The sequence below is a fragment of the Tinamus guttatus genome, unplaced genomic scaffold (genome assembly GCF_059628265.1).
Source record: "Tinamus guttatus ecotype Peru unplaced genomic scaffold, ASM5962826v1 Tinamus_guttatus_pri_ptg000749l, whole genome shotgun sequence".
NCBI classification, from domain to species: Eukaryota; Metazoa; Chordata; class Aves; order Tinamiformes; family Tinamidae; genus Tinamus; species Tinamus guttatus.
In genome coordinates, this window is record NW_028289283.1 from 1,217,513 (window position 1) to 1,361,691 (window position 144,179).

At 38.6% G+C, this 144,179-nt stretch overlaps 1 protein-coding gene across 1 annotated transcript; it reads left to right on the plus strand.

Annotated features, from left to right (window-relative positions):
* Positions 1 to 22,662: 22,662 nt before the first annotated feature.
* ATXN10 (ataxin 10) lies at positions 22,663 to 116,522 on the plus strand. Its single transcript, XM_088537367.1, has 11 exons — positions 22,663 to 22,784; positions 26,574 to 26,765; positions 29,258 to 29,340; positions 46,956 to 47,052; positions 48,047 to 48,211; positions 60,526 to 60,606; positions 66,482 to 66,647; positions 70,146 to 70,254; positions 72,961 to 73,130; positions 100,384 to 100,447; positions 116,245 to 116,522. The coding sequence occupies exons 1-11, from the start codon at positions 22,663 to 22,665 to the stop codon at positions 116,430 to 116,432; spliced, it is 1,437 nt and encodes a 478-aa protein (XP_088393493.1). The 3' UTR covers positions 116,433 to 116,522.
* Positions 116,523 to 144,179: the final 27,657 nt, after the last annotated feature.

Below are 144,179 nucleotides of genomic sequence, written 5' to 3' on the forward strand. Positions count from 1 at the left end.
TTTTCATTCATCCAGAAGGAGTTCTGTTCAGTTATGCTGTGACTGCCTCCCAGTATAAACCAAGAAGTAAGCCTGAAAAACAAGGAAAAAGAAGTGGTTCTTCACCCAATGGGTATTTAAGGTGTGGGCTTCCTTGCTAAAGGGTGTTGCAAATACTAAAAGCTCATAAGACTGCACAAGTTGCCAGAAAGATTCCTGGAAGAAGAAATGATTGTGGAGGAATATCGTTTGCTTAAAACTTCCTTGCACCTTGGGAACTGAGTGAGAACCAGAGGACTGGAGAGTGTCCTTGGGAAGAATTGCTATGCAACTGCCTCAAGTATTCGATAGTGACGATGCCAGAGATGGGATAATGGAGCTAAGTAGACTTCTGATCTAACATGCTATGGCAGCTCTTGGATTGCTCACTTTTGGTTTTGATTTCCCTTTGGTTTCCTCCTCCCCTCCTTAACCCCTAGCCCCAAATGATAGTTATTGTGCTAAACAGGGCCTTCGGGGTGAAAAATCTTTTCATGATCAGTATAAAAGATCTGACAAGTCATCAGCTGGATTTCCTTGGGCACTTTTGTTATATACATTTATTAGGCTGATAAATATTTTATAAAGGCTTTGTGTGGCTCTGATAGGCACTGATTAAGCAATGTTGCATGTTTTGTGCCCCTTATAATGGAAAGGTAGAGTAAGATACACTCAGGCAACAACCTTCTTTATTATTTTTCTTTTATATATATATATATATATTTCCTTCTATATTGTTGAGTATCTATAAAATTTCTGCTGCTGTCCTGCTGCCTGTACTTAAAGGAAGGCTCTAGATACCTTAGTGAAAATTCAAAACCTGAAAGAGTTCTTTGGGGAGATGTGGTCGTGGTACCTCAAGGACAAGGCAACTTCTTTCAAATATTCCAGCTCCTTGCCCAGCCTATTGGTCTTGCACTGCTACGGCCTCCCCTCTGCAAGATGGAAAGGGATCCTTGATGAGAAATGTCGCCTGCCATGCAGTGAACTCCCTAGTTTGTAAAGCCTGGGTAAAAATTTTAAAGTTTGGCCCCATCCTTTTAGAGCGCATATTTTCTGCAGAAAATTCAGAGGTCAGTTAAACCACATCCTAAAGTTACCTGAAAGTACTTTGGTTTTGTTTAGCAGAGTTATGTTTTTAAGTATGGAGAACCCTGCACAGATCAAAACCACCGTGTGTTACTAAAAAATAAATATATGGTAATTGATAGTGAAAGGCAGACTCCCAGCTCCTCTTTTATGCTTTAGAAGAAGGGCTGGCAGTGCAGCCTACCATTATGTTTACTCAACACTTCCTGTTATGTGATACTGTTTTCAGCACTGTGATTTTGCCCAAAGTAGTGTTTGGCCAGAGATTTTCTATGCCTCAGGTCAGTTTTGTTTCCTAGCCAAAAACAGGTCTGATTTTTTTTATGAATAAAACTGTAGCAAACCAGAGTGCCTGCAGTCTTGAGCTACTGGGTACCAGAAGAGGGGGTGCATGTGGAAGTAAAAATGAAAAATGGCAGAGCACAAGACACACTGCCTGCTCCTGATGGAGAGTCTAAATTTGCAAGTTTCTGATATTAAAGTAAGCATGGATATCTTTTTTGCTGGCGTGCTTTCTGTCTGTTGAACGCAACTCCATGCTTCTGAGGAAGGATGACCTCAGCAAGGCAACTTTTCCCATTTCCAGGAAAATCTACACAAACACAAGAATTTAATGAACTTGTGAAAAATCAGCAGCTTGCAAGTCCTCAGTCAGAAGTGCTATGTTAAGCTTTAGCACTTTGGCACTATGTTTTAATGAGGCAGGACTTGGGTGCACATGCACACTAGATCAAAATGCTGAGCTGACCTTCTCAATTCCTGACCAGGATCACATGGGATTTACAAACTAGGCATCCCTGCAGCCTATCAGTTCCTTAGAAAACCCAATTTGCTAGGCTTGCCAGTGTGCACGGGCACTAGACTAATCTTTAATTATATGACTCCTTTAGGATAGATCTTCTTAGGATAGATCTATTTAATGAAGAATATTGTTGGAAGTGTGACTTCTGTTTCAGACACTGTGCCAGGCAAATGGCATCTATTGCACTGTTTACAGGACTGCAGGAAAAGAGAAGCTTACAGCTAAGGCAGAGCAGAAAGCAGCTACTCTGCAGAAATGTGATCTTATTCCTGCCTCTGCTGCAGCATTTCCACACAACTTATCTTGCCTCTCTTTCAAGGTATGCTTGCCAGCACCAAGATTTTGGAAATACCTTAAGTCAGTACCAGTCAATTATGTCACCAAAATAGCCCCACTTGCTCCCAGCCTGCAGATGTGTATGCTCATGTGAAAGGAGGATCTGGATGGGGAGTTGGGAAAGGTCCCTTGCTCAGCGCTACTGAACAAGGTGCGTGCTTGAGGTAGACATTACGCTGCTCAGGTTTATACCAGTCTGAGGTATTCAAAACTTTCAGTGTAATTATATTCTATAAGACAGACAAAAACTAAACTAAGAATGAGCTACCAGCCTCTAAAGGAGAGCTGACAGTAATGGTTAACAGTAGCTTTAAACAAAAAAAGTGGTAGGAGAAGAAGAAAAAAAGAATCTTACAGTGGAATATGGATTTGAAAAAAAAAAAAAAAGCCTGAAGCCAATGGCGTTAAAATACTGGTGAAGCCAAGACTTTCTTTTTCAAGAAAGAACAGTCGTTTACATAATATTTACCAAAGCCAAGGCAGTTCTCAGCCCCAAGGTTGTCAGGTAACTGTAGTGTGGCAGATGGGCAGTCCTGCTGCAAGAGCCTTCTTTCAGCTGTGGTACTTAAGAAGACCGAAGGTACACTGTCAAGCTGCAGTAGGACAACGCTGCAACAGTAAAACTGCGGTTGCTCACTCTAGCCTGAATGATGATATTTTGTGATGGGAATGATGCATTCGGAGCAGATCTGGAAGCCACCAGCCTTGTGGTGACTTTAATTATTCAGTTATAGCTGTGTAACCAGATCAAAGTGGTACTTTATACTCAAATTTTTGTCTCTTTGAAAGGTTTTCTACTTGGAGACTTTTTTTTTCTCCCCTTTGATAAGGTTCAGCATGCTGATTTGCATGGATTAGATATGTTTCAGCAATATCATGAAGTACTTTAGCAAGGCAAGTCCAGATGACTTTCTTGGTGTCTGAAGGCTTAAAATAAAATGTTTTCTTTACCATGTACACTATATCGATGTTAAAAAGATGCCAAAAATGTGATTTTAATAACATAATATACGGCCTCTTTAGTGACAGATGTGTATGAAACCAGGGTGGTGTGTAAGGCTGCGTGTAAGGAGGTGCACACAAAAAAGGCATTTGCAATGCACAGAAGTAAGTTTGATCTGGTTCAGGGAAAAATGAGCACCATCCATCGGGACTTTATCCATTAGTAATTAGCCTATCTACCCACACATCTCCCTTGCAGGATGCATTACTGTGCTCATTTGCAGCTTGAGGTTTACATTTGTGAAACGGAGCTGTGCAGTGTGGGCAGAAAATGGCCAAATGCTCAAAGGAATTGGCACAAAAATGGCGAGATCTATAATCTGGAACTGAGTCCTGGGAGAGAGGGATGATGCTGCGGTCCTGTTGAGTTTGATGTATATGCTGGAGTGTGTTTATTCATATATTTATGCAACACTTTGTCTTTACAGAATCCCAGGGCATACAGATGAAAGGCAGAAAAAAGTGCTCAACTACTGAGCCCAATCCACTGTAAAGACAGTGTTTGGGTAATTAGGGCAGTTGACTCTTACTCAGCCAAGACAGGTAATGGAAACCAGGTGAACCAGGCTGCTATTTCTGCTCACGTTTTCCATATTGCAAACCCTTTTCTTTTCACCTTTCCTGCTCCCTCTTCGGGCAACCCGGACTAAGGAGCCAGAGCACTTCTGCCTTGTGTGCTCTGTACATTCTTGTATCTGTCTCTGGCTTCTCCGCTGGCTTCCCTCTGCTGAGTTGCTTCTTGCACAAAGCAGGGCTTGGGTGCATCAACCCAGCTCTTAGCTGGGGGCAAGAGGTAGGCTCAACCACAGCTGAGAACCTCAGAAGCTTTTCTTGCAAGCAAACAAGAAAAGCATAGCCAGAACTAGAGGTTTAAAGTGACCGAGATTGGAAAGTATCCAAGAGCTGAAGTAATTCAATGAACAAAGCTTCAGTTTCCCCTCTGAGCGTTTAACCCACAGGCCAAGAGATCTAGCAGACAAGAGGACTGCAAAATCCGAGATGCAGACAGATTGAGAGACACATTAAAAAAAAAAAAACACACAGAAAAGAGTTACCTGTGGATATAAGGACTATGATACGAACATACTTTTTTGCTTGCAGCAAAGGTAAGGAGGTCAGGGCAACCCCTGAATCATCGATATGGTATATCACCATAGACTGATCATGACTATACACAGAGTAGTATGTATGCAATATGTATTGAATTCGGAAGCAAACTATTTCTCTATTGCTGTGGTGTCTTCTGGATACATGGAGGGAATGCTTTAGGTGCCATATTTGACACTGCGTTATAAAGGTGCATATCTTCCATAGGTCCCGCATTGCCACCTGCCAGCTCTGGGCAACTATCTTGGATGGTCTAAGTCCTCTACAATAGCACTGGACATCTGTGTTCAAACATCTGAATCGATCTCTTGGGGAGCTCTGCTGGAACGCATGTTCAGAGGATTGCAGTTAAGCAATAGACAGCTTTGACCATTTGGAAGCTCAACATGCTGTAGAAGGAAGAAAAAAAAATACAATAGATTATATAGGGATTGCTAAAATGCTATCAGCTGTGCACAGGAGCCTGGAGTTTTGCTACAGCTAGTAGGAAAGGGAGTAAAATGCCCTCTTTGTTAGTTGGGAGAGACCCAATTTGTAAAGTTCAGCTGTGTATTCAGACCAAAGTCCGGGTTCACTCTGATCAAAGCAGTGAGTTTAGCCTGCTGGAGAGACAAAAACAAGATCCAGCTCAGACTGGTAGGGAGAAAGTGAAATTTTCAGTCACTGGCTTCATGTTTCTCGGAGCACGGAACCTGGATATAGCTGCCTGGGAGTGCATCTATTCCCAAAGAACCTGCACTAGGGAACACTGAGGCTGCTTTAATGTAGGTAAGATGCTTGCAGGATGCTAGATTGCAGTGTGCTGGAGGAACATCAGGAGAGATTGGAGAACAGAAGGAGGGAGAGAATAATGCAGAATTACATTTTTAATGGTATTATCATGTTTTTTTCTGCTTTGGATTTCTGATAGATAAACTGTTTTATATACTTGGCAATACTTGTACTTGGCAACCAGTCCTTGTCCAGACAGTGGTGAAATTTGCTGCCAGTTGTAACTGATGTGCTGCTGACAGAGGTTTAAGGAGTTTGTGCGTAATGGGCGCTGCAGCTGCGAAAGGTTGATCTAATGACTGTATTCGATTAGAAGTGGTAGAACCATACTAAAGGCAGCATTTATGATGATGTAAAAGAAGCATCCACATTGCTTAGGGTTACTTAAGAACAATCTTTACTGAATCACTCATCAGGTCAGCAACATGAACTTGGAATTTAACAACACGAACCCCTCCTGCTCACCTCTGTTATCTGTCTCTATGATGCAATTGTTTTATTGCAAAAATGAAAATATTCAAATTGCTCCTGACAGCAACAGCTATGTGAAGAAACAGAAACACTGACAGAACAGAATTGCTCAGCAGCAGATGCGAGTTTTGTCCTTACAGCTGCAGAAGATACGAAGAGATAAGACTGCCACGTTCCCAATGAGGACAACATTGCTGATTTATTTCATAATTTCACTTGCCCCTCCCTGACAGATGGCTGCTTATTTTGATCCCTGGATAAGAAGCTCTGCACAAAAACATAGCTGCATTGAATGCTCCAGGGGTCAAGTGGCTTGAGCATGGGAAAATATTTGTGAATGAGGCCCAAAAAAGCTCCTGAAAAAGCTGATTTCTGGTGTGAAGATTAGTCTTCGTTTAGAGACTGGGAATTTATTGCTGCCCAAACCAGCATTATCAGCTTTCTGTCAGCAGCAATCATTGGGATTTCCTTTCCCAATCAACGCGAGCTGTGACCTCACCGTTGTGGAGGTGAAACCCTGACAGGGATTAAAGGCTAATAGAGAGAAATGAGGTAGTGGGGCCAAACAAAGGTGAGATTGTTGTGAGGCCGAGCATTACGGCTGAAACACGAACCGCCGAACCAAAGGAAGGACAGCAGAGTGTTTCTAAGGGGAGACCCAGCAGCACTGGGTCTCCCGGCCCTTCTGTAGAAAAGTCAGGCTGCCCGCCATCCTTGCCATCTGAGATTTTTGAAGCAGGCTCAGCCAAGCTTTGCGGTTTGTCAAGTGTTTAATTGCCGTTGTGCAGGGCCGCGGCCTGAAAGACCCTGGAAACCCATTTAACGGCCAGGCCTATCATTACGCACACAAAATTGCTTCTGTGCGCTGTATAGCATCAAGTAGGCTGAAAGGGAGATGACGAGGCCGGGGGGCAAAGTTTGGAACGTGAAAAGTGATGAAAGGCAAATACACGCTTGATATTCATCAAAGCAATTTAATCCACGGTTGAGTGGTAAAAAGAGGTAGAAAGCATTTTATACTGTTGAGCTGCGAGTTATTAATTTTTTTTCACTCATCCCTCTTTATGAAGCCAATAAGTAGAGCTATTTATTCTGCTGGGATTCTCTCCTCTTAAAGGTCATTCTTGGCCACTGCAATGTCTTTTCATCTAAAAACTCACCACAGACTTGAAACAAGTCCCACTGGAAGTAATATGCATCATTCCACAATCTTCAGCGGTCCTTGGATCAAGCCTCTCTGTGGTCCACAGCATACCCTTGTTTTTTACATCAGCGGTAGGTTTATGCTCTAATCCAGATGTTTTGGACAGTAATGGCATCCAGGTTGTGTTCTGGATGCATTTTGGGTGTCCTCATCACATCAGGACAGGGTCAGGTCTCATCCTGCTGTGTGCAGGGCCCTTGTTAAGGGGAACTTGGTAATCCGCCTTGCAACTGGAGCATGGAAATTATCTAGGGACATGAAGGCACTCAGCACTGCACTGCATCAACATCCTGAGGTTGCAGGCGTGTGCAAGCTTGCAAATGGAGGTTCAAACCTGGTTGCAAACCAGGTTCAACTCTAATGCACACTGATAGGGCTGAAGCTGACCTGAAGGGACCAAATGTGCCTGTATACGACATCTATTTATGTCACATTCAAAACTGGCTCAGTGATTTCATGTAAATCTTAAGCAGAAAGATCACTTTTTTCTTCTTGTTTCTAAAAGTATGTATGTTAATGTCTTTAAGCAGCTGCCAGATATGACTCAGAATAAAATGTCCCCTGTATAATGTGTTTTAGGGCTTTCAATGAAGAATCAACATATTTAAAACCTCAAAAGTGCTTTATTCTTTAGATTTTTAGAGAGATTAATGTCAGCCACAAGTACAAGATGATTAACTCCTTCTCTAGTAAAGAAATAATCAACCCAACCAATCTGGTTGATCCCCAGCTTCCAAAAGGTGGAGCTGCAGGAACAGCCTTCAGTTGCTTCTGAAAAGTTTTTTTCAGCCTGCTGTGAAGTCATTTGCAGATAGTCCCCAGCTCACAGGGAAGCATTCGGATGCAAGGCTTATAACTGCAAGAGGCAGCAGAGGGGAGCCACACACATATATCTGTGTTTTCGATCTAATGATAAAAGCAGGCAGCAGCTTTTGGCATATGGGCAGTTTGGAAACATTGGCCTAGGAGACTTAAGTAAATTGAAAAATCTTAGAAATATTAGGATTTAGCAGCATTATGACTTGAGCTCTCTTTTTAATGCTATCACACTAAGAAATATGAAGTCTACTGCTTTATATTTCTTGAAAATATGAAAATTTATTTAAAATTTCCTTGAAAAGGAAGGCAGGAGGCAGGCTTTAGATCTATTAGAAATGATTTCTGGATGGAGAGAGGTACGTGTGTCACCTGAACAGAAGGAGAAATGTAGGTAGGCACAATGTAATCACCTTATGTGGAATCGGGCCAGGAAACAAAGTTAGGGGTAATGTCTCTAATGTCATGGGTTTGTTTGGCAAATTATTCACCATAAATAATTTATTAATTCATAACACCACTTTTATTTTGACATACAATCTGCAAGCAAACTTAGATATTTCTTTTCCTTTTTTTCTTTCTTCTGTAGTGATGAAACACTGGAGCCATTTCAATTCCTACATGGTTTGCAAAGTGCTTGTTTCACTTGATGCCATTTCTGCTTCATGAATGGCTGTCTGGATATTAAGCTGTAAGGTAAAACTAGAAAGATCTTGAGATTTCTGCCTATTTAAATGTCAAATTTGAACCTTTCACAAACAGGGGCAGATGATTTTGCAAACCTTTGCAATAATGACAAAATCAATAACAATCGTGTCACTTGTTAATGTGGCTTTATCAGGAAGGAAACCTGAAGGTTTCCCACTGGCTCTGGCATAAAGTGCACATATATCTCTGAAATTAAAGTGAATGCTGGTACCCTACTTCCAATACAGTCCTGCAAAAATCTTATTCTAAAGAATTAAAATACATTGATTTGAGACCTCTCACCGACTGGACTTGAATATGTTCTGATTTGTATTATAAAAAGCATGCCACTTAGGTAAAATAGCTGTGCTTTCCATAATTTAGCTTATTAAGAGCAGAATTGGGCACAATCCTGTTACAATTATCAGAGCTTTCTTCTTCCCTCCCTGACATCTTTTTCTCTTTTTACTTATATATGCTAATTTGGAGTGATCTGGAACTATTTTTTCTCACTATATATATATTAAAGGCAGACTCTGTGTTTACACTGGCTCTGGGCCTGATACGGCATTTGCAAGAGGAACCACAAGCATGTGTACTCCAGCTAAGCTGAACGAGAAGAATGTGTGCTATGACCAGAAACTACCTTTTATGCCCTCCCAACCATTTCCAAACCGATCAAGTGTGGAGGAAAGTGCATGTTAATCTTCTGCTTTCTGACTGGTAGCCATGACTTCCTCTCTTGCATCTCACCACCCTTTTAAAATGCACATGTTGAAACCACGCAAGCTTCGTGGGGAGAAATGTGCAAGTGGTCACAAACGACCATGTGGAACTTCTTCTTTCTTCCAATAATTTATCAGGCAACAGAGCTAAGTCTTCATGGAGGAGACGATAATGCGTCCCGAGCACGGGTGGTAATTGGGAATGTTCCCATCTAGAGCGAGGAGTAAAGAGGCTATTCAAGGAAAGAGGCTGGGGAGGGTTTCTAACTCCATGTCCCAGCTTTCTCTCTGGCATGTGTCCGGGCTGGCTCTGCTCCTAGCCTAGACCAGCAGGATTTCACACTCGTGTTGCAGTCAATGTCGATGTGTTGTGTAGTTGGATTAGTCAACAAAGGCATGTCGTGTAGTTGGATTAGTCTGAAATGGTGGGATATGGAGGTTTGGTTTGGGAAGCAATGAATTACAGCCCCTTTGACTTCATGGTCATCAGTTCAAGTTTGATCTGAGCTGGCAAGAGACAGTCCTGAGTGAGACTTTCCTCTTCTTCATCCCTTCATCTTTTAGTATCAGTCAGCTGTTCCCCCATGGCTTGCATGCCTGAGATGCACCAGTCCTGTGCCAAGAGAGCAGATGCTTATGTTTCAAAATACACCCTCATTGGCTCTACCTTTGCCAATGATCATTTGAGGAAGTGCTAAATCCGAAAGGTGACTGAGAGCCAAACCTGTTACTGTCCTTGTTGCTACAATGCCAGAAAGGACTTTGTAGCTCTAGATTCAAACAGTGATAATCAAACCAGTTGGATGCTGTAATTTCTACTTAGATCGTGCAATCAAGGACAGCGCAGGAAGCATTCAGTAATCTCTGTTTCTATCCAAATGCAGGAAGGCTTGTAATGATGTTTTCCTTCCTTCTTCATGTAAAAACATTCATGAATGTTAAAACTTCAAAAGCTGGACAATTCCAGAGAATTCTCTAGCTGTCGGGGGAAAAGAAAAAAGTTATTGTTTCTGGCAAATATATGAAAAATGTTTCTATTTCATCCAAATTCAAAGTCTTGAGAGGATGAAGTCACCCAAAACTTCAGAAAATGTTGATCAGCTCTGAGGCAGACTTGTAAGCTGTCTTAAAGTGGACATATTCTACTGGCTTTTTCTTTTTTCAGATGAACAAATAAAACCTCTCTCCTTGCACGTGTAATGCTAGTGAGAGTCAACTGAGAAAGATGGTCACCCTTTAAGTGAATTATTAAGAATGTGGAGGTAGACATTCAGAGAAACAGCAGTTAATGTTTCCCTGCTACATGCGTCAGCTGATCACACATCCTCCTTCTGTTTAATCATTAAATCAGTCAATCTTTTCTTCTCTGTGTCATGCGAGTTTGATGTATTTTGTTGTGTAAGGATCTGAGATTCCCTTCCCCCTGAGAGAAAGTGCTGGGATTAACAAGGATTTTTTTATAAATTAAAGAAAGAAAAAGAGAATAGCTTTTGTTGTCATACCAACAGGTAGACTTCTCTTCTTTTGGAAATTTTCCCCTTTAACTTGTGTTCAAAAAAAAAAAACATCTCTCTATGCATCTTGCTATAAAATCCTCTTAGCAAGACTCTTTAATGCAATAGAGAGGTAGAATGGTGCTTTTAGCAGAAATTATGGGATGGAGGGTCTGTAGAAGATGACGTACAACTTTAAAAGCAAGGTATTTTTGAGAAGCTCGATTTGAGACAGGAAGTCAGAAGTTGTTGTCAGCTCAGCTCTTTGTTTGCCAGTGGTCAATAAGTGATGAGAAGAGATTATGCAGTGAGCAAATAATATTGAGCAATGAGCTTTGAAACTCTTCTGAAGCTTTAAGCTTGTGTTTCTTTTAATTCTTCTGCATCAGTATGAATAAATCTTCTTAATTAAAAAAAGAAAATCAACATCTGGAACAAGCTCTGTTTTGTCATGTAAACCACTAGTACTCTTGCAGTTTCTGGCAGTAGCAGAGTGCTGTGGGCAAGCGGGGGCCATGGCTAGTGCCTTTGGGGGCAGCTGTGCTCCTGAGCATCCCTTGTGCAATCCTGAGTCCAGCAATTCAGTCTCCTGGAGCTGCTTCCATTGATCCAGGCTGGGTCTGCCCCATCCTGCTCCTAACACACTCAGTGCCTCAGAAATACCTGTCTTGGGAGTGACAGGGGCATTGAGCTAAAACATCCAGTGGACACGTCACACTGACCCCTTGGATTGGCTCCTTTGGCAGCCCAGAGACTGCTAGGTCTGAAAAAGCAGAGCAATGGTGGGAACCGTCAGGAATGTCCCTTTGGAGAGCCGTTGCCTTCAACATTGCGTTGCAGGCCTAATTTTTGACCAGCTTGACTCTGAACTGGATTGTTGGCAGTCGCTGATGGTATGAGAAAGGGGTCAAGCAATCTCACGACAGACTGTTTAAGTACAAGGCTCATTGGCAAGCTCTTCATTTCTGTCACACACCAAAGGCTGGATGGCTCAAAAGGGTCTGCCAGGCTAAAAAGGGCTGAAATATGGCAGTAAAAATACTCGTGTATCTGAGCAGAGTTATATTTTGTTTGTAAAGGAAAATACCAGAAAGAAGACTGGAGAATTGATCCTTTAAAATAAAGAATGGAGTTTCTTAGGAAGGCTATGCATGGCATTTCAGGATGTACCAGTATGCGAGTAAAAGAAGTACAGCTCATTTAAGACTCGCTTAAGAACTTTGTTAAACAGCAGCTGGGCAGCTGAGTTAAATAGCAGCAGTGAACACAGCAGCTGAGTTTGCCCCGGTGTCTACATCTCAGATACCATTAGTGAGATGGGAGGTAGAGGAAGAAAAGACAAAAATGGCCCACTCAGGACAAAACAAGCCATTATTTCTTCCTTTACAAACAAGTGGAGGGGGAAGAGGAAAAGTGCTCTCATGAGAAGTTGTATGGACTTCCTTAAGAGAGTGTGCTTTAGATTCAGAAAAGACTAAATTCTCTGAGATGTTGGCGTTACTTAGGTAACAATGCAGCTTTTTCAATAGGAGAGCAAATAGATGTATAAGCCCAAAGTAAAACATTAATGTTCATCAGTATTTTTGAGATGAGTTGGAGCAACTTAGATATTGTAGTCCCTCTTTATTTAATATTTCAAGTGGTCTTTCATTTAAAAGCAAACACTTACTATGCCTTCTTTTGGACAATTATGCTCCCTTTTTTATACAGCTCTCTGAGGAGAGACTGGTTATTGATACCATCAAAGAGAACAAATACACAAATTTAATGGTGTCAAACAGAACAGAGGGACCTCAATGCACCGAGAAGCTTAAATGAAGGCATTACTTTAAGACTGTGAATCATCCCAGTGCTGCTCAGTTCCCTGCAGATATGCACTGGCTTCAGAACTGTGCTGAATGAAGGCTTAGCTGGTCAATCTGCAATATAACGATTTTTGATAACAGTATTTTTCACCTTTGTATAACAAAAAAAATGAAAAAAAAAACGGATATGGATAGCTTGAGGTTAAATGTAACTTTTTCCAAACAATTCTTATGTTCTTATCCATCCACTTTTCTCCTTTTTAATAAAATTAATTGCATACAGGAAACCTGCTCCTGGCATATGATGAATATCTACTAAAATAAGTTGAACACTCAATTTAGAATGTCTCTTACAGGATTGTGACTTGGCCTTGAGGAATCCTGGACCTCTACTTGCTAATGGTTGCCAATAAACATGTGTGATTCTTTCTTCCTAAGATCCAACTGTTGTTCATGCAGCTACTTCTACTTCTATCAGTATTCTAGCGATGTATCCAAATCTCACCTATGGTTTAGTGGTTCTACTCTGCTGTGATAGTACAAATAGACTTATTTGTACTGTCTTAGACACTATAAGATGGGTGCTTAACTCATTTAAATTTAGGACAAACAATAGGAGATTATTTCACAGAATGAAAAAAATATACTGTGTGCCTGACATTACGAAGTGAAATTAGATGTCAGACTATGATCTGTGGTTTAAAAAACAAACAAGAAAATAGAACAAACAAAAAACCCCACAAAAAACGTTGTAATTACTCTCATTAATTCTCATATCAGAGAAACAAAATTCTTCTCCAATATATGAAGTTAAAATCTGTGGTAACCTACCCAATGCTGGATTTTTTTCCAGGTCACAATGGATACGAAGTATTACACAAATAAGTTCTTAAGAATTTAAGTAGTGCTTCTCCCCCCACTTCTTTTTTGAACTTCATATTTGCTCTGTATTACCCATATTCCTTCTGTCCTGAGACATCAGTGACACCGAGTTTGTAAGCAGCTTCTTTAGCATGTCTGAAGGAGAACCCACCTGGTTTTTGGAAGGCTATTAATGGTTTCATAAAACACCTTATCTTGCCTTGTAAAACCTTAATTCTTTGTAGATCATGACAACTACAGCAAAGCCTCTGTTCCAGACAGAGAAGACGGACTGTGGAAACACCACGTCGGACCTCTCTCTCTTGGGATAATGCACCAATGGTGCAGTGAAGCAATATGAAGGTACACCTAAGAGATCGGGGAGAGCTCAGTGGGTCTCTGGGGAATTGCAAGCATGATGATGGTGCCATACCACGCTGCTGCTGACAGTTCCCTGAACAGATTCTTTCCATGGGTAATTAGCCTTCACGAAGCATGAATGGACTAGTTTTCTATCAGGAGACTGAATTTTAGCTGACAAATTAGACAGATTCCCTGAGGCCAGAGTTATGCAGCTTTGCCAGTCTCACTAAAAATGTGATTTATAATAGATTCCTAGTTACAGGCACTCCTTTCTTCAGGAATGAGGGTGCACGCCATACTCGGGCCCTGGCTAATGCGAGTCTTACAAACCTTTGTCTTTTGTTAAGAAAAAAATAACCCTTCTACCTGCTTTTGATTTTTCAAGTGACTCCTCCTTTGCCCAATTGAGCATGGCAGCGCTGAAAAACTACAGCCTGTGCTCAGAAGTCATGCACGTGCAGGTGTAAATAGCATTTTAAGGGTAGGCATATACTAGTTTGGTAAGTTATACTAGGGGCAGATGGATGGAGTTTCTAGCTGGAAAAACAACTCACAGAAATCTCTGGGGAGATGTATCCCTAGATTTTAATAATCTTGGCATGAAGCCAGCATGACTGAGCAGAGAATGTACCTTGTGGAGCGGGGGCCTCTTGTGCAATATTGTCTTAATCATACAACAAATACCTCACCTTCGTCTTGATGCTGCAGGAAACTTTTGTGTTCTCCTGCCATGAGTGTGAGTCGTTGAGATGCCTGTTATTTCTGAGCACACCCTTGGGAGCTGGTGAACCCCCCTGTGTCTCTTCACAAAGTCTAGCAGACTCCACTGCTGTCTTCTGTCCTGCTTCCCTTCTCCTCCTGCCACCAAACAGAACCACATAAGCAGAGAGGCAAACAAGAAGTTTTTCCAAAACCCAGTGTGTAATTGCAGAGTCCCAAGGGACAAAAAAAAAAAAAAAAAAAAAAAAAAAAAAAAGTTCACAGATAAACAGGAGATGGTAGAGCAGGTGGTTTGGTTAATATAATCCCAGACCCAATTCCTGCTGAGGCTTCACCTCCAACTTCCTGTTATGTTTTCCCCTTATTTGTCTCCCCAGTGGAACTGATATGAAGCGTGTATCAACACTTGCTACTCCGCTCAGAAAGCAGGCTTGCCTTTCCTTCATAGTATCTTAAATGTCTGTGCTTGCACAGTATAAATAATTAATATTTACTTTAATTATAAATTCATATTACTTAAATGCAGGTAGTGTTACTGAGATATCAAGCACACTTATGAATACGCACACACAGAGGATAGTAAATTAAGTGGGAAGAGGCTAATAGAAGTTATGTGCTCTAGGTCTAGATACAGTGGACTAATCTTCTTTGTACAGGTTTGGGGCTTTGGGAGGACACTGGATAGCTGAATAGATGGACAATATCTTCCTCCAAAACTTTCTTTTATCTCCATGTGAGCTGGTAAATTTATATTTCCAAAACACTATTATTCCCATTCATTAAAAAGTGTTTTGTTTGTTTATTAAGAAAATCAAAATCTTATTATGTAAATAAAAATGAAGACTTCTGTAGAGACCAAATCTTATTATCAGCACATGAAGAAGGAAACTGTTCAATTTAATTTATACTTGTCATTGTTTAATAATGAGGCTATCTTAAAAAAAATTAATATCATTTGATGTTAGTCTGCTGACATGATACTATTGAAAAAAGAGTTATATAAAACATGAATGGATCAAAGCCTCCTTTCAGATGAATTTATTGGAAAGTCTTTATATACTAGTTTAAAAGAAAAAATTTTCCTTTTATTTTTTCCAATCCATGGGGATGACAGATTTCTCTGTGCAGGTTTTGAAATTAAAAGGCAATAAAATCTTCTAAAATTCAAAAATATCTTCCAAAGATGTTGTTTTAATCGCAATACTTGTTCCCTTTTATTAGGTTGTATATTTTTCAAAGAAAAAAAGTTATAAGCGAACTGTCTGAGGTTTTCAGCAAGATCTTCACATATCTCAGTTTTATATCAAAATTATTTTTCATTTATTTTCACCACCCTTTTTTGTAAGTGTTAGACTGCTCTTATAAAAACGAAAGTTGACAAAGACTTAAAGAAAGGTTCTGGAGAACCGGCATTTGAACTTATTTATTTCCTAGTTCTGTAAATGTCAATCATTCTAATAGCTTTTCTTGGAAATATTTTAGCTAAAGAGTGAGAGAAAGAACGTGTGTCAACTTCTGAATTACTAACAGAATCTTCTCAAATATTATTGCTTAAGGTAACATAAGATTGCCTTTCATAAATGCTTCCAATCCAAAACTTCAAGGTGTGTTTTGTAACAACCTTGATAGCAATGCCTGATCTGCTGTCCTTGTCTTATAAAGCTTATCCATCGACATGGTAGTGTACTTATGCAAAGCCTTTTGTAAAGTCTTGTGTTTGTGTGATTTAGCTTAATACTAATTTTGTTTCTCTGTAGAATAAATGAAAAGTTGTAAATTTAATCATCTCCTGCAGGCTTTTTTATTTTTTTTTTTCATTTATAATGAAGATTAACTGATTCACTCAGGAAGTTATTCTATATTTCATACAAAAAAATTGCAATAGTTAATAGTTTCCTCAATTAACAAATAGATTGAACATCCACGGTGAATGCATACAAACTGTGTATCATCACTCAAGTAGGGCTGGAGAGAAGACTTTAAATCCAGTTCTGTGGAGCATTATTTTACACCCACTAGATGTCAGTCTGTAGTTAGACCTTGAGAGGTTTGATCCCAGTTTCGGAGCAAAAAGCATGGTCAGGATCACAGCTGTAATTTTTCACATTCAGCCACTAGCAGTAACCCAAACTACGAGATGTTCTGAGTCACTACGTTTTTACTTTTTTTTTTTTTTTCTTGTACTTTGCTCTTTTAGCCCCTACTTTTTTCCCCCTCCAGCAAATTTCTCAGCATTGACACTGTCCTCCAACCCTGATAAATGGGAGCAATGCCAGGTAAGGCAGGATTCCCTGTGGGCATTTCCCTATGCTCATCCATTCAGAAAGGGCCAGAGTTGACACACAAGCTCAGGAGGACTTGTAGGTTCTTTGAAAATATTTAAAGTACTTGGCTTTAAATAACTGTTGCTGCTTTTGAAACAAAGAAAAAGGCAAGATCTTCATGTCAGGTGCCAGATCCAAAAGCATTTATATAGGGACACCTATATTATATGGCATGGTTTTCAAATCTAGCACTCTTGGGAGCTTTTCACATGTGTCCCTAACAACAAGAAAAATCTTCAAACACTTCCCTCACCCTAACCGACACTGTGTATTTAGAAAGGTTGCAAGCGGAATGTAATAATTGCATACTCTCACCTCACAGTATTTCTCGGAATACTCCTTTCCTATAAATCCTTAAGCAATAATGCTCCTAAGTCCCTTCAGGGATCAAGTTACTGTGCAACACAACCCATTTCTGCATAGGCCTTTCTGTAAGCTGACCGTCACCATCCCCAAACTCATCTTTTTTTCTCATGACCACGTTCAAAGGCAACCCCTCCTATGCAGAGAGCTGTCCTACCTTCCTTCCCTGCTTTGTGAATTGCCTGGAATACTGAATGTTTAAGGCTTACTTTTATGCAATTTTGCATTATCTCAGTGTTGGACTGAATAAGAAAAAAAAAGTTAAATAGTGTCTGACAGGGAGCAAAGTGGGCTGTGTCTTACCTTTTCCTTTATGCATTCTTCTATTTTGGCCAACACTCACCTTGTCACTCATCTCATTTCAAGCTTATCATAGCTCTCACAAAAATGAAAATATCACTCCCCATGTTCAAATTTGAGTCCTAACTGATTTAGTGTGTAATCACTCCCATGCTACAGTTTTAGACTTCATCCATGAAAGCACTGCTCCTGCCATGCAGAGGTTAACATGGTTTTTGCTACTATGGATTTTGAAATTGCTCCCAAGCAGGATGGTCGTTAAATCTCAACTACCTGTTCAAATTCTGTATTAGGAAGATTCCCTGTGAGATGCAATTTCTGAGCAGAAGGAAGCCTCACCCTGGTTTCAGCTCCATTTGTACCCTGGCAGTGTAGGAAATTGCTTCTTGTGACAATTAAAACGAATGAACTGGAGGGAAGAGAGAGGGAATGTCACTGTTGGCAGGGGTGGGAGCCAGGAAAAAAGCAGCACGAAAGGAGGCAGAGGAACTTGTCAGACCTCCGAAGCTCAGCCCTAGCATTCAAGTTCAAGCAGCCCAAGAGATATTTTCAGCTTGAGTGCGGGAGAGGCAGCGGCTGTGAAATGTGAGGAATGTAACCTGCTGGGAAGGTGTGTGGGCAGAGCGGTGCAAAGCGGATTAGGGTCGGAAGGCGGAAAGGGAGCAGGTGGTAAAATAGTACTAGCTTTTCCTCTGTCCTCAGAGGTAGCTGTCACAAAGGGCAAGGGTAATCACAACCAGAGGGGGTAAAAAATGACTCTTCTGGTGGTGTTTCCTGTTTGATAGGCCTCACTGTGCAAAATAAGAGTAATGGAGGACAAACCTTAGAGGTAATGTGTTAGATTTGGATGTCCTCTCGTTCCTAGGGTTGATATCTACTCTGCTGATGTGCAACACGACGCCTGCATCCCTTTTACACAGAAAAGTTATAAGACTATTTGGGTATACATAGCCTCCTTTCACTCACAATCAACCTTTTAAAATTTAGATGCATTTCTTTCCACATCAGAGCAAAATTTTTTATTCTGCATATTATGAGTGGATACATGAATGAGGTCAAATTTTCCAGGTAGTTAAAGAACTAATTTTCATTAATAGATATCCTAAGCAGCATTTCTCTGATCAGGCAATACAGGAAGCAATTATATTCATCCATATGCTTTTAAAGGTGCCCGACACAATGAGGATAATGCTGATCTGGATGAATGCATTCTATACAGATGTTGCTCAAAAACCTTTATGAAGGATTAAAAAAAAAAAAACAGTTACAAAAGTCCTCATTCACTCTGGAAATAGCAGCATATCTAGCAAATGAGGCAAGAACATCTGCAGTGAATCTGAACCTGATAAATGTAACAGCAGACAAGTTCATCCATACTCACTTTTTGGAAGATACCACTTATTTCCATGAAAAAATGAAAAATAGCAAGTGCTTTGCAAAACTTTTCCAGGATTTTGCCTAATTTTTTCCAGGCAGAAAAACTTCTTTCCTGTGAAGAATTAAATTTATTTCTCCCATTACTTACTAAAAGAGTAGCAAATGCATCTCAACACCCAATGGAATGGCTTTTCATGGCCCTCATACACACATGCAAGATCTCTGAAGCCAAACAACCTCTTGAGTTGTTGGCTTCGGAGTGCAGTTGGATTTAAGACAGACTACAGTATCCTTTTCATAGGGTTTCTGAATACACAAATAGCTATAAAAGCTGCTTGTGTTCCACCTGTGGTTGCTCTCTTCTCAGATGTGTTCTTAGTCATGTTAGTACAGGTGTTTGGGACTGCTAACCCAGTTACTGTGATCTGCGCTGCTGGAGTGGGAAAACTGAAGACCTGCATGAGCGTCCTCCCTCACTCTGTGGGTCCACAGTGGAACTGACTACTCAGCAACAAAGCCTAATCAAGAGCATTTTCCCAAGTGCATCAATCATTGCACTGGATCCTATTAAATACTAGACTGAAAATAAAAGCTTTGGGCTACAGCTTCAAAGCTTTGTGGCCCAAGTCATACTTAATCTAATACAGGCCCAAAATAAGAGACAGAAAACTAATATTTATGCCGGATATACAACATGCTGTGGGATTTGCTTCTTTAGTGTAAAATAACTTTTTCCAGAGCCCAAATTTTATTTTCTGATGGAAGTTACCTTCAAAAAAAAAGAAAGGCAGGCATGCATGTTGTTACAAAAATGAATGACATTCTCTCAACATTTGAGAGGTAAGGATTCAGACATTCCAACCTGCCGTATTTGGTCCTCCTTCGGAACTTACATTGCTGAAAAAAGTGAACTCGCTCTCTCCAAAGTGAGTCTCAGATGTGACAGAGTTTTCTCAGTGTATGACTTCAAACATCAAAAGACTAGACTGACTACATGCTCTTAAAAGTAGTTTTTGCATTATTTTATTTTCAGGTGGAATAGTCACCTTTAGGTGGATTGTTCTCTTTTTGGTAATTCTGTAAACCTCAGCTAAGGAAAGATAACATCATTTATATTATAAGCTCTTTGGGTAAAAGACTGGATATTTTAAGGATCTGTTTTCTTACAACCAGGCACAGCATAGGCCTATTAGGTATCACAGCTGTTTAATACTATCACAATAACATACACATCTTAAAACAATCACCATGAAATGCTTATTTTGATCAATTCAGTAATTTAAAACTAAAATGGGAAGACTTCTAATCAGTTTTAATTCCCAGCCATTAAAGATGAGCACAACACTCTGGAACTTAGATGTTTTACATTACCTGAGTATGAATGTATTTTAAAAAATTCAAGCGCAAAATACTGTCAATAGTAGGAATGAGATCAAATATAACATCTGAAAGGAATCATGTAAAAATTACTAAATTCTACTGTTGATATTCCTGAGATCCTGCAAAGATAGGATGGGAATCCTATCTCAAAGTATTGCATAACCCTCTAATAAAGGCAGTTTAGATAATGGCATTGAGAATGATTAGAGGAATGAAAAGACTGAAATGGGAAAAAAAAATAGCCTGGGCTGTTTAATGCAGGAAAAAAAAAATACAAAAGAGCTATACATAGGAAAAGCTATTTTTAACGTGGATTCACTAGTAATAATCAATAATATCAACTGAGGAAGCATTTGATGAAGCAGGCAGCAAAGTTAAAATGGATAAAGCCACACAGCTGGCCCATGGAATTTGTTGAAAGAAGATATCACTAAGATCAGGATTCTGTTAAGATTCATTGCCAGAAGAAAGACTTTTCTGTTTTGAGTTGCTTTCCAACTGTTCTTAAAAGGAAAATATTTATAACTGGAGCTGCTGTATGCTAACCTGCCTCGGGGTAAGCACAGCTTATCTTTTGTCTACCTTCATGTCAGCTGGGGTAGGTCAAAGCCTTAGCTATGTACTAGCCTGCATTTGAGAACTACCCCATTTTCACATTCTGCAGATCCAACTTCTGGTCTGCACTCTTATCTACTTGCTCTGAAATAATCTGGTATTACACAGCACATCATGATCAGTACACAAAATGAAGACCCTACATACTGAATACATTAAAAACTGTTTAATTGTCACCTGAAAAAAATAATACATAAAAGAATCCTTAAACAAAGATATTTCTAACAGGCACACAGAAAAAATATTGCTTAAAAGATTTGTGTTTAACAAGACAAGCAAATAGCAAACAGGATGGTAAATAAAATTGGATTGCTGGGTAAACTGCGTCTGTAAAACACAGCAGATACCATCAGATACAATATTATGTATTTGCAGATCATTTTCACTGCACAGACCTGACTGTGAAGGAAAAAGGGCCGGGGGAAAAAAAAAATTACTAGTAAGCAGCATCTCCAAAAAGGATTTAGAGCTTTCAGCACTGAGCCTGCTCCCCTGTTTGGGGACACCCTATTTTGTTGAATTTTGAGCATAGCCTTTTGCCTGCTTCACTGAAATTGTGACTTGCTGGTCCCCCAGCCATATTAAATGAATGGTGACTGAGAATGTGAAGAAGAACTTTATTAAGTACATATACATTGATCTGTGCTTGTGCAGTGACTCCAACATACCTTGGAAAGATCAAATTTGAAGTACAGAAGTGCGATGATTTATTGGTTGTGCATGCACTGCATGTTCACTGCCAGACTGGCCGGCCCTTCTGCTTTTGGACCTACTAATCAGTTCACACTGATTATGAAGAGGCCATGTGAACAGTTGCTCCCAATGTAACCCTCTGGCGAAGAAAGCCAGGACACCAGAATGGATGTAAAATAGCGAGGATGGGCAGGAAGTTGCTGGGGGAGCAATGCAGCATAATTTCTGTTTCTGGAATCCGTATTCCAAAATTTTAAGTTACCCAAGGATTGTGTGCTGCAACCATCGTCTTGACTGGAGCGACTGTCAGACACAGTGTACCCAGGTGCATCTGGGACAGTTCTTGAGCTTCCCTTTTCCTAATCTCAGAATTCATTCCAGTTAAAACCAATCACCTTTTACACCCGGGAACGGGCAACTCTTAAAAAGAACGTGAGCTGTTAAAAGGAAGAACTTGCATGATGGCAATCAGTCTCACCTGGGACCTGTTACTTCCCTGATTTCCACGTTATGTATGTGAACTGGTTATTTTCAATATACAGCTCTATCGAGAACAGCTCATTAATTAAAGTTTTATTTCTAGGCTTGTCCAGATAATTATTAACTCAGTTAACTAATAATCAATAATAAAGATAGTAAAAATAAATGATGTTTGCCCACAGGTAAGACAAGCAGACAAGTCTATTTCTAGAGGAGGAATGCTTCTTTTGTTGCACATACAGAAGAGCCATATGGCAAAGAGAATTGCTATGGCTAGTGACAATTTATCGCCAACTCTCTGCTCCCTGACCCTATGGGCATCACTTCTGAAGGTAGCTCAAGTAACATCACATATGTGCAGAAAATGGGGGAAATATGAGCAGTAAAAAATGAGTAACTAGTAATTTGTCATACTTTTTTGGGGGGGAGAGATAGGAGGGACAGGACGGGGGCTAAACTATACTTTCAGATACGTTAAATGACACTTGGTGAATTAATGCATTTTCCCCCAGCACTGGGCTACAACGAGTCCTTGTATCCACAAGGACCTCTGCTTCTCTTCCGGCACAGCTGGAAGAAGCTTCCCGAAAGCCGAGCCGCGCACCCTAGCGGCCATCTTGGAGCGGCGCCGGGAACGCTCCGCTGCCCGCGGGCACCGACGCCCGCGGGGCTCGGAGGGCAGAAACCACGAGGGAGGAGCGGAGGGACTCAGCGGGACAACCGCGCTCCGGCTGCGCGGCCGGGCGCGGAGGAGGAGCCCCCGCGGAAGCCAACAGGCAACCATCGGCTCAGGCGGCCGCGCCGGCCGCCATTTCCGCGCGGCGGGGGCGGAGCTGGTCCGCGCCGCGCCGGGGAGGGCGATGGCGGCGGCGCTGCCCGCGGTGGCGGCGCGGCTGGGCCAGGCCGCAGCGGCGGGGCCGGTGGCCGCCCGCCTGGAGAGCGTGCGGGTGCTCACGGCGCTGCTGCGGGAGGCGCAGCCCAGGTTAGCGGGGAGGAGGCGCCGCCGCCGCAGCCACGTGGGGCAGCGGGGAGGGAGCTCCGAGCCCTGCGCTGCCTGGCGGCGCTGGAGGCAGAAGGGCTGTCCTGGCTGGAGCTCGGCGCCTTAACCAGGGGAATAGGCTGGTACAGCCCCGCTGGGATAAGCTGCTCCTGCCAAAGCCCTTTGGGGCGGCAGCACAAGCTGCAGCTGCTTGCTGTGAACGAACATGTGGTCTTTGGTTGATACTTTGGGCCTTGTCAGCTGTAGGTTCATGTACCTCCACAGGCTGTGTGTGCTGAACGTGGGGAGAAGAATTCATGTGTCTTGTTAGTAACCTCCAGGGATGCACAGAAAGCATGCGCTTGCTGTGGAGAGCAAGGGCTCAGTACATGGTGGTGTTGGGTTGGCATTAGGAAGATTTCTTGGGCTTGCGAAGGTTCAGAGTCATCATCCAGAGATGTCTTCAGGTCTTGTGGGAAGGTGGAAGAAGACCAAGTGGGTTGGTGTGAAGTTCACCCTGACTTAACACATGTTTGGGGTTTCTAATGGCTGAAGTTGCTAAAGACAGAAGAAATAAAGGTGCCAACCTTGGAGCATGCAGTTGTTGCTCTTGAACCATAAGACAAGGCACTGGATGCTCAGTATTTGAAATTGTGATTTTTGGTGATGGATCTTGTTTATTGCGTGTAGCTACAGAATAATTTTAAAAAATTTGAGTTCTGGTGGTCCATATTTTAGAACAAGTAAGGGTAGGGAAATAATTTCTAACCACATGAGTATGGTCAAATTTGGGAGGCTTGAGGTCCTCTAATACTGCTCACACAACATAGAGTGGAAATGAACCATCCAGCAGTTTGGGATTCTTCATGTAATTCTTGACCAGTGTCATGCTTTTGTGGCAGGGTCCTGTGAGTGCTTTCAAATCTGTATTCACTAGATGTTATCTGATACAGTTACTATTTTTAGCAGATCTTAGCTCTTTTAAGGAGTGGGAGTAATCTGTCTTTGATACTGTTATATGAATTGTAACTATTTTGATTTAATAAGAGACTGTGTCTTGTCTGAAAGCTTGGCTGCTTGACTCTGGGCTTCTTTTTGGGTTGCAGCAGCTTGTTTTACTTTATGTTGAAATCAAGGACAGGTGGCAACAGCAACCTGTGAATATTCTGTCATAAGTAAGAAAAAATAGGAAATAGAAGTTTTTGGAAAATTCACAGAACAATTTTGTATGGATTTCAAGGCCCATTTACAAAAGCATCTAAAAGCTGTAAAAAGTCTCTCCACTTGCTAATTTAGTGGATTAGTATTTAAAGATTTGGAAAAAGGTTATGGGAGGAGAGTATCATTTCAAAAATATGATTTAATCAATCATAGATGCTGTTTTTATCTGTAGGTGAGTTTTTGACATAACACAGAGAAGATTGTTTTTAAAATATTAATATAAGCAGTCCTGCAATAACTCTTGATTTATTCCTGAATGCCTTTGTAGCACACACTCAAATTGCACTGATGTACTTAAGCATTCATGTGCAAGAGTCTCATTTAAATTTATCTGAAGAAAACCCTACTATATCAAACAACTTTGAAGTCATGCCCCTTTCTCTTAGGATAACTGCCGCTTGTTCCCTTAAGATGTAAAGGTTGTTCTTTTGAATTGTAGGAAGAGATTTGAATTCCACCCAGAAACACCTGGCTTGAGCATGTGCTTGTTTTCCTTCACAGTGAGCAAAACTGGAGAGATTTGGAGGTCTGTCTACCTTTGCTGATACCATAAATCCACATCCACAATGAATTCATTGTGTGTCACGTTTGCTCTCTTGGAACAGACAAGACTTTCATCTTAGTATTTTGCTAGACAACTTTCAGTGCAAATCTCTATACTCTTGACTTTAAATCTAATATTAGGGGAAAAATATCATCGTAATAGCTTGCTTTATTTATTTATTCTTGGAATCAAATATTGAGTTAAAACTGCTTCTTTGTAGTATAATTCTGTAACAAAAATAGAAACTCTTCCAAGCTTGAAATGACTGTAAAGTGTTTATTTTCACGGTAGGCATCACTAGAACACAAATAAAAGCACTTGCAGTGTTTTTCACATTCTGCCAATTTAAAATAATTGAATGTTGTAAATTGGTAAATTGTAAATTTTTCATTGACCACTGATTTTGTGATTTGGAGTGGAGATGTAATCAAGTGTTTCCGTGTGATAATCCAGCTCATTGCATAGGTAAATATAAGAGAAACTGCTGTCAGCTTCTTGTATGTGGAAGAGTCAAGTCTTAAATGTCTTTCTCAAGAAACCTTCAAACTCCAAATCTTGTTTCCGGTTATATGAACTCTCTTGTGTTTTCTTTATGACTGCAGGCCATATCTGTGTTTTGTTTTGTTTTCCTTGTGCTAGTTTTCTTCAGAGGCATTATTACTGAGGATAGAAATGAAACTATCTTCTATTTCTTCCCCCATGTGTTGATGGAACTGACTAGTGCCTTGCTTTTTCTGTAGCTCAATATTGTATGAGGTTATTTGTCTTCATCTGTAATATGGTGAGATGATAGAGTAAATTATGTATTTCCTGGAGATGTGAAATCTAATGTAGCAACTGAATGATAATTTTGCGGATGGTTTGATTTAATGGAGGTGTATTTGCCTTTGGGTAAAGAGTAGGAAGAATTTCTAATTGTGCAAATGTTTGGATATTGGAGGGAACCAGCCTCAATCCAGTAATAGAGTATCATCTACTAATCTCCATGAGTGAAGAGATTTCTGGGCTAAAATATGTTGTTTAATTTTACTTTGCGTTTCATTTAATATTGTTATTAGGAGATATTTCTTAACCTTGTGTCTTAAAACTTATATTCTAACTTTCCCCTTTGATTTCGAGTATCCCATAAACCTTTTTAAGGGACGAGGAAACGGCACTTGGATTTCCTGGGTTTGTTTGACTCTGGTCAGGAGTATTGCATGAGAAAATTTATTGCACGTTCCTTTTGCAGAGCCATGAACGCTCTTTGGTGTGGCTTCTTCTCACCAGCATGATGTATCTAGTCCAAGTTATCTATGGTTTTAATCTATTGCCCTCATCTCCTTTCTGAAGATAAAATCAGTGGAGAGTATGCGAAGCTCTAGTCTGGAAACACTGTGTACGTGTGTGTGATAGATCATGTGCAGATATGCCCACTGCTGTTAGTGAATCTGGTGAATCCGGGTGTTCAGTTCAGTCCGGCAGTATCAGCTCTCTGAGCTGTTCATTCATTTAGTGTTGCTCTTTGTGCTTGTGACATTGCAATGCTATTTTGTTAAGTCTCAATACACTGAAAGTTGCATAATGTGTTGAGGTATATTGAGGCCTATGGAGTAGATAAAGTCTTTCCCTCTTGACCCTGATTCATACACTTCAGAATGGTGGTTAGTGCAGTTCTGTGCTATTTTGTAGTGAAGCTTCTGGTAGGTTCTTCTGAATCATCTTGTGCTAAACCTGTGGTCATTAATTAAAATAATTCCAAATTCTCACCAGAACATGTGGCGTCGTGCATAATCACTAGGGAGCTAGGGAGACTTTCTTTTAAGATTCCAAAGTGGCTTTGGAAAGCTGTGAGAAACACTAGACAACAAAACTCCATGGCAGCCCTTTTGCCTTTGTACTTGAAGGGCCATGTACATAAAAGATGATTAGAGATTGTTGCAGACATGTCTTATAGCAGTTATAGTTTCGGTTGTTTTAATTAACCTGAAGATCCTTTTTGATAGCAATTTTTTTTTTCCTCCTCTCTACATCTTTATTTATTTCAGAGAAATGGCAGAAGAAAGTTTATTTCGGGATGTCCTGGAAATCCTGATGAAAGCCTCAAATGAAGTGGAAGGAGTACGGGAGGAGTCCTGGGAGTCGGGAGATGCAGATGCCTGCCTGCTGCTCATAGCAGAGTGTTTCAGGTGTCTGAGGAACGCTTGTGTTCAGTGTGCCAAGAATCAACATGTCATGAGGTATCGTTATGACCCGTGCAAAAATATAACCTTCTGATGTGTGTGTTCTATATAGATTTTTATTTTACCCTGCTGTGTTGGTTGATTTATTAGCTGGCATTTCCTGCTTGACTCCGTGCCTTCAAATGAAATAGGCAAGTAGCAGAAATAGTTGAGCTCTTTGTAGGTCTCTTTGTAGGCACTGCTGAATAATGGAAGGAAGCATTTGTGTCTTTAGTATGAGTTGATTGTGAAAGTGCTATACCCTTTCTTTGATTTTTTTTTTCTTGATAGTGTAAGGAGTTAAGTACACTGCTTAATTATCAGTGATGGAGTTAGCACTGTTGTGTTTAGGAAGTGAGCTGCTAGTAATTTAGCTTCCTTTAGGTTGCAGAAGGAGACAGGTGAGTGTGTACACAACCCTCTGACCATGCTTATAGCATGAATGACCATGTGGGCCACTCATCAGGTACCATTTTGGCTTTGTAGCAGCATAGCTACTTATGTGACCTTAAATACGACATTGAGTGCTTTGAGCAAACTGTAAATCAGCCATGTAGGGTTTAAATTGTTCTAAATCCGTGGTCAGTTTTGGAATTAAATGTCCTGGGTGATCAGAAGTTGTAAATGGAAGGAAAATCATGCATATACTAAAAAACCAACCAAACAAAAAATGCAAAGCAAGCCCCCAACCAAACAAAAAAACCCCCAAACCTGTAAGTTTTTTGAATGAGATCAAAACTGATAGTTTATAGAAGGCAAAGATTATAGACAATTAGATTGTGTAACAAACTTTGAAACTGCTGAGGAATAGGATGCTTTTTTTCTTCCTAGGTCGATTTTTCTGTTTTACATCCTGAAAAGTAATTGGGACTGGGAGAGATTAGGAAATTTTTCATGTTAATAAATTCTGTGTGTACCAGTGTGTATGTGTATATTTTTTAAAATTCTAAATACATCTTTGGCTTCCTTTTATAGTAAAACTTAATGTGAAAGAGTATGTATTGGTGTAGCAAACATCTGTAGGTGTATGATTACCCAGCATCTACCTGTGGTGATACAATATTTTTCAGTAACTCATGCTCAGGTGTGGAGGTTTGATACAGGTAGTATTGATATCTTCTAAAATTTCATCTCCTTTCTGTCCTGCCTCATCTGCTGTTTTCATTTTTTTTGGAAATAAAGTCATTTGGGCATTTTTGATCCAACTAACCAAACTTCTGGCAGGTTGTGCCACCACCACATCTTTATTATTGGAGCAAGTATAAATGATTGTTACTTTTTTTTTTTTTTTTGGTTTCGCTTAATGAAGTTTTGCATCTTTCCCTGTAGGTTTGCCATGTTGTTCTTTTGATTCACTAATTACTTTGCTGGTATTTAAAATCTTACAAGTTTATTGCTAAGTAACATACATGGGCACTTCTGCTGAACGCTTAAACTGGAAGCAATAAACTTGTATTTAAGCTATATTGTTTACATTGCAGACATGACCTGTTAATTTTAACACGGGATTTAGAAAAAGGGAGGAAAAGGTTCTTAGCTCTGAATTTACTCCAAAATTGCTAATGCTCAGGCTGATGTTCAGTTGAAGATAAGTTGGTAGCCTGAAGGTTTTCCCACAGTTAACAAACAGCATCTTCTAAAGGTTCAGAGCGGGAATCATGCATCATTCTAAAGAGCTGTTAAGGCAGCATGAGAGGGCATGTGGGGTGGTTAGTGTCTCTTCTCAACTGCATCACAGCATTAACTTGTTTTTGTTCTGTTTTGGGGGTTTTTGAGGCAGTATTTGTGGCAGGACTGACCTGGATTTATCAGTGGCTGTTGGTCCAGGAGCTGAATATTGTGATTGGCCATAAGAATATGTGAAAGCTCAGAATGAACATTGTTTACACAATGATTGTGTTTATTTGATATTCTTTAAAGCTTATTAATAAAAGGGTTATAAAACTGTGGTATCTCTTTTTACTACTTGTCATATTAAGGAAGTGTAATTACATGATGTTGCTATAGATTTGAAAGGGGTTTTGGTCCCCTCCCTCTGTGTGCATGTTATCAGCACATGTCCTAGTGAGAGATGAAATATTAACTAAGTAACTAAATCTTGTAAAGCGACCAGTAATGTTGTGTGTTATATCTGTGTTACCTATTAATAGAACAGGTTATTTGGAAAGATGGTAGCATAGACAGTGTGAAAACTGCTTACATTCTAGATATTCCTTTTGTGATAGAGATATAGAGGGTCTCTATGACAAAGGATACAAGTCTTCTGTCTTGAGGAATGCAAAGTGTTTATGGCTAAGCTAGGGGTTTGAAACAAAAAATAAACCCATTTATTTTCCTTGTGATAGCAATATTGTAGCTGTTGATGTAGTCGAGCACATTTAAGTAGGCAAAACTCTCTTTTATTTCAAAGTTTCTGAGGACTTCAATAATTTGCTATCTTAATGAAGAGGCATGCCTCCGTATTTTAGTGTATTTAATATCAAACATTTTTTTTTTCAACTTAACCATAGGAACTTGGGTCTGATTCACACATCTGTCCATTTGATTGAAGTACTTCATGGAGTACCAGTGAAACAAGAGTCATTATTGACTGGTAAGGCTCTAAATTATTTTGTTAAATGTGCAATTTGTTCATTATCTTTATGTGGGAAATCATATAATGATACAGTGTCTCATCATTGATGTCATTTTTTCATAAATGAGCTTAATTGTTTCATGAATAGTGGCGTGCTAATTCTATACCCCTTTCTTTCTCAATTATTGTAGATGGTGGGATGGAAGGCCAAAGGAGTTTGTGTAGTTGGTATTTTAAAAGTTGACTAAATAAGTTAGTGGGAATTGGGCAGCTTTTCTTACGCCGTCTGGAAAAAAAAATCTCAGTCAATCTTTTTTTTCCTTTTTCCTAATTACTGCCATTGTATTTTCCATCAATTTTTCCCTGAGTACTATTAAAGGGATGAAATGTGGAAACAGCCCTAAAATTATTAAGGATATTTAAACTGTGAAAAGGAAAAATTCCTTAAATGTGTATCTTAATAAGCATGTTCTGTTGTTTTATTATCTCTTTATCTGCAAACACACTGAAATGAAGAAACACTCATTTCTTTCCTTGGTTACACTTGAGAAATAAATTATTTTACTCCAGGAAACAAACTGTGCAAATTGTGCCTGATTTTATTTTTTTCCTCCTTGTCCATCTTCTCACTAAACTATGCTGCATTTGCTGGCCGGTCAGGGTAATATTTGCCACAATTAAGTACTGATTTGAGAGATGTCCTTAATGAGAGAGTCTTTGAGTTTTTATGTGGTGAAGAGGAAATTTGACTTGCCTATCTTCCCTGTTTAATGCCAGTTATTGCTGCATATTTCCACTAAACTACAAATTTTCTCAAACATTAAGTTATTTTCAGTAATTGTCTTCCGATTGTGTTTCCCTGTGTGTGTGCATGTTGCGCTTGATGTTGTGCATTGAACAATATGGTTAGAGAGAGTAGGGAACCTCTTGTTTTTCCTACTGCTTCTATTTCTTTTTAATCCCTTTACTTAGATGAGGGTTTTACCTGGGTTCCTGTTGCTGCTTTTCTCTCATTTTATGAAAGGAAATGAATGTCATATAGGAACTGCCTAAACACCTTTATGAAGCTGAGGAAAGCAGTGAAACTGAGGAGAATGTTTTCCCTTCTCGTACTGTAATGGGGTCAAAATGAAACGTTTTGTCATTTGATGGTCTTATATCTAAGCCAAGTTCACTGCTTCAGCCCTTACTGGAATCCTTCTTCCAGGGAAAGATGAGTGATGCCAGCACAGTCCTTCAGTGCAAGGGGTACCAAGCCCCGCAGGCTGCAAAGGAAGGCCCCACGCAACAAATGTAAACAGGAAAAGCTGGTAGCACAAAGCAGCGACCCTCGAGCTAGGTCTGTGTCAGACAAGGAAGACTGGGACAAGCCTGGAGGGCAAGAGTGGCCTGCCCACAGTTGACCACTTTATAAACCAATAAGAGTAGAGAAAGAGTTCTGGGAACAGAAATGGTGGCTTTGTCCAGCAGGACATTGTCCTTGACAGCAGCAAGGTAGAAAGGCCATTTTGGGGAAGTAGACTTAGCACCTTCAGCTTGTTCAGGGCATCAGGGATGCTAGTGCAAGAGAACAGTAATTGGAGGGCAAGCAGTAGGATGTACCCCTTTCTTGTTGGTTACTTGCATGGCTTGAAGTTTTCCCTTGAAGCTTGGGGCTGCTCACCCCTCCTTATGGCTTAATGTACGAGCGTGTTGTTCCCCTGCTGTTGAATAAGAATGCTGTACAGCAATGAAGAAAGAAAACGGAAGAAAAATAGTAGCTTGATTAACTGCTTTAGACTCCCTTTACTAGATGGAGAAGGCTGTAAAATGTTTTTTATCATGACTGGAAATGAAGAGGGGAAATTTACCAATAAGATTATTGGCAATATTTCAAGCATTTTGTAGCTCTGTGGTCATTTGCTGATTTTTATGGCAAAATAAGTTTGAGATAGAACTAATATGTGATATATTGACCCCAGAAGTGATAGTTCAATTGATAGCCTGTTCAGTATTGGTCTGCTTAGGAAACATGTGTGATGAATATGGCTGAGGTACTCCATTTATGTTAGTACAACAAAAAGATTTATAGACAAAGTGTTATGTGTTCTATGCTAAGCAATATGATTAACTTGGTTCTAAATGAAAATTAGGCTTGTCCCCAGAGCACAATCTCCTTTTAAGGTGCATGCCTTGGAAGGTAATAATACATTTGATTTGGGATTATTAAAAGTATGAAATATGAAATAACTTGTTATATACAGCTGATAAATATCTTGCAAGCCAGCCTCATTATAATGTCTTCTGTCTTTTTAATACATGTATTGAAGTAGTTTTTAGGCATTTCCTTTGTTTTATTGTTGTTTGTCCTCATTCTTTCTCCCTTTATTTCCCAAGTTTCTTGCCTTACTTTCAGTTACACTCCATAGCCTAATTCTTATTCTTATATTTACTCAAAATGCTATGAAGTAGTTTGTGTCCTGGGCAATTCATACTGTGTAAGCAGGATACCTGCTCTAGGAAGCTACAGTGTGATAAAAGTGTAATTCAACAGCCAGATGAGTTGGGGGGTTGGTGTGTAATCACACTGAATAACAGTTTATCTCTAATGACCCTACCCAGACAAAAGGGATGAAGACGCATGGGTGCTAGATAAATAACATCTGCTTGTAAACATGCTTTATTTTCTTACATGTTCTGTTTCCTTCTTGCTGCAGTGATCCTATTCCTCTCCCCGCAAGAGAAGGAACATCCCAGTAACTGAGCCGAGAAGAATCGAAGTACTGTCCTTTCTGGATGGTCTTTGAAAACTAAGCATGTCCTTGGTCATCTTACAGCCATAAACAGTGATAATGTAGGAAGTGAGCAATTGTGCAAGGCAGTAATTTCTCTTGGATTATGGGCCTTGGATATTCCTTGTAGCAAGACAGAGAAGATGACAAACACTGCCCCCCCCACCCCCAAACACTGCATCAGAATTACTTTGAATAGGGATTGAAGATGTAGGAGCAGTACCTACCTGTGCTGAAATGCTGTGTGCAAGAAGGTCCCTTGTATTTCCTTGGTAACTGATTTAACACCATTGTCTTCCACCAAATAGGAAATAAGGTATTCAAGATTTAACTTTGAGTCTTATGAACAAAAGATTTAGATCTCTTCAGAGTGTAGATTTGTTGGGAAAATTCATAGTACCCTGTCCATGTCCCTTCTGTTATAGGTTTTTTTTTTTTGAATTAAAAAAGCCCCAGGATAACAAGCTTTTTTCCATCGTGGGTACAAAGACCAAGAATACTCACCAGAGGAACGGGCTGACGTAGCTGCCAGATGAACTTTAACTGAACTTAAAGCAGACCCAGATCCCATAAGAGCTAAGAAGTACTTCAGTATGTTAGGGATTGTGGCAGACATAGGAAGTACCCTTGTCAGAAGCCCAAGTAGAAAATCTCCTTCACTTCATAGCATGTGTCTTGTTTCTCTCCCACCTCTCCTTTTTCCTATGGTAGCTCTTAAAATTTCCAGCAGAACTTAGCAGACCTTTGGGAAGGGTACACTGAGGTTTGTCAAGATGATCTGTCTTTAGGTTTCAGTCAGGAGATCAGGATTTAGGCTTCACATCTAAAACAAGAGAACTGGTAGCTTTGTTTCTCGCTGCTAAATTGTAGAGAGGACATGCCAGTTTGGAAGCAAGCCTGTGTTCAATAGGCTATGTCCTATCTGATCCTTCCATTGATTGTGGGGTCAGAAGGAGCTCTAATCTTTTTGTTTGTAAATAGATCTCCTCCAGCCTTTCACCACTTCAAAATATTCCCTGTTATGAAGAGTGTGCTTTGAATTCCAGCATAATTGCTGAAAAGGTACTTATCTGCCAAAATACTTTACAGTATTTTCATCCTGAAGGATGAAAAGGCACTGAATGCCTGATAGCTGCTCTGTATGGGACAATTTGTTACGTGAGTTCTCTGAATGAGCCGATTGTGCTCTGCAAGCAGAGCTGCGTGCCACGGCACCAGGGCAGCAGTCCTGGGATCGGGAGCACCCACGCGACACGCTCCGAGCAGCGCTCCAGTGTTGCCCAGGCCCGGGCTGCTGCGGACACGGGACCTGGCTGTAAACCGTATAGCATGTGGGTGTCATGTTGTGCTGGTGCTGTCCCTCTTGCTTCTAGAGGTTTTAATTACCTGCAGTAGTCAGCATAAATGTGCATTAATAGGAAAATATTAACAGCGGCGTTAGTGTTGATGTGATGGTTGCTCCTGCAGATCTCCATCAAAATCACACTCCTGTCAAGCTGTCTGCTGTGCAAAAGTGTAGGTTATTCCCTTTTCTGAACGTCATGATGTCCAGAAATGTTGAGTAAATTACAGTGGGCGATAAGCTTGGGTCCTTGAACAGCAGTTTGACTTGGCTTCCAGCTTTCAGAAAAGTGTACAGATGTAATTAAACTGCTACATATATTCTGTTGAGAACAGCACTTAAAGCAGTCCTTTAAAAGCAGTGGTGAAATACGACACTTATGTAGAATTTTAATACTGTACTTATGGTAAGAACTTGAGCACTTTCTGGTGGGATGTTTAGCAACATGACTATCAAATATCTAACACGTGTTTGCACCTCCTTTCCTAAAGCAGAGTTTTTGGGGAAATGCAGAATATTTTGTTTTAAAAGGTTTTAAAATGTCCCAATGTCATGTCTTTACAAGAGACCTATAAAGAAATATTTCATTCTTTGGGCAGAAGAGAGGAAGGCCTGTGATATTATTCAGTTAAAGAACTGTTTGGAGAGTGCTCAGTGGTTTATTTTCTGTCTATCAACAGATTAATAATTATCTGAGTTCAACTTCAGTTAATTGTTCTTTCAGCTCTCAAACTGATTTGGACCATATCAGCTAATGGCCCCATGTATCTTTCTTCACTTAATGAAAATTCAATAGCTCATAATCTGTCATTCCTTTACTGGTGATCGTATTAATAAGAGCAGTGCACTGGAAATGTAGTGGAATAAGTGGTAATAGGTAACTTTTGAGTTCAGAACTCTGTAAAAATAATAATAATAAAAAAACCTTGCCAAACATCTTTTATTCAGACAGATTCAAAAGAAAAAAAAAAAAAAAGACGTATGTGCCCATAAGTACAAAAATAAAAGGTAAGGTAACTTAGGCTATATATAGCTCCTAGATGCATTACTGCTGGGCAAAGCCAGATGGGATGGAAGCATCTTGTCTTTGATGAAATAACAAGAAGAGGAAAACATCCTTCTCCTGAGTTCCATACAAGGAGAACATTATGCAACTGAGTAAAAAAGGATAATAGAATTCCTTGTAAACCTCTCGAGGTGAAGACATGCTGTGTTTAAAAAGCCACTGAATTACAAGCTGCAGGTGTTCATGTAACACAGGAAATCATGCTGACATTCATTTGAGAGTCAGAAATAGGGAGGGGAAAATCAGGAATTCCCAGAAGCAGCATTGGATGGTTTATCCTTTTGAAAAGAAGCTTCTAGAAGGTTATCCTTGTCTATCCTTTTGCTAAAAGACTTTACAGAAAGGCGATGTTTAATCAAATGTTTTGTTTTCCTAAAGGAGAATTTGAGAAAAATGTTTAGTTGTCTTTGTAAAGGTAGTCCTGAAAAACAAAAAATGATGTGAATAAGTGACTGAAGTGATTTCTACTTCCATGAGAAAGGCTTGGAGAAATAAACCTTCCAGGTTTGTCCTTTCGGATTTTGTCCTCAAGTACAGTGAAACTAAACTTGAGCTATTTATTTGCTCTGACTTGTTCCTAAATTTACACTCAAACATTTGTGAGTTGGAAATGTGCTGAAAAACAGAAAATGGTTAACTCTGAGGTTCTGGGAAAGCAGAGGATGGGAGGATGGTGTTATGCCCAAGCTTGTCAAAGGACACAAAATTGATTTTCCTGTTTGTTTATTTATTTATTTATTTTGTGTGTCCTGTGTCCTTACCTATTCTTTGTTTTTTTTTTTTTTAATATTTTATTTAATACTGTTTTTTTTTATCCTTCACTATCTGAGACTTATTTTTATCTTGTTTGTTTGTTTTCCTTCCTTTCTTTGGAGTCATTGAGCAATGCATTTTAAGTTAACAGCAAAAAGAATGGCCAAATATGGAGTCTAAATATTCTAGAACAAATAGCCAGTATTGACCAAAGTCTGCCTCTAATCATCTTCTGTGCTTCTGCTTTGTTTCTTGTTTATTTCCTGTTCAGTATTGGTCATGTTCCTGTTTTATTGTTAAATATTTGCCTTCTGCTTTCATTGCTTTTTGTAGCTCTTTAACCAAGTAGTCCTGAATATTTTCAGTCTCAAATTCTGCTACTTTACTTTTATATAGCATGTGAAAACTGAATATTTTAAAATACGCCTGGAAAATGTGATGGAACAGTAAATTTTTACTAGATGGGCTTTTAATAGCAGAGTGAAGATCCAGTGCTCAGCCAGTGCATTTGGGAAACCATTGTTTGGTTTTATTGCCTATAAACTAAGGTCTGTTTTTTGCTCTTTGAATAAGTGTCTCCGTGCAGGCTTGGCAGGTTGTAACTATTTGATTGTAGCATAATACTTTAGAGATGCAACTTTTAAATTGTATTTGGAGACTTGAAGTCAGTGGCTGCAAAATTTAAACCAACAGGGCTGTCCTCCTAAGTGTAAATGCTTCCTCTCGTCCCACATCAATGCCCTCTATATTTATCTCTGAAGGAGGAGAAAAACCTGAAACTTTTCTGGTGAATTGAGCTGCAAATCCATTGTGCATGTCAGGAATGTTTTGTGTTGATTTTCATGGAATGAGAGAGCACATCATAAGTTAGAAAATTTGAGCCATTCTGATAGTCATATAGTGTCAGAACTCATGAGCTCTCACTAGCCAACTGAACTCATTTAAGCGCATGGCTGTATTACCTTTTCTTTCAGGGATGAGGAGATAGGAAAGGGAAGATCCCAAATGAGCCCGCAATCCAAGGAGTTAATTCTCAACAAGCATTATGAAAAGGAGGATGCTTCACTCTTGGACAAAAAGAGACTCTCTTCCTCATTTTTTGTTGTATTTGAGGTTTCCTTTTGCCTACTGTTACCATAATTAAACTAATTACATTTTACAACCTAAATAAATCAGATGCTAATTTAAACAGACATTTTTAGTCATATAAATAAGGGACAGCCCTAGTCTTAAGAGCTGCCAGATTCCATGTGTGATCCTTGCTTTGTCTATTGAGACTTTTTGGATAGGGAATTGGTGCCAGTACTTTGCTGCCACTGTTAAAGTAAAAACTATAATTACATTGTCAAAATAATATTTATAGTATTTTCGGGGAATAATTGTGGGAGTGTGATGAATATATTATACTCATCAAACTTCTATGTAAACATAAGCATGAGTTTTTTATTTGAGTTATTGGTGTTGTTTTTGGCCTTCGTATTTTTCCAATCTGTAAAAATAATATTGGGATTTTCATGGGCTTTGTAGCGTTTGCAGAGTATATGCCCCAACGATCAGTTGATGCACTGTCTGGTAGAAGTAAACTACTATTTGCACTTGTATTGGGATTTTAGTTTCATGTTTCCATAGCTTAAGAAATCCTGTGTTTTTAGAGATTTCCTACCCCCAAATTATTGTAGCTGGGAGCGTTTTACTACTTGACTGAACAGGGAAGTTTTAAATAATAGATTTGTTGTTTTAGTATCATATGGCCTTTTGTTTCTTTGTGTGTTGCTCATTAATTTATAAATCGAATGTGAATTTGAGTGCCTCTGAAAGGTATGTGAACATCTCCCAGAAACGTCCCTGCAAGGTCACTTTGCTAGCTAATGGTACACACAGAATTTGGCTTTTTTGCTGCTGTGTGATAGTAAATTACCAGGTGGAAATAACACCTCAAATGTGTGCGTACTACACTTGTAACTTTAGGACAGCTCTGTCTGCTGAGTTTTAGTAAATATTGTCACAACTTTTCAATGAACTTTCTTCTGGACATCTATGACAACGATTACAGCAGTGCAAGCTTTACCCTTCCTACATACGTCAACTCAATGTCACCTCCTGTCGATAGGAAAGGTCTCGTGCTCATCATAGTTTGGTCCAAAATCCATTAAAGGCAGTGGAAAGAGTCCGACTTGAGTGGGCTTTGGTTCAGGTCTTTGTTCAACGTCTTTGTTCCCTGGCCTTTTTCCCGCCCCCGCTTTCACAGAAAGGAAGAGGAAAATAAAAACAAACAAAAAATCTGGACTATGACTAATCAAACCAAGGAATCATCATGTGCTGACAAACTGAATTCCTTTCAGCTTTTGTCCGTATAGTAGTGTCCCTGTTGGCAGTTCTGCAGCTTCCAGTGCTGAGTGGTTAGTTAACTGCTGTGCTGTATCCCGTGTTTTCCGTGCTCTGAATTCTCTGCTGTGGGTACAGGCACAGCTAGATCAGCAGTGCTGCTGTTCTGGAGACTGGGTGCTCTTATGTAGCTGTGCCCTGCGTGGCTAGTGCAGTGAACTACATTTTTATGTTAAATAACAATAACTGCTATTTTGAATAAATGCTGCTCTATACCATTGGTTTCAGCCTGATGCATCCATATTCACACACATGGCTTGGCTGTGATTTCTAGGATGAATATGGAAACTTGAAGCAGGTCTGCCTTTGTTTTTATTGTATCTTAACATCCGGAATGGAATTAGTTTCGAGAAGAGTGAGTTCAAATCTGTTGAAGGGCTGTTTTAGGACTGGGTATGCTATTTAGCTATGACATTTTCTTGTGTTAGCAGAAAGAGAAGGGGAGTAAGGCTTCTAACTTAAGAATAAAGGCTTAAGGAGGTCCTGAATTACCACTCTAGAGCCTTGTTACCACAATAGTGTTTGTAGGATCTTGTTTCCAGGCATGGTGAATTCCAGCTTGTTGTATTTGTCCTTTTAGCCCTGTGGAAGACTGTTACACTCCCCTGCTTTTTAAATAAAAATAAAAATCTTCCTAGTTGTGGTCTAACTTTCCTACTTCCTTTAAATCCACTGGTACTTTATAGTATTTGTCCTACTTTGGGCTACACTGTAGAATTTGGCTGTTGCTGTCCTCATTCTGCAGTGACTGATTTAAGAGGTGCTACTGTGAATTGCTGTATTTGCCATGGGCTGTGGCTGTACACATAACAGTTTTTGCAGCGACTTGGCTGAGATATGATCTGAACTACAGACCAGATCCTGCCTTGAGAGGTTCGCCCATCTGACACTGTTGACATGGCCAGAATTGCTAGCAGGTTTTGGAAGAGTGACAAAAAAGCCGATGGTTTCAAACAGATCAGTGTTCTTGGTGTTGATACCTGAAACTGTCATTCCTGTGATATTCCTGGCAAATCATTCCGCCTGCTGTACTGGCAGGCAGTGGTGGTGGCAGTCTTAAGGCCAGTGTAAATCATTCTGTTCCTCCTAGGAGAGAGACTAACCTGAATTAATATCTTTAAGTTGTAACAGTAAGTAAATCAATGGGCAGCCTTATGGGATTTCCCTTTCTGGTTACTGATATTACTTGTAGGAGGTACATGTAGCTGGATTTTTTTTTTCCTCTGCAATTTGGAGACTTTCAACCACAGCTTGCCGAGATGTTGCTGATTCATGACACATGCGTAGTGGTTTTGTAAGTGGACTGATAGACGTTCAGAGCACAAAGGAAATGGGAGTTTGCTGGTGTCCGTTTAGTGAGAAGGGTTTCTGGTTACTCTGGTTGAGGCTTACAATGAGCAGTACTGCTTGTATTTCTGTGGACCTTTAAACATAATGTGCTGTAAGCCCTTTTCTTCCTTCCTCTTCAGTGTCCTCTGCCTTACCAGTGAGTATGCGAGTAAGATTCATCATGAAGCTTCATCTGCATAAATATATCAGTCAAAAGGTATAGAGATATCAGCACCTGTGTCCATTGGTTAACTGTCAAGGCAAATGTGTGAAAAGAAAATAAAGTGGGTTTGCTCCATCCTGGCACCATACATTACTTCCATAGTGCCATGGGCAGCTTTGGTGTGAGCAGGGACACTGTAATGCAGGTCGTCTTATCGGCAACTGCTCTGTAGCTGCCTTTCTTGCCTCCCCCTACATCAAGGGCAGGAAGAGGAACTCATTTTTCTCTCCTAACCTGTTGTTGGCTTTGGGCAGAAAAGCACAGGCATTGATGGGGTTTGCCGATTATCAGCTGTCTCTGAACGATCCTGTGATCAGTGGCAATGATGAGCACAGTGCAGGTCATGCCTTTCTTTCCTGCTGTGTGGCTGCGGGAGAAGAGAAGCAGCAGCAGAGAATGATTTTCATAGAGTCTTATGAGATGTGGCCCTATCTGGGTTTTTCTTTTTCTTTTTTTTTTTTTTCCCTTGCCAGGTCTTTGGGATGATAAGGTTAATATGAGTAGATGGAGGCAGACAGACCTTCCAGTGCAAAGTGCTTTCTAAAGATACTAAGGGGAATTAACGTTATTGCCAAAGAGTCCTCAGAGGTGCCCGAAAAGGCTAGGGAGACTCTAGTTGGAGTGGAAGGTCTGTGCCAGGAAATGTCAAGGTCTTCCTTGTTTTTCTGCTCTCCAGGCATACATCATTTCATGTGGCATGGAAGGGGTCATGACAGAAGGGGCCGAGGAGGGACAAACAACCTCTGTGCAGTTGTGGGGCTTCTCTTTTCGCTAAGGCAATTCATGGGCCAGATGCATTTACCCTGGAAGCTTCTTGGCAGCGTTTGGCACACAGGGCTTTGCTGGTGGAGAAGAAGCTACAGCACCATTTGAGGAACATTTGGTTGGTCGGCATTGCAGTGGAGAGTGCAGAGAAGGGAGCAGAGGGGAGAGTTGAGTGCTTTGATCTAAGTTCTTCCAACTCTTGTTTACTAATGAGGACAACTTGATCCTGAGAGCCCTAGCTCATGAGAAGACCTTCTTACGAAGGTTATCTTGGGATAGGGTTGGGATGGAAGTGCCCTTGCAACTTCTGGAGGCTTCGGATTTGGGGAAGGAGTAAAGTGTGCGAAACCACAGTTCTTTGCTTTTCAATTCAAGAGTCCATGGCTACAATTAACAGATTTTTGTCATTTACGCACACATTTAGAGTAAATGATTTTTAACTTATAACTCAGGCTAATGATAACAAGTAAATATATAGAAATGGTAGTGTTTAGAAAGATGGATGATAAAGCTCTCACTGTAAGTTAATGTGGCTATGCAAATACTAAATTTAACTTTACTTGTTGGTTTCTAAGTTGATTGTGATAGGTTCCTGATTCACTTTTAGCCAGATGCAGACCATAAAAATGGTTCAAAGGAGGAAAAAAAGTCTCATATCCATTCTGCAAACTTACAAAAAAAGATCAGTTGACTTTTCAAGGGAAGATATAAGCACTTCAATGGAAGTTTTGATTTAAATGAAATAACACCTACAGTATGCCATCAAAAACACAATTGGAGAAATTTACTTCTAATTTTGGTTAGTATTTTTCTTTTCTTTCTTTTTTTTTTTTTTGGACATGTGCAAGATATCCTGTAGTATCCTGTCATGTAGTTAGATACCATGAATAACGCATAGTGGGTGGCCAGTCTTTTTTGTTATTTTTCTTGGTTTCCTGGCATGGTTTAACTCCAGGTTGAGACTCCCCAGTTCTTCAAATTTGCTGATTTTGCTACAGAGCACTTTTAAAGGGATATTGTCTTGTTACATTTAATGTCAATTTTTAGGTCGAAACAAAAAAAAAGGTTTTAAATCCTAATATATGTAGGAAGTTTATAAATAAATCTCCCAAGTCTGTAACATGTTTTATTTGTGTTGGAGACTAATCTCTGTCATGTGTTTCTGCGACTTGTGGGGATATAGCATGATTCCCATTTAATACACCTCTAGATTTTTAATAGATAGTGTAGCAAAGAGATGAGCATGCCAGTGATGTTACTGTGTCTAATGAGCTTTGCTAATACTGTATAGAACTGACTTCATGTCAGCCGGTGGCCTCTTGAACTAGCCCTTCTCCCAGTAAATGTACAATTACACTTTCTGAATTTCCTCTTACAAGATCTTGTTAAAACTTAGTATACATTACCTGCTAATGTTTCACTAATGAATGCTTTCAGCTTCCTTCTCTATTAATTAGACTTTAACTTGATGTTTTGAGTAAGGTGGTAGAGATGTGTATTTTTCATATATATATATATATATATATATATATGTGCATATATATATATGTGGGTATATATATATATATATATATAAGTCTTTGAGACACATTCTCAGCAGTAGTAAGAACTGCATTGATATAAGAGCGTTGATATTTTGCCTCAATATTTATCTTTCAAAAGCAGGATAGTTGTCCAGTCACTGCACATATTCCACTAAAATTACTGTTGCCTTTTCAGAAGGGGGGGAAGGTGTTATTTTTTGGGAGGGGGAAGGCAGGAATGGTGATGGAGATGAATGGGAACAGGAACTTATTAAACACAATGTTCTTGATGCTCCAGAGATGATAAAAATGGATTACAAGTTTGCATTGTAGCAAGTGCAGTATGAGCAAGGCAGAAACTACAGTCAGTAGTTAGACATTCATTTTATTTACTGAAATAAAATGCTAAGCACTTTTTTAATAACTTTAAATGACAGAGCCCATATATGTATTGTACATTCAATTTGAATAGTCTAGACAGACTGTTTTCCAAGGAAAATACATTTTCATCAGTATTTGTGGTATGATTCATGGTGGTGAAGAGGCAAATAACTCTTTTTATGACTGGAAGTTGCTTTAACTCGCAGCCACAAGGAAACAAGTCAATGACCGGATGACAGTGGTGGAAACTAACATTTTATAGTAATAAAAGTGTACACCTTATGCTGAGTTGAAGGTTTTGTTTTTCCAGCAATGTATCACAAACATTCTGCTGCTGTTTATCAACAACCAAAAGAGGTCTGTCAGGTGTTTCACAGCATGCAATTCAAATCTGTCAAGCTCTCAGGCAACATAAAAGATTTTCAGGCTGTCAGGAGGCTGTGATTTGATGCAAGTACTTGTACATCTTTGTGCGTGTACCAATGTAAAGGGAGATCATCTGTATTTTCCATGTGTAGTTAATGATAAGCAAGATAGATAAAAGATATTTATGCAAGTAGAGAAGTCTAACAATTGCAGCCTGGCAGGTGTTGTAGGTCTTCATTCCTTGATTGAATTTGTTTTAGATTGTTAGGTAACATTAGTTTATGATGACATGGATGGCCCTTCTTGCAAGGGAGAAAAATAAAATGGAGAGTAACATTCTTTTAACTACTGCTATGTTGTCTGCCTCAGATAAAAGGTATGGAAATACCTTCTTGTGATTGTTGTAGGTCTCTGTAGATGACACCAAGGTTTTTCCGAGTGGCTGGTTGACTGAGTTCACTTATCCTAAGTAGGAAAACTGTACTAGGAAACTGAAAGATTGTAATCTAATTATCTGTCAGGAAAAAAATGTATGTTATGTTTTGTAAGAGTGTAATAAAATCTATATGAATATAAACACCTAAATAATAAGTACTGCCGCAAAATGTGTTGCGTAATAACACAATGGTTGTCTGGCAATCCAATCGGAAAAGATACTGGGAGTTAAATTGTAGTTAGCCTTCTTCACGGAGGAGTTTAGAGTTGCTAAGTCTCTGCTTAGCTTCAGTACTGCAATTTAAATTTGTTGGGAATATTGCAGAAGGAAATAATGTGTGGGCTTTTTTTAAACAGAATGCTTGAAAAAATTGTCCTAGTGATTTAAAGGTTTTGAATTTTCCCTTTGTATGTGATCCGATTCTGCAAATGCTGCTGTATGAAATGATTTCCTCAGAAAGTGCAACGCGAAGGACCAGGCTGGCATTAGCTGTGTGTTTCACACCTCTTGGGTAGTACCACGATGAAACTTTTCAGTGAAAAGTGTGTGCTAGAGCTTGATTTCATCCACGTATGTTCATAGAGATTGAAAGCATCATGCAGTTGTGATCCTCAAGGTACCAAATGACTGGAGTACCTTTGAGCCTAAAGGGATACCCGCTGCCTCAGCTTTTACAGTGGTGATATTGAGCAGTTCTGGAAGATGAACTTATGTGTAGATGAACATTTACATGCCAAATTCATTAAGGAAAGAGCCAGTGATTCTCGTCCTGTTGTGTAAAGAGATTTTCTTTTAGAAACTAGAGAATTATAACTAGAACAGGCTGAGTGTGAGAGCAATGTGTAATCTGAGTATTTGCATTTGCTAAAGAACATTCTGCTTTCATAGAAACCATTGCAATTTCAAGGGGGAAGAAATTTCTTCAGCTCTAGGGTCGATGTGTGTATCAGAAGCTACATCTTAGTACATATAATTTCACAGTGGTTGACCATCAGGTTAAAGATAGTCTTGTTGACCACACACTGTGTAGCATTTCTTAAATTAAAATTTAGCTGTGTCTATAGCTACAGTATAATTTGTTAAGGATAGTGCTTATAGGTACCAAAGTTTGGGGAAAGGACTTAAGATCCTCTTAAATGTAACACTCCTAGGGAAAGGACATGTTGTTTTTTAATAGTCATGAGTAATTTATCCCAAATGCTAGCAAATGCATCTGGAAAGAGTGGTTGATGATTATTTTTAGCTTCATAAAGATTTTAAGTCTTTGAGAAAAAGTGAAGTAGCCTTTTTGTTTTCTGAAAAGGCAAAAAGAAGAATGATTTATAGACTAGATAGTGAAATTGCTTCAGCTGTCATGCTGTATAATGAAGCTTGATTTAATGGCTTGATTCTAGAGTTGCTTGCTAGTGTAAGGACAGTGAAGCTGTTGAAGCTGTATCACTGGATGCTAGAGATTTCTAACCATAGTTCAGAGATGTGTTGCAGTAGTAGAGCCCAACAAAGATAAAAACGTGATAGAGAAACACTGAAATGGAGTGCTCAAAATGGCTTTTGTAGTTGGGTACTATAGTAGGACACTCATATCCTACCGTGATTTAGCAGCTTAGATTTTGTATTCTTAAATAAAAGAAAAAGTCCTAAGTACAAATTTCCAGTGCTTAAATCAAAATCTACTATTATTTGGTATCGATGCTAGGCTCCTACTTTCTATGTGGAATTGTCTTGGGAGAGAAAGGCCACATTTTAGCTGCCTGCGTACTCCGGCCAGGGGGAACTGATTCCTAGAGGCGTAACTGCACTTTCAGGTGTTTTGGAGGATGTGCTGTGAGGAGCTACTACTTCATGCTATTTGCTCCTCTTCACCTTGGCTCTTTATCCATAATTACTGGACATGCCACAGGAATATTCACACATACACGTCATTGACCTTGCATTAAGCTGCATACTGTGAAATGAAGTACGTATTTTTGTGGTGCTAGGTGACCTCGCTTGTTACTGAGGAGGGAGTAACGGGGAAAAGAAGTTGTGCACTGTAGAAACAGTGTAGCAGTAGCAGTGTAGCTCTGACAGAGCTGTTGAATTGACTGTACGCATTCAGAGTTTGGTGCTATGTTGTGTAATTTGTGCTCTTGGAAAAGCTTAAGCAACTCAAATGTTTGTAGCATTGCATCTTTCTTAAGTTGCTGAGGCTCATCACGAGACGGGATTTTTTTTTTGTCTTCTGAAAGAGAAATGTTGGCCATAACTGCTAAAAAACGAGCACTGAGAGTTTAACTTTCCCATCCCCAGTACATCCAGCCAATAACAACCTTTCCCCTCATCCTTCCACATCCAGAAGGTCATGATCAAACAAAGACAGTGTTAAACAAAATGGCTGATTGCTTTCATAAATGCTAATGCACCCTTATGTGATTAATGGAGAATTTCTAACATATTTGCTATTTTAATCACATCGACAGCGCTTCATTGTTATAATAAGAACTTTTTTTTTAAAGAATTTTTTTAAACTTTTCCTAGTTAGTGGTATTTTTGACATCTTGATATCTGATGTCCAGTGTGCTGTCTGTAACTTAAAAGGTCAGTTAAATATCAGGTAAGGAATGGAGGTCAGCTACATATCAGGTAAGGAATGGAGTATAGCCAGACTATTTCATGTCTTTTTTTAGTGTTCATTCTTTCTACTAGTGCAGTAGGTAAGGAGTTTACCAAGAGGAATAATACCCTATTCCCAGGATTTACAGCCTTGTTAGTTTTTTATAGCAGGAAAGTATTTCCGTAAAATGTTCACTAGACAAGTAGTGTGCCCGTGCTTGCTGTCCTTCAGAAAAAAATCCGAGTCAGCAGGATGGGAACCACATGGAGAGGAATAGTGGAAGAATAATGCTTGGCAGAAAATAATTTTTAAAAGTGCAGACAAGCAGTTCTGAAGTCTCATAAAATGGAGAGTAAAGGAAAAGGTGTTTCAGAATGCACCATAGGAGATGCATATTTTGGGCTTAAAAATGTATACCAAAAAAAAAAAAGCCCAAGAAACTTCAGTTTAGACACGCTTTCCTTTTCTTCCTAAGAGGACATGTACCCAGACCTCTATAGGAAATCTGGCTGCCAGCTGGCATATCACCTTTTAGGAATCTTCTTTTATATTTTCAAACCTGGCAATGTCAGTCATGACCATCTGTATTAGGCTGCTGTTTGTAATATCTGTTAAGCTGTATTGTAGTATTTAAAGTTTCTTTGCCAACCTATAAAGAAGGGCCAGGCTATTCAGAGCTGTCAGTAGTGCCAAAAAGTGTTTGAATATTGTGGGGTCTATGGACTGACTATTTTTGTTTTATTAATTCCCCTCTTGACTTTTGGGGGGGCTCTTGGATATTAACATGCATGATGAAATACCTTGTCTACGTATTTTAAATGTGTGTGTGTATATATATATATATATATATATATATAGATATATAGATATATATATATATATATAGAGAGAGAGAGAGAGAGAGAGAGAAAAGAGGCTGGAATAAATCCTTTGAAATGATGGTATAATTCTGGCATATTAAATTTAGTGTTAAAATTGGAGACAGTCTTGCTTTGTCTACTGGCTTTAATTTCTTCAAGGATAGGAACCTTAAAGTGTTGTGTGCTACCCTATATTGCAGAAAGATTTGTCCATGTACCTATAACTTAATGTGGGAGAGCATATTTGGTTCTTTTGCCATGACTGGACCTGCCACATGCAATTTTTTTCACTATTTCTCTCTGCAATCTTGGGGATTGTGTATGGAGAGCTCTCTTGGTAGCAGGCCGAGCTGCTCTCGCAGAGGGCTGGTGATGACAGGCAGCCTGTTTGCATTAATTTAATACTAAGAAAAAAGTGACCACAAAGCTGGAAGAGGCAAAACGGCCACTGCTGTGTGGCAGCCACCCGTTCCCCGTGGCTCTGCTTCAGTTTGCACCAAACATAATTCTAAGCTTACATTGGTTTCCATCTGTTAAACCTATCCTTCCATAGAATCGGTTGTTTTTTTGTATTCAGTGGTAGCCAGTGTTTGCTATTAATGTAACTCTCATTGGAAAATGGATTTATTTTGGGTACATTTCTAGAATTGTTTGTAAAATTAGTTGGATTAAAAGAGAAAAAGTGAATAGTAAGTATAATGACAGTGAATTGCTGCATTCAAGGCTTAATTGACATAGGGTCCATAGTGTAGAGCTGTAATGTTGAAAAGCTTGCCATTTAGGTGAAGGTCATTAGTGTTTCTTTGAATTTCCCACTAATAAATATTCTATTTTCTTCAGCTTTTCGTTGTAGCCTCCAATTTCTTGGAAACGTTGCAGCAGGAAATGGAGATTCCCAGAATAGCATTTGGAAGTGTGCTTTCCCAGATCTCTTCTTGTAAGCATGGATGCGGGTTTTTTTTTTTTTTTTTTTTTATAGCGTAATTTCTGTGGTTATATTCAGATCTTTTGTACACGGTAGTTGTCCTGCTCACAGTGTAAAGTTTTGAAAAATAACTTTGGGGAGAATGAGACAGTTGAGGCCATATCCTGTAGATTTTTTTTTTTTTTTTTTTTTTTGGTTACTCAACCGCAGGGGTCAGGACCTTTAAAGACCTGCCTCTTCTAAACTGTACAGTAGATTAATTGCGTTTAGCAGACATTGGAAGAAAATTCTCTTTTACATGATGAACTTCAAATCTAAGCCTTATTTCAGATTTCAGAGATGTTTTCAAATATTTATACCCTGATCCTTTCCAAGAACATAACTTTTCCTTTATTCATGTTGCTGCTGTGCAAAACTGTTGGGATTTGGGATCAGAGGTAATGTACGAAGTCTACTTCATCTTCTAAGCCTTCTGCTCCCATCCTAACAGCCCCCAGATCTCATTTTAGAGATTGGTGATATATGTGTAACAAAATATTATATAATCTCATTTATGGAGACACTTGACAATATTGGGTGTGCATTTGGCTATTTTTTTTTGTTTACGGAACAGAAACATCAGTATCAAAAGACTATGTCATGTTCATATGAGAGCCTCTATTTGGAGCCCGCTTAACCAGTATGAAGTTCTTATCTCATGGTAATGAGAGCAGATAGTTGTAGTTCTCAACTTTACCTAGTTTCCAAGTCTCGTTAGCTTGACTTTATCGTTAATTTTGAAAATTACCAGTAGTAATTTTACCAGTAGTAGAAAATTACCAGAAAGTAGTTGTATTTCTATGTGTGTTTTTTTGTTGTTGTTGTTGTGACTTCTATGCCTCTCAAGCAGCTACAAATCCTGGCTTCATTAAAATACCACAGACCAAAGCAACTCAGTTTGTTGAATGTTATTACTGCTTTGCTCCAGTTGTAACTCTTGTTTTTAAGTCTTTGTTTTCTTTTGAAGGACCTGCCTTACTTACAGTGATGAGAAAATTGTTGCCTATTGTTGTATGGTCCTCTTCACCTGTCTGAATTCAGAGAGAGTGAGAGAACTGCTGAATCCTGGGAACTTGACTGTGCCTCTCCGTGTCCTCAAAGTCTACAGAGAAGAGTTGGAAACTGAGTGGTCGTGCGTAACTTTAGATTTCTTCCCCCTCCCCCTTTTAAATAATTTTTTCTCTGGTGTAAATCTGTGTATAGAAGGTATAAATTTGTGATGCAGGTAAGTAATAAATGACAATCTATTTAGAAGTCATTAGTTAGGAATAATGATTATTTTCATAATACTTTTACTCACTCTGTTTTGAATTCATTAAGTAAGGCATAAAGTAGCACCACACTTTTGTGGAAGATATGGACAGGAATTTTAAAATCACATCACTATTTCACTAAAAGAACAGATTGTATGATGCAAATTCATTATACCTCTATGTTGGCTTGTAGAGATTTTTGAAAGAAAAGTAAGGCAGAAAATTGTCTTAACATTTTTCCTTACTGGACATACAGGGAAGATTCCTATGACAAATGCTTGAGTATGGCATGCAAGTTTTGGCAGATGTGCTGTCCTTATGCAATGAGCAAACATTTCTACCCAGAAACTGAGCAAATGGTCTGTGTTTGTGAATGCTGAAAGTTTTGTTTTCTTAGCTTGAGTACCTAATCAAAATGTGAGGTTTTTTTATTTTATTTTTCTAATGGCTATTTTTGTCAAAGTTGACAGTTACACTTTTGAGAACTCTTCTGTCCTGCTTCAGCAAGGGTACACATAATATTTCACTTTCATTTTCATATGAGGCATTCCAAAGGGCAAAGCAGTGAATGAAAAAGACAGTGAAAACAAAAATCTGTTTTTGTAGCTTTCTTTGGAAGTTTATATTCAAAATGTAATTAGGAAGAGATGTTAGGATTTTACTAGCTATTGGAAAAATCTTCCAGACCTAAAATGATTGAATGAAATGCAAATATAATTTAATAGCTTAGTTTTGTTTTGATTAAAAAATATTTTGGGGGTAGGTTTTTTCATAACCAGGTCAATTTATTAAAGACATAGTTTTGAGGAAACAAATGTACCTAAAGTTTCAGGTCCGGTGATCAGATTACTATTTCAGAAGTAACAAGCATGTGGCAGAGGATCGCATCCATAAATTTGGCCTCAGTCAGTATAAAGATATGAGAATTACTTTGTTTTTCAGATAATGACACTGATTATCTTTCATTTCTTCATGTATTGAAAGTATGCCTAAATCTATTTGGAATATTCTGAGAGCCAGGGAAGTCTGGAAAAGGTGGTAATGCTATTAAATATATATTTAGAAGGTAATTGCAGAATAAATGCAGCATCAAAATACACTCTGAGCTACCCATTTTCTTTGTAACCAGAAATGCATTTTATAGACTTTGTAAGGAAAATGTCTTCCTTTGCCTTGCCTTTTCTATGCTTGTTTGATGCAGGGATGAGGGGAAAGTTGTTTGTTTATGTGTTTGTTTTCCCCTTCAGAGTAGCCTTGAAAATAAGAAAGGCAAGCTTTTATTGAAGATTGTGTTGAAGGAAAAGAGATAGGTAGAAAAGATTAACAATAGGTCCACTATAAAGCTGGTTCAGTGTGCTTACCACTTAAATTTCTTCAAAGTGTTATGTTTCTCATACAGCATATATACAAAAAACGTTCGAATACCTTCCAGGCATTAAGAAAATTATAATTTTATATTCTTTATACAGTATTGGCTAATTTAGCCTCAAAGCTCTTCACTGCTTTTCCCAAGTGAAAGAAAAAACACAAGGTTCTTGGCATTTTATGCAGCGTTCTTGAACATGAATTATAAATAATAATCTTTGTGTAATGTTGGCACTGTTTTCACAGTCAGCACACGTAAAGTGCATTGACAAATGGAAGTACAAACCAAAATGTATATCGTAACAATGCAATGCCAAGTATTGAATAGATATTCAAAAAACATTAGCCTGACTGATAGGAACTGAAAGGTTTGTAGTTTTAGCCTCTTGTTTTGTTGCCTTGATTCATCTTGTACTGATTTTCCTCTGTTTCTTGATCCTCACCTAAGTTATTATTTTAATACTCTATTTCTTCTTTGATTTGAAGGACATGCTTTTTTTTTTTTTTTTTTTCTCTGCTTTACCTCACTTTTTATCTGCTCCTATTGTGAGGAAGAAAAAAAAAAAAAACTGAGGGTAATTTAAATCAAAAAATGTGTTTTTCATATTAGACATATTATTATTTTTAAAAGTAATTTCTATCCTGAAAGAAACTGCAATACTCAGATTTTTTTTTTTTGTATTTTTTCCCAGAATTATCATGATTTCTGCTGCTACCGTGACTGTATTAACTCAGCATATATTTCACAAGCAAGTCATTCGTGTTTTGGCTTTAATTACAGAGAGCATCCGCTTAATCTTATGAATAACTGTGTTTTCACAAGGTGCCTGCAGCTTGTATCTTGGATTCTTTTTTGCCGTTGCTTTATCAAGTTCATATTTGTAAAGCAGCTGTTACTGAAGCACTTTTTGGTAGTTCACCAGAAGTGCACTCGGCAAACCTTCCAGCCCAAATGATTTTTTTTCTTAAATATTAGTCTATGGGTGTCCTAAGGATAGTCTTGAGGTAGATCTGAAAGTATACTTTCTGTACACTGTACTACTTCTTTTTTTGAGACGAATGCAGATGTCTACAATCTTATTAAATCATCCTCAGTCACTCAGCATTTTCAGTCACCGAGGTATAAATTGTCTTTTAGTGAATGGTTGATAATCTATTGTATCTGTCGGCTCAAACGTGCAAGTTTCTGCCTTTCCTCACTTTGAGCTACATCATAGCCTGTTCATACTTTCTCTTCTTTGAGAATTAAAATGTTTAAAGCAAAACTTCCTTTGCAATATCCTCATTCTATTAAATGTTTATTTAAATTACGGAAACCTATTCATGTATATGAGGTCTTAACTTTTCAAAATAAGATCTATAAGTTTGTAGTTTACTTCAGGTGCCATGTTATGAAGCAATGAGCTTTCTGACTTGCTTTTCAGGGCGATAATACAGACAAAAATATGATTTTGAGCTCCAGTAGGTTCAAAGTAGTTTATTCAAAGTAGGTTATTTGGCTAAGGAGCGTTTCTTCTGTAACACACATATAGGAAAAGCTGTAGAATGGGATTGTGAGCAGTGTCCTGAAAGACTCTCCACAGAGATGGACCAGGTCTAGCATCCTTCATCCTAATAATGTTGGCTGAGGAGCTTCCCTAGCTGCTCGGTGACTTCTGTTCTAGTCGGTAGAAGTTGTCACGGCTCTCAGCTGTGACTGCACTGATTGCTCTGACTTGTCTTTTTTTAGTTCACAGAAGCAAAACCAGCATGGCAACTCCTCATGCTAAATCTCCTGTTGATTCACACATTCTGTTTCCAGCCATGTTGCATCTCATTTCTCTAGGAAAGCATTAGGAATATTTCATTGTTCTCCATTGACCAGCCTGAAGTGCTGCTCCGTTCTTTTTGTCGGGCAGAGCAAGCCTGCTCCACCCTGTCACAAGTGGAGCTGGATGTCCCTTATTCTGGGACCAGGGACCCTGTGGTAGCTGCAATTCAGACTACATAGGCCTGGGTTTTGAAATGACTTCCTGACACGTACTTTACTGTGAACAAAGAAGATGCACAATAAACAGAATTTCTCATTTTGGTCGGAGGAATGCTGTTTAATTTGGCTGGTAAAATTCAAATACTCTTGTGTGTAGGATGTATCTTTGATAAGAGCTAAGCTTTACTGTGTCAGTGCTGATATGCAGTATTGCTAACACTTTATGGTAACTGTTGGAACTATATAGGTTTTTATGTGTCTTATAATAAATAGGTATTCCCTCATAAGAGCTATCTCTGAAGTGTTTTTGCATCTTGGAATTGCAGTTTTCTGCAATTAGATGTATGAGAGCTTGACACAATCATCGCTTTGAGGATGTGTTTACTGTAACTTTGATCTCTAGCATGTTGTTGTTGCTTTGGTATCCATTTTTAGTGTTGCGTATTGTATGAGTCTGCTCATGCTTGGTTTATCACTAAAGCACATTTCTCCTACCTAAGAACTGTGTTATTTCCCCATGCGGAAGGGCGTGCAGCAAATACAGCCAGGTAAAAGTGCATAGAAAGATTTTTGACTTTTTTCTCATCAAGTTTAAAGCTAAGCTTTGAACGTTTCTCTGGCTGGACTGTAGAAAAAATATTTTGTCAGCAATTCATTGAAAATTTGGAGCTGTGTTTCAGCGAGAAGCTGAAGTACATACCACTAGGATTGCTTAAACGAATTTACATAGCCGCGGTATTTGCAGCGGAGCCAGTACTTTGTTGTAAAGACTTGGGTCCCTTGTGCCACAGCTACCGCAGTGCCCAGCAACCATTTTTAAGCTGCTGTTATGGTATTATATGGCTGAGCCGAAATGCAAACTATTCTTTCAGGAGGTTATGCTCTTTGCTGGTTTCATAAATGTCTGAATTTAAGATGTTCCTACTTTTCAAGTTAAAAATATTACTTAATTCCTTCCTACCTTCTTGTGTCTCAGCTGGTTTCACATTACACTGAATAAAAAGTGCTTGTCCCGTGTGTTTGCTCCTCTTGGCTGTACTTTTCTGCTGTCAAATGCTGCATTTAGGTATTGGAAATCTTCTCTTAAAATAACCAGGAGTTTTCTTTGTAGGCGAAACTGGTATTCATGATTTTATTCTTTCCTTTTTATCATGTGCTGAAATGTATGACTTAATCTTCCTTTAAGTTAGTATCCAACAAATTCCGCAAATAAACGCTTATGATGCTCAAGCTATTTTTGCAGTCGCTGCCATGAACCATTAAGACAAAGAGAGGACATCCAGGACAAACATTTGGATTTAAGGCCATTGGCTGAAATGCAGTCTCTCCCATGGGGCCCATACTACTCTATCAGGCCAGTATATGTTGGGTTTTCTACTCTTGACCCATCAAAGAGAGGCAAGATGAAAGCTTTTTTTAGTCACTTGACAACAACTTCTCTGTTCATGATTCTGCATTGATGTTTAGAGTCCAGTTTTCTGTTTCCAACCTGGAAAAGTCCTTGAGGAAAGTTCAGGAGGAACCTGTTCCAAGCATGATATCTTTTGGCTTCTGCTTATCTTTCTCTCCCCAGCCTTGAAGCAGTTCTGTAGGGAGAAGGTGTTGTCAGTGGAAATCTTGAGATTTTTTTTTTTCCAAGTGGTTCCTCAGGGCTCCTTTTGAAGAAGCAGCTTTTGGTAGCAGATCTTCTCCAGTTCCTGTTCTGTCTGCAATATACTTCTTTTCTAGTTAAAGAGAATGGAGGAAGGTCCTTTAAAGGCAGGACAGAGCTTTCTGCCTACTTCTTCTATCATGGGATGTTAGCTAGAAACAAGTATCTCCTGTCAGAAGCAAAGCAGGGATGTCCAAAGTATCACGTATTTCTTTCATTCAGTGTGCTGTACTACTTGTGAGGGAGTTGCTTGTGAGAGATCACAGGCGTCAGTTTAGCAGTTGTGAATGTACTAAGTGGTGGAAAGCTGAGTCATCCATTTTCTAAGCAGGTTTTGAAACACAGAGGGTCTGTTTTGCATATTTGGAGAGTATAAGCAGGGAAATACTTTAAAAAATATCTCTGGAAACTGATGACATAAAAATGGTCCTAGCGCTTGGAATAAAAGTAACAATTCTGTGATGCACAGCTGGGAGCATCTTAGTGAATTATGTAGTTCTTATTAAGTTTCTTGTAGTGTGCTGAGAGCTAAGAAATAATAAAATTAGTTCTATAAGTAAGGTCTAGGTCAATTATTTTTTCTTTTTTCCTCCAGGCCTTCTGTGATCATACCTGTTATCCAAACCAGATGGTCTGAGGGCTTATTTCATTAAGCTTGTGGTTACTTCTAAACTTCAAAAATGCTTGTATCTCTGAAATCTGTGAAGTTGCAGATTGTAATTTACCCACTTAATATTCCTGTGATTTAAGAACTGATACCACCTCCTGTTTCTCTTTTTCAGAAGCTTGATGCTCTAGACAGGTCCAAGATTATTTTTTTAAAATTACTGCCTTTGCTATCTTTGATATTAGATGCTGAGTGGCACTTTCAAATAGTATTAATTATCATATATTAGAGAACACATTTTTTAAGTGGCCTCTAGACTTCTAGTCAACACAGATCCTGAGCTTGTTTCAGGCTAGCAGTCCTGTAATCTTGAATACGAGGTGCTCTTCTGAGGTTGTTGCTACTGGTCTAACTCCCAAGAGCAATAATCTAAGGAGGCAGATCATATGTCTCTGAGGTTCTTCAAAACATTGCCTGACTGGATTTACACTCCTTTGTTTCATAGCCTTTGGCTAAAATGTTAAAGAACAAGAAGAAACTAGAAGTTTTCAGGACTGAAAAGTTGTTGAGACTTATGTGTCTTGCCCTGAATAATTAAGATATTCATTTGGGCTTGTAAAGAGTGCCCACAGCTTGCTGCTTTCAGAATCTTTCAAGGATTATGAGGTTAAAGAATATACTTCAAAGAGAGTCTATCCTAGCAAAGACATTGACTCTGCAGAAACAAGTTAGCAAGCTTCCTTTCCTTGGTTTGATTTATGGTGTACACTAATTAAATGATCCTATCTCCTTGCCTGTTTTTTGTGCTTTCTTTTTTTTCTAGAAAATGCATGGTCCTTTCTCTGGAACACACACATGGTAGCTAGACTGGCAGCTTAAGAATCACTGTCTGTCAGCTTTGGTGGCAGACACGTGTGATGCTCCAGCCTGGTGCTTGTGTGACTGTTCCTGCCCTGTCTGGCATCCCGAGACCCTGCCTTGTGAGGCTGTCTCCTGATTTGAGGGGTTGCTTGTGATCTGTTGCCTACAGCTTGTGCTGCTCGTGATCCCTGTTGTGGGATTGGCGTTCATTTGAAAATATTTTTTGGACATGGAAAGCTTTTAAACCTGTATGCTTGACTACTTTCACCCTCTTGTGATTTTTTTTTTCTTTTGGTTTTACCCTAGTTCTCCAGTTCTCTTTTATAGCTAGTACATTCCTTCTTCCCTTACAGCGGAAGGTTTGCCTGTTAATTTGTCTTTCCACATTATGCAGCTTTTGGTTTCACTTCTTCCACTCTATATTCTATTTTCTGATTTTGTTCAGAGGAATGAGCATTGATTTCAAGCCCTTGTAAGACAGTAATTTTATTTCTGTGTGTGTTTTTATCTTTCCAGTATGCCCCATAATGGTACCTGATGTTATTCTCCTGAAACATTTGTGCATTAAATTGAAAATATCTGAAACATTTAAGCAAATATAGTTATTACACAAATTAATATTCTTTCCAGTGCTGCTTTCATTCAGCAGCAACTATTGCCTACTTAAGGATCCTGCCTGGGAAGTGTATAGATCCTTGCTTTAGAATACAAAGCTGCACCATTGTTTGGTAAATGAAGTGCATTTCCGACTCGATTGTGTGATTACAATGGACTCTCCAGATCTTGTCTGTAACACACCTCCTTGCTGCAGTTCCAAGGGAGGAAGAAAGCACAAGTAGTATCCAGCGTCATCTGTGAAGTACTTTGAGAAAACTTGCCAGTGCTGCCTTTTCTCCCGTAAAAGCTTTAAAACATGCAGGCAGCTATGCCTTAGGCTCTGGAAAATTACGGAGCCTTTAAAGAGTCTGTCCTCTGTGTCCGCCCCCACCCGCCCCGCCATGCACATCTGCTCCCTTTTGGGTTTGTATTAATCAACAGCACAAAAGTGTGTCACACAGCTTAGAGGCTGCTGTATTTAGAAGAAGCCAACATTGAATGCCACATAAGATCTGTTTTAGAATATTGAACCTGCAAACATATGTGTTTTGTAAAAATAATTAGGAAAAAGTAGTACAAAATTACATTATAATTTATCCTAACCAAGACCAATGTGTATTCTAAAAGCTGTTTATTTTAGAAATACTTTGGTGGTTCCATGAGAGATGAGAGAATATAGCTTGTGTCATCAGTTTTTCCAAGGATATGCATGGCAACTACTGTATGCAGTGTAACTACTATGAAAAGAAAAACAGGTTGCATTTTTGATTCCTGAAGAGCAAGGAACAAAATTCCTCCATTTTAAAATAAGAGGCATAGTATTCCTTTTGGCCTCTGGAAAAAAATGATATTAAGAGTGTGGTCGGCTGTTTGGCATTGGAAGTAAGGATTTCTGAGCATCTACTTTCTCTTCTTGAAACCACAGTTCAATGATGACTGTGAAGATTAGGATGTGGGGTTCCCCCTCCCCATTTTTTGCTGTTGGTTATTTTGTCCTGGCTTATGGAAAGAAGTGTGGACAGAAACTAGTGCTCCTGTGGCAAGGAGTCTTGCCCACGGGCACGGATTTAAAGGGAAACATGGAACTTTTCAGTAGAGTGCCTGGTGCTTAATTGGCATGCATGTGGTGCAGAAACCAGAAAATGTTACCTTTTTTCATTTTGGGCTGGCAACTTCTGACTCTTCTCTCAGACAATTTAGGATGCCCTTCCCCATCTCCTCTGCTGCTCTCCAGAAAGTAATTTTTATTTTTAATTCCAGGAAAGTTGGAGTTATGTTGCAGGTTCCAAGTTCAACTGTGGTTTTAAATAGTACCGTCAATTGGAAAAGTTTCCTTAATGGAGTGATCTGAGTAGTTTCTATTTGCAGTAGCAGCTTATTGGCACAGACTTTGCCAGTCTTTTAAGGCCCAATTTCACACATTTGACTTTTCACCTAGCAGTTGTATCATTTGTGGAGGTGGGAGTGAGGGGAAGTAGCCATCTTGTTGTTAGAAGATTTTTGCAGGGAAGCTCTTCAGAAAAACAGTGGCACTGACTTTGCGCATAAGTAAAAATCCATTTCCAGGGCATTTCAGATGTAGCCGTCAAATTGAACGGGAGTATTTCCTGACACAGAGACATATTTCAGGTATCCTGAACTCGGTCTTGCGTTCATTATGCACAATCCCTTTGGAAGAAGAGGAAGGATGTTCCCTTGTGCTGTGTTCACCTCAAGGTGAAAGCAATGTGATGCCTCATCCTTGGTGTTGAACCTTAAATAGGGACCTTATATTTCTTTTGAACAAAAAGTGCAGTCTAGTTTCTAGAGGTCTGAGAGCACTTATATTTCATTTGTTATAAAATGTCTTCATTCCTACAAATGGATTTGTAAATGGTGCTTGGCCAACAAATTGTTTTGCTCCTAAAACATGTTCTGCTCAGCATCTTGTGAGGCACATTGCTTTTATAGCATCTAAAAGAATGGGACATACAGATTTGAAAGGTTTAGTGTCTGAATTTTCTTCTTTTTCTTGCTAATCTGGATGGCTTGTCATGCTAGAATGTTGTATTTCAAGACCAATCTGATAAACTACTGTAAAAATTGCTATTTCATTCCTACAAATATTTTGGCTCGAACCACACTGTAGTATGTTGTATGATGGACTGTATTTTCTGTTTTGACATCAGAAGAGAAATTCGCTGATTAAACACAGAATCACCATCTTGTTTCCTTTCTCTACTGAAACAATTTATTTTTGTCCTCATTTTCAGAGACCAAAGACACTGATCTCTACAGTTGCTAATAGAATCAAATCAAGTTATTATGGAGCATGGCATCTTACAATAAAGTTGATTGCTTACACCCAGCTTTGATTGGAACAAGCTTAGTGGTCATTTTGAAATATACTGAGCGTAACTGTAGCTTATACCATTTCATCTTGGCTGCTCCTCAAGTTCCATTTGATACAATGTATCCCTTGTGCTATTGTAAAGTCTTTGAACTGAACATCTCCTCCTGTATTTATCTACTATGTAAGCACTTGATTTTTTTAGGATTTTAGCCAAGCAATTTTTTAAAAGTCAAGAAAATTGGCATATTTAACACTATTCATTTGTTACTGCATTATGCTTACATAACAACTTTAATTTTCACCATTTCCTTCACTAAATTACAGTGGTCCTCAGTTTATCCCAGTGGTTCTGCTCTTGGCCTCCAAACACAGTTTAAATCTCTTACCAAAGTCTTTTGTGTGTATCTGAAATGCCATATTCAGTCAGTAATCCAAAACCAGATGTCTTTTTTTTTTTTTTTTTTTTCATTTCAAATTTGTGGATGGTCTTACTTTTCCTCTTATTCTCCCCTATCCCAAATGAAAAACATGAGAGCTGAGGACTGATTATTCTAGTTTTAATTTGTCTCACCCTAACTTTCCTACTGCTAAAATTTATTGTTAGCTGGAGTAAAGTGTTCAATCCACTACATGTCTCTTCTGTTGACATCTCCTAGTGATGCTCTTTTAAAATGTGTTAGTGATCTGTTCTTTATGGTGCCGCGATGTAGGAAGAAGATAAGGAGAATGTGAAACTTAATTACAGAAGTAGGAGCTTCTGGTGGGTTGCGTCATGTCTTGAGATTAAAATGATAAACAAAAATAAATGCTTCTTTATGAGCAGAAACACTACTCTGAAATATTCCAGGCTCGTCTGTCGGTACAGTGCTATTCTATAAAGATAAGTCTGAATATACACAAGAACATAGACCCAAATGTTGACTAAATACAGTTATTTTGCTCTGCCATAGTAATCTCTTGTATGAGGTTAGTGAGATTATATAATTTTCTTAACTGTAAGGCAAATAGTAAAGAAAATACCCCACAATAATATTAATTATGAAAATTAACATTAAAATTTATTTTTCCAACTACAAAATTGAAAAATCTGACTACGGATAATTTTTCTTTAAATGCAATTTTACTGTTCTACTTCAGCAGCAGAAATTTGTATGTTGTGAGGCTAAATCTTAATGCGTTTTGTACGCAGCAATTGTTGTGCTTTCTTTTCTTGCAGCTCTAGGTGACTCTTCTTTCTGCTCAAATCCTTTACAAAATAAGTCAGTTGTCATCATTCTGATGATTTAACTGTCAAGCTCTTATGCTGTGAATTGTTGTCTTAGGAAGAGTGGAAGTATTCCCATGATTCCATGTAAGCGGCTTGATGGAATTCTGTTGTGTCAGTTTGCACTGCTTGGCATTGGAACATAGTTGTGGGGTTGACTTGAGGAAGTCTGTAGGTTAAAATCACTGTTGAGAAACTGGTGAATCAACTCCGTGCTGATTAGAATATCACTTCTAAGTTGAAAATTGCCTATAACTATACTATTTTTCCTTGAATGTACATTACAGTGCACAGCTTTTTGTTTGTTTTACTGCAAAGTCAGCTTGGCATTAAGTGAGCCAGATGCTAAGTCCACAGTTTGCATTAGAAACATAATAGCTATTAATCTGTTGGTTGTCTTGTGTTTCTGTCTCCTCAGTTATTAATGACTGTATTCCCCCCAAATATTTTGTTGCAGATGGAAGAATTCTGTGTCATCTTCCTGCTAGATATATAGTAGACTATGGTTACGCAAAATAATATTATCAGTAAAGCAAAAGGGAGGTGGAGGAGGGAATATTAAAATTACTTCCATCTTTATCAGCTCTTGGTCATTCTGAGTTTGAGCCCTTGTGATTTTACACTCGCCGAATGCACTTATTGATTAAAAATGTATGGTTAAGCATGTGTTTACCTATGTTGTATATCACACTTGGTGCTTCTAGAAATGTAATTTAAAGGAAAAAAAACACCCTGTTTAGAGTGAGAGTTTTGTTGGTTTGTTAGTTTACTTGTTTTTGTAATGCTTAGACTATGCAGCTATATTGAAATTAGATTAACATTTCCTGTTGATTCCTATGAGTAATACTCATGAAGGTGATTATTAATGTAAATGTTGGTATTAGCACAAGGGTGGATCATTCTATGAGGTGCTGTATTCAAGGTATTCAATTAGACTGACATTGGTTGAGATAATTGTTACACAAAAGGGATATTTTTCGTAACTTGGGAGTATTTTGCTGCTTTGCTTCAGACAAAGCTTTGATGCTTTGTTCTCTCTCTCTATATATACACACGCATATATATATATATGTATATGTTTTTTAAAGGAAAAGTTATTTGAATACTTCCTTCGGTTATTTGGTAGTTTTAAAAACAGTATCATAAAAACAATCTTACGATGTATATCATATCTTTCCAAGTGTTTATTTTGGCTTTTTGTTGATGTATATGAAGACTTGGACTGACTATTTATTATTTGAATGGTGGTGTGCGTTTTCTGTACCTAGCAAAAACCTTCCACTCAAGTGATTGAAGGAAAGCTAGTTAAAGTGTGCTGTCTTGATGGGAAGTGCCCACTGCTGAAATAGGTAAAATAACCAGGAGAACAGTGCATAATTAGTTTTAAGATGATTTGTATCCATTAGCAAACAAGACTAGATACACGTTAAGTGGTCATCTACAAATAAAAATAACCAACACCTAGTAGACTAAATGTAAATGATGTTTTCTTTATAGAACCAGGAATTCATTTTCCTCACTTTTTTTTTTTCTTTTCTTTTCTTCAGGTTCTTGATTGTTACAGACCATTTGCTGAAATGTCCAGAGCTGGTAAAAGCCCTCTATGCCAAACTGAGCAATCAAGAAAGGTAACCCCAAAAACCAATGTGGCTTTTAGTATTTAGCATTCCATATAGAGTATCCTGTTCACATGATTGAAAAACTGTGTGGTTTCATAGTTGGCACAAAATCTCTAAATACATGTTTCTATGTCAGTAATGGTTTTAAATTGGTTGGTTAACATTACAGCTTAGCCACAACTGGCAGTGATTTATGTAGGGTTGCAGAATCCAGGTTGGCGCCATTGCTCAGTAAAGAAATACTTCAAAAAAAGAAAAAAAAGGCAGGACTTCATACCCGTGCCTGGATTTCATAAGTGCACCACCACACCCTGCAGTGTGCTATAGCTGTATGTGAAATGCACTCAGCTGTTCATAGCCCTCTTGTAATTACAAGAAGTTATAAGGAAGACCCATCCTAGCTTTACTCAAGCTGTATGTCTACCTAGTATTGGTTAGCAGAAGCTAAAAAACATGGATGTGAAGATGGCTATGATTATTTAATCTCTTAACATTTCCATTATTAAAAAAAAAGTTATAAGAAACCTTCATCCTAGAAAGACAGTAATTAGCTTTCATTCAAGCATTTGAATAAATGGGTGCTGAATTAATGGAAAATGACCAATTCTATAGTAGAAAAATACTTGTTTACAATTGCTTTAATAAAGAATGAGGAAAGATAAAATTTATGTTGTTAGAAAAACAAATAATTGGAAATTTGTTCTATAAATCCATAAGTTCTCTAACAGTTTAGGCATTCCATAATCATCTATTTCAGTCTTTCAAAATGGCTACTTTATTTCCCACTCGTGCAGGGAAAGTGCAAATTCCTGTCTACAGTTTTTGCTGTAGTTACACTTCTGATGTAGCTAAAGCCACATTGTAATTAGAAAAAGTGATTCAGATACTGATCAGAGACTGTAAAGGAAAAAACAGAATTGCAGGTAAAGAAGGAATATGATAGGTTTAAAATGGGTTTATAAAATATAGTCAATATGTAAGTATGGGGTGTAAAACAAGGAATAAGTGTATTCATGCTGACCAAATGGAGTGAGTATGAGCTGTGTGCTTACTAATCGTAGAAGTAGGGAGGATTTCCTTAACCAGATAGTTAAATAGAAAGAGCTAGGGATTTGTTGTTGTTGTTTGTTTTTTTTCAGGGAATGTCATGATTTTGCCCCACTTGCCCCGATTTCCCTTGAGGACAGCCTGACTATGTTAATTTTGTTAATTTTTTCTTAGAGCAACGGGGAGTTTTGTGTAGCTAAGCAGTTTCTAGAAAGATCTCAGATGGATTTTCTTGCATGTAACATGTTTCTTAGCTATTGTGCTGCTTTGACTGAAAGAAGTTTTTGTGTAGGTGTGTGGATGCTCACCCTAGATAGCTAGTCACAGGATAGCCACTAAATTTATTATCAGCCACGAAAGTTTTACAACACAAGTGAAGTTCAGAGTGCAGTTTGAGTTTGCTGCTACTTCATTTACTATCAAACATACTGAAGCACTGAAGTACATGTTGTAGAAATAGTCCTTTTGCATCTGAGCTGCAGAAGAAGACCCAGTGGCAGCCTCCTATATATTTAAGAATGTATTCCTTCGAGATGTATGAGAAGGCAAATCAAATTTAGATAAAAACATTTTGGCTATCATTAAGTGGGGGGCAGTGGGAAGTGACTGTGTAAACCAAAGCAGAAAAGGGAATTCATTGTTTCAAAATGAGACAAGGAGCTTCACCGCAAGAGTGCCACACTGGGCACCCATGGAGGCTGACAGAGGCCTTTCGTCATTCGTGTGACAGATGTGGTATTGAGGTGTCTGGACAAGGACAAGACAGCTGAAGCTCATGAATAAATGGTAACTGTTACAGTATTCTGTAGCATGCACATTAAATACATTTATTTTCATTCCGTTTACTGAAAATAAATGAACTATGCTGAGAAAGTTTGCTATATGTACGTTAGTGGTGACGCTTTAAAAAAAAAAAAAAAAAAAAAAAAGCTGGCAGTTGCCATAGATAACCAAAGTATATGCAGTAACCGCAGTATTTGCAGTATTTCCAGTATTTGCACTATTTAAAGTATTTCCTGTAATGGAAATCTAGTGTATTTGTGATATTGTGGCCATGGTGTGTGCCAAAGAGTAGCCTTCTTGTTGCAGAAGTGAATCTGCTAAATAAACTTTCAATTAAAAGACAAACTCCTCACTTCTGGACAACTGTATTTTCATTTTCAAACCAAACTTACATGATTTGCTGTTGCTTGTCTGCATTTCGAGATGGCCTGAAATAAGTACTGTGAAAATATGATCAACCTTTCTAATGCTGTTCTGACTCTGAAAGGTACATGACAATGTGATAATGCTAGCCATTTCTCTAAAGGTGATTAATGCAGAAACCTATGGCTAGGGTATTGAGCCAAAAGGTTGTAAAAGTAGTTGAATTCTTTGCCGGATTTGAGATGCGCCCATGTGCATAAATATTTAGAAATTCATGTGCAAGAGTATTTGGTAAAGACCCATTTTGCTTTAATCGATGTTAGCCTTGAGCATGGACAGCATTGGTTAATGCTTTGATAGTCTAATTGCATTGTAAAATCTTCAAAATGTGTACATCACTGTTGTCCCTTCTGAAAAGGAATATTTTTGCTTTCATTCATAACAACAAATCTACAGAATTGAGATGGTTGGGATTTTTTTTTCTTAGAATGCTCAACTATTTGCATTTTTAAAATTTACAGATTTGATTATTTCGTGTGAAGTGTTCTCAGTGAATGATGTAGCCTTCCATACAGTCACCAGCAGTGAAATGGACACTCAAATAGCGTAACTGGCACCTCTTCTTGCCTATGTTCAGCTACTGGTTTGTGTTCTTGGTAATGCTTACAAAGACAAAATAGTTGAAGGAGAACTGGATTGTATTCCCCCATTAATTTAACAATTTTCAGTCAGTTACATTTTTAATGGGATGTTTTCAAGCATATTTTGAAGACAAGAGAACTGGGAAATGGAGAAAGGGCCTAATTTGTCTTGTAAAAACATTATTGCTAGAGATTTTTTTTCAGGGGAAAAAAAAGCCCAGAGAGAAAAGTCAGAGGGAAAAAATGTTGAAAGTGTCAGGCATTTCTTAACAGGGTGTAAACCAAACATTTGGTGCAAAAACTGTTTGGAGGCGGCATATTGATAGATTTTTTTTTTAATTTCTTTAGACAAGCTTAGTAGAAGTTTATTTTATTCTGAAATAAGCCTGTAGATTTATATTGCGCTTTAACAGTGAACTTTGTTTGCAAACTCTGTGAGGCAGCAACGTGTATCGCCAGTTGCAAATACTTAGCAGTATTTCAAAGTTCTTCACAGTTTGGTCAGGTCCAGGAGCACCTGGATTAAATTTGGGTATAGAAGATGCCACTTACTGGTGTTATCATTTTTCAAATAGAGCAAAAGGTTTGTTAGCATCTTCACCAGAAATCAACTGTTGCTGATTTTTGATTCTGTTTTTTTTTTTCGGGGAGAAGAAAAGTATCCAGCTGGCTTTTGGCTAGCTGTGTGATGAAGCTGTATGGAAGTGGTGCTCCATATGGAGAACTCCTTTACCTCTCCCTAATGATGGGTAAATCTTAATGGAACATTGGTTTGAAGAAATGAGAGTGTTTAAGTTAAGAAACCCTCCGGTTAGTACCTGCAGACAGTTGTAAAAAATCTTCTCATAGAAAGACTAAGTGATTTTCATGCTTATTCTGAGAAGTGGTGTCAGGGTCACAGAGAAAGCTGGTGCAGAACCTCTGTGTGAATCTGAGATCAGTTAATGAAAACGCAGCAGATCTGTGAGTCTCCCAACTGGAAGAGATTTGAACACAAAGCAGTGGGAATGAGAATTTAGAGGTGGAAGACCAATGGAGTACAAAACTAAACTTGTGACATGTCTCTTGTGTCCATGAACCCTCCTTTCAACTGTTACATGCTGAAGTAATGAAAATCTTGGGATTTCTTGTGGATCTACCGTAGATCAGGGCATGGTGAGGAAACAAGGAGACAGCCATTGTAATCAGAGATTTATTGGTATGGAGCTACACTGAATGTGGGCCATACTTGGCAGACCAGTAAAATTATTTCCTTTGCCTAAACCATGTGTTAGCAGGTATATATGCAAATGGGAGAGTCAGGAAGTAGGAAGGAAAAGCACCTTCAATTTACTATGAGAAATAGCAGGGCCCTCTTCTTGAATGAGCCTTCACATAGTGGATTCTGGGAAGGAAAACTGTTGCAAGTCTCCGACTTTTTTGACTCTACCTAGATGAGAGGCAACTGATAAACTTTGTATAAGCCTCATAAAATATCTTTACTGTGAAGAAAATAAATGGCTAGAAAAAAAAAGCCCAATCCTCCAACATACAAAATTATCAGATATTGAACTGAGTATTATGAAAATTCATGACAAGACATGCAGAAACTGGCACAAACACTTGTCATGTTTGACTGGCTGAAGAACTGTGGTGAGATAATCTGGAAGACATCTGCAAATGACATATTTGAGCATACTCACTGGGAAGGGTTTAGGGAGTCTTGGAAAAAGACTGGAAGAATAATAGAGGAAAGGAAGGTAAGGGAGTTTGCACGGAATAAAAATCATTGCCCCCAGGAAAGTCTTGCCCAAGTGCAAAACGTGCTTGGAATTCAGAGGAAAGGTGAGCATGTCCTGAGTGACTGTGCCTGAAGAAAGTTCAGAAACAGTCTTGGCACGTGAGCGCTTAAAAAGAACAGGTAACTTTGAAGAAATCACATACAGGTTGGGTTTTCAGGTTACTCCTGTTTCCTTGGAAGGATTATGATTATCTAAGGCATATTGCTAAAGGATGAGTAATGCGAAAAAAAGAGGTTAGGAAACTATTCCTAATTGGCAGTAGTTCTCTCTAGAAAGCGTGTGGTCACTCTGCAACTTCTTTACAGAAGGATTGCATGCCTTTTTAAAAGGTGTGTTTGGATTATTAGCTCAGGAACAGCTGATCAAATTTCTGTAATGGAGGAGATCATACTGTTTTGGAATAAGTGGCTCTAATCATAAAATCTGTGAGCAGCCTGTTTTCTTAGCTAAGGATATACCTGAAAAGCTTTTAACTCAGTAAGAACTTCCACCTTGAGGAGGAATGACACAGATGTGCTTTCTGCCTGATTTTAGCATAATATGCCAAAACTCAAACCCTTCATACCTGGGGTACTGGGTAGTCATCTCTGGTAGTTTGTGGATGAGCAAGGGTATGGTACCCAAATATGATATGGATATAAGAATTTAAACATCATTAAAACTGTTAAAGTAAATGTCTTGGGACATTTTATAGAGCAACTTCGTTATGTGTTCACTTACTGTCTGGCTTTATACTGTGAATAACTCTTAGTGGGTATATGGATAATTAATTTGGATTTATTACAGTCTTTCTAGTGGCAGTTATGAAACAGATTGTAGAACTGAGTGTAGATATTTTTCTTTTGTTTCTTCTCAACATTGTTTTGAGTTGGAAAGGAGAGTTAGTGAAGGCCTGCATGCAAGGCAAGGACTGGAAAAAGCTGAAATTTTTCAAATAAAAGCTGTCAAATTGTCTATTTGGCTGAACTTCACAGCTTTTAAAAGCTGCTTCAGTGGAATTTAAGATACAAACGTAGGCAGTCGCTGTAATTTTACATCAGGACGTAAGAATTTAAAAATTGAAATAGGTATTTCACTGGCTAGATTGCATCAGTTGAATGGTGGATTGAATTTGAATGCTTCACCATCTATGGGGAACCGGAATTGATCATGTTTTATTAAAAAAATGCTAATAAAATGCTAATTGTTAGTATCATTTTTAACAACTGTATCTGCCTGTTTTCCTGTTAACTTAGTGAATATGGTTAACAAGTTGTTTTCCAATTCTAGAGTTACTTTGTTAGACCTGATAATGGCGAAAATAAGTGAGAACCACCCTGTTACCAGTGAAGAAATGATGGTTTTCTTGAGATACGCTGACTTCCTTGCGGGCTGTTTCCAGGAGAAATGTCAAGCTGTGCTCAAGTTGACTTCTGCAGTAGATGCCGAAGATGAGGTACAACTAATAAAACATTACAGTGTCAAAATCTGAAGTGATGATTCTGCATTGCCACTAGCATATAAAATCACAGTTACTATTTCCAAATGTTCCAGGGTTTCCTTTGTATTGCTAAAGCAATGGCCCTGTTCACTGGTAGATTTGTAAGACAACAGGCAAGAATTTGGAGATGAGACTTTGGGAACTTGAAGATGACAAAGGATTCAGTACTTCAAGAAAAAACTACATCTACTGCGTAAAATACCTCTTTTTTTAAAAAAAATCAGAAGTTTACGTTTAATATTTGGGGTCTTCCTTATGCTCTTACTAGGGGTCACTTGTAATTGTTTTACTTTGTGAATTTGCTTTGCTCAATTATGAATAGAACTATTTATGTAGATCTATATATCTGTATAAATAGATTTATTTATTTAGATATTTATGTATCAGGAGAACAGATTTTTTTTTTTCTTTTCAAGCTTAAATAACTGCATTTTGGACTGGCCATCTCATAAAGTTCCTAAAAACTAGTTTTTTGAACTTGCAGTTGGCTGTTCACATGGCAGGTGCTCCCAGTCTCTTGGGGACCTGGAGCACTTGCGTGATGTCTGTGAGAGCTCAGTACTGTGCGACCTGCTGAAAAGTACAGGGACCCTCCCTGCCAGTGAGGGCTGTAGTCCTGACTCTCTCTCTTCCCATTGCCCCACAGTTTGGGGCTGCATGGTGGCCCTTGTGTGATTCTGGCAAGGTGCTCCTGGAGCTGTTCTGGTCCACAGGCTGAAGTCATGGAGCTTTTGGGGCTCTTGGATGGCTCCTTTCTCCAGCACCCTGACACTCAGCACAACTCTAATCCACTTTGATGCAATCTGTTATTGCCTCAGACTTAATGACCCGGTTTTGTTGAGGATGGCCACAATGAAGCCCCTTTGCAAGTTAAATAAGAAGGCTTTTATGGGTCACAAGAGGCTTTGTGGACTACACTTTGGGACCTTTTGCTGTGGAGCTAAGTGATGGCCTTATTTTATTTCCTTCTTATGAAGTATCCAAGAACTGCTGGCTACTTGCCCTACCATATAGTACAATAAGGAACTTTTGATCGTCTAAGAGTAGCGATCTTTTAAAATAAACTATTCTTTTACTTCTTCCTCTTATTTTCAACAAATGCTTAAAGTACCTAACAATGTTCTTAGGAGTACAGAAAGCAGTTGACACCCTGAGTTGTAGTATATTTGCTGGTGCTGCTTTAGGTCACTATATTTTGGACAGGGGTGCCATTTGTATAGAAAAAGTTCTAATGTTTTTAGCTGGTGTGAGTTTTCCTTTTTTATGTATTTATTAAAAAAAAAAAAAAGAACAAAAAAGGAGGAAAAAAGTAAAAAGCAATCACTAGCCAGAAAACTTGAAAGTCTGAGAAACCTTAGTATGTGTTGGTCAAACAATAGGCGTGTAGTGGGAAATATTCTTAAAATTAACCTGTGGTAGATTCAGGCAGAGAAACTCCTAAGATCATTTCTCCTGTTTGTAATTTGCAGTTAAAATGAAAAACTTTAACATTATCATAAAAAATGTATAAACAGTGTAATAACTTCCGATTTTTTTGGTGGGGGAGAGGGTGGGGAAATGAAATACATGCAAGAAGTTTCAGTGTACAGATATGCATAAAAAGGTCCTGTGGAAAGTTACACAATCACTTCAAGAGGAAGCTATAGATGGGTGTATCAGAAAAATGAAAATGAGAGGCAAGTCTTCAACATCTATTCTTATCTGTATAACAGAGATAGCTTCCTTTTTCCCACTTTGTTCCCCTGTACACAGAACTTCACTAGTCTCTTAATCTGAGATATCTAAGAAACTGCTTCCAGAGAAGGTATCAACTTGGCAGTAAGAGAAAATATATTGAGACAATTTCCCCCTCACTCCCTTATTTTTATTTTTAATTCTTTGTGGTTACTTTCAAGTATTCAGTGGTTTGAGTTCTTGGAAAAAAACAAAACAAAACAAAAAGTTGTTTTTGCCTAGCAGAAGGTCTCTGTCCAACCTGAAGGTGCTGGGTACTGAGAATACTGCTGTATCAGTTGCCTTGTTAGGCAATGACTTTTTATCCTTTACTTATATGACACAGGATAAATTAAATAGCACTGTTTGGTGGAGAATATGGATATCTAGTGATTGTAACACAGGTCACAAATAGCTGAGTAAAGCAAAAGAAATTGCAAGAACACCTTTAATAAAATATGCGGATATATATTTATACATAACCCATGCTTTCCATGGGAGAAGAAAAAACAACTAAATGACTTCAAGAAACTGTTTATTTTCTCACTAGAAATTATTAAAAAAGGCACCACTTTCTTTTTGATAATTTGAGTATTTTAGTTTTAGCCTAAAGGTTGTACTTCAATGAAAAAAAAAAGTGTATATGTAGAATCTGTCATTAAAAATACTTTGAGCAAAACCTATGCTAAAAAGCTGAACTATTCCTGGGCTTTTCCCGTGGCCCTGAAGCTGTATGGCTTGGTCAATCTGTGTCTGTACTAGTAAGCTGTCTTAACATCCAAAACTGGGAGGCCACACTGGAAGTGTTTTGAACACCCTTGAGCTCACCTATCTCCTAAAATGCTGTCTGGTTCTCGTCTGCTGTGTAATTTATTAGGTGTATGTGGGTTCCCTAGGGAACCTTGGATTTTGTACCTCCCATCTCGTGGACAAGAAGAAAGCAAGGTGGAAATAGGTGCTCTGATGCATGTAGGAGCCTTTTCATGGCAACTTGCAGTTTACATAGCACACCTTGTAAGCAATCAGGTTGCAGTCGCAGTCTTTCTTGAGCAATATGTGGTATTCCAAATTATTCTGTACAATTTTAAGGTAACTTTCTGTAAGTGCTGGATTGTCATTCTAAGCACACATCAACGCAGCTCATGAGCAAAAAAATAGTTCTCTGGTTGAATAAATAATATGCAGATAAAATTGTGCATCTCATACCTAACCAGAATGCTGCATCTATGATTCTGATCCTATTTACTCAAGAATAATGTAAATTCTCGCAGCCAAAGTTCATTCGACCACAGAACTTTACAGAATTCCTGCGGATAAAACATTGGTGTCTTGCAGGCGGTGTTTCTGTCTTTAAAGTGGGACGCACTTTCTGAATAAACTCAAAGAAAACATTTATACAGAAATAATTTTCTCAGCTAGTAATTTTCTGTATTTCTACTTTTGGAAGCTACTGTGTTTTTGTTAAAATTTTATCCCTTATGGCTCTGTTTTGTTTTCCCTGAGATCTTTCAGGGCGCATATAATACTGTGTTGACCGTAGAAAAAAAATTACTGCAACACAATGCATCCTTGTTGTTCTAGAAAGGTGTTCCTATTTTATATAAATTTACTTTTGGCAGTTCAAAAGACGTGCAAAGAAACTACATTTCTGAAAGTTCTTGTCCTTCACTCAATCATCAGATTTTACATTGGGATGTTACCCTTCGTCTAACATTTTCAGAAATGCATTTTCATCTACAGGAAGCACTGGTTACAATTCGACTCCTTGACGTTCTTTGTGAAATGACATCAAACAACGGACAGCTAGAACATCTACAAGTTTTGCCTGGGTTGCTTGAAACAGCTGTAGGTGAGTGAAAAGCCACAGAGTTTATGAAGTGCTGGCTGGATTCAGATCATCTTGCCCTGTGAATGAAAACATGTTTTTCACAACTGATGGTAATTATGATTCTGACCTTCTAATAAAATAAATAAATAGGAGATTGAATTAATCTACATTTTCAAATATTTGATTTGTTCCTGGAATTTTTTAGCTGGTCTACCTGCTCTGTTGCCTCCTACAACCCAACAGAGCCTTTATTCAACTCTCAGCAATGCGCTATTTATTTGGTAAGAGTTGTGCAGAGGGCAGCCATTTCCTATGTTCTTCCACTGACTGAGCATGTGTGGAAGAACAACTTCAAGAAGTAGAAATGGGACTTTTCAGTGTCTGTTCCCTGCTATTCCCCAAGCTAAAACTGAAACTAAATATGGATTGAAAGTTATAATCAAATGCAGTGGCTTTGAAAGGTTAGATTGAAGGAAGTTTTGTTCTGCTAAGTAAGAATAAAATAACATCTTTAAATAAAATGAAACCGGGGCGATTCAGAGAGAACCTAAATACTTGGAGAGAAAGGAGGAAAAAGAGTGTGACTTGTGCCATCTAAATCGTAATGCTTTCTGAAACTGATATAGTGCACAGCTTTCTGAGTAACTCTGAGGGATGTTAGAGAATCAACTGCATAATGTTCTGGCTGAAACCGCTGTTCACCAGCCCTCAATACTGAGATGTTGTAAAGGCCTCTTTATAAGAACAACTCTGTTTTTGATGATACTCAGGTGCACCCCTTTATAACTTATATTAAGACAACCTGCAACAATATATATATTATCTGCATGTGTTTTGTGGAATTCTGAGGTGCAGATCAGTCTGGTAAGGTTAGTGGTGGTGTGTAGGCCAGTCCTGCTGTTTCCAGCTGTGCACAGCCTGACTTATCTCTCCAGCTGTCTTCAGGCTAGTTAAACATAGGTGCAAAGTATAACGTTGTTGGCCTGCATGACCTTCATAGTTTCCAGGCACCCTCAGCCAGCAGGAATTCATCAGTGTATCTTACAGGCTCTCTTTAAACGTATCTTCTGACTGCACAGCTCCTTAGATTTACAAAATGGATGAAGAACTCCTGAACTACTGGATATCACCTAACCCCTGATCTGAAGATGTTGGAAAAGATTTTCTTTTAATGGGGAGATCTTTTGATGAAGATCAGCTTCAGATAATCTCTGGAGAAACCCATCTCCTACTGAAAATTATTTGGTCTAAGTTAATCTATGGTTATAGAAGGTTTGAAAGTCTTAGAAAGGATTAGAAAAATACCTGAATGATGTATGAACTAAGGAGCTTTATTCTCAGTAGAAGAGTAGTGCTAAATGCTACTGCACTTTTAGCGCCCTTAGCACTATTAATAGTCTGATTGCACAGTATTTGGAGAATATCACCAGGGAGGTTTTCTTTTGGACTGAGGCGTTCATTGGAAGGGTTAAGTTACTCTTTAGGATCATGAGGAGGAATGGCAAAATGAGGTGTTCAGTTGAGAACATGGGTGACATTCCGGGAGGTAGTTGCTGTGCTTTGTAGGATGTGCCCTGGTTGAGAGGAGCACCATCTCCTGCGCCTGGCCTCGCACATTGAAGGTGACTGCTGCTGTTCTTATGCTGCATCCCGCTCTCCAGGCTGGGTAGATAGGTTTGATAGGTTCTTCATTTCATTTTGTTTGCCCTGTAATGAGGTTGGAAGGATTGGTGGTGGTGTTTCTTTCTTTTTTTTTTTTTTCCCTTCTTCTTAATTCAACTTTCAAAGTTTTTTCTTCAGTCATTGAGATTTTTCTTCAGGGTACATTACTGTTTTACCCTGTGTTATAACCTAGTTTTGCTACGTCTTGTTTCACTGTAAGCTGCATGTAGCATTTTCGGGCAGATGTTATGCTGGGCCAATTATTAACATTGCAGGGCTATCAGGGGGAAAATAGTTAATTTTAATTGCTTGTTTTTTAATATACACACAGTTTCTAGTAAACTGGCTGCTGTATGGACTCTCAGGTGCTGGTGTGACTTCAACTTTGAGGGTAGTCTTTTTATGAAACACAGTTTTCACACATTTTAGTATCCCTCTTTCTAGTTTCTGACTAAGTGTTTGTTTAGGTCTTCTAAAAGGACAGAAAAGAAAAATTCTAGTTGCTCTAAACTAACATCTAACCTCCAGAAACATTAGTGTTCCTTAGTTAACAAAACTACAGTAGTCGGTCAAGGATTTGTAGTGGCATGGCAAGGTGCTAGGTGAACTGAAAATCCTTTCTCACCTTACTGAGCTCGAAAAAGACTTGAGAAAAGGAAAAGGAATCCCACTATTAGTATGAGTTTGAAATGAACGATTTTTTTTTTTTACATAACCTCTGTTTTTCAAATGATTTTAACCAAATGTGAGTCCGTACTTGGAATGGCAGAATCATTAACAGTTCATAAGCTTTCAAGTAGAGATGAATGGAATCACCCTTCATGCTCTGTGTTGAACTAGGTCAGTGTGTAAAAAGGATGCAAAAATAACCTTCTGATTTAGGGACACTCTTATATGGTCATAGTAGCACAAACTTTTTTAAAATAATCAAACTTTTGATGTACTGCTCAATATCTGAAGTTTTGTTGATTAATTTTGAAGCTAACAGTTATTAAATAGCAGTAAAGTGATATGCAAGGACTAATTTTGATATAGTAATTTATTAAAATGTTTTGTTTTTTTCAGATACCCTGAGATTAACTCACCTTGCTGGGAAACAGACTATAAATATTTTTACTGCCACACATGCTATGACTGGGCAGGAAGAAATTTCACATCCAGCTGTGGGTTTTAAATCTCATCTCATTCGTTTGATTGGAAATTTGTGTTATAAAAATAAGGAAAATCAAGACAAGGTAAGATTTTTCTTTTCTTTTTCTTTTCTTTTTCTTCCTCCCAAAACTCTGACGTGTAAACAGATGTATACATCTGCTCATTATTTGATCACTAATAAAGCATACCTTTGATCTACAAATAGGTTAAAATAAGTGTTGCAAAACCACGCATTTTTTTTGCCTGCCTTAGTATTTCAAAAAATCAGGTTCATCTATAGTTACTGTAATAGGCATATGAACTTTTTAATCACTCTGTAATGTGGATCAGTCTATGTCTTGTTTCAGTGCTAGAGCCTGCGAAGCTATAGGATCAGTATTTTTCCTTTATTTTCACATTTGCAGGTACTTTAAGAGGAAAATGTCTCTGAGCCCAAACCTTAATCAGACTTTGAAGGAAAATTGTTGGGAATTGCTGCTTGAATTTCATTTTTAATCTTTGAATTTTCTTCTTCCATTCCTCTTTTTTCTTTTTTCCCTTTTTGGTTCTGTTCTTTTTGCCTGCCACTTTCATTTAAGATGTAGGTCTGCTTCCATCAAATCGTTTTGAATCTTTTGCCTTTGAATCTTTTTTGGATTTCCAAAAAGAAATTCCTTTTTGGAAAGGAATTCCTTTTTTTTGGAGAGGAATTCCTTTTTGGAAAGTTAGTTCCATTTCCTAGGCAAGGAAAAAGAGGGAACAACAGCACGTTTTTGACTATGAAATCCCTTTTCTGAAAGTAATACAACATGCTGCTTCCCTCGACTTCTTAGGCCAACCTAATTTCAATTTCAAGAATTCAATTTCAAATTCAAGAAAAACTATCCTGAAAAATGGCTTATGATGCTCCTGAGCATTGCAGAAGATCACATATTTTACTCTTTTCTATTGGGCCTGGGCAATACAATGTTGCTTCTTACAGTGACTTCAGCTTTATGAAAGCTTTTTTTGTCCAGTTCTTCATTGTGGGTTTCTTGTTTTAGAGACACCCTCTGTTGAGTCTGAGGAAGTTATGTTTCTTTTCTCCTACAAACAATAGCAGCTTCATTCTGATAGAACTTTCCTCGAGTAGCCTTTGTTATTGATATTGTTTTGCATTGGGATGTTTGGGATTGTTCTCCTGTGTTTTGCTGTATTTCTGAATCAGAAGAAGAAAGTTAATTTAAGAATAATCATAAGAAATCAAAAATTTCATCTCATTTTAAGGATCTAATTTCAAGGCTGGGAAATGAAAATCATAAAAGACAGACTGTTTGAAACAAGGAGAAAAGGAGATGCAGAGTATTTTTACTTCTTGCTTAAGGTACACAAATGAGGCCCATGTACCAAGTGTACCATGATTAATACTGCTTTATTGTGCAGAAAGTTACATATGACGAGATAATCTGAGTCTAATTCTGCTGTCAGTAAAGTTTTGAGACATTGTGTATTGAAAGATCAATCTCTGTGAGCAACTTCTGAGCCCTAAATATTTTTCCTGTGATTATGATTTTATATACCTTGTGACTTTAATTTGCAAAGATCATCTTTTCTCTTGTACCGATGCGATGAAATCTGGCCTCACCTGCTGCAGTGCCCACCAAGTTAGACTTGTACAATGGCAGCAAGGTGTTTTCAGACTGTGTTGGAGGGGGACTCCGCTGCCTGCCTTTTCTTCTGAAGGGGAGAGAGATGGAAAATCTGAGCAGTGCTGGTGCTCTCTTGGTCTGACAGTTGCTCCTGCTGTAGGCACACAGGTGGAAAATTCATATTATTGTATAAAATAATGGATTTTAATATTTTTGAATAATAGTATTAATCTTATTAATCCCTTTGGCTTTGTATAGTTCTGTCTGTGACCTTTATGATGCAATAGGTGCTTATATAAGTAAATTGCACTTTAGTGGGCCAGAATACCTTGTGATGGGGGAAGTGTTTTCATTTTTAAAGGGTTGATTTACTGCTTATTGTGCTTTTTGGCTGGGATTTTCAAAGGCCCTGGAGCAATTAGGCATGCAGGCTTACTGTTTTCAATAGAAGCTGGGTATTAACTTGCCTTAAACTGCCTGCAAATATTATTGCTTTACGCTGTCTTGAAAATTACTTAGATTCTTCTGTGTGATATCATGGAACCTTACTAAAGTGCCATTGAAACTTCAGAAATGCCAGCAGTGTGATCTTGTTTATGCACCCTCAGTATATTTCATGCATTTGAAATTGGTCCCGGCAAAAGGACTTTCCATTTTTAAGGCAGTTTGCATACAGGAATGCATGTTTGCGCAAAGAGAAAGCAGAAACTTTGAGGTATGAGTGTTGTGTGATTTTTTTTTTTAATTGTTATATTTTTTTTCACATGTTGATTGGGTTGTCAGACCTAGAGTTGAATGAAAAGGAAGCTCATGATTTCCCTGTTTCTTCAGAGAAATATCTCACAATTGCAAGAGTTTTATGCTATGCTGCATTCAATCCAAAGTAACATAAGCTAGATTTTGTCTTATGATAAAGCATTGATAAAGGCACTAATAATAATCAAGCACTTATTAAAAAAAAAAAAAAAAAAGTCTTTATTATTTTCAGATAACCTTAGGAAACCTCGCTTTCTCTAAAGAGGTAAATAGTCCCCAAAGGGCTTGCGTGGTGGCTTGGATTAAGCCCTTTGAGTTTCTCCACGGTCTCAGGAGACTGCTGGAAGGTGATGGAAAGTGAGGCTTGGCCTCCTTGTCCTCTGGCCTCCAGCGGGATGCATGTCCTGAGGTGGGATGGCTTCAGTAGCCCTGCTGTGGGGAGCACAAGCAGCAGAGTTAAAGCAACAGGGAATGCCTGTTGTGGGAGGATAATTACCCTGCAAAGGCTGCTCTTCTTTCTGTGTTTATGGTCTCCACCTGCTACAAAAACAATAATTGTAGGGGATTAGTGCCCTCGGTTTCTGGCAGTAGTGTTAAATCTTGTTGTAATGCTTCACAACAGAAAAATCTCTTGTTGGAGCTTCACTGCTCCTGCAGTTAGTGTTTAAAAAGCATTCTTTGTTTTTTAAAAAAGTGTCCTTTGGCTTGTGCTCTGCTAGCCCTAGGAATGCATTCTTGATGCCTTTTCTTCCTCATAGTTTTATTTGCACTATTGCGATAAGCTCTTAAAGGTGCGAGGGAAGGTGAAGACATTTAAGCTGTAAAATGAGATGCAGTTATTAAAATGGCTGTTGCTTACTGCCCATTTGCCTGTTTTGTGAGGCTGGAAGGGTAGGGGTTGGTAAGAGAAGTGCTTGATAAAATGTTAATTTGGGGCCATTTAATATTGGACAGTGTTAACATCAACAGTGCATGCTGGCTTTTGTAATGTTGCTTTACCTAAAAACCACGCAGTGGCAATCTGTCTTTACTGAGTGCTGCCATACTGAGGCATCAGGAATCTGTAACAATCACCAATAATCCTTTGTCAGATGTGGATTTTTTTTTCCTGAATAACCCTGAGCTGCGCACAAGGAAAAGAAAACAGAACATGTATAACTGCTAGACGTACGTTACACAGGTGTGTTACGCATAGGGCACCAAGTGTTGACCGGTTGCATGTTGAAGCTGTGAGTGAATGTGCAGTTCTCCTGTAGGAGAGAAAAAAAAAGTCAAGAGCTACTGTCATGCATGTTGGGCAGTGCTGTGGATTTTATTTTGATTTTTGTGTCCCCTTCACAATGATGCTTTGTCTGGTTCTATTAAATGTGCTGAAAGGAAGGAGGTGGGTCTTGAGGCTGAGCAAGGAGTGGAGGATTTGACTTGTAGTTGGAGATGAATGAGGTTATCAAAAGGAAAAAGTGAAATTTCCTCCCGTCCTCCCCATTGCTTGTTTGGTTTTGCTTGCCTATACACCACAGTTTTACCTACTGTTTTCCTGGGGGGAGACTTTAAGAACTTACTTTCTATTCACATTTTAAAGCCCAGATCTTTGTGGTGGTTTAATGTAGTAGAACTGTTTTTACTAAAGAATGAGCCCTGTGAAAGAAGCCTGATGAAAATGAAATATCGAAGATACAGCTGTCTGTAATAGAAATGTAACAAATGGACAACTGGCAGTGGCAATTCATTTGCATATATTGCTTCGTGTTAGGGAATATCTAATGGAAACTGAGCTGATGACATTCTTCCTTACTGTGACAGATAGTAGTTTGCTACATAACCTTATTTTCTCCCCTAAAACTGTGAGGAACTGAGAGTTCTGTGAGGAACTTACGCAGTGTAACTTGTTTCAAAATACTAAAGTCACTTAATTAGATGTACTATCAGTACTTGAAAAATCAAAGGAAAAACATTGATGTTGCTCTGCTGTGCCTCCCTCCCTTTCCTATGAAGAGAGAGGAATTGCCTGGTCTCCAATTGCATAATCTTGCTGGAGAGCAGAATGGTCAATACACACAGGGACAGTTCCCGAGGTCTCTCTGTCAGCCTCATATATGCAGACCTTTATGCCCAGGACACTTCAGATACTGGCCATGCTGGTGGGTCATTAGGTGATGGATCATTAGGTGACGGTAATCTCGGAATATGTGTTTCATTGGCAAAGTTATGATGTTTATGGGGAGTGGATGAGGAGAATTAAGTTGTCTTTGGTACCTGTACCTAGCACCTTCTTGGCTGAATGGGATCACTCTGAGGCAAATGATTTGTGAGGGATTTTTTTGACATGCTTATTCTTCACTTCAGATTACAGTGAGGCTTTTTTCTTCTGTAATTGCCTTGCTTTTTTTCAATGCAGAGCAGAGGAAGGAAACATTTGGGGAAAATTTAAAAAAAAAAAAAAAAGAAAAAAGAAAGAAAAGAAAAGATTCTGGAGTTAAAAATATTGCAACAAAAAGAGCACATAAAATGTTTGGCTATTGTTTGGTGTATTTTGGATTTTTTTTCAAATACACTTAAGCCAAAGTGTTTTAAGTATTTTATGTAAGCCTAGCTTACTAATTTGAAAACTCTTCTGCCTGAAAATATGAACAAGATTTGACTTGTTTGGAATTCGGTTTCCCTTTCTTTTCTGCACTGGGGCAGGGTGTGCAGTGAATCCGGTTAGAATATGTTTAGCAAAAGTTGCCAGTGTTCATAGATCAAGTTGTCACAATTTAGCTCCTTAACTTAATCCTCTTGCTGTAGTGATACAAAATGGAAAACTTCAACCCACAGACAAATATCTTGTTCTATTTAACAGCAGATGATAATTTTTATTTGAAAATACTCCTAGCAGGCCAGGTAACACATCTTAACCAGGTTAACTGTTTCTCTCATAGCAGTTAGTCAGAAAGACCCTATGTCTTTATCTGTTCTATTTCTTCAGGTTTAAATATTTGAGCTAAACATTATTATTCCTGGCCTGATCTGGCCTGGCCTGGAGTTACCTGTAACAAACAGCACACCACATTTAACTATATATAATGTTGAGGGACAGAGAGTCAGACAGAGAAAAGACAAATAAACCTTGATTCCTTTGTAGAAAACTACATAAAAATATTTTTTTTTCCTAATGTTAAGCATCATACTAAAATGGAAGGGATTCTTAGCTTAGAGTTGAGGAGGTAAAAGAGGTTTGGGGTCTTTTAGGAGTTTAGTTCTCTAAAGTGGTGAGCTATGTATGATTAACTCAATCTTTTAGCTAAAAGCTGTACATGTTTCCACCAGCTAAAATGTTTGACTAGGGCAATTCTGATGTTTTAATGCTGTGTTAGATAATGACAAGATTATTTTCAGACTGTTGCACAACTAAGTCCTTTAATTAATAACTTTTATTTGGGTGCAGCATTGTACAAGTTAGCAGTAAAATTTCAAGTGAGCTCTCTCATAGAGGTGCTTTAGTATCTTATTTTTTTCCATAGAAATTAAATTTGTTAGTTTTGAGGTAGCACAAATAGAAGAGTGTCTCAGGTTCCAGAGTGTCTTAAAAAATATCTGCTGTGGCATATTAAGGTAACAGTTTCAAGTCCTTCTCTCATGGCTTTTATGTTAGTCTTCAAAATCTCCTGCGCACTTTTCCTGGACACTTTATGCCAGCTGCATCCCAATCATAAAGACTAAAATAACTGCCAGATCCATGGAAGATTTTCATGAAAATGCTGGAGCATCAAAATCATAAGCTCTCTAAGTGTTGAGGCACTATGAGTAATAAAGAGGTTATTTTGTTTTCCTTGAAACCAGAGATGCATGCGTAATATAATGCAGTTTATAAAGTGCTGAATTATGCTTGTCTCAATGTGATTCATTTGTTGCTAGAAGAATAGTACAAGGCTTTATTTAATCATGCTGCCCCTTTCTAGGCAGCAATTTCATGTTCTTTTCTTGTCCTGATCCTCCTTTTCTGCTCCTCCTTGCCCTCACTCCTACTCCCCAACACACGAATGGTGTCGCTGATCCAGTCACTGCTATGGTTGGTCCAGTCACTGCATGTGGCTTGTCCAGTTTGTTGTCTTTATGACTTACCAGTGGCATTTAAATTGCATATTACATGAAAACATATTCATATACTGACTCTGGATATACTCAATGATTAGCTTAAATCCTGAGGTTGGCATATGCAGGATACCATACTTCCTTTCTAGGGCTTATTTTTATTGGTTTACTTGATGTATGTGATTACTGTGATCATCATCTTTTATGCATAACAGGATGTAAAGGTCAGTTTGCATATTATTATATTCTTATGAATCATTGGCTGAAACTCTGACTGACCAGACCATGAATATACACACAGGGGATCTACACTAGCTGAAGAGAGCTGTTGAATGGTGATTTTTTGCAACATATGTTTGTCAAAAGCAAAAACAAGACTTGGAGGTGTTGGGAATAAAAAAATGTGGAGAGGCAATTATTTTTGTGTAGTTTATAGTTTTACATTAAGTTGTTAAGTAATGGCTGAAAATAGTATCTTTATTTATTTATTTGTTTATTTTAAGTGAAGAAAGCCTATAGAAAGGAGTGATTAGATATCTTCTATGTTTCAAAATTAAAGCAGGCTGGCTCAGCACACATTTCCAAACAATGAGATAGAACCAACTTTTAGGCCTGTTAGGCCTTTCTTTCCTATGCACATTTTTGGGGTTGGTTGTTTGCTTTTTAACCATACTTGCTATAATATGATGTGGCACAGGACTGTAGCCTTTTTTTACAGGAAAACTCAGCAAGTCATTGTGAAACGGCCTTTTTAAATAGACCAAACCTTTCTATAAGTGCTTAAGATAAGTACTAAAACAGTTCACAAAACAGAGATATTTTATATGCCCATTTAAAATGAGCAACTATTGAAAAAGTGCTCCCTTTATTGCAAACATTTTAAAAAAAGACATTTATATGAAATAGTTCTCCTATGTTCCCATGACAGCTTTGCTCATCTGATGGCCTATATAGTATCGATGTAGTGCTTTAAGAAAGGTGTGCTGTGAACTAGTCCTGGATACTTGGAGTAATTTTTGTAAGTACAAACATGAACCGACATACCTATATAAATGGGTGGGATACAGATGTCCTGCAGGCACTGTAGGCAGTTCTTACAGTGTTTCACCTTTTTGACACAGGGAATTGTTCTCTTGAGCTTTGCAGCCCCTGTTCTCTTTTCAAGAATCTCAGCATCTGTTGGGCAAATGGCCAGAAAAATCCCCTAAAATCAGAAGATACCTGATTTCTTCAGCAGTCTTGGTTAGTCCCCTCATTTCTTTTTTCCTGGTGGATAGTTTGAGGCCTATAAGGATTTGAAATGATGAGATTGAAGTGTTTTAGCAGGACACAGGATGTTACAATTCCAGAAACTTGTGAAGTGTTTTGATATATTGAAAGAATTTCTCTTTATATATAATTCTTAGTTAGGTGAATGGCACCATTTGAACCCATATGTTTCTTGCTGCTTTAATAGGTTAAGAACTGAATATGGTTGGAGTACTGAAATGGTAGGAAAACTGTTACTAAAATAACCACTTTCTGATTTGTCTTCTGTGGAAGGTTGAAGACTTGTAGTAGCCTGTTTCTTCTTGGTTCCTTGGTTCTTACTCTTTGCCAGTATCACTGATTGCTGGCGGCAAGGCTGTGGTATTTGGAGGAACGTCTGCCTTTCTGAATACTTTTTCTGCAGCTCAGATCTGAACTGTTACTGCAAATTCTTTATGATTTTCCTGGTGGAAGATACCAGTGAGATATATTTTTCCATTACTAGAACAGGGAATTTTGCTACTGTTCTCTCTGTTGTTTTCCACTGTTCTAACGTCAGCATGAACTTTCCTTTTTCCCTTTTCTTTCCTTAATTGCCATCCCACATGAGATTTTTGTTCTTTTCTTAAAGCCGCACCAGGCTTCACAATGGGCTGATGCTGTAATTCTGTGATTGTTGGACATGATCCCTTTTGGATACGTACGGCATTTTCTTCCTCTGCATTTACAGGACGTCGTGTTTGCTGTTCTAATTCTGTGAGCCTCAAGAATTGGTCATCTTTTCATATGCTTCCTGAGTAGTTAGTATACTTATGGTAACTGTGAAATACTGAAATGTCTCAGCTTGTGCTTTTGTGAGAATTCTAAAGTTTGTAAAAACAGGTGCAAGCAAAATAAGATCCGAAGCAAACAGAAATGAGGATTTTCTATTTTTTCTGACCTGGAGGTTTGGCCGTTGGTGCTGTAATATGGTAGTTTGTATTTTGGAAGCACCAGTAAGACGATTTCATTGAGGAGCATGGAGCATGCTGTATGTGATAGACGACTTTTTGTGATGGATTCACGGCATAGCTGTTGGTTTTAGTGGTACTCCATGTGCTACTTCCAGGTTGAGAAGAAAATGAAGGCGGCTCTGTACAACACTTCGTGCTGAGAGAAGGAGAGGGGAGGAGAGCCCTGATAAGCAAGCAGGATTTAAACCATGAATGCATATAACCGAATTCTAGTATTAACTTTGACGGTACCATTTTCTGCAGAAAAAGAAACATTGAGGTGAAGGGGAGCTTAAAAATGTGCTTAGAAAAGGCTGGTATGCAGTTTCATTTCAGTGTGGTCCAGTTAGTTACCTTTCTCCCGTGGCTCCCCTTCACTGGATCCTGCAGAGCTCTCATGTCTTACAAGCTTCATCCTGAGGTAAACTGATCAAAAAGCCTTCAGTTTTCTTTTCCTGTTTGCGTCTTACCAAGTATACCTTCTCCTCCCTCTGAAATGGGTGATGAAGTACATGAGGGCATATCAGAGCACCTAATCTTCAGAAGACCTTCTTTCTGCCTCTTTCAAGGAAGTTGCAGTAGAACCGTGATCTGCAACATCGGATTTCTGCCATTAGATGATGCTGTTTGTTCTGAATTCTGGACCTGCAGCTTTCTGTTGTTCCCTGTGGCAATACTGCACTGAAGCTTGGTGATGCCGGTGCCAAAGGGAACCAAAGCCCTTGAGTATTTCCATTTCTAAAAGCTGCAGTAGCAGCAGTAGAAATGTAAAATGTTCTCTAGCCTTTGTATTTGTTTATTTATTTGGTCTCTGTAGGACTTAAGAATGAGAGTCTACCTGTTTGAGTGCTAAGTCTACATGGCCAGCGTGTCGGGATCATGTTAGGTCATAGGGGAAATGGGTCGGGTGAAGTTGCACAGCCTTTCCAGCATAAACAAGCTTTCTTCCAGGATAGTTTTCTTTTCACTGATTCATTGCTAGGCTTCTGTCCCCCAGATTGCCTAGCTCACTTACTATAGAGAGTGATACTATTAAAATGTTCACCTAGTGGAGCTTGGTTTCTTTCTCATTATTTTGGAAGTTTCAAAGCTTTGTGTGGAGCTCCTGTATCATTCAGATTTGTCAAAGGAAAAATATGTGTTTCAGACCTCAAAAATAGTTCCACAACAGTAGAATTTTTGCTGGTGACAGCAACAAAACAAAATTGAGAGTCTCAAAAGCTATTTTTCTCCCCAAAATGAGTAGTTACACCAGTAGTGTTTTTTTTTAATTATTATTCCGATTCAATTTAATTTCTGATCCTATTTTTAAGTCCAAAATAACAAAAAAAATCTTCAAGCAGTTGAGAATTCTTAGTATTTTAAGTCCATTCTGTGTCAATTGCAGAACTTAATATTTGAATCTGTTGGTCATGGTTTACGCTCGTGGTACATTAAAGAATGGAAGGGGGTGTTTTGTTTTGGTACTTGTTGAAATGAAATGATAAACTGACGTGACATTAGCGTTATGGCATATCATTTCTTCAACACACGAGCAGAGGGAAAAAAAAAAAAAAAAGCCTAATTGTGATTTGTTTTTGTCATCTGCACAGCAGGAGGGGGTGGCCTGTGATTCACTGCTGTAAATTTACACTCTGCAGAGCATGCTTATGTAAGCAGAAGAAGAGTGAGCTCTTGTCCAGCAGGCCTCCTTTTTCTTTGGGGAAGCGAGGAGGGAAGTGTAGATGAACCTGGGGAACTAGGTGGGTTGTGACGATTGCTGTCCTCGTGCCTGAACTGGCTAGCGGGGCCGTGGTTTGTCCGTGGCCAGTGCAGCTGGAGGAGGCCCGTTACCTGTCTCGGGCACAGGCTGCGCACGCTGGCTTTTGGGAGACAACTGTGTTCTGCCTGTTTGCTTGATAGGTCTTATTGGCAGCATTCCATTCAGTTACCTCTTCTAATCAAAAGTTAAGGCTGTCTGAACATACCGAGGGTGCAAGAACATTGAAATAACAATAGTCATGTTAGTATCTTTTATTTAGCTGTAGATTACCTAGTCTCAGGTAACTGTACATGGAAAATCATATATACTGCGTATATATGCCACTGCATCCTGGCTGTGAAGCTATAAGATAGCCAGTGTATTAATTTGGATAAAGATAAAGTGGTCCTCTTGGCAGCTCTTTTTTTGCTGAGGATGAAGGCAACAACAGAAGGCTGAAGTCTGTTTAGCCCTAGTAGGTAAAACTGAAGGCCTAGAAAAGACAGGGGGACCAGAAAACCAGCTAGTTTTGATTTCAAATGCCTGTATGTAGGTAGAGTAGGAGTGGGAGAACCATGAGAGAACTGTCCTAAAAGCTAGAGCACCAAGTAAATATTGAATAAATCCTCTGCTATTTCTAAATGCCAGAAAGAGCTAGATTTGCAAGAGAGTCATGGCCTCTCTCTGTCAGAAGGAAGGAACATGTGTCCCAAAGGAATTTTCTTCTTGCTTCTCGTTTCATCACTGCGTAGGGCAAAACTAAGTGGTTACTGATGATCCCTGTGCTTCAGATGGAGAGCCCACAGGGTTGAGTGCGCAGTAGTGCAGCTGGAGACGGTGACATTGCACATACTTGAAGACACTGAGGCAGGTATGGGCTCTAGCAGGAATTATTCTGCTTGGAAAAGAAGAATGAAAATATATACACGGTTATGCCCAAAAGTCCCCTTCTTTCCGGCTGGCTTGCTGAATTTTCAGATGCATCTCCATCATCAGAAATTCTAGAATGCACTTTTGGCAACTGAATAGGAGGTTGAGAGAAAACAAATGTCTATGTACCTGTTCTAAATTGGTAAAATGTGTAGAGAAACTGCTAGCAGTTGTGATAGATAAGTAAGGGATGCTTTAAATTGAAGTAATTATTCACAAGATACAGCAAGATTAAAGTTTAATGTAACAGTGAATAGCTAATTATTGTATATTAGGATAAATATCTTTAATTGTAAAACCGTAGTGATCTGAAGTGGATTAAAATTTTCTTTTGCATATACTTTCAGCATTAAGCAACAGAATTAGAAAAAAACTCTCCTGAAATTGCAGATGTGGCCAGCAAGATGGTATTACTATTGTATTATACTTTGTCCTCATTTATGAAATGGACTTTTACATATAAAAATCAATAGAAATCAGTAGAAATTAGTCATTTTGTGGTTTACTGTCTGTAATCTCTATCATTCATATATATCTCAGATTCATAAAGGAGGCACTTGTTTATCACCACTTAAAGTTCACCTAATTACAGTGCCCTCTGCTCTTCTGCTGTCTCAAAACACACTATATCTGTGTGTGGGCTTCTTAGGAATAAAATAAAGAATGGGGGGGGGGTTGTTTTTGATTGAAACTAATTGCTTTGTGCATGTTTAGTTGCTAATCTTCCCACAAGCATTTTTTTGGATCGTGTTACTTACATTATGAAATAGATTTTAAAATGTGAGACTAATTAATCTCTTAAGTAGGAATCATGACTTCTGTTTCTGGAAAAATGCTGCTTTGTGAAATTCAGAGGAAAATCTAGAATAAATTCTACCTTGTTAGATTTTCTTTAATTGGTGGCAAAATGTTTTTTGGGGTATTGACCAATAAACTTTGTTAAATAAGTCCTAGTGATCTAAAAAAAGAAAAAAAAAACTGCACAAAAGCAGTATGAAAACTTTTTATGAAATGAAAAATCGTATTAATTTACAGAGTCTTAAAATCTTGCATCAAGCCACACTTTGTAAACTACAAAAACTGCAAGCCTTGAGCAAGATACATATTTCACTGTGCAATCTAGATATGGTGCTAACCACGCGAATGATATTCCCCCATGACATTTTCCTAAGGAACAGAACACCTGGTTAAGGAGTCTATATCAAATATGAATGGATATGAGATTCATGTTGCTTGTGTAATTTTGGAAAAGTAATCTGACTGTTTAAGTATAACAAAACCTTTCAGATTGTTAGATACTTTTGAAATAATAAGATAAAAATAAAAATCACTGTGTACATTTCAGGCTAACAGTTTTTTAGGTGGTGCATACAGTATTTCAACTTGCATTTCTGTTTTACATTACCTCATCCTGACTGATATTTTAAATACAAATATTGAAGCTGTACTTAGCTTGAAGTTGATCCTAATCGTGGGAGAATCAATGTTTTCCAATTTTTCATAAATAAGAGTAAGTAGCTGCTTGCTAATTTTCATGCAGTTAACGATTATATTCTAGTTTGATTTATATGGTGAATCTCAAACATGGCAAAATAGGCAGGATTTGGATTTTGGTCTAAAATTATTGCTCTAATGCACAATAATAGAGCACAGTGAATTTGTACTGAAGTGAGCAACAACATTGATTTTTAGCAGTGGCAAACTGCAGCATTTACTTCCAGATGAGTTCCTTCCTGGGTTGGTTGGTTGCCTTTTTGGTAGCTGTTCTTGTAAGGAGGAGGAAAAGAAAAGAAAAAGAAAGAAAAAGGTGCCAGCAGTGGAGCTGTTCAGGATTTGGAATTTTCCATAGAAGAATTTCCAACTTTTCTAAAAATCCTTTCACCCTGTTGTCAAGCAAATTTAAGATCATGCGCTTTGCTTTAGAACTAGTGAAGTGCTGTATTTCAGGCCTTGTTCAGTATCATGATAACTTTTTAAAAAAAAAAAAAAAAGAAGAAAGAAAAGAAAGGAAACAAAGTTTTTGTCTATTAAAATGGATAAATTTCAGTATCAAAATGGATAAATTTCAGTAAAAATAATTAATAAAACTGGTAAGCCCCCTTAGGATAGTTAGACATCACTGCATTGGTATTTCTCAGGCAGTCTAATTAGTTGCCTCAGTTATGCTTACTCCCTGCAGCTCCAGTCGTGAGAAGCTGCTGCAGTCTGAGAGGACAGTCACTACTGCCTGTTCTCCTGGACTGTGCAATACAACTGGAATACTTGGTGGTTGGGAGTTCCTTTTTTTAATCACACCTCTTGAGTCATACAATCTCATGAGCAGCACCTCAGCATTTAATGCATTTTTAAACTGTTCTGAGAATCTGTAGCTGGGGATAAAAGCTTAAAAAATGCTTCCTTAAAATAAGATTTTCAATTTTAATTTTCCTGCCTTTATGACAGAGCCACAAGGTTCTGATTCAACACTCCCTTCTCATCACCTGATCTATTATTACTGTCTACCTGCTCCTGCAGACTTGTTTATAAAAGGGATAATGTACCCCTTTGAAAGTCAACTTTAAAGAAAATATTTATTAATAAAACTCCTACAGAAGTTTTGTTTGTTCTAAGAACAAAAAAAGGAACAAAAACTCTCAAAAACTAATGAAGGATCCATAGTGACTTGTCATTTTTTGTACCAGTTTCAACTACCGAAATACACCCGCCAGTTCTGTTGTTCTTTAGGAAACTACTGTGTATATGTAGCTTTTATTTCATTAAGTTTTAATAACAATATTATTGAGAGAAATACTTCATGTAATGAAACTCTTTCTAGATTTCTTTTGGAACTTACAGTCTGGACTTTACAGATCTGTAATCGAATTAATGATCTGTTGCAAGAGGAGAAAGGAAATAAGAATATGAACAGAACTAAGTGCAACATTTAAAAGCAATAATAACCAATACAAATAAATTGGCAACAAGACATAGTGCCTGATGCTATAGATATCTTGTCTTACATTATATTTTTCTTAAATGTTAATTGACCACTTGAAAAGATGCATTTATTATGGAATTGTTAGAATAGTTTAGATGGTAACTTTCAAATTTACATGTAAAAACTCAAAACTTCTGCTCTTTGCTGGCATACGAAATGAGCTTGAAACTGGGAATTTTACTTTGATAGTACCTGAAGTTATGTTATTACCAGACTGAAAGGCATTTAGAGATGCACATACTCGAGAAAACTCTAGTGGTTGTAATTTAAAGGTAAATTAAGAAACTAGTATGTAGTCTGCTTATGTACAGCTTCATGTATCGTCTCGTTCAAGAGCCTGAGGCATTAGCAAGCCTTCTGCATGAAATTTAGTGCTAGAGCATGCATTCCTGAGTTATTGTATATCATACATACTAAATATGTGACTTTTATAGACATATAAATCGTAACATCAGGCTTCTTGTATTTTCTAAAATAAAGAAAAGTTGATCTTAATCTCAACACAGTGGCTAAATTTACCTTAAGAAGCGAACCTGATCCTGTGCAAAGGTTATGCTTGTGAATCATTAAAAGTGCCTGTGCTTAAAATTTCAGGTATATGTAGTGAATAATTACTGAACTTTCTGTAAGCCTAGGTCATCAGTACAGAAACACTGTGGATGTCACGTGAGGACTGGGCCAGACCCTGGTGCCTCCACCTGTAGGCATAAATGGGACGTGCTGGGGGCCGTTGCTGGTGGGAAGATAAGGTGCAGTGGGGTGTGTCTCGTACCTGATGCCTTTTGAGGCATCCCTTCTTTAATCTCGCTCTTCTCTGAGCTATAGCAAACCACAGGGTGGCATTTTCCATGCTGCTCCTTGGGAGGGGTGCCTGACCCGGGCTCCAGAACTCTGGGCAGAGTTGTCATGCGCTGGTTTTGGTCAGGGATCGTCCAGCTGTATGGCAGAGTGGGTGATCCCAAACCATGCGCCCTGCTTCTGTCCTTTGCTAACGGGACTAGAAGTTAAGCTGAAGCGAGCCAGTGTGTTGCATGTTCATAGAATCATAGAATCATAGAATGCTTAGGGTTGGAAGGGACCTCTAGAGATCATCTAGTCCAACCCCCCTGCATACGCAGGGACACCAAGAGCACGTGGCACAGGACTGCATCCAAGCGGGTTTTGAAGATCTCCAGAGAAGGAGACTCCACAACCTCTCTGGGCAGCCTGTTCCAGTGCTCTGTCACCTTCACTGTTAAGAAATTTTTCCTTAAGTTCCTATGGAATTTTTGGTGTTTCAGTTTCCGGCCATTTCCTCTAGTCCTATCAGTGGCCACCACTGAAAAGAGACCATCACCGTCCTCTGCACTCCCTCCCTTGAGGTACTTATAGACACTGATTAGATCCCCTCTCAGCCTTCTCTTCTCCAGGCTGAACAGGCCCAGCTCCCTCAGCCTCTCCTCGTAGGGCAGATGTTCCAGGCCCCTGATCATCCTTGTAGCCCTGCGCTGGACTCTCTCCAGCAGCTCCACATCCCTCTTGTACTGTGGAGCCCAGAACTGGACACAATACTCCAGATGCGGCCTCACCAGGGCTGAGTAGAGGGGCAGGATCACCTCCCTCGACCTGCTGGAGACGCTCTTCTTAATGCAGCCCAGGATTCCATTGGCCTTCTTGGCCACAAGGGCACACTGCTGCCTCATGGTCAACTTGTCATCCACCATGACACCCAGGTCTTTCTCTGCAGAGCTGCTCTCCAGAAGGTCGGTCCCCAGCCTATACTGGTGTCTGGGGTTATTCCTCCCCAGGTGCAGGACCTTGCACTTGGCCTTGTTGAATTGCATGAGGTTTTTCACAGCCCAGTTGTCCAGTCTGTCCAGGTCCCTCTGGATGGCAGCACAGCCCTCTGGGGTATCGGCTACTCCTCCCAGTTTCGTGTCATCAGCAAACTTGCTGAGGGAGCACTCTGTGCCTTCATCCAGGTCATTGATGAATAAATTGAACAGGACTGGACCAAGGACTGACCCCTGGGGGACCCCACTAGCTACAGGCCTCCAACTAGACTCTGCACCGCTGATCACCACTCTCTGGGCCCTGCCATCCAGCCAGTTCCTAATCCATCTCACTGTCCACTCATCTATCCCACGCTTCTGGAGCTTGCCCAGGAGGATGTTGTGAGGGACGGTGTCAAAAGCCTTGGTGAAGTCGAGATAGACGACATCCACCGCTCTCCCCTCGTCTATCCAGCCGGTCATTTCATCATAGAAGGCTATCAGGTTATTCAGGCAAGATTTCCCCTTGGTGAATCCATGCTGACTACTCTTGAGCACCTTCTTGTCCTCCATGTGCCTGGAGACAACGGCCAGTATGAGCCGTTCCATCACTTCTCCGGGGACGGAGGTGAGGCTGACTGGCCTGTAGTTGCCTGGGTCCTCCTTCTTGCCTTTTTTGAAGACTGGTGTGACATTGGCCTTCTTCCAGTCTTCCGGCACCTCCCCCGTTCTCCAGGATCTTTCAAAGATGATGGAGAGCGGCTTAGCTATGGCATCTGCCAGCTCCCGCAGCACTCTGGGGTGCATCCCATCAGGGCCCATGGATTTGTGGGTATCGAGGTTCCTTAGGTGCTCTCTGACCCAATCTTCCTCTACCCAGGGCAAGTCTTCCTCTCCACCCGCTTCTTCTCTTGTCTCTAGGGCCTGGGGCTCTAAAGGGCTGCCCTTGGTAAACACCGAAGCAAAGAAGGCATTGAGCAACTCTGCTTTTTCTGTGTTATTTGTAACCAGGGTGCCCATCCCGTCCGCCAGCGGACCCACGTTTTCCCTGATCTTCCTTTTGCTGTTAATGTATTTGAAGAAATTTTTTTTGTTATTTTTAACGTCCCTTGCCAGCTTGCCTTCCAGACGTGCCTTAGCTTTCCTTGTCGCATCTCTGCACTCCCTGACTACGTTCCTGTATTTCTCCCAGGGGACCTGTCCTTTTTTCCACATTTTGTATACTGCTGCCTTCTGCTTGAGCATTGCCACAAGTTCCCGGCTCATCCACGCAGGTCACCTGTTGCAGACCTCAGTGTAGTATTGATCCCCTAGAGTGACACTCATGCATCTTTTTCTTCCATGCACCCTTTTCTGCATCGCTACAATTCTTGCAGCTGTTTCGATCACAGTATAAGAAATTGGACCCTAGGATCACTTTGCGGGCGTATGGAGGAGCAGGGTCTCTGTGACGGTGAGCCAAAGACCTTTATTTAGGGTTAAACACAACTTACCCAGTTTCTGATGCCGGAGCTGCCCTTGCCCTCCCCGGCAGCACACAGAACCCAGCAGCCCAACCAGCCAATCAGGCAGGGGATCACGCGCTGACCACACGCGAGGCCGCCCAATGAGCTGCCTGGTCACGCGCTGGCCGCGTGGCTGCGGCTCCCACCTCTCCTGCTCAGCGCCGCCATGTGCCCAGGTGTCACTGCCTGTCAGCCCTGGGCTGACTGCAACGTCTCTTTAGCTTGGGCCCCAGCTGAAGGAGGTGTACAGGCTTTGCCACCCTGTTACTTACTCACTGGCCAATACCTTGAATTGCAGAACATGGTTGTGAACCTGCTGTGCCCTCATCCTTACAAATCTCCTTGCATTCCGTTGATCCTCTCCAGTAGTTTGTTTTTCCTTAAAATAGTTTTCAAAATGCAACCAGTTCCTAACTTGGAGGAGTCTTGTTAAGGAGCAGCCATTCAGAGGTGACGGTGTGAGGGGACTGTGGCATTTGCTTACAGACTTACTCAGCTATTAGCGAGATGCAGCGTAGGATACAGGGATGTGCTGTGCTCTTTTATGCTGCTGAGTGCGTAGAAGGGTTGCAGATAACAGAAATGCTGGAAGGGGCCGAGCACTGAACTGTTAGACTAGTGTGTAACCTAGAGGGTAATTTGACTTGCTTTCTAAATCCTTTTGTGGTTTCCCAGTGGCAATTTGGGACTTTCCAAAACTATAATGGAAAAGTTATAAAAGCTTTATGCTACCAGAATCACACTTTATAATGATTATTGGTGGGAAAACTCTCAGGCAGTTATTTTTAAGTGCAGTTACATTAGCAGGAATAGGTTGCAAGTATCAAGAATGGCGAACATCTGTTAAAGAATCAGCATTGGATTCTATTTTTCAGTTAAAAATGAAACACCATTATTAGCAAAATTTAAGAATTGTTAAGGATACACATTTGTTTGTGTTGGGTGGATGTAGCCCACCCCCAAACCAAACCAGTACAAAAACCTTTTTGTTGCAAAATGTGAGAAATGCTAAATGCCTGAATAGTTTCTGCACACTGGGGTTTTCCCCTGCTATTTTATTATGCTGGTGAATAGCACCTTAATGCAACTATACCTGTTTACAAGCGTTATGATGCTATTTTTCTCCTAAAGCAATAGTAAAGATTGTTTTGTCATCTTGTCATATACCAGTGTTTTCCAGAGTTTCCTCCTTGTGTACTGTATAATAGTTGACTACTCAAAACACCTTCATTAGGATGTCCTTGCTGCTCATGAAATGACTGACTTTTATCCAAGGTGTGAATGAAAGGAATTAAATGTTAAAAATCAAAATGACAATATCATTTCTGAAAATATTTTCACAGGGTGCCATAATTTGTGAAAAAGGGACATGATGTGGTACTAATTATTAACTTGAATAAAGCCTTTCAATGTATTTTAAGACTTTTTCCATAGAAAATGGGGAGTTTTGTTTGTTCGTTTGATTTTTATGGAACACCTTCCCTTGTTTTAAAACAATGAAATTTTCAAATACTTGTGTGAAAATCTTTTATTTTCTTTTAATGTTCAGTGTCAATATGTGAGAATGGATAATAGGATATTTTGTTTTCAAGGGAATATCTTCTTTGGGCAACATTATTAGCCACAGGGTTTTTTTAACCATAAAATATATGACCATAAAATATAGTTGTCGGGGTAAAAATGTTGCAGGATTAGTTTGTGGGGTTATTTCAGTTATGAAGAAATAAATTCAGTCTAGCTCATAAAATAGTGAACCGAAAGTTACTCGTTTTATATTTAATTTATGGTAATGTAACATTTCTTATTTTTACACTGCTTGCAAATAGTTTATTTTAGTTTTCAAAAGTGCTTTCTACAAAAGAACAATAACAAAAAGCATAAAAAAGTATGTGAAGTGATTTTTAGATTGTCTGAGATTGCCACATGAAGCCAATGTGATAGGTTTTCTGATCTTCCAGTATAGAAGGAAGCTTGGTGCTTTTTGGCCTTAAAACAAGACCTGGTCCTCAATACAAATTTCCCAGTTCAGTTAAACATTTCAACTATTATCTTTTCTGAGTGTGCCAGTGAAAATTACTGAGATTTATCTGTGACTTAATATTGAATAAGTGAAAATAAAAATAATTGAAGAAATGAAAGGACTTTGCAAGGAAGTACTTAAGCCAGGATTGATATTATAAAATGTGTTATAAAATGAGAAGGAAGTCAATGAAATTATTTCGGAAAGTAAAAGAAAGCACACTTGCTGTGCTTCGCTTTGTGATAGAAATGGCAAGCCAGCTCTTGTGTGTTTGGATGAAAACTACTCTGCAACTTGGAGGTAGAAAAAGCTGCAAAAGGAGATACCAAAAGTGATTGTGGGTCTCAGCAGAACACGGAATATCTAAACGTTGTTTCTTCCCATCCTGAGACTTCATTGTACCTGCATTAACCTCCTCTGAAACTGTCCCAATAGGCTGTACTGATTGCCATGCAGTAATTTTAGGCTGTAACTGTCAGTCCTGAAATGAAGCAATTATTGTAATTTTAAAATTTCTTTCTTTTCTTTCAAAAGGTCAACAACTTTATTATTTTGTTTGTTTCTTGGAAGATGTAATGTTCTATATAAAACAGAAAGTAAAAGTGGCATTGCTCAATGAGAAATAATGTTTCTTGCCGTGTTAAGAGACACAGTTTAAGACTCACTGCAGAGCTGGGGAGGCTTCTCTGACGGCTGATTTAAAACACTATCAGCTACCACCATTATACTGTCTCCAAGCTTTAGTAGTCTGCCGGGTCCTGCAGTCTATTTACAGTTTCTATAGAAATTCTAAAAAGGCATTTTACAGTCCTTCCCTGAGATACTCGCTTCGTTTTACTAATTTACGTTCAGTTATCATGAAGGAGAGTTTGATATTTATTATGTCCCACAGAGTACATCCTTTTCACACACACACAGTAGAAAACTGATGGTTTGTCTTTTGACCCATCACTGAAATCTTGGGAGCCCTGTGTACAATGGAATGTGGAAATGGAGAATAACAGAAGCCGTTAATAATGCCTGTGGGCTGTTTTCAATTTCCAAGCCTGCTAGAAGCTTTCTTCTTCCCCCTCTTTTGCCGTGGAGTTTGGGATGATATAAATATACTCAATAGCTTACTGTCTGCAATTCCTTAATACATTTTAGCACCCCTCAAGTCAATCCATAATTGCAATAGGAAATTTCAGGGGTGTGTCCTGCTGGGAAGCTGCCAATGCTTGGGTGGTTGTGGTCCTGTGCTCTCAGTCTTGAGCCTGTCGGTGCACCCCAAGCAGCGCAGCCTCAGTGTGGCCTGATCTTGCGTCTTGCTGCAGAAGTTACCGGAAAATGCAGCGAGCCCCAGCGCAAGTCATTATGTGCTTTGAAATCATCATAGGTCTTTCCCGCACGTTATTTCTATCATTTGAGTTAGCATGTGCCCTTACTTTTGCCGCAGATTGACTTACAGGTTTGGATTTTGAGTTTATGTTTAAAACTGAAGCAAAAGGAAAAGGCTAGGTAACACTGGACACAACAGTAGGCATTATTAGACCACAGAACATCTGGTTGGCATTTATTTTTGCTTAATGAACTCAGGAGCGTCCAAGGAAGAGGTGCAATCCCTGAGTTTTGGAAGTAATTTCAGAATAGGGTAGTAATGTAAGAGAGTGGTGACATATGTGGCGTCATTGAGGGTGTTTGTTCATCAAAAGGCAGTGCAAACATTTTGATTTGGAATTGCTTCTCTTCCTTTTCCCTTCCTGCTCACCCTAAATTGTAAGCAGCAGGCAATTTTGTCTGTTTTTTGGGGATTTTTCAGCTCAACTGGATTTGAGGGAGCAATTGCAATATTTAGAGAAGGTAGCGTAAAAGCAGATGTGCAGCATGTTGGGTGGGGGAAGAAATAAGTGCCAAAGTTGGCATCAGTAATAAAGTGAAGAGGTTAATCGAGGGTTACATGACTGCTGTGCCAGTTTGTGGATGGCATGGTCAGTGTCAGAACAATTATCAAAACAGCAATAATTTCTATGGAGTCATCTTTCTAGATTAAAATCCATTTCAATATAATAAAAAATGTGAAACTTGTTTTTTTTTAAACAAAACAAAAAATTTGAGATACAAAAGGTGCTGTACTAAATTTGACATGGAAGACAAGATACTGTAGCTGCCAAAAGAGTAGCAACTTGTCCAGAATGACTTGGAACTTCCTATTGAAACAATGATTGTAATGTTTATCAAATATTTTAGATAAAATGAAACATATGACTTATTCAATCTTTATCTTGGCGTTTTTACAGGACTTGGAAGTAATTTGAGGTCTTCAGTTTCTGCTCTGCTTTGGAAAAAATAGAATTTTGAGTTTTTGAGTAATCCCTTCTAAGTTATATCCTCAGCCCAACTTTAATCACTTTAAGATAGTTAAAGCCCAACTTCAAGATAGTTCTTCATATAATTACCTGTTTTTATTTTTTAGTGAAAGGAATACTTATGAGAAACTCTTACAATAGTAATATGAAAAAACATTGAAACATGAAAACATGAAAAGCAACAAAAACTATCTGATTACTGGCTTTAATGAACGGAGAATAAGATACTGACTAGTTCTAGAAGCAGAGAGATATATACTCTGTTGTCGATGCAAATTGGTACAAATTCAATTGATGTAAATCACAGGGGTTTAGTAATGGATGATGTTTAGTGCCCTTATTTTCTCTTGCTCCTGATGCCAGGGTAGGCAAAGACCAGAGTATGTATGTTTCAGGCAATAATCCATCAGTGTTGGATCTTATTTTATCTGTGTTAAGTGGCAGCATCATGCCAAAAAAAGTTGCCTTCCTGGTAGCAGCATCTGTTTAGTACTGAAAGTTGTTTTCTTTTTCATCAGCTTTTCAATAGGTGAACTATGAAACCTCAGTTATTTTTAAAAAACAAAAACACCCGGACTGTGTTACCCTCCTTTGCAAAGAACGTATTTGGATTTCTAGAGCATTTATAATACCATCTTACAGCTGGAAATGCTTGTGTTTTGCACTGAAAGACTAGTGGGAAAAAATTACTTGGCTACTGAGATGGCTTGCTTTTTTTTTCTAGTAGCTGGACACTTCTTACCTTCTACTTGCTTTGGTATAGTGCTGGTTATATACTAAGTACCTTGGTGTTCTCTTCTCTCCCCTTTCATTAACACCAAAATCTTTACCTTCTGAAACAGTCTTTTTCTGAGAGTTTTAGGATATCATGATAGAATTCTACTCTTAGATTTTAGGTCACCTCTTTTAAAAGAGTAAAATCAACTGCTACGTCTGTCCAGGCAATAATGCTAAAAGATGGAGAATACATTGAAAGTGGTGTAACAGTAACAAGCTTTGTTGTCATGATTGTTGAATTTGAGACATTAAAGCAATTATCAGATTCTGTAATACAGAGTTACCTAAATGAAGTAGGGAGGGAGTATTCTGGGGACACCGTCTTCACTGAAAATAGCACAAAGGCATCACTTCACTCTCCCAGACATTTGGGTTGGTGCAAGGAGCTCTCAGGAGTAGCTAAGTGTGTCTGTTGTGATGTCCTGGAGAAAGGAGCCTTTGTCCACAAGTATTTCTGTAGATCTTCAGGATGTGGTGGATTCCAATAATAGACTTGATTGCCACAAGCCACAGCTGCCTCTATTCTAAGCCAAAGGGTCTGTGTTCTGCAGTAGGCCTAGGAGTCCACTTGCACTAGGGGATAAAAGCATTCCCTTTTCCTTTGAAGTAGAATCTTTCTGTCAATTCTGCTGGAGGGAAAAAAAGACAAGGTAATTATTTCAGAACCATTATAGCTCCAGAGGAGTTAACTTATGAGCCTAATTAGTCGGTAAGTTGCTCCTGTTATGGAGCCTTTCCGTTACTCTAATCTGAATGTTGGAGTCCTACAGATTTCCAATTTCTGTTCTTTTTTTTTTTTTTTTTTTTTTTTTTTTTTTAGGAGTACTTTGAGGAAAACTGACTTTTGTTGGTCAGCATGTTTGGTAGTACAGCCTTATGGTTATATTTCTCCCTATGTCCTCATGTAGTGTGTTCAGAAACAATAAGACATAAAGCATATTCAGTGGGGACCAAAGTCTGATAATGGATTCCAAAGGTGCATTTCATTGGATTGTTTTTCCTTGGTGAGACTCAGTGTAGTATGAGTCACTGTTTGGGAAAATCATGCAGAGACTCAAGTGGTCATAAGAATCATTTGCTTGTCCATAGCAGAACTGGTTAGAGTGTTTGTGGTGATATTTTCCTGATTCATTGTGGACACTTCCAGTATTGGAGACTGTTCCAGGTGTCTCTTAGCCTCATGTTTCAGTACCTGACTGCCATTACTATTAAAGATATTTTCTCAACGTGTAATATGAATGTTCTGTCCTCTAAGCCCATTACTTTCCTCTGCACCTGCATGTAGATGATAGTGTGTTCCTTATTTTTGTGAAGATTTTTTTCACATTACAGTGTTTGCCAAGAAGCTTGGAGCCTTAGGCTAGGCATGTTGCTCATGCTCTCACTCTTTTTTCAGGTATCATGATTTTTTTAGAACTCACTTCAGAACACTACAGAACTCAATTTTTATGACTAGTTTGATGTTGGAAATACAAATTGTGTCAAGATCTCTCTGCCAGGAAAGGTCAGCAAATACACAGGGTTGTGCCACCAATGGGGAAGAACAATATTCTGTTTAACATGATATCTTGTTCCTAATGTTTTTATTATTATTTACTTCTTTTTAAGATAGAAATTTGTATTGCTGTTTGCCAACCTGCTTGTCAGTAACCTGTGAAGCGTAACAGTGTTAGCTTGCATTAGGCAAAGTATCAGTAGTCCACTTCTAAGACTATTGCTAGAAAATATTTCCTTTTGTTCATCTGTGCTTAGGGTAAATGAAACTGCTATGAAATAGGAATATTTCTGTGTCTGGAAGAATTACATTTCTCATTCTGCCTCCTGAATCGACTGGATGCTGAGAATTAATTGCATTCTGGTGGAAGAAAAAATGATCGTGAGTTCGTTATTATCTGAAGACATAAATGCCCCTTGGTGTAGGACTACTCTTCAGTTGACTAGATATTGCCTTTTGAGGACTCAAATATTATTGGCTTTTTGAGGAGAGAATCTTTGCTGGAAGTGTTTTTGTTGTGCGGTCTCTGAACCTGGAGGTTCTAGTTGTGGTTTATTAGATATACACAGAAGATTGGTATTCTTCAACAAGCACTATCCTTGCTTGGAGAATTTGCGTTCTTACTCCTGAGTTTGACTCCATCATTCCTAGTTTGAAAGGTTTAAGAAATAGTCTATGGTTAATTTATCCTTTCTGTGCACTCTGCTGGGAACTTCATAACAGAATGCCGGTGGATAACTAGAGGTAATTCTGTCCAAGAAGATACCTACCAGTCACCTTAATAGCGAGGAGGGCATTTTCTTTGACTAGTATACCTAAACTCCTTTCTGTCATGGTACCACTTTTCATTATGTTTCATAGGAAAGTATGAAAAAGAAATGGGACAGTAGAATAAAGCTGTGGTTTAAAAGAGATCTCTCTTAATTGGCAGAGACACTTGCCTTTGAATGCTGGATTTTTTGCTTTTCATAAACAATTCCAGAAATTCTGCTACAGTAGCAGTAGGGAAAGATTTGAGGTAGTGACTTGACAGAAGTGCCAGACATCACTAGCACACAGCTGTATGTGTTAAAATTTAGGTAACTTATTTTAGTCAACTTGTATGTGACAAGATTTCAGCCCGCAATCTATATGTAGTTCAGAATAAAGTATTGTAGTTTTTATAAAAAAAAAAAATTGGTGTTTTTGCAGCCCAGAGCAATTCTTTGTTATTGGTCATCTCTGTTGTAAGTAGCGTAAAAATGGAGAATAAGGTTCATTAGTCATCTTTTTATGCAGGCCAATAGAAGTGTTTATAAGAAAGAGATCATATCTCTCTCCTTCCTGAGTTTCTGCCTGTATTTTTTTTTTCAAAATCTGGACAGACTACAGGCAGTCTCACATCAGTCATTACATGTTTTGTTTGCATGATTTTTTTCCATCTTAAGGAGAGATTTGAGGTCCTGCAGAATGTTGACTCCTTCCCAGGCAGCTCAGAACATTTCTGCAGAGGATGCACAGCCCTACTCTGTGCTGGGCATTTCTCAGACGTTGCTCTTTGGAGAGAAAACTTTTAAGACCAGTTCTTGGAAAAATCACAAGCTCCTTTTTATTACAGTATAGTTCTAATAAATATGTATAAGGGAGCAAGGGGCCTAGGACCATGGTTCCTTGATACTTACAAAAATCTGTTTGTGCGAGCGGTTAGGGTAACTGTGCTTCAGGTTAATGCCAGTGAGACCTGGGAGACTCTCCACACGTAAGTGGGGCAGCTATAGCTGTTTCTTCCCGTTACTACCGACTGCACTCCAGTGGCAGAAGTAGTTCAGCTACATGCCCAGTAATCACTGAATCGGTTCCCTGCAGCCTGGACTATTGCGATACACCAACGTGGAATTTACGTTACGGTGAAAGGTAGTTTTGGTGGATCACCCAGTGGTTCTTGGAACAGTTGGGCTGGTCCTTTGCTGAGCTGCGAAAGTCCAAAGTGGGGTCAAAGTAAAGCTCCTGGCTACTGGAGGAGTTGGATAGAGGAGTTCCTCATCTATCATTGCTTGTGAATCAGAGATTTCAGAGTGCGCTTTGTGGGTATCTCTGAGGAGGGATTAGAGTTGTCTGGCATACACAGCAAGACGATGCAGTAAGTGTTTGCCAACACTTTCAAGTTTTTGAAGAAGTATGGTTTGTCTATAAGAATATAATCAGTTGAAAGCTCTCAGGTCTTTAAAATAGCATTGCTTTCATTACCAAAAGACATCAAATGCCTATATGCTTTAAGATATTGCAAAGGCTGAAGATTCACGGGTAATATAGAGCAGGTTTTTATTTAAATATGTACCATACTTCTAAAGCTGTAAAAACACATTGTGATGTAATGTCCTACAGTGGATCCTAAGATAATAGATTGATTTCTTATACAATTTATACTTCTTAATATAATTATGCTACATATCTGTTGTTAACTTCAGCTTGTTCTAGGGAGTTAGCGATGTGTGTTCATATGCATGTACAAGTCCTTAGCATTATATGCTGTTATTTCATACACGTGTATGTTTTTAGGTTGTCATTTGGGAGTTCATTTGGGAGTTCATTTGGGTTCATGTATATATAAAATGAAAAGTGACAGACTTTACCTTTGCTGTTTTTCCAATAACATATTAAAGATCCATATAAAAGGAAAAAATCAATGGTTGCTATGTGGTATAGTTAAAGACCTGTACCTAGTACGTACAGGTAACTGTTGAAGGTTTCCTGCAGCAGAAGATACAGAAGATGCAGCTAGCAGCTCTGTGTGTGTGTGCATTTTACAACCTTTTACTGACTTTTTTTTTACTCAATAGCTGTTTACGATTCTTAAAGAAAACAGGTGCTTGCTATCAGTAAGTATAGCTTTTCTGGCTCTTATTGAGAGTCATTTGACAGAAGTTTAATAGAAGATATCTAATTTGCACATACTAGAAGAAGAAAAAGGAATGTGATTCTTACTGTTCAGAATACCAGTTGCACTCTGCAATTGATTTTAACACGTCTTTAATATTTTGGCAAAGACAGCATCCCTGTTATTTTTTAAAAATTCTTCTTGCATAAAACATCAGTATTGTTGAGACTTATATTAAATTAAGCTTTTCTTTTTATTTAGGTTTATCAGTTAGATGGCATTCCCTTGATCCTGGACAACTGCAGCATTGATGACAACAATCCTTGTATCCTTTACAAAAGAGTTCTAATCTATTGAGTATTGAATATGACTCATACAGATAAAGGTATGAATATATGTATGACCATATGTAAGAATATATGTATGTCAGCATTGCTTTCTCTTGGTACCAAAGTCAAACTGTCTTCAGAAATTTCTAGCTTCTTTCTAAATGCTGTGTTCAGAGTTGAGTTAGAAGTGTGTGAAGATGCTCGATGCTAAATTAATTGAAATGTAATTAAATTCTGCTTCCTAAGATAATAATAAACTACTGTTTTGCAAATCTCAATGAAGAGATTTGGGAGATAGAGAGCTAATTGTGATTGAAATCTTACTTAAGACTGTATTTGGTCACTATAGTAGATAGTGGATTTTTCACTTCAAGTGGTATCTACTCAGCAGACTGAAATAAGTAGCCCATCAGTTCTATGCACTTATTACATCTGACTGGTAAAGCTTATCCTAAACACAGAGATATGGCTGGCAACCTATAATGAAAAAATGTTCAAGCAAGTGAATTGGTGCAGGTTGTTGAAATAGTGGAGAGATTTTAAAATAAATAATACAGATAGTGCTTCATTTTTTTCTGCAGTTTAAGAGCAATGGCTTTCCTAAGGAAAATTTTGGTTAGAAGAAAATAATTTTAAATTGCAGATAAAGAGCTAAATAGCCTTTTTAAAAATCTTATCTCTTCCTGAACTGCATTGGGTGAATTATTACTTTTTCTCAGCTGATCATTGACTGCTTTTAAGGTTCTTGGAAGTGCATCCGGAAATCAAATGCCATTTCCATCCAGAGTAATGTCAGCTTGCTTATACTGAGCCCATTAAACTTTTTTTTTAATGAAATTGAAAATGAAAACCCAGTTGTTAAAAAGTACCATAAGAATATTTTTTAAAAAGTCAAAATATTACATATTCTCACATCTGCATGCTGCAGTACATCTGCATATAACATAAATTGGATTAATTTAGGGACATGGTAACAAGTTCTTAAAAAGCTGGGTGGAAGACAAAGGGGTGTTGTGTCCTCTGAATTCCTCTGTTTTAAGTAAGGTTTCTTCGCTGTGCATATAGTTTGAATCCTACTGACTTGTCTCCTGATAGTGTACCACGTAGCAAAATGGTACTTGCTAAGGGGCACTGCCACATGCAGTAAAAAAAGAGCAGGAGAAGTTTACCTTTCCCCAAGCAGAAGACAGAAAACCTAGTGTGGCGTTTTGACGCTGAGTTACTCTTCCTTTGCTGTAAAGTCCAGCAGTGAAACACCTTTTAGAATCTTTTTCTTTTTTAAGGAATAATCCTTCATTTTAGCAGTTAATAAAAGAGAATGAATTTTGAGGTCTCTAAAGGATAATTTGCAATGTTGAAAGAAATGAAAATAAAATACCATGGGACGCTCTACTGTATTTTAGGCTGTCATGAAACTTCTTACACTTCCTGACACAAACTGAGATTTTATGGCTGAACTATAAAATTCTTACCAGAAGATAAAACAGCACTTACTTGGTTTTAAAGACTTTCTAAATATAATGAGATTTCTTAATATGAGCTTTCATCACTAATACATAGCTTACAGTATCAGCTATCTGGAAAAGTAGCATTTGGGAAGCGTGTGGACTAGCCTGCTGTGACAAACTGTGCTGTGTCAGCTCTTGGAGCATGCTTTCTGGCTACTGTGTTTATCATCTTGGCCTAGAGCTATTCCTAGCACTATTGTGCTGCATGAAATTAATACTCCCCTGTTTTCCTCCTGCCTCTACATTCCTCCTCTGCTGCGTTCTCAGCGTGTCTCGCCCTGGGAAGCAAGAAGAGTTGCCATTTTGTATCAGTCTCTGTTTTTATCCGCTTTGTAGTGCTTCCTGCTGCTTCCAGGCACCACAGCTTAACTTCTCAGTAGCATGCGGGTGCCCAACTCCATTGCATGAAATTTCTCTGAAGATATTTGATCGTTCGTTTCCTCCTTATGTTTGCTCAGTTTGTGTGGAACAAGTCTGTTTTGTGGTGCATGCAGAATGAAGAAGAACTCTTCTTAAGGCTATAAAGGCTACACACTTAGATTTAAAACATGCTAAAATTGTCCACATTGCAACTTTGTGATTCATAGTGAACACATTTTGTATGATTTCCCTTTTCCAGAAGGATTAATTAATAGGGAAGAAGTGTGTAGACAACTGTTGAGATAGATGCTGAGAGAGGGTTCCTGAAATTCAAATAAGGTCACACAGTGGTACTGCAGTTTGCCAAGATGATGTAGAATGATGTAGAGAGAAAGTTCAGTGTAACTCTTCACCAAGGGTCCTTCAAGAAGGTATCTCCAGACATTTCTCTTTTCACTCTGATTTCTAGTGCCCGTTTTTGCAGTTTAGGGTTGTGCCTCTCAGATTTCTCCTTGGAGGAAGCTGACTGGAAGAGTTCCAATCATATTCCTTTTATATAAGAACTTCTTAGGTTTCTCGTTAGACACTTTGTAGATATACATTTTCATTTGGGGCTTATCTATTTTGGAGACATCCGTAAGAGCCCTATAGTTATGATTTCATTATGCTTTCTGCTTAAAATAGAGTTTATATAGCTATTTTTGAAATGTCAGTACCTGACTTCTGATTCCAAATTCCACATTCAACCTTTTCCAACAGAAAATGTAATTATTGTGGTAAGCGATAAAACTTTTTTAGGTGGAGGGGTGAGGGGGGAGTTATTTTTTCCTCAAATATGCAATTCATTAGAAGGGGGGCTGCCATGTTAGGTATTAAGAGCTCTCTATTACATTTTATAGAAGAGAGGTCTTTTGATAAATTGTCTTATGGGTAGCATATGGAAGTATATTGAGAGAGAAGACAGGTCTGCTCTTAAATTTCTTAAATAAATTGCTCTTTGTAAACTTGTCCTTAAAATTGCATCCTTTGAGAGCTTGAACAGTTTTGTACTGTGCCTAGAGGTTCATCTCTTCTAAGCTCTCAAGCTGAAGTTCAACAGAGATTGTTTGTAGTACTCTAGGATCTTCAGTTTGAGTTCATCTTCTGGTGTCCATTTTACTATGGACTATTATTTACTATGAACTATTTACTATGAACTATTATCTTGTCTAACTGCACCTCAAGCAGACTCGTATCTTTAAAATTTATACAAACAATAGTAGTTTTTGCATCAGGAATGTTCATAGGTTAAAACAAAAACAAAAAATCATTAATAGCAGTCATGAAGTTGGTTGTGGATAGTTATATACAAACTTTCTGTACTTCTTGCAAAGATTCTTTGAATCTCTTTATTAAATTTTCAACTAATAAAAGTCTTCATGATTTCAAGTAAATTTAATGCAGTAATGCTGATAGGTAACAGTTGAAAATCTGGTATCCATCAGGCTTTTAACGCAGGGGAAAAGGTAAATGGAGAGGGACCAGGGAGATATGGTTCATTACAGGACTTGTGGTCTGAAGACCTAAACTTTAAAGAAAGGTTGAATGCCACTTTAATTTTTTGAATACCCTTAAAATGTGCCACCTTGGATTCACTGCATCCCAATCATAACTTTATTTGGGAATCCAAAAGAAGGAAAAAGAAAAAGGTGTTTCAAAATGCTCTTTCCTCTGTTTAGGAACTTTTTTTTTAATGGCTGTTAGTTAATAATAAAATTTGTGATTTTTTTTTCAGATCTTTAATTTCTATAATTTATTACAGATATGGAAATTATTCAAGACCTGATTTTAATGTAAATTCTGTTACTCAACTTTGCTTCCAAAGTAAGAACGGAAATGCCATTTTGAAGATAGGATAGTCTTCTTTTTCAGTATACAGACTTTCAGTTCTACATTCAGTTGTGAAGACTTATCTTATGAGGTGCTCCTGGTATACTTATTGATATATTACTTCTGTGATTTTCTGAATTTAACTCAAGTTGACTTTATATAAGTGTCTCTATTATTTATACTCTAATTTGGCCTGTGTCTTTTAGCCAAAAGTGGAGTGTTACTAGAACAAAAAAGACTTCTGTGTAGTGTACATGTACACATATATTCTTATTCTTTAAAAAACAGCCAGCTCTGTGATATTCATATTTTAATATACTTATATATGTGTGTGTTTAAATAAATATTAAAAATAGGGATAACTGCAGAACTGGCTGCTTTCTAGGAGTAAGAATTAGCATTAGCAAAAGAAAAACCTGTAGTTGTTCTGGATCTACTCACGTAGAATCTTTAGTGAGAATAATGGATAGAAAACATATACATAATACATAAATATATACATATATATATATACACATAGAAAATATGACTCCTTCCCTAGGCTCCTTCTGTTCAGTCCAAAGTTGTCTAAGAGGTAGATTGAAAATACTTTTGACTCGTGGCAGCAGCAAGTATAATTGTGGTTCATGAAACTCCTGGCTAAAACTAGAAGAAATCAAGCTGCTATGGTCTACAACAATGGCAGTTTGTTTTTGTGAGATGCCAGAAAAGACTTTTGGGGGAACTGACAGACATTTTATTCCTAAGTTGCAGAATGCAACCTAAAAGAGGCCACATACTGTGAAAAAGCCTCACAGCTGAACAGAAGCCAGTGGAGAGAATAAACAGGAGTATGATTTGACCTTTTAGAGTAAACCGTCATAGTGAGCTACTGAGTTGGTGCATTTCATGTAAATGTGGTGCTCTCTTGTATGCTATGTCTTGTAGATTTTGTATGTGATGTTGTTTCAATGGATACGGTGAGCACAAAGGACCTTAGATTGGTGAAAACAGTAGTGAGCTCTCTATGTCGAGTCAAGATCTGCTCGCTTAGAAGAAATTGTCCTTTCCTCATCCCACGGAGGTCTGCCTTGCTCTGTGAGCAAGTTTGAAGTCTACCTGAGTTAAATAGAATCATAGAGTCATTATGATTGGAAAAGACCTTCAAGATCCAACCATAAACCCATCACCACATCCCTGTTAAACCATGTCTCTAAGTGCCTCATCTGCACGTTTCTTGAACACTGCCAGGCTTGGTGACTCCACCACTTCCTGGGCAGCCTGTTCCAAGGCTTCACCACTCTTTCCATGTAGAAGTTTTTCCTAATGTCTAACCTGAACCTCCCCTCGTGCAACTTGAGGCCATTTCCTCTTGTCCTTTTGGTAGTTCTTTCGGAGAGGAGGTTGACCCCTGCCTCACTACAGCCTCCTTTCAGGTAGTTGTAGAGAACGATAAGGTCTCCCCTGAGCATCCTCAGAAGTTCCTGAGAGGGGCTTCTTTCTTTCACCTTGTTCAGCAGGCCAAATCCTATCTCACTACTGCAAGTTGCCTGTGAATTCTGTGTAGTCTGTCAGGTACTAATGGAGCAGGCCCTATCTGTGTGTCTCACAAGGGAATCCCTCAGGGTTGTTTGATAAGGATTTCTTTAGCTGGAATAGTGGGCCCGTTTCCTGGGTGGTTCACAAGAGGCTGCAACTCTCTTGTTACTTCTGAGAGTGAAAAGAAAGCAAAACAAAACACAATTATTCCCAAACATGTCTGATGTTTAGTTGGGAAGGTCTTTGGCCTCTGCCTATTTTTCTGCCTATATTGCCTATTCTTGGCACTACACATCAGGAAGTTTTTCCAGTCATGAAGGAAACATTGCAAGTAGCTGGTCTTGATCTCACTGAAATATTAGTGGACTCAAGAGGACTTTCTAGTCTGAACAGGATTTTTCTATAGGGTGCTGAGTAAGGTACCCAGAGTGGCATTATTGTAAAGTTCTGAAAGTTCTGAAGAATGAGGATCAAGGTGAGTGGTCCCTGTCTGTGATCTAATCCCAGTCTAAATCACCCTGGACTCTGGCTTCAGATCTGAAGAGCTGGGGTCATACAATTTCCATGACTTTTTTTTTTTCCTTTTCCCTCTGCGTGTTGAAACTCTTTGGAGCAGGACTCATCTACAAAGTGACAGAACAACCAAGAATAAAACTACCACACTAGTATTAAGCATGGTATTTGGTAGAAATAACTTCTGGTTCCAAGACTGCACCTAATAAGCGTTTAATTGGTTATGGGTAAATATCTCCTTGAGGTTGAGACAAAATTTAAGGTTTTCAAGTGATACTTCTGCATTTGCTGGCTATATCAGTATCCATATGAACCTGAGAATCTCAGTGTTTAAGGTTCCTATGAAGAAAAACTAAGACTACAGGAGAGGTGTGGTTTGCAGCACTGAAAGACATTCTGTGGGAAATTAAATGGAAGTTCTCTGTTTTTCTCTCTCTCTCCCCCTCTTTTTTGTTTTTGTTTCGTTTGTTTGTTTATTTGATTGATTGGGGAATAAAATTGGCAGTTAGAGTTCTGGCATTTAATTTCCAGCTGCAATTCGTACATGGTGTGACTTAATCATCTGTATACTTTAGTGTATTTTCCAATAAATCAAATTGATGCTCCATTATGAAATTTTAATTAGCTCATAATTCCCAAACACAGTAGGGTCTTTGGCAAGCATACACTCTAGTGGAAATGTCTAAATCCATGGAATTATTTTTAGAGACTTTTGGGCCGTACTTGAACACAGATCAATTTTGTGTGTAGTTAACAAAGCTATAATCCCTAGTGACATATTTCAGGTTGCTGATTCCTTAATTTCAGGATGCACTGTATTCATTGCACCTGCAGGATAAGAAAAAATACTTAATTTAAAAGCTTACTGGACAAAAAGATCAAAGTTTTGTGGGTTTTTTGAGAATGTATAAATTAATAAAACAGATTGAGAGAGATGTAAACTGGAAATCTTTAGTATCAGTCCTACTCAGTTCCTGCAAATAACAACTGTCATCCTTAGTGTGTACACAGGGTCGTACATGGACAGGGCTGGAGAATGTAAACAAAGACATAAAAAATACAAGAAGACTCCTTCGAATGTTACCTTATGTTTTCGACCCTTGAGAAGCACTGACTTGTGTGTGTAAAAGTAAGGATTTTAAGTTAATAACTCTGTTTCTAAACTAAATATTGTTATGTTTTTCTACTGCCCTAATCCTGTTGGTGGATTTACATCCATGACAGGCTTGAATTTTTGAAAGAGAGTGGATCTTCAGTTACCAGGCACACCAAAAAAAGAATCAGAGAAAATATAATATTTCATTGCTTTTATTACTCAAACAACTTGCTTGATTTTTCAATCAAGCAAATATACTTTCTTTTAAAAAATTCCCCTCTGGGCTGAAACAAAGCACTAGAAATTCGAGACCTAAAGGTTTTTGGTTGTGTGTGTTTTTCTTTTTTTTTTTTTTCTTTTTTTTTTAATAAAGCTAGGAGTGGTTCGGAAGTATTGTTGAGAATGGAATGCCTTCTACAACCACCTTATCATATTTCAGTCTGTCTTCTTGACATGGTTTCTTGCATGCTTCCTAAGAATAGGGCCAGGGCTCTGCATTGTACCTCTACTCAAAAATGTTCCTATCCCATTTTTGGGCACTACTGTCCAACCTAGCTCCTTCCTGATCATTAGATCATTTTTCTCTCTCTATCCACAGATCCTTGTCTGGATCTTGCTCTAGTTCCTAAATGTTTTCCGAAACCTGACCTTCCCTTATTACATCGCTAAGGGTATATTTGCAGTCTGTTCCACTGACCCTATTAATTTGTTCTTGTCTCTTAATGATCTGAGCTTTCCTGGAGAGATGCAAACATTCACTGAAATTCCGGCAGATACAATTGGAACTAATAGTTATTTTGCAAAACATGGGGGAAAATGTATTTGGTTATATTTTTAGATACATATTTCAAAACACCCGATAACTGTTGTTATTGTTGGACATGCTCTGAGGGATATTATCTGGTGTCTATTGGGCTAGAACTGGAGTTTCATTTACCTTTATTGTTTACATTATTTGTCAAAAAATGATACTTGAAAGTACTAAAAGCAGCGGAAGCAGGAATGACGCTATGTACATTTTTAGAGACCCTGGATCAATGAAATACTTGAGCGCAGTGCTGAAAGTTAAGCTGGCATACAGATCCTTTGTTGAATTAGAGTATACACCAAATGCGGAAGAAATTTTCTGAAGATATAAATAGAAAAAGTGCTTCTGTTCAAAATGTGGGTCAGCTCGTTTTGTGATCTACCTTAGAGCTCTAATAAACTGTAATTAACTTTACCACATTTCAGGTATCGACTAGGTTAATCTGTCAAATGGCAAATTCTCTAAAGATTTTTGTCTTTGAAATTGCCATTTTCAGAGGAGATTTAGAAAAGCTGTTTATTTCTATATGAATAGAACTGCACCTAAATGATAGTCTTATTTTTATGTAAATTGAGCTTTTTTTTTGTAATGTGTGCAGGGAAATGTAAAATGGCTGTCTGCCTGATATTTAATCAGTTTGTGAACATTTGCTCTCCTACCACCTTTTACTGCTTCACTAATGGATATTGGCAGAAAGTTTTAATAGTAAGTTGATACAAGTGTCTAAATGTAATAGAATATATATATATTATCGGAAGATAAGCTGAGACATTTTTAATAACGTAGGCAACAGGAATTGACTTTTTTACTTTAACTTAACCTGTTGAATCTTTGGTACATGTTATGTAACTAATTTGAGTTTTAGTTGTTAAAATTTGCTAAAATGGGATTAGAATAATACAGCAGTCTGTAAAAACAGAATACAGTAACTGTAGAGAATTAGCTTGAATTTGATCAAAAGTGTGATTCTTTTGAAACCAGCAGATTCATAGTTACTCATAAATTATGGGTTTCTATTAAAAATGTAAGTCATAATTTTAAAAAAATTGGCAGCCTAAGCAGCAAAATTGAATGTGTCATGTCCATGGTTTTAAGCTAGTATTACAAGTTTGAGTATAGGAAAAAAGTAAAACAAACTAGAGGTTATGGCTTTTTTTAAAAAAAAAAAAAGTTTTTTAAGCTTTGGCATAACAGACGTAAATATAAAAATAGCCTGACAAAGCTAAGGCAGTACTATGACTTGAGCAGGCCTAGAGTCCTGAACTGGAGAGAAATACTCTGTTTAATTTTTCAGTTTGTAAAGATATGTTGGCCAGTGACTGCTTTTGAATCCACATAGCAAGAAAGGATGCACATAGGCACATAGAATATGGATTAAACATTGTTTAACTGGCAGACATTAAGATTTAATAGCAGCCTGGATATATAATTATTTTCAATGATGCCTTGTGTGATCTGTTCATCCAGAAAAACTAGTGAACTGGGAAAAAAATCCCCAAATTGCTCTAGGTAAAAATGCCTCAGTAACCAAAATTGTTGGCATAATAAATAGCACTTTAATTGAACATTTGGTACCATGTAGCTGGAGATCACTGAAGTAGTTAAAGGCCTTAGAACTAAAATGGGCCTTTTGATTCGAGTCTGTCAGAACTGAGCAATGTTGAAAATGTTCTTTTGAACGATTTGAACGAAGAGCCTGGGCTCTATCTACAGGAGTGGGGCTAGGAATGAACGGGCAACTACATCATGTAGGATTTTGGTGTTTTTTTTTTCTAAGCTATTGGGGAAGAGCCAGAAGGAGCGGACGATTGCATCTGCAGTCAGCAATAACAGCAGATTTTGGTGGACTGTTGGTATGAAATTCTCGTGTCTGTGCTTCAAAAAGTATACTTAAAAGTTCAAATGGAGGGAAGGGCTACAAGAACTATGCAGTTTGGTGTATCTGCCTCAATTTCACTGTTTGTTCATGCAAAAGATGCATATTAAGAGCCTTGATCATGGTATGTGAAATCTCTTTTGTTTTTATGTATCTATAGTAGGTGTTTGGAAACAAATGCTAAAGAAATTTAAACTGGAGGTAAATCACAGGCCGTAATGAACTGGAGCAGTTTACCTAGGACACGGTGAAATCTTCCTGCCAACATTAGATGTCTTTCAGAGAAAGACAGAAAAATATCCCATGCATGAATCAGAACTTAAAGACTCGATTCAGGAGCCACCGATGAACTCGAGTGGTCTGTGTGATGTGCAGAAGTGTTGGGCAAAAGAGGGGCAATTGTCCTTAGTGAAGTCTGGGGGAACTGGAAAAAATAGTGTGCAGTTCTGTTCTGCTCTGGGTTTTATTTGTTTTTTCTTCATTTGTTTGTTTTCTGTTGGCTGTGTATTAGGCTGTGAGGTGTTTCCCTACTATGGTATGTGCAGGAGGCACGAGCAGCCCACTTCAGCCTTCCTTTCTAGAGGCTGAGCGAGCAGTCTGCTTGCTGCAGTTGTGCCTTTATCTCCAGTGCAGCTTTGCTGCCACGTAGTGGTGGAGCTTGAAGCTTCTTTGGAGGTGGATGGTCCAACCATCTATCTCTTGCAGCAGGTGAGAGTTCCCTGTGTGAGAAGTGAACCTCTTCTTCCTCTTCCAAAGCCAAATGCCACCCACAGAGGATGTGATCAGGAACAGATGCCACCTCCAGCATCTTCACCATGGAGGCCTCTAGGTTAGGGGAGTTGTGCTAAGTGGCCTCTCCAGCAGTTGAGTCAAGCAGTGGAAGGACCTTCCCATTCCCAGAGGATAGATAGACAACTGGCTGCTTCTCGCTTTTAACCCCTTGGTATTATTTGCTGTGCAACATGCTAACTAAAAATACAAGCTACCAAAATATTTTAGGCCTTTTTTAATTTCAGATTCTAGACATAGTATTTTTTTAAGTTTAAGTAAGGTGAATTTGTCAAGTTTCCTGATTTAATGCCAGGGAATAAACAAATCCTAACCATTTTATCCTAAAAATACAGATGAGCTTCTTTAAAATAAGTAAATAAAATTAAGAGGATAGCTTTAGTTCTTTGCATTCTCTGTGCTTACATCTTAAACAGTCATGAAAATTAGGCACAAAGGTAAAGGCAGAGTTGGAAGGAATTGCTCTAATCTTACCCAGCTTCTAGGACTTTGTAAAGCTACTAATCTCCAGTCAGAAGAAATGGGTAACTTGCGGCTCTTTGTAAGCAACTTGGCTGGCCATGAGGGACCAAAGTGCTGAATGTCTACTACGTGTGGTCAATCACGGCCCATTGATCCCCTCTGTGACTGAGAGTGCCAGGAGCTGTCTAGAGCCCTCTTTTAATGGTGAGAAGAATTATCTGCAAGTTGCTGTGATACACAAGTACTTAAAAGGGCTGAAAGCCTTGAAGGGAAAAGTGTTTATTTCTTTTCAGTGTGGTCCAGTCAGGTCTGTAAGTGGAAGTGATTCTTTTAATGTGATGCTTTAGTATTGCAGTATTGCTTTTCTGTAGAACATTGAGAGTTGGATTATGTGTTGAAGACTGGAAAGAAATATAATTTGCAAGAACTGTATTTTAATTATCTTTGATTCCTAGCCCTATAGACGTGTTCCAGACAAGCTCTTACAGAAGTTGAACTACTTGTTACATAAACAGCCCATTCGATTAGAATTCCAAAGTGTTTTTGCTGTCTTTCTTGATACAACATTTGCATCTCTTCCTATAATTGGTTAAAATTAAGTTAATATTAAAATAATCAAAAATCAGCTGTGAATGAGGTAATGGAATTAGACAAGTGATAGCCTCTCTTGCTCATTAGGCAAAATGGCACTGAAGGAAGAGAGTTTTGCAAATAATCATTTAATTATAAAAAAACAACTGCAATGCAGGAAACTGCCCAACTAGAAATATAGAATTAAAATGGTGTGCAAGGTATGTAATAATAATAATAATAAATCTCCACTGAGGATATTCTGCTTAGAAATTTCTCGTAATTAATGAATGCAGAAAGGATCTAAGAAAAACTACATACATATTTCAGCCTTCTTGGCACTCATCTTTGGTATCCTACAGCAGTTAATGTTAATATGTAACTTTTTACTACTTGCTTTTTTGAAGCCAACATACTTTCAGCATTACTTATGCCTTGCTGTGTATCTGCCTGGTCGGAGTCATATCTCAGTGGTGACCATAGCTGTTATGCCTACCGTTTTTCATGCATGGATTTCAAAGAGTTTTATAAAACAATTCATAAAGGTTCTGATGCCTGAAATGGACTTCTTAGTAAAATTTGACCTAAATTGGACCTCCTAATATGAGAATAAAAGGATACTTTCCTTGGGAAAATGGTGTATAGGTCCTACTCTGCAGTCAGGCACCACAGTGGGATATTGTTTATTGACTCCTGACAGTATGCATTTGTTATTTTATACCGTGCTAAACTTTTCAATCGGTCGTTCAACTCCTAAATCAGTTGCACAAAATGCTAGCCTTGATACTAACAACATGTTCTGGCAGGATTCGTGAGAAATAAAGCAACAGAAATGTGAAATGTTCCCTTTGCAATTAGTGGATAAACTTCCTCGGGACTCAGGGGACCTAGAGTTTAACAGTTTGTTATGTTGATTGCAGAGAGTGAAATATTTCATCTTTTAAGGCAGATTGCCAGCTAATCATCTTCTCTCTCCCTTTCTCCCCCCCTTCCATCTCCTTGCCAATTGAAATTTTGATCCAGAGGAGGTTGGCGGTTGTGTTGTAAACTACTGTATGATGATTTGTTACAGAAGCATGGAATATAGAACAAATTGTTACAGTTTTCTTATTGTATGTATGACAGTAGTGTTCTGTGTACTGAAGGATTTTAGAAAAGATATACTATAAAGATGTACAAATGTTTGTTTTCATTACCTAAACACATGTAGTCCATTAATGAAGCTCCTACAAAATGATATTAAAATTTCAGTTTATTTTCTTTTTTATGGCCTCCCCACTGTGAAAGAGATCTTCTAATTTTCACTTCGTTGTGTATAATATTAACTAGACCCTGGAGAATGTCATCTTGGAAAAATCTAGACGAGTTTACCCAATCAAATCTACCATGCTTGCTGCATTTCTTTTCTTTTATGTAGCTTCACAACAAATGGGCTCATGCTCTTATTTGTAGTAACTATGGAAACTTCAGAAGCTGTCTTTCTAAAGCTGAGTATACAATAAAGTGCTTAAAGTGTTGGTAGGATTAGAGACTCGAGAATATGTTTAATTTTCTCTCTGTGTCTCCATCTTTGGAGAGGAGCAAGAGGGTAATGTGAATATTAGCTGGGGACTAGCTTTAATCTCTGCTGACACTTAAGTCTGTCTAGGTCTGCCCACAGCCATCTAAAGGTCTTAGCCTCACACAGCATGTGAACAAGGAAAATCATACATATTCATGACTGAGTTTACAATGAAAAACCTACATACAGAAAAGAGGTTTTGCATGAATGAAAACGTTATTGAAACCACTTCGCAGCTTCAGCTACAGTAGTCAATAATGATAAATGCCATAATGATGATAGAGTTCGTAAGATAATGGAGATGTCTTAGATATTATGTAAGCGTGAATGGATATGATAATAGGAAAGCATCATTTGCTGGGGGTTTTAGAAGTGTTTTGTGCCACAGGACGGAAAGATGGTGGTAACGGAACTATTGCCAAGCCCTAATGCAAAAAATATATATACTGTGTGTGGGTTTTTTTTTTGTTTGTTTTGTTTTTTTCTTTGTCCTGTGTGTGTGGCATTTCATGCAAGTGAGAACTGTTATATGTTGAAAATTGCATCTCTGTTTAGGGGGTATTCTTCCATGCAAGTTAAATTCATAGATGTATTCTAGGAACTTAGAGAAATCTGCTCCTTCAGAGCAGAGCCAAGGAAGACGATACTGTATTTCTCATAATTTACTGGGGGAAATTCATGGCGCTTTCTGTCATTTGCAGATTGTCCTGGAAGAGACTAGGAAGGATCTAGGTAATAAGCCTTGCTCATCTAGATTCATCCACTTGCATACTTTACCATTCTGGTATTTTTTCTCACCATTAGAGATGGCAAGTGAAATTATGTTTATATGCAGTTTGATTTCTGTTTTTTTTGTTGTTGTTATTGTTATTTTTTTTCTATATGCTCAAAGGTGTAGTTCCCAGTGGAAATATTCCGCTTACAAAAGTATTTTGGCACTTGTCTAGTCATTTAACTGTAGCAGTAATGTACTGACCAGAGAGAATTAATCGGTATTTTCTATCATTTTCCCTAATTAGGGCTTTGATTATGGTACTTTTTTTTTTTTCTTAGTTTCTCTCCTCTGTCAGTACCCACCCTGAATTCAGCCTTTTGTCATTTTCTTTTGTCAGAAATTTAAAAATGTAGGAGATGTGCAGCATGTTTCCTCATCACTTGATCAGAACTCGGTCAGCAAAGGAAAGCTTTGTAGTTGATACTGCTTTGCCATTTTTGGTTTCTGATTCTGGCTGCTTCAATCTAAAAATCAGTATGAACTGCTACTAGAAGTTGGAGGGCTGTTTCCGTGGTGCATGTCAGTGCAGGACTCTTCCCTAGCATGCACGATTCCTGTGATGTTTGGCCAGCTACTCTTCATTTGAACCTTGTCCTCTGTGTTGATTCCTTGTGTGCTTTTTGCTTCAATCCCTCTGTCCTCTTTGGTGTCTAAGTAGTGTGTGGTTACATATTGCTCATAAACTGTTATTTTCCTCCTTTATTCTCTGTTTGTCATTTCCCCTCTCTTAAAATGAGGATGCTACTCTTGGCTGTTGGTGCAGCAGAGAGTGTGCCGGTGCTGAAAAGAGTGGGGGGCTCAGGGTTCAATCATTGCAAGACACACAAAGATAATAGTGAAAAGGGTAAAGATGACTGTAAGAGTGTAAGTGTAAGTCTGCTGCAGTAGTTCTGCATTTTCCAAATGCAGTCAGGATAGATTTTGTAAGAGAATTGAAAGTCCCGTTCCCTTAGTGTATTCTTTTGGCTGAAGTTCCCACCTTCCCCAGTTGAATTTTCCCCTCCAGTCCCCCCCCAGCAAATGCCCGTACAAACAGTATCTTATCTCTATACTTAGACACTGTCCAACCCAAAAGACGTCAAGAAGATGCGTAAATTATGCATATTCTTCTCCTGGATGTGAAGCTACATGCAGTAAATAATTGATGCCCTGCAGGCAAACCACTTTTGTATGACTCAGAATAGCTCGCCTCCCATATGGGTAACTTGGGAAAGATTATATCATAACGTAGCTTTTCAGCTGCAGAATTGGGGCTAGCATCTCTGACACTTCAGAAAACAAGCACTGTAGTTCACTTGGAAGATGCCTGCCTGATAATCCTGAGAATTTAAATCCTTTGTCTGTGGCCCTGACATGCGCCTCAGTCCTGGCCTCAAGGGACCACCTTAGAAGGTGAATAAGTTGCAGCTTGTGCCCATTTGAACATGAGCAGGAGCTGCTTGCTGGAGATCTTAGTGTCTCTTCTGTTGATGAGTTAGTGAAAGCTCCCAGGTACAAGGAACTGAATTTAGCCAACATTAAAAGCTAGATGTTTTCAAGCATTTCCCACATTATTTATGCTCTTGATGGTTCCTAGCATGGTTAAGATATGTTTCTCTTTTTCTGCTTGTTTCTTCAACATTTACTGTGAAAATAATTACGTCTTTTGCATATTTTTGAATGTGCAGTGTTGAAATGTTAAGTCTGCAGATGTTGTCATTGACTTTTTTCCTTTTTTCTTTTTTTTAACCTTACTAGGAACATCATTGAAACATTTCAATTAGTTGTAATTTTGGTTTAAAACAACATGTCCTTTTAATTCTAGCTGTTCATTTGTTTTTTTACTCCAGGTAAAACATAGTAAGCTTGCCTGAAGTTAATGGATATACCTCAATTAAATTTAAATTACCTTGCATGCAAGTATTTACAGGCTTGGAGTCGTAACCTGTAAATGTCTTTCCTTTCTAAACCCTTGATTTTGACTGTTTTTCTGAGTTTGAGGTTTTGGGGTTTTTTTAGGGAATAAAGGGGATGAGGGGGGGAAGGAGGAGTCTTGTTAAAATAAGTATTGTTACGTCTTCCAAACAGATCCTTAACTTTGTTCAACAGTCGTGAACCAGTGGGCAGTGTATGCGATCCGAAATCTCACTGAGCAAAATGAGAGAAACCAAGAGCTTATTGCACACATGGAGGAACGAGGGCTGGCAGACAATTCTATCCTCGAGAGTATGGGTTTACAGGTAGAGAAACAAGAGGACAAGTTAATTCTGAGATCTATTAGAAAAAATCCTTCATGAGGAACCAAATGAGAACAGTGGAATCATGGAAAGAACGCTTCTCTTTCACGTTTTCCTTTGTAAGGCAATCACGTTTTCTTCAGTTGGAGTTTGAGTTCCAGTCTGCCGGAAATACTATGGTTTTTTTCTCTGAAATATTCTCTGCTGAATAATAGTTGTCCCTCGCTGTTACAAACAAATGGGCACCTGTAAATTTTCTGACTACCTGGGAAAATTATCTAATCAGGGAAAAAAACTTTTAATGTGGGTGAAACTCTATTACTTTCTTGTTTTGTTAGTTCAAAGATATCATGCATCTAGCATAGTACTGAGTTGTTACCAATTTCCATTGAGATAATTATCATTAAAAACCCTACAAAGGAATATAACTGCTTTGCAGTCTGCCTTAAAAGATATGTATTGTGTCAAGGGTGAACAAATGAAAGTTGTTAGTTTTCAATCAGTGTGCTTCAGTGTGTATTTATACTTGTATAAAGAACAGCAAAACATCAGATGTACATAAATAGTTCCTGAATTAAACACGCAACATGGCCTTTGTGTATTTAAATTATTAGTAAATTGTTTTTTCTACCTTGTTACCTTTCAGTCCTCGTGACAAGTTTATTAAAAACAAAGCTGAAGCTGTTGTGGCAACAGATGCTACATTCCTTTGCACTGGGGCATGTCTCTGTTTTGGAGACTTGGGTGTTTGTTTGAATTTTATTTGTTCCTTTGGATGGTAAGTCAGCCCACTTTCCTTTCATTTTGCACTTCTCATGGGTTTTCTGAACTCTGGCAGACTGCTGAAGAGGTAGTTTCTCACTGTGATTAATTCTAGCAGTTTCTTTTCACCCCTCTGCCTTTCCAAAACATTGACAAAACTCATTTCCAGTTAATTAATTCAAGAGAGGCAAAAGAATGGAAGGCCCGGCCTCTTCATTTTGGGGACCCTCCTATATTGTTGTTGGACCCTGCCACTGTGGAATGTGGCATGAATGAGACGGTGGGAGAAGGGGGGGGAAAAGAGCTCACAGTTAACTATCTGCGTGCCATAGGGTTGCCTCACTAATTGAGAAATGCAATCCTCCATGCCCAAAATGGAACTAAAATTGCAGTTCAGCGTCGATATTACTAGCTCTTGTACATCATTTTTTCATTCATCTCTCTTCTGTCAGACAGAGGAGTGATGGTAAAGCTGTATGTGGCGGTGTCATTTAACTCCATTTTAATTGGAAATGAAAGTTAATGTCCTAAAAATACCTGTAACACCAGCTCAACCATGTGTCAAAGCTTGTGCTTCTGAAACGTCTTTCTTCACTTAAAAATGGAAAAACCATGAGTAATGCATAGGAATGCTTAAAACTATTTGGGAGAATAGCCAGGCAATTAAGATCTTCGGCTTCTGTGTCTGCCATGATGACCAGTGGGGACTATTGATTGAGTTGATGAACTGGGATTTTATTCACCTTTGGGTTTTTAAAGGCAATGATAAAAAAACTGTAAGGTAACTAGGTAAGTCCCTAATCTTTCATTAAGTAATTGTAGGTATGAAGGAATTATGACAGTGTGGACAAAAGCAAACTATTCCCTTTGTTGCTTTTTGTGACTTTTTTTTAGTTTTAAAAGAGGGGAGAAAAGTGTTACTTGTTTAAGGACGAAAAAGTATAAAGATATTCTTTGTTTTTTAATGATTTGACAGGAACATTTCAGGGGATATTAAAAATTGTGTTAAGTGCCAGTTTATGAAGTGATTTGTTATACAGGTAAGCACCTTCTGCTAGCTGAATGAAAAAGCATATATGTATTTTTGATTCTCCTTGAGCATATACTCTTTCTGACTGTGGTTTCTCAATGATTTTCATAAGTTTTAATTCTTGTATGTAGGCCAGAATTCATTTAGCAGTTGAATCAGTCTGCCACATAAGATTTAGAGATGACTTTCTTTGCTTCTTAATCATTATCTTCATAACACTGAACTGAAATTTCATATTTCTAGCTTCTAAACAACAAGAAAAAGAATTATAGCCCAAATGGAAAAAAAAAAAAGATATTCCTCTTTATTTCTATTTGGAGGGCTATATCATTCAATCTAAAAAAAAAAAAAAAAAGTAAGTTTTTAAGTTTTTATTTAGCAAAGGATGATCAAAGCATAGAAATAGAATCTAGAAATATAGTGAAGGTGTTTTCTGACAAGTAATTCTAAAACTTAAAAAAAATTGTTTATTTTGACTGTGCTATTTAGGAAATTCATGTTGGGTGGTTTGACAAAATTTCTGTCTGAAGAAAAAACTTAGAAAAAAAAATTATTTAGGGTAATAAAGAGTTAAAATCCTGTTCACAAAGCAAATCCAGAAAGAACTTTGGTTGTGGAGAAAGCAGTGGGAGTCCCTTCTTCCTTTTAACCAGTTTAGAATAGACAGCTTTTTTTTAACTTGATGGTTGTGTACCCACGAATGGAAAACACACAAATCCATAAATAATAAGCAAAGTAAAACCAAATACAGACAAACAGGAGTTTTGTGTGCATGTGTGTTTCAGTACATAATAGGTAAATAGTTGTGTTTTCTAAATGGGAAATGTAGGGCTTTCACAGTGCAGAACACACTGATTACTGTTTTGTGAGGGGCTGGCTTTTGATTTTCCTCGATGGATTAATTCTTGGAACACAACAGCTTCCCTGTCCTCCCCCAGTGGAGTCCCAGTCTCCAATAGGCTTGTTTTATATGCCAGGGGATTAATACAGCACAGCAATCAGTCATAAAAAGCAAGCTTTATTGAGTTTGTAAAGAGGCAGAACAGTCAGATCAAGTCTTGTGACCATCTTATTGCTTTCAAGTGCTTGCGAACAATAGTGATGAGATCTTTTTTTTAAGGTCTTTTTTTGTATTAAAAGCAAATAAAAAAGTTGTTTTGTCATCAGATTGATAGAGTTTTAAAATGCTTTGTGGCACATTGTGAGGAATAAGTGTAAATGTTTTTAAATGTTTTAAATTTTTCCTGCTTCTCCTAATATGTTTTACTTAAAGAGCTTTTAAATTACATACTTTTCAAGTGCAACCAACAAAAAAAATCACAGGCAGTCAATGCTGGAATCCATTTTTATTTAGCGTTTTATTTCATAATTTGGAGTGTGTATGAGTGAGTAATGAGACTTTGAGTAATGAGACTTCCCCACAATTTCCCCCCCTTTTTTCCCCTGAAAAAGCAATAAAAATGTGTTGTGTCTGCTCCACCTAAAACTATTTTAAACCCTTTTTTGTACTTACCTTTATATGCATCATAGTTTCATGCAGACTTAGAATTTTGTTGTCTTAAAATATTCTTCATATTAAACTGGAGATGGGGAGAAACCTTAAAAGGCCAAGCAAGTAACGCAGAATAACCCTAACGGAAAGGTCTTATGCTTCCACTTGCACTTCTCCTTAAAATCCCAAAGATTTCCTTTGGGGCCAGGCGTCGTTTTGGCTTTTGAAGGTGGCAGTGAGAGGCGGGGGGCCGGGGGCGCTTCTGCGCCCTGCGTGGGGTGCAGAGCAGAGCGCCCGTGCTCGCGGGTGCCCGGGCTCCTCCCTGGGAGGGAAGGCGCCAGCTCTGGTGAGTCCCTTCAGTGCTGTCCAAGGTTCTGATAGAACTGCCCACAGCTTTTGAGATTTACGAATGTCACGAATGTGTGCCGAAAATATAAAGTAGTTACGTAGTTCAGCTGCCACTTTTTTGTTTGTTTTTAGTACTTTTAAAATTTTCTTTTAGAATTACTTTGCAGTATGTTGAGATTAAAAATACATGCACATTTTTTTTAAGTCGAGTGTTTTCCTGCTGTGTTGCACCGGAAGGTATTTAGGTGGTCTTTGTTGCTGTTTATGGGCAGACCTGCTAGCAGTGTCCCTATTTAGGGCTCAATAATGCTTTCCATGTTACAGTCCAGTTCCAGTTGCTTGTAGTTTGTCCAGATTTTAAGTATTCAAATGGCAATTTTCCATGCCTGCTTCAGGTGGCATTGGTTTCTGTATGGGAAAATCCTATCACGCTGATTCAGAAATTTCTGGTAAGATCCAGTAATTCATGAGGATGAGAGAAACTGGCAGGGACAGGGAAGGACAACACGTTTTCCCATCTGTTTTTAAATCAAACCGGGGAGTACAACTGCTTTGCATTAGTCCTTAGAGCATTCGGTCAGTGGCAGAAGTTCGCCTTCCAAGAAGCATCCTTTAGGAAGAGCCTCCCTTCTCCAGCCTAAGATCAAAACCATGTCTGACCAGCCCAGATTTATTTTATTTATTTTGGACACAGTTAACGGTATTTTTTTTTAACTGTGTTATCAGAAGAAAAGATATTCTCTTTTCAGGCAGATAGTTTTGTTCTAAAAGTAAGGCTTAATTCAGAAAATAAATTCTTTTAATACTGTTTTATAGGAAATAAACAACTAGAGGTAAAAAAAAGTGGAGGCCAAGTACATGTAAAATTAACCCTACTTGCCTTTTTTTTTTTTTTTTTTTTTTTGGTCTTGTTTCACCCTGGTTAGTTCAGAAGTTAGTCCAAGTACTCTGTGTGTCTCAGACACAGCACTGAATCGCCATTTGTAAAGGCGGTTACCGTCATCTCCTTCATGTCCTTTAAGGAGTGCTTCTGTCTGTCTGCCCGCTTGAGCAGTTCTTCTGCAAGGCCTTTGGTTTAGATTGTATTTTTTGTTTGTTATGAGTTTTTTTCATTGTTGTTGTTAATAATTGAAAAGATTGCTGAATCTTGCTGAGTTGATATCTGTTATAAAATGAACTGTCCAATCTCTGTTATGTGTTTTGTGGAACTATGATCAAAATATGCACAAAAGCTATACAATACCTCTGATGTGTACAAACTGAATCAGGAACTCTTAATACTTGTGTTACCTCTGAAGCAAGCAGGTGAGGAATGGTGGGGATGATCACCATTTTACTCTTCACCACTTTATCAGAAAAAAAAAAAGTTATAACACAGGTGGAGTTGAGGAGAAGTAAGGGGAAGAAAATATGTATGATATAACTTATCCTGAAGATCCTACCTCCTACCGAAAGTCCTACCTCCAAGCATAGAGGGAATCCACAATTGTTAGCTATCAAGGTTTATACATTGTAAAGCTGAGTTACTATTAGCTACTATTATTAACTACTGTAAAACTTTTAAATCTGTTGTTTGTGAGCAATTTAATATATGCACATATAAGTATTTTATTGGGAGTTTGTGATAAATTCTTTATACTTTGGATGTTTTAAATAAAAATTTAACAACCTCAGTGAGAACTCAAAACTGAGTATTAGCATGCAATGTGTTGTTACATTTTTCTAAGAGCAGGTTATGAAACTAGCATGTGTGGATTTGAGAGATAAATGGGAGAAGGTAAGCATTCTTGGCAAAGGACTTCCTTGTGACTAGTTATTGTTATAACTCAGAGCTTATTTAGCTAAACTAGAAAGGGATAACTCCTTTCCAGTGATTTCTGAAAAGATTTTGAGTAGGGTGAGTATAAAAGTGAACAAAACTGATCATACAATGTCTGGAGAGCCTGGAGCTCTGGTTTCATACTGAAAGAGCAGAGTCTTGTGTTTTATCTTGAAATGTGTTTTTAGGAGGAGATCTGTTTGCTGCCTCCATTGCCGTTTATTAGAGAACTTCTCAGCTACTGATGTTATATGTAAGAATTAAACTGTGGGAAACAAAGGGAGGAAGATTTAAAATGAGCATTTCTGTGAAATAGATATATCCTCCACTAGCACCACCCTTGACCTACCTGTTGTTTCCCTGAGGATTGCTTTCTCAGGAGGTTTTGAGAAGTCTTGGAGAAAAAAATCTGTAAAAGCAGTATGTTGAATAAAAGGAGCTCCCTAGCTCCTTCCTGACAGAAGTGCCCATAATAATACATGTAGGAGATCTCATGCTTAATTCTCAGCTCTTCTCAGCTGGAACAGCCGGTTTCAGTACACCATTTTTGCCACTTACTGAAGGCAAAGTGTATGCAGAACACTGCTACAAAGCACCGATGGATTTCATTAATCGTGTCATACAAATTGCAGCATGTTCACTCTCGTTCTGAATAATGGTATGCCTTCCAAACCCTTGCAGGGTGGCTAATACTTCACTCTGCCTGCCTGGCAAATGCTTTGCTGCAGGAATTGCTTGTTACTCCACTGAGATGAGCTGTGGCACTTACTTACGGGCCAACGCTAAATATTTGTTAATAAGTATTTTCTTACTCACATGCTTTACAAAGTGGTGCTTCTTTGAACCTTTAGGCTAAGCCCGTGTCTATTTACAGCTACTAAGATGTGTTTAAAGGGGGTCCTCCTTAATTCTGTATATTTTGTAGTGTCGGTACTTTGTTCCAAGTTGCAGCCCTGCATAGTGAGCCTGCCTTCCATGGGTTAAAGTGGATTTTGATATTAGAACAAGCTTTCATTATGTTTTTTCTCTTTCTCCCCTTCTCCCCCCGCCGGTTTGGGACTTTAAGCTTTCTAGTTAAGCTATTATGGTGGCCACAAACAGGTGCGTGCTCTACACAGGGTCTCATTCTGTGTTTCCCCCTGGCATCCCTGGCCTTCTGAACTCCCCTTTGCTACCTCCTTCCCCCTCAATAATTTTTTATGAATGATAGCTTTTCAACACCCTGGGAACAGCTCGTTGGGAAAAACACTCTTCACAGGGTGCAGTCAAATCCTCCGCATTTCTTCAAGGAGGTTTTATGAAAGGAATAGCAGTGTGCTGCAGGTATGACGTATGCCTGCAAGCCCCCTCTCTGCTCTCTTCGCCACCCCCTGCCTTTGGGATCCATGGGGATAAATTTCCTTTTTAATAATGCTAGCAGACTCTCTCTCCACAGGTGCCTCTCAATTAAAATCCACTTTGTTTAAAAACCAGAGGCTTGTTTAGCTGAGCCCCTGGTGAGAGTTGTCGGGTCCCGGGATAGGTGACAAAAAGAGATTGCCGGCACTCGGGAGCTGCACTGAAAATACCACATCACCGGGTGCCAGAGGGCAGCGCACCCTCTTCAAACGCGTGTGCGAGTTTGAGGAGCCCAGAGTGGGACCCCTGGGTGGTGTCGCTTCAGTGCCACCATCTTCGAACATTTTGTTTTGTCCCTCCTTCCCTTCTCACATCCTCATCCTCAAATATTTTTCTTCTTTTTGCTAAATATTTGACTGTTTAAAAAACAAAAGTTTGGCTTTTTTTATTTAGTTATTTTTAAATCCTGCTTCTTTATTTTTAGCATTTTAAAGATAACTGCTAGAAATCAGTGGGGACAGTAAAGTGGAGAAAGGCTTCTCATAAGAAACAAAACTGTTCTTTTGCATTGAGGTTTTTTTTTTTTTTCTAAACAGAATGGAGGAAAGGAAATTTTGCTTTTGGGTGATTTGATCTTTTCCCTTTTCTCTTGGGCATGTATTTTTAGCATTTTGAACACGTGTAATGTCCTCAGATATTGCTTACCAAAGCACTTAGAAATAACTATAGAGGGTGAATGGGATGACTCAGGGGACTGGTAATTGAATACGGAGCCTTTTCACCTCCAAGTTACCAGTTTGAATCTAACCCAAGTTGCTAGCGACCTAGTGGTTACCCTCAGATGGCTGTTTCGTGGCCTGTCTGAAGTGAGTTGGTGGTCTCAGTCCAGCTTTTCGCGAGCAGCTGTCCACATCACAGAAACCACCGTCACAGCTAGTACTAATTAGCAGCCTTGTTGGCAGTGTCAGGAGTGAGGCGACCGACTGAATTACCCATTGGACTGTCTTCTTGCTGTTAGAGGTGGTCCCTCTCTTCAAAACGGCCAAGGAACCCTGCGCTTAGTCTTATGCCAAGACTTGTTTCTGACCCTGGCTGGACTGCATGTACCAGGGCGTGCAGAGGGTTCTTCTGGTAATAAGATTTTGGGTTGACCTGTAAGCCTATCTGCAGTAACCCGTTTGCAAGATCATGAAGGCTTTCATATGTAAAGACTTAAATGTTTGCAGCATGTTTTTAACTGAAGGCAATTACTTCAGAAAATGTGTGATTCAGTATACGTATTCTGAACTCCACATAAGGGAACAATGATAACACAATTCTAACCAAAATACAGTGTTTCTTCCCAAACACTAAACTAAGCCCTATAGAAATGTGTGCCTAATATTTTGAGGGTTTTTTATGCACGTTTTAATGTTAATTGTAGTTTCTGCAAAAATAAACATTCCCTGTCTGATTATGAAAGTTGAAACTGAAGATAACCTGATCAGTCATTTTGTCAGGTTAAAGAAGAAAAACTAATACGGAGAGCATAAGCAGAAAAAAAGCAATGTACATTTTTAAAATTTCGATCCTTACTATGAATAAAGAAGAATCTGCACAATATGAGCTTTATATATTGCCTTTTAAGAGAAAGAACAGTGTCAAGGCTTTTGGAATCTGCACTATAAATTACAGATACCATCATGCTACATGCTTCTAAGTAACTAGCTAGGTTGACTGCCTTTTCATTATTTCTATTTGTGCACTGGTAGATCACAGAATCACAGAAGGACTGAGGTTTGAAGGGACCTCTAAAGATCATCTAGTGCAACCCCCTACACCAGCAGGGTCACCTAGAGCACGTGGCACAGGGTCTTGTCCAGGTGGGTTTTGAAGATGTACAGTGAAGGAGATCTTCATCCTTCAACCATCTACAACCTCTATGGGCAGTCTGTTCCAGTGCTCTGTCACTCTCATGGTCAGTTTGTTTTTCCTCAAATTCAGGCAGAACTTCTGTGTTTCATTTTGTGGCCATTGCCTCTTGACCTATTGCTGGCCACCTCTGAAAAGACTCTGGCCAAAGGATGATTAGATCAGACTGTTGTGTATCTTTTTGGAATAGTTTGTTTGTTTGTTCGTTTGTTTTAGCCAGCAAAGGGAAGCAAGGAAGCAGGTGGAAGATGAGAACACTCTAGCTGGAAACAGGGCAAATGGAAGCAAAAGGAGGCCTTGGTCTGGGCTTTAAAAACAAACTTTTCGGAGCAGAGTGGAAGGGGTCTACGAGCAGTATCCTTCACTGGCTGATAACCCTGGGCAGCCAGAAAAAAATAAATAAATTGTTGCTACTTGTAAGTTGGAAGTGCATCTAAACCAAGAAGGTGGTTGAAGGGATTTGCCCATGTTGTGAAAGGAATGCAGAACTAATCCAGGCTGGGAACTGGCAGCACGTTTGCTCCTGAACACACATGCAGGGAGGAGCGCTGTCCACTGCACTGAAAGTGTCTCTTCAAATAACTGCTCATGGAAGAAGTATTGAAAGTCTGGAGGGGACAATCTTGCGCATGGTTTTATTGAAGCGAATCATGCATTTCTGTCATGAAGGAAGGAGAAATGGAAAGAACCGAAGTGGAAGCAGTTTGCAAGGCCGATCCCTGTCTTGTTGCCACAAGAGTGGCAGGAAGGAGTCCTCCAAACAAACCAAAGCCCCGGGAGTGAGGCAATCACCATTTCTTCCTGCTCAGGTCAAATTCTTCTTCAAGGCATTACCAAATAAGGGTTAGAGGAACTGTGATTGCAACCGCAAGGATGACAGTGCAATGATAAGCTAAAACCAAGAATCTTTTTTCCTTCTACTTAAAATAATCTATACTCAACTGTGAATCAGAGCTCTGCTGTAACCTGCCGTGGGCTAAAATAGAATGACAGAAATATATACAAATCCTCCTGAGAAAATAAATGATGAAAGAAGAGTTTAGCAAGCAATTCCTGTGTAAGAATGACTAGCAAGTTACAGTGCAAACATTATGATTTTACCCATGTGCCGCTTGCTTCAAGAGAGGAATGCCCTTGGGTATCTGTCATGTGAGCACATGGCACACAAAGATCACATGTCAAAAATATTTTTTGGATAATACTTACTACCAGTAGGAAGGAAAAGAAAAAGAGAAGGAGGAGCAATTCCTCTATTAATATGAAATAGCCTTGCTTTGCTGAAATGAACAGAGCTTTGCTAATGTCTACCTGTCAAGGATCTGCCTTATCAACCGTGAAGCCATCTCCTTTAATTTGGCAGTGTTAAAATGGCAAAAGACACCTGAAGAGTTGGTGTGATGCCTCTCTAAAGTAAAAGCAAACCAATAACGATACCTAGGAAAAGAAGGTAAGAGAAGTTGTAGCATTTAATGCTATGGAAGAAGCTTTTGAGTTATTTAAGCCCACTTTCACTTGTTTGTATGAAGAATATGAAGTATTAGAAAAACTTGCATATCATGTTTTGATATGATCTCTTATGTGAGAAACTATCTGGTGGCATAAATGCCCATAAACAACAAGTAAAATAATAAATTCAGAGGCTGATGTTTATTATAAAGTTCTGAGCTTGAAATGCTGCTCCTAGTGCAATATTCATAGATGGATTTTCTTCCTTTGATATCTCTCTATGGTGTAATCTATATAGCAGGAAAGAGGCCACATCTGTCTGTTTACACCACCCTGGAAATTCCTGTGGGCAACCAAAGAGTCAACCACAAATAACTGCTGGGCTACCAACAAACACAGTATCTGGAGCGCCTCCACCCACCTGCCATTGGGCAGATTTCTAAATGTTACTTGAAAATGGGAAAAAAATAAATTCAGGGGAGTGGGAGGAGCAGCAAAGGGAGGGACTGTGGAAAGGATTGATTTGAATAGAACCGACTGCAAATATCAGAACTAGTATAGATAATTTCTTTTTAATGGTTTAGGTTACATTGTTAGAAGCCCTGAGCTTAGGAATCATATCCTAGTAAGGTACACCTTATTGAAATAGATTACTTAATGTGGGGGTTGGGATTGAATCCTTTCATGCTGAGAATAGCAAGACCTTCTGAGCTAGGTCTTGAAAAACAATAGACAGAAAAAAATCCCATAAACCATTCTGAAAATCTAGGCAACATCCTCCTATCATATGTTGAAACAGGCTTTAAATTCCAGGACTTCCCTAGCCAGTCAGGGCTGTCTGTTCATTCCATTCCCTTTTAAACTCAGGGACTTTGTGCTGTTATGGGCCTCATCACTGGGTAGAGTTGCAGTTTCCATTGGCTTCCTAGCATCAACAAAGATCAATTCCTAATCAAGCTTTGCATTCACCTACTTTGTTTTTTTTTTTTTTTTTTTAATGCCTGCATCTAAAGTAGAAGGATTGGGGTAGCCTCCTCAAAATCAAGAGAAGGAGGAAAGTAGTTAGATGATTAAAGCTACATGGGTGCCAACCTGAATATAGCCCTGTGACTCTGCATTCTTAAGAAGTATGGGAGATACTATACTTATTTATTGAGCTGATCCTACATTGTGCTACTTGATTTGCAATATTCAGTGAGCTCTTATTTCTGTTTCAGATGGCCTTTGTCTCACGCTAGTATTTAATCAGTCAAATCTGCTGCTGTAACTCAATATGAGCAAAAAAAAAAAGCCATCATGCTGATGTTACAAAGATTTCAAAAGATTTCATTGTTCCTATATGGATTTTCCAGTCAAGTGTTGCATCTATTTTTCAAACCTTTAATTTTTAGTGAGGTAATTTCTCTTTGATGCAGTTCAGAGTTTTGGTTTCTGTGTTCATGTTGACCTGTCGTCTTGAAAGTTCCATACTCTTTGAGTGTTAATGTTTTCTCTTAATCTTTCTCTTAAATCAGAAAACTAAAAGCTTGATTTCATATATAATATGTATACACACACATTGCATATGCATATGCATGTATACATATATATGTATATTTATATATCACTAAGCCTCCAAGTGATAGGCACACACTATCTGAAAGTCTAACCAGTTTTTGAATTTTGGGTGCCTTTGGGGTTTTTCTTGACTTCCGCCCTCACTCCGCTTACTCTTTTTGAGAGAGATGGCTACAGTTCCTCCATTTCGTGCAAATGAAGGGTAGTGTTGGGGTCTCTGGCAAGTTACCAATACAGGTCTCAAATGTCTTAAATCCTTCCCATGGGCACATGGACACATTATTGAGCAATTGCATTCTCTTGCGGCAGTCATCTGTGGAATAAGTAAACTCCCTCTATTAGCCACACAATGATATCATGCACCATAAATGCATGCTTGGCCTCCATTATGTCAACAGTCAGTGACATTCTCAAAGGAAGAAATGTAAATATAATTCTAAAACTACACTGACTAATAACCAGGTCAGTTTTATTACATGTTTGTGCCTTGATTGGCAACATTTAATTTAAAAGACTGCCAGTACAGGAGGAAGTATACAGGTTAAGTGTAAAATAGTTATTGATTAATTGGTAAGCATGTTATTGACTACTTTGATGGGGGTGGAAGGGGAGGTCAAAAGTGGAGACTCTGTCACTTTTGGATCTTTTTTTTTTCCCCTGACTAAATGAAAGCTGATCATAAAGATATTTTTCTCACCCATGATTTTGCCAAGAGTCTCTATGACTTACATTACTGATGATTTCGTGAAACTATAGTTTGCACAAGCAGAATATTTATTCAACAAGATGTCTCTTGACAATTATTCCTGGGTTTTGCAATGCAGTGTACAGTTAAAAATTGTACCCCGCCCTCTCTACTTCAAAAACTTTTATCTAAAGGTTTTATCTTGAACATCTTGAACATTTTGAAAGTGTGAATCTAAAAAAATGACCTGACCTTTCTGGGTAAACTTTAATAGTATGCGCTAGCTAACATTGGTCAGATGGCAAGTGCTTGGATGCCATCTTCATCTTTAGTCTGTGTGTGTCATTTGGTCAAAGCTGATTGATCACTCTCACTGATGAAGTATTTCAATTTGTTGCCCTGCGAAACTGCACCTACATAGTGCGATGACTTGTTTCTTATGAATATTCAAGGTTGGATGAGGCTGACAAGGGAGGATAAAATATCCTAGTGAAGGAGGAACTATGAGAACCGTAAAGATTGATAGGATTCTCAGATAAATTTAATGATCACCAGGTGGGTTGGTATCTTTGAAACACAGAAGCTGAATAATCTTTTCTGCCTGGGTTGCCTCATAGCTGGAGGTGGGTAGTTGTGGGTATTCTGCTGCCCGTAATCCACGTGCAAGACCAATCAGAGGGTGTTTCCCAAGGATCTCAGATTCTGCCTGGGGACAGAGCACTGATCCCAGTGTGCTTTTCAAGGTTTTAAAGTATTATTCAGTCTGAATGAATGACTACCCTTTGCTTTGTCATTACAGAATATTTATGACTGTCGAAGCAAGACTGAGTTCCTGGAGGCTGGATAACGCGTGGCTTTATGCTGCCAGACAGAGAGTTCCTTTTGGTGGTCACACCAATGTTTTTTCATACTCCCACGGACACCACAACTTTTTTGGATAAGGAAGAAGATGATGGAACACAGATGAGGGAAAGAAATGGCCTCAGAGAACTTGGATACGTGGGGGTATTTTTACCCTTTGGGGTTTTTCCTTCCTGAATTTCAATGAGTGACTTATTGGAAACTTCTTTGGGTTTGAAGTGTTTTGTTCTTGTTCCACACACTAAAAACTGTTTTGGGCTGTTTTGTTTGTCTTTGTTTATAATGCAGCTGAGATAGGGTGACCAGATATTTTTAAAATAGAAAACTGATGCCTTCTGAGGGAATGGGGGAGACAGAGGAGAACTTTACTAGCTGGAAACATGGGTCATGCCAAGGACGTTTTGTTGCTGTGAAGAATTTGTTGGAGATGAGAAGAGTCTTGTGTAGAAGCTGGTATGGAGGGAAGATAAGCGTTATTTCTTCTTGAAGACACCATCTGCTGACCATTCGCTGGACTCCAAGACTTCCTCCCTCATAGTCGCATACCTCCTTTTATTTATTACTTATTTTTTCCACTTTTTTTGAGATCCTAGTTTAAAATGTTTCAATCCACAAAAATAGCAGCTATCAGGCACAGCATAAGAAACAGGTACCTTCTATTTCATTCACTAATATGAGAGAAAACAGAAAATGCTAGGCTTCTCAGCTGTTCTCATTTTAATCATAAGCGGAGCATCCGAGGCACTTCATATTTAGCAAGGACATGGCTGTTCCACACCTTCCTCACTTTCCTATGGGATCTGGAGGAGGGAGGAATAGATTATTAGTGTTATAACAAGCTGTCCATGAAACGATCTCTATAGATCTGCACATTTCTTGAACATTGCCAGTGTAAGACTTTAATATTTTTGAGGCATCTAGCAAAGATAACACTTTACACAGATTCAGTTCAACCATCAGTGGGTGCTGAGAAAGCCAGGCAGTAATTCTGAATAGGACAGTACTAGAGACATTCTTTCTACCACTTCCTTTCTAACTGATGTAAACACATGTATGTTTTTGTGTGCCTTCTTTCAGGAATGGGAGGGCACAGAACTAGAATGATCAATAAGTGTTTTTCCGTGGTCAGTCAGGAAGCTTTCAGTTCCAAAAATTGTTAATCATAAGTTATCTACCATCTGTTGCCAGAATCCAACTTTTTGTTTTTGGTAAGTTATGGAATCTAGTTAATAGAAGCAAATCTGAATGAATTGTTTTATGGAACGGTAAGCGCATGTATGTGTGTAAATTAAGTAATTTTTTAGAAGGGACCTAATTATGATTTTTTTTCAAACAGTATATATGCTATAATATTCCCTCTTCATTTATTTCTCTATGCAAACATTTCTAGTGTTTTTTTTTTTTCTCTGTGCAATTTTAGCACATTAGTGGAATCTGGATCCTATGGCTTCTGAACTGCTACAATTCCTTTTCACTTAGAAAAAGTGATCCATGTTTGGGCTATGAGGTGCCGAAATCTGTTTTGCAATGATCAATGCCAGGATAAGATGGCATGGAATTTTTGAATTTTGTTTCAGTGCTTCTTTACAGTTCTAGAGAAGTCGCTTCAGGGAGGCTTTTAAAGACACAAATTTATTTCCCATTGTTACCCCAGGGAGTAATATTAAGTGGTTAACTGCTGATTGAAAAATTGTATTTTTCTGACTCCCTCCCTTACAGTCTCTCATTTTTCATATAAAAGGTGAAGGCTTTGGCTCTTTCCCCCCTGCAATTTAAGTTCTGTGAACGTATATTTGCCATTAAGATTTCAGGAAAGGATTTACTGCACCAGCCCCTCGATTGCAGCTGGATGAAGATGCTCACGAGGGTGACCGTGTCCCGTGTGTCCCAGGATCAGCCAGGAAAGGGGTCCAAGCCCTGAGCTCCTTCGGGATGGCAGTGGGCATAGATGCCTCACGTATCACACACAGAGAGGCCAACAGCTATTCTGCCAGATTTAGTCAGACTCTGCCCGATAAATGGATCACGAGGCAGATAAGTTCAAGAGTTTGGGGGGAAGCGGGAGCGGAGTCGGGCTGGAGAAAGGTGAGCTGTCACTGCTTGTTTGGGAGTGACGGTGGAGAATGGGTTCAGAGGTTGCTCCTTGACCATGTTTAGGGTTCAGGGAGTAAAGGATAGTGAGGCCAGACATGGGGAATGATAGGAGATAAGGACTGGGGTTTTCTAACTGTATTGAGAGCTCTTTTAGCAGAACATGGTGAAGACAATATATACAGGTACTAAATAATAATACCCATTGGAAAACAGAGTAGTCTTGTGGTTCAGACACTGGATAGAAATCAGGAGTTCTTGGATCAGTTCTTGGCTTTGCCACAGGCTTCCTGTGTTACTTTCGGCCAGTTACTTAATCTTTGTATCCACCATCTGTGAAATGGTAAGGCTTGGAACGGTTTATGTATATGAAAGCATATATCTAATTTAACTGTTATTATAAAAGTTAAATATTAAGGAACTATTACATTATCACGGGATGAAACCACGCCACATCTATTTTCACTGTGAACTTTATTCTTTTGTGTTATTTTTAAGGAAAGACAGTGTTTTCACTGCATAGAAATAAGCAAAGCCAAAATTCATGGTACAGTCTTCAGAGCCATACTTGTAGATGTTTTGTCTGAAGACTAGAAGAGATGCCTATTAAATGCCACTGAAAATATTTCAGAGTTGATTGTCCAGTAAAATGTATCACAGGTTTGAACACTAAAAGTAAATAAATAACATCAGACTCTGTAGATATCAGTCCAAAAGATGTTTTGAAATTTCTGTGGCTTATAGCTGAATATAGATACTCCCCATTTGCTTGTAGAGAGGCATGCTGCTCTGATATCTTTTTCAAATTACCATTAATATTCTATGCCAGAGAAGGGAAATAACCTAATAAGATCAATTTTCAAATGCATTTTTTCAGGAAGGAGCTAGAGAGTGATCCTGAAAACTGCCACCTGGTATGTAAAAATCTGGCCTTTATTAAAATAATGGAACTGTTACATAAGATGAAAAATGTCGCTATACTTGCAGAAGATGAGTAAAACCCCTGTTTGCTGATTTTGACTTCATGGCTTCAGTCGGGCTTCATGGTTGCAGTCTTCATGACTTTCTTTCAAAGTTCCTTTTTTTTTTTTTTTTTTTGTGAGGAGACCTTATCAAATGTCAAAGCAATCTACAATAGTCACATTATTAAACATAGAGCCTTCCCGTGATGCCTGAAAATATGTCCAAGTGGGGAAGAAGAGAAGGAAGATTCTGACAAAGATCAGTGTTGGATTAATTCTTATTTGCAGCATTCATTAATGCTATGATGATTACCTAGTAAAAGACTAGACTAGCTTACCCACCCAGTGTAACTGAACATCCTGCTGAGTGTTTAATACAGTCCACAGATTATTGCAGACCAGCTACAAGTGCCTTTAGAGCAATAGTTTGGAAACTATCTCTTGCCAAAAACTCTAGAAAGCATGCCTAGAACCATTAAATAAGGGCAAGCGTTCACTTGGAAAATCATTCACCTTTAGTGGAAAAGTATTACCCGTATTCTTTGGATTGCCTTTTGTATTGTAGGGACTGTTACAAACCTCAAAACCAAAGAGCTCCTTCAGCTTCTGAAACTGCTGAAAATTTGTGCAGTTGTGCAGTCAGATGGTTTGGCAGAGCTTTAGCAACACAGAGCGCTGCTCCAAGGAGCCTTTGTATCCTTTCTTGTCTGCTGGGGTACATGTGTCTTGAACCTAAAATGAATGAATTGTGTGCTTTGCTGCGTTAGGGTCTTTCCCAGCTTTTTTTTCCTTTTTTCTTCCTTTTTTTTTTTTTTAATGTTACTTCTATTGAAAGAAGTTAATAAGAAGTTTTAGATCACTGGACTTCAGTGTAACAGCTCAGACCACTGCTTGGATCGTTCCAAACTTGAGCCGCTAAGTCTAAAATGCAGGTAGGAGGGGACATTGTCTTGTTTCCTTCCTCTGCAAAAATGTCAGGAGCTAAACATCTTCAAAAAGAAGGCCTAATTTGAAACTAATGAAGTTAAAACCTTCAGGTGGAACTCTATTATTCCTCATTTCTCCACTTGAATTTGCATAGTTGGAGCATTTCAGTCGCACAGAGCCTTGTTATAGTAGATCAAGGTCACAGAGGCCCCCTCGCAGGGTTCTCATTGCCTATAGCATCTTGATTTGTGCAAAAGTCTTCCCAAAAAGTGGGTGAGGTCATTGCTTGGAATGGCTGCTTCACTCTACAGTGATAGCATGATATTCTTCATATTATCATTGGCCTCACATGATCTCATAGATCCTTACAACCTGTTTTCTTTGACATATATGCTTGACCTTAAATACCATGATGCAAAATCAGTTTCGTTTCACTTATCCATTCAAAGATCAAACATGTACTGGGCAAGCTCTGAAGGCAGCAGAATATTTTAATTAGAAAGTTAAAGCGAAGCGCAAATAATAAAAGTTATCTCACCAAAACCACAATTGTCTCCCCTACACCTAAAGAATTTGTCAAGAAAAAATAATAATAATAGTAAATCTTGAAATAGCAGATTAAAGATGCTTTCCAGCCTAAAAGCTTTAGACAATACATTATCAGAATATGTTTCTCAATAGGAATATCATGAGGAGCATCATCATTTAGAAACTTAGCCAGCAGCCATCAGAATCATCATTTTTTATCATTGCAGGCTGGCAGTACTCCTCTCCAGATGTACCATTTGGCACATTAAGCAATTCTTTTCTTAGAAGGGGAACCTATGGTTTTGCCATGTAATGCAAAACACCAATGGAATCACTACATAAGCAAAATGCCAGTAATGGTATAGTGGTCCAGCCACAAACATTGGTATGTTAATTTTGTTTTATTTTTCCCAGTGTGTCATCTGTAGTACTGTATTTTGTATCGGGACTATGGCTGGGCTGTTCAGTATCATATTTTAAAGTGCATTTTCAGTGGGAGGTTTAAGCTAGGAAACTAATGATTTTGTTGCCTTCTTCTCCCCAGCCCCAAAAAGTTGTGCTTCATATGGCTCTAGCTATCCCTTTAGATCTATCACTTTGTCTTAGAGACCAGGCCAAATTTTTCCCTCAATTATAGCTCAATTCATCCTTTTAGCATCATGTGTGCTCTTTTGATAATGGTATCCAAATGCTTCTGAAAGCAAGTAGTCTGCACTAAGACTGTGGCTTATACTTGCCATTACTTCCTAAGGGTAACTATCCTTCAAATACAACTTCATCTTATTTGTAAATAACAAAACAAAAATAATTATAGTGTATTAGTTTGCATTTAGTGTGGAAGGCAGTGATTGGCTTTTAGGCTATTTTAGCTCTCTGATGGATCATCAGCTTGTTCAATTCTTGCTATGCAGCAATAGTAGCTTTTATACTATATCTCCCATATTTCACCTTAGTTGCTAAATTTGTTCTATGCTACTCATGTTTTGTGAAAAGAGAGAAAGAGAAATGGTGAGAAAAATATTGTTTTCACTTGCCTTTTTTACTTTTTTCTCCTGTCAGCAGAGTAATTGAGGAGGAGTTTTACATTGAATGGTTCTATCTATCATCCTTCTAAGTCTGCATGTGAAGCAGAAGCAGAATCTGAGTTGTTTTGCACATTTTTTAATTTAACTATTATAGATGAAGTTGCACTTAAAGCAGCAACTCCTGTAGACCCTGTTGAGGGCCTATTTGTGGTGGTGCAGTTCATATATGCGGCCTGCCAGGAGTGTTTCAGTGTGAAAAACTTAGGAGAAAAGGTATGGTGAAAGGAGAGCTGGCCAGGCGCAGAAAGATAAAGTGACTTGCATGGGTTCATGGAGCATGTCAACAGGAATATGGATTGCTTGGAAGCTGGGAAGGAGAGCTCTGAGGAGGATCATTCTAATCTTGCCATGTTTACTATACAGCTGCTCCAAACATCTGCTGCTGGGTACCATAAGAGGCAGAATATTGAGTTAGACCGTTTGGTCTGAGCTAGCATACTCTGAGTTCATAGTCTCCCAAGCTGGGTCTCTTTTCTCACCATCTCATGCCAAGTAATCACAGACTTTTTTTTTCCAGCTTTGTTCTGTTGTAACACCACTGATGCTACTAGTCTTGTTTCTGATTTACATTTTGTAAGAGATTTGTGGCCATAATCTGCTCATATCTGTACAAAATATGGCATGTGGTAGGCTCTGTTCCAGGAACTGAGAGAGTGCATGCTCTGTTCTGCTATGGCAGTTCAGCTTCTTGCTGGGTTAGACCAATCCTGGGCACACATGAAGTTTCTAGTTCCCTGAGGTCTGGTGATGATCAGGCATTCTCCAAATACACTATGTGATTATTTAGAGTCTGAGGAAAGTAAGAGATATAGACGGGGTGGAGTGAAGTGTTACACCCTTCCTGGAGAAAAACAAAAGTCTCTTTCTTTGCTGCTGCTAATGCGTTTTCCCCTTGCAGAGTTGAGGACGGCATCACCATAACTTCCGTGTCTTGCAAACGTAGCAGAGTAAAAGACCAGACTTCAATTTCCTCCACCACTGTACACTGACTCTTCATGTGTGTTATGCAGTATTTTTTCCCCTTGGTAGGCCTACTGTTTTTCCTGGCTAAACCTATTCTGAAGAATTCTAGCACCCTTTTGACTTTGGTTCTCTACGTGAAGAGAAGGCAGCATTTCCTGTTTTATTGTTACTGTGAATAGTGTAACAGCATCCACCATCCTAGCCTTAGGGCTAAGGAGAAAAAGGAGGTTGGCTGCGAAAAAAAGAACTTCCTTAGCAAAGTTGTCCTTTGTTTTAGGAGAAAAAATTGTCATCTTGGGGACAGAAAGAGAGAGAGGGAGAGAGAACACGCTGCTGCCCAACCTGACTTGGGTTCCCTAGTAATTTTTGTGTTTATTATAGTAAGTATCCTGTAATTCAAGCTCTCCATAGGTGGGGCCAGGCTTTGCTCAGCACCACTCATGCAGATAGCAGGATTATTTCTATTTAATATAAGTGTTTAGTTTCTAACTGGATCCTGCCATTCTCCATAAGTCTCACCTTTCTTCCTCTCAAGTTAAATATGCCAGTTCTGACATTTGCCTATCTGTGCGTTCAGAAAACGCCAGCTTCTGGTTCTGTGGACGTACAAAGCAGTGGAAAATCCAAAGTGAAAAGGGGAGTGTGATTTCTGTCCAAGTTTCTGCTTAAATTGGCCTGTGTGGCCTTTCCAGTTTGATTAACTATGTAATTAATAATGACCAGGTGTGGCAGGGTAGGCACTTTATTCTGTTTTCTCCTCCTGCCCCATGAATGCTGGGAAAGAACGTAAGGAAGGCACTTAGTTGTGAGAACACTTTCCCTCTCCTATTTGTTCAGTTTGTAAAATCTAGTAATGTTTTAAACCCTCAGAAAGAGGAACAAGAAAATTTCCTTATTTCTCTTTGGACCTGTGGAAGCTAAACACTAGAGGATTTCTGAAAGGAAGGTAATCCTTATTCATGATCAGCTGCAGATGTGCAAAGGATACTGCTGTTGCTGTGCCCTGATTTTCTTTCCCCCTCCTTTTTTTTTTCTTTTTTTTTTCTTCTTCTTATTGAAGAAAAGAATCTCAAAGGAAAAAAAAAAAAAAGAGGTTGTGAGGATTTGCAGCTACCTGGGAGTTCAAGTGGAGAGACTCATCACAATGTTGCTGTGAGCAATGCAATGCCGTTAGAGCAGGGGGAAAAATGGAATGCATATTCAAGGTAAATTATGTTTTTAAAGAATTACTAGCTAATTGTTTTAATTGTTTTAAATCATATTTAGGTTTTTCTTGCTCCCATTTATGTTGTGGCAAGTGATTGCCTCCTAGCTGTACGGTATTTGGGGTTTTTGAGATTTCACTCTGAAATTTCCATGAGAATGTTTCTTCTTTGAGATGCGTGTTAAATATACCTAAAGATCAAGTCAACTTGCAAATAGATCAGTCTCAAAACACTTGGCATGGCTTTGCTCATCAGTATGCTGTGAGTGACAACACGTTGTTGGGACAAATGTTGAGTAGGCAGATAACATATGTAAGACTTCTTGTGGCACACCATCTCCTCCTTATGTTTGCTGTGTTTTTGTAAGACTTAGGTAGCTGAACTTACCTAATGTCCTTCCAAAAGTCCATTTGATTTTTTCATAACTTTCATAAGAGATGGCTTTTTATGCCTGGCTGTCACCCAAATTGCATGATGACATTTCTGAGCAGACTTGGAGTTTTAGAGTGATAATAAAGGATTGCCTGCCAAAAGAAAGCAGGGTTGGTTCAACATTGATGCTAATGAATGTGGAAATTGTAAAGACTGAAATGTCAAAACAAATAAATTTAAAAATACCATCATATGATCAAGGTATGCTGATGACGTTTTATGAGCTACTTTAGTGAAGACTATTAAAAAAAATATGTATTTGTCAGGCTTCCCTCCTAGCGCTGACGACATATTTCAGACGATTCTTCTTTAGTCATAAAAAATGACATACGTTATTTTCCTTCAGAAGTTTCCTGGAGCTTTTCCTCCACTAGAACACCTACAGAAAACATTTTGCCAACAGTGAGTTGCAGGCACATTCTTAATGCTTTTCTCTGTTGTCCCTGTGTATGGTTTGTCCTTTAACTGTCTGCTTGAACCTACCTGTTGTTTCTCAGCTACTGCTTTGGACATTCTTTGAGGCAGGCACCAAATTTATGTTTTGTATTGATGCAGTACCTGGAGCCTCGTTTGTAACTAATACTCGGTGTCCATATATCCAACATCATATGGTATTCCATTAAGAAGAATGAATTCTTTACTTAAGAGAGCAGCTAGATTGGTGTTTTGTAAACAATGTTATTACAGGTCTGGCACAAAACCAGTGGTCGCTTAATGCGAGGTTTCATTCACCTAGAAGAGGAAAAGCATTTAAAGGAGAGATTCTGAGGTCTTCACCTCTGCCCCATCTTCTTGCACTGCTTTTGACCTTGGAGCATTTGGTAGGTGCTGTCTGCAGACAGGATTTGCTGTTGTTTTGTCCACCTAGTCCTTCAGGATTATAAAAACTTTTCAGAGAGACTAGTTCGGAGATCAAGAGGAAAATGATTCTGGTGTCGACCCACTGAAATCCACGGGGTACATTTTCATTGAGTTCTCCTGATTCTCTGGCAAAAATCATTCCAGCATGTTACTACTCCTTAGATGAATGAACCCTTTAATTGTTTTTTATGTATTAGCAAAGAAATTGGGTTCCAATTACACCAAGACAATCTTACCACTTTTTAAAGATACCTTGAAGAGCATGTAAAATCTAATTTTACATCAGTTTTAATATTCTTTAATACTATTAGGCTCCCCTTTAATATCAGAAGCAACTATTCAGTGAGGTTGGGTTTGGAATAAAGAATAGCATTATGTCATCAGAAAGGAAGGTGCTACTTAACCACTGAAATTTTTTAAAAGTATTTTTCCATGTAGATTTATGACCAATTATGCTTCATAAATTCAGGAGTGGAAATTTGGTTTCTCCATCATCATACCTTGTATCTAATAATCTGCACTGAGCTCTGGAGTGCAGCCGAAGTCCAACTGTCCCTGGGAATTTCTTTTTAATATAATCCCATTTTCTAGTTAAATACTTTAGATGAAATACCGTGAGCAGGAAGAAAAAAGTACTTTGTTTGGAGTACTATATAGCCAGAAGATTGCCTGAGGACTTCCTTATTGAATATCCCTTATCTTGCTCTGTATCCGTAACAGATCAAGTTGGAGCATAAGGTACCTAAAGCTCTGTTTGATTATTCTTTTTCCCACTACATTGAGTGGAGCTATTGAGATGTTGGTCTAAGTCACAAGAGTTTTGGAGACCGGAAATACTTGATTTCAGTAGTTGAATTTGAAGTTATCTGAAGGTAAACATCTCTTATCTAGATGGCATGTAAATTGTCTATTCATCTGGTTCCCTTTCCTTATTGAATATCATTTTCCCTTGCTGAGTTGTTGGTTGGGCTTCCTGAGCAGAACTAGACAAACTCCCAAGTCATTTTGTGTGTTGTGAGCTGTATGACGTTTCCTCTCCTTCCCTTCCCTTCCCTTCCCTTCCCTTCCCTTCCCTTCCCTTCCCTTCCTTTTCTCCTTTCCCCTTTTCCCCTTTCCCCTTTCCCCTTTCTCCTTCTTTCCTTCTTTCCTTCTTTCCTTCTTTCCTTCTTTCCTTCTTTCCTTCCCCTTCTTTCCTTTTTTTTTCCCCTTTCCCCTTCTTTCCTTTTTCCTTTCACCTTGTGCTTCCAGAATAGTTGTCTTAGGAATCACTTTTGCAAAACTTTTAACTGTCATCTTTATGTGCTTCACTCAAACTTCAATAGCTAAAATAAAACTGCTTTTGTATTTAGCTGCCATTCCTCTAATAATAATAGATGCTTCAGGGTCAGTGATTTTAAAACATGAGTGGAAAAACTACCTTTCTTATGATGCCTTGTGCTGGATTAATGTATGACAACATCAGAATTATAAACGTTAGAGATACATGCCCATTAACGGTCTGGGGATTTGTATCCTACTAAATTTTTATTCAGGTTTTCCAAAGAGGATAGTTTGCCAAAGCCTTTGTTAAATGACTGTTGTCTATTCCTAAATAGTTTATGTTGACTCCAAATTGACTAAATTTCAGCGATGATCCAGGCTGTCAAAAAGATATTGTGTGATGAATAGTTTACTTATTGTGTTGGTATATTTACAAGTACTATGTGTGGATGCATGTATATATTTTCGTAATAGCCAATTATCAGTAATAGTAGTTTTAGTTAACTTAGTGCTTTGGAAATATCCAAAGGATATTTCTACTTTGAGAAGTCATTCTGAAAAAATGTCACCCTTTCTGCATGACATTGTCACTCTGTACGATTACTCTGTACACCATTATCAGCAAATACCTGATAGCATATCCCTATGTTCTTGCTGCAGTGAAAGAAATTAGTATTTATTGCTTTATATTCCTGTGAATGTTGCAAAAGCATACAATCATGAGGTATATCATTGTTAATTATATTGCTACTGTGGATGCATATTCTGCCTTGAATTTACCCTTGTGCTACCTTACTGGAAACAAGTTGTTGTCCACATTTAGTTCAGGGCAGAGTTGGTTTCAAGACTATTACTGCTGGTGATACATAAGCAAAATCAAAATGAACTTGACTTCAGTTTGATTCCAGGCTAACTTTTGTTTTTTTCTCTCTGTTTGGCAACCTAAAAATACCATCTTGCTTAATAAATAGGTATGAGAATAATTGGTATGCTGAAGTTGCTGTACTGCCTTTAAATTTTATGGTTATACAGTACTGAGTCTTCTTGTTCTTCTGACACATTGTTTATATGTGCAGGGCTCTAGGCTCTGCATTTAAGCAGAAGAGGAATAGTAAGTACAGTGTGAAGATGCTTGGTTTTACTACAAATCCTGATGCTATTTCAGAACTATCAGAATAAGAGGCTGGTGCTCTTCAAAATCCAAGGGGAGAGAGGCAGAGGGTGAAAAAAGAGAACAGAGGAACAGTATTACAATTACTTCTGTTAAAGAATTTGACTACCTGTGATGCACTTTGAATGCAATGGACTTTTAATTCAATCTGCAGTGTCCCTCCTGTCTGGAAAAAATGGGATTAATACCTAAGTTCTGTGGTGTTTCAACTATTCTTTCTACACGACGTAAAATACAGTCTCCACTGCTGATCTTTCCTTTCTTGAACAGGAATATTGATACACTTCCAGTTAGGCTGAGACACTGATTCCCATTTTGGTGGCTTTTTTGCAGGCTACCATGCCAGAGGTCTGCAGCTGCTTTGTATTTGATCTCTGGAGTAGCATTTCCTTGAAATCAGTCTTCAGGAATCCAATGTGTAACTTGGATGGGGGAGGGTATCTTCAATTGCATTAAAACCATATCCAGAACTTTTGAGGAGGAAAAGACCTGGAGAAAGTGAAGAAGCCAGACTGCTATTAATGAAAACAATCAGTTCGCTGCAGCACACTACTTCTATTGCTAGGCAAAAAACAAAAAGGAAGAAGAAATGATTCTTAAGTTTCTGAATTCTGTGGCCCTTGGAGCTGAGAAAGGTGCCAATATCTTTGTATTGCTTGGCAGAGAAAAGAGTACCTTGTAACTCATCTTGTCTGGCTATGGCCTGGCACTGGATCATGACCAGGTTGATGGCAGCCTGACAGTTTTAAAAGAGTATATTGGCATTTTATGAAAAGGGAAGTTACTGCATTTGAAAGGAAGTAAAAACAAAACCAGAAAACCTATGCTTGTCAGTTTTATGGCAGAGGCACTAAAATTTTTGGCACATTACTTCAGCCAATTTCTGCAACAAATTAGTGGGCTAAATTGATTATAAAATCAAAGATAAATTTACATAAGCATTTGTGTTTTAGTTATCCTGCTCCTATAGTGTATTATATGCTCAAAGAAGCAGCCTCATGCTGCTTGCAGTTAAAGTTAGTTTACAGCCTAAATTTAGATGTGTGGCAACTGAGGAGGCAATAAATGGAGCAAGAAAGGAGTTTGGAAAGAAAAGAAGAGCATGGGAAGCAATGGGACCTCCTGGGTCACTGACTCCAATTCCTCACAGTCCTCCCTGAGGGAACCGCATTGTGTGACAATGCCCTGACATTGCATTAGATGATACAAAAGATGAGAGTGCTTAAATTTATGAATTTGTTTCATTCAATCTAGTTTTCTTTTGCTTCCATTGGTTACTGGTTTGGACCTGCGTTAGGGTATATCTCACATGTTTCTGCATTGCTTTAAGATGAGGATATATACCAGGGAGCTGAGGCTTGTGGTAGGCCAAGAGAACAACTTTGGAGCATGGAGTATGAAAGAAGGGGGTGATTCACGATAGCTCTTTCTGCAGTCACCACAAGTAAGAGCGTGGAGGATGAGTTTTCTAAATGTTGCTTTTCTTTCTGTTCTGAAACTTCTTTTAGGGAAGAACAACTAGTTGCCCCTGGCCAAGTCTACACTGTAGTGCAGCTGTGTGCTATCTATCTGAGGAGTCCTAGGTGCTGGAGACCAGAAGCTGGAGTAAACGGGTCCCTCAGAAATTCCACAACGTTGTCAGCTAGGTTGCTTTCCATTCGCAAGCTAGCTCAAGTACAGCTACGTAGTGCACCACGCTGTCCTTGAAACCCCTTTCTTATGTCATCCTTTGAAGCCCTTCAGTGAATGTCTTCTCCTTCACCTGGCATAGGAGTTCAACACCAGTAAAGCGCATGAAGAAGGGTTACTTGATGAAAGCTGTGGCCTTGGAAGCCATTGTGAATTATTTTGCTTTGTCAGTCAGAACTTTAAACTGCAACCTTATGGCTTTAACTCCAGAGAGGGCTGAGTGGAGTTCCTAGCATTATAGCATGTTTTTACCCAGGCAAAGTAGCCAAAGCAAACAATGAAACCAGACTTCTTCTTGTGGTCAGAAAGAAACAAACAATTTGTTTTGATTGAAGGCTTGGCTCTCCAGAGAGGCCTGGAGTTAGGAGCAGCTGCATGGGAAGCGCGATGATACAGGCTGGCGGTTGCCAGTACAAGTTGCACCCGTCAGCTGAACCTACAGCGAGATGGATGGCTCAAGCGCGGAGAGCAAGGCGTAGCGCGGAGAGAGGTGTCTGGCGTTTCTGGCAAGAGGGAGGATTTGGATGAAGTGATCTGCTTTCCATAGTGCAAATCAAGATTTTGCAATATTGAATGCAAAAGCCTGAGTAGGTGTGCGTAATCTGCAGATTGACGGTAATTTCATACATGAGTTATGCTTCCTGTTTGGGGAAGGTAACAGCCCGGTGGCAAGGACATGGGTTCGGTAACACACCTTCCTGTGGCCAAACACTCCTCATTTCTTTTTTGCCTCTATCTCTGCAGTGTTGGTGTGCACTGGATAACGTGGGGTTGTGTTGTCTTAGGCTGGCAGTGGCTCATAGTCAGTTATTCTTCCATAGGACAGGGAATTCTTGGTGCCTAAAGCTGTAGCTCACAGCAGTCACTGCCCTAATGCTATTTACTGCCCAAACAGCACTGGTGTCTCCCACTCAAATAAAACTGTGCAAGATGTAACATTCATTCTTTTGAAGAATACTTGGAGCAAGAATGAAGGTCACTTTTTTTTTTTTTTGTCTTTTTCTCTTTTTTTAAGTCTCACAGCTTTAGCACAATTTGAAAGATATAAATAGGGCTGAGGTTTTAATGAGGTCTTAAACTTCTGTCTACATGAGTAAATCTATTGTGTCAACCCATTGGAATTTTAAATGAGAATTAACGGTATGAAACTTATCTCACTTTTTTTTTTTTCTCAGAGTTTTTGTGGTTTCCCAGCCTGTTAGACTAGAAAGGCATCCCTAAAATCTAAAGATGAATTATTTTGAAACAATCATTATGACTAGTGTTTTCCTGGAGTAAATTAATTTAAGAGTGCAGTGGTTCACAAACTGAATATTGCTTTCCTTGGTGTCAGGAGTACATTGCATTGCCTTTCACAGTAGAAGGCATTAATTTGGGGGTTTTG

Coding starts and splice junctions, on each gene's coding strand:
- ATXN10 (XM_088537367.1), top strand. CDS start 22,663: ATGGCGGCGGCGCTGCCCGCGGTGGCGGCGCGGCTGGGCCAGGCCGCA. Junction 66,648..70,145: donor CAGTAGATGCCGAAGATGAG/GTACAACTAATA, acceptor TTTCATCTACAG/GAAGCACTGGTTACAATTCG. Junction 100,448..116,244: donor CATTGATGACAACAATCCTT/GTATCCTTTACA, acceptor TTTGTTCAACAG/TCGTGAACCAGTGGGCAGTG.